This window comes from Culex quinquefasciatus, chromosome 2 (genome assembly GCF_015732765.1).
Source record: "Culex quinquefasciatus strain JHB chromosome 2, VPISU_Cqui_1.0_pri_paternal, whole genome shotgun sequence".
Taxonomy (NCBI): Eukaryota; Metazoa; Arthropoda; class Insecta; order Diptera; family Culicidae; genus Culex; species Culex quinquefasciatus.
This window is the reverse complement of record NC_051862.1, coordinates 125,376,800-125,520,978: the sequence shown is the minus strand read 5'-3', so window position 1 is coordinate 125,520,978 and position 144,179 is coordinate 125,376,800. Positions and strand designations below refer to the sequence as shown.

At 38.0% G+C, this 144,179-nt stretch overlaps 2 protein-coding genes across 2 annotated transcripts; both read left to right on the top strand.

Annotated features, from left to right (window-relative positions):
- The first annotated feature begins 27,787 nt into the window (after positions 1-27,787).
- LOC119766307 (probable serine/threonine-protein kinase PLK) lies at positions 27,788-49,717 on the top strand. The gene is made up of 3 exons (XM_038250773.1): positions 27,788-27,899; positions 48,978-49,636; positions 49,694-49,717. Exons 2-3 carry the CDS (start codon positions 49,382-49,384, stop codon positions 49,715-49,717), a joined length of 279 nt encoding a protein of 92 aa, XP_038106701.1. The 5' UTR covers positions 27,788-27,899; positions 48,978-49,381.
- A 4,932-nt stretch (positions 49,718-54,649) lies between these two features.
- LOC6051283 (myosin-G heavy chain) lies at positions 54,650-140,893 on the top strand. The gene is given in 12 exon segments (XM_038254346.1): positions 54,650-55,353; positions 55,465-55,772; positions 115,530-115,867; positions 116,113-116,296; positions 124,773-125,332; positions 134,211-134,382; positions 134,449-134,621; positions 134,687-135,049; positions 135,286-135,521; positions 135,590-135,753; positions 139,003-140,402; positions 140,466-140,893. Coding segments are annotated over 12 exon segments (4,869 nt in total). The 5' UTR covers positions 54,650-54,694; the 3' UTR covers positions 140,778-140,893.
- Positions 140,894-144,179: the final 3,286 nt, after the last annotated feature.

The following is a 144,179-nucleotide window of genomic DNA, read 5'->3' as shown; positions in this document are numbered from 1 at the left end:
GATTTAAAAAATATGTTTGAAGAAATAGCATTATTTTTACCCTCTAATACCCAACTCTGCCTCTAGACGGGCTTCGATTTAAAAATTTGTCAAAAATCCATTTTCAACCAATTTTTGATCTTTAAAAAGCATTGGAATGAAGAACTCTGAAGATTTTAGAAAAAAATCAATTTGGGTTGTGAGTAATTCATCAAAATTTCCTATATTTTAAATAAAAATAAGTAAACTGCAATTTTTGTAGTGTCCCAGTCTATGCCTCTACGCATTTGCTTACAATTTAAATGATAATGGTATCATTCTACACCAGAAAATGTGAAAAACGAATAAAAAAATTGAAAAAATTACTGTTAAAACATGAAAAAAATGAAAGGAAAGAGGAAATGATAGGAGGTGGTAGAATAGGACAAATACTAGCAAAAACAAACATACACGAAACAAGATAAATGTAAACTAAAATACTAAAAATGAAATATGAAAAACATAAAACAAGAGAACAAAAATTGCTCAAAATGACCCGGGAAAAATAAAAAAAAAATGGGGCTGGTGAGACTAGTTTCAAACCTGGCGACTAAGTCAAACAACTTTACAGGAGGAATGGTTTTAAAAAAGGTGTAAGGCTGGTACAAATATTATTTAAAGTTTTTGTCTCCCCCTTCAAAATTGGACCGAAAAAGCACTCCTCTGTGTTTAGAATCTTTTTAGCATGTTTGGGTTGATGTTTTTTTTCGCTAACATTTTTGTTTTCGTCAAATGTTACATTTTTTGAAAACTAATGATTGCCAAACAACTGAACTAGTGAAAAATCCCTTTTAAAACACTTTTTTCATGCAAATATTGAAACTATGGCTATATATATTTTTTATGCTTAAAATTATGATACACATTCTAAAATAATAAATATAAACATGTTTAGCTCGAATATAATGTATGTTTAAATTTGAATTAATTGTTCGTATTTAAAATTAAATATTTCCTTTCATATTTGGCCACTTTAGAAAGGTTGTAGTATTTTTTCGTAGACGATGTATTTTCCATAAAAATTGATAAATTTATTCTTCAATTTACCGATTATTACTACGTTTTCAATTAGATTCCGCGTAAAAATTATAAATAAATTGTTGAAAAACCGTCAAATTCAAATTGAGATATCAAAAAATAAATTTTAAGTTATCACCAAAAAAATGCTTTTTTGGACGATTTTTGCAAAAATGGCGTATATCCCGAGTAGATTAAGAGTTACAAATTTGGCGCCTTCGACAAACTTTCATGAAATTTTCTCCTCTACAACTTTGCCGAAAACACCAAAGCCCTACAACGTCATCCAATAAAGTTAGTTTTTGGTTGACACCCTGGAAGAAGAAGAAAGATAGCCCTTATCAAGTACAACTACTCTTCCGAAGACACCATTTGGCTAGGACGTCAAATAAAGGAGTCATCAATTTATTCCACTTAATTATGCCATTCCGAACACTGTGCAATGCCATGATTGCCAAAAATTGCCGTGAGATTTCTTATGCTTTTAGGAGATTTAATGTTAATAAACTCCAAAATGAAAAAAAAATCTACTGATAGGAGATTTCCTTGCTCCAGAAAATTAGGGAACAAAAAAATGAACATTTTATAGTCTCTCTTTGAGTTTTTTTTTCTCTTTGAGAGCGGGGAAAGATTTGCTTTTGTCATAAAACTTTACCAAGGGGACTAATATTTGGGATTTAGTTTCAGTACACCAACCGAAACATGCCCCATTTTGTTACATCCTAGTTGACATAGAAGTATATGAAATTGCACAAAAGACTCGAAAAGGAAATTGATTTTTATTAATGAAGAAAAATTCTCGTGTTAGTTTTCAATAGGTCTTAAGCGCCATTTGTAGATAAAGCCCTTTTTCGACTAATTCTCGTTTAATTTATGTATAATTGATTTCAAAAATGCTATAAATTGTACATATCTACGTTTTTTTGGATGATCTTTACTGAAAAACAATGAAAATTCGCTTTGTTTTAGAAAAAAAAATATTTTGTATCTAAAACATACTTGAACTCAAAAATAAAAGGTTTGGCTTACAAAAAAAAATCATTTCAAGAACTTTTGCAAAGTTTTTTGTCATATTGGTCATGTGTAACATAACACCTTTACACCTTTGAAACTTGTTGTGAATTCGTAGTTCAGCCCAGACTTGATAATCCGAAGGTTCATATTTGGATTTTTGGATAGCTGATTGTCTTTTTGTCTTTTAATTTTCATCACTGCCATTTTGGCTGCCATCTTGGATTTAAAAATTCTTATTCCCTTTAAAGTTGTTTATTGGTTATACTTGAGCTTGGCAAACGAAAATTAGACAAAAGTTTTTTTTTTGTGTGGTTTGAGTATCTGGAGATTTAATTATCCAGTGAATGTTTTCGCAGGCCTTCGGATATTCGAATCTGGACTGTTTATGAAAATATAATTTATTAATTTGCAATCTTCTACATCCCTGAAAACAATTTTGAAAAAAAAGAACATAAGCTGGAAGCAGTCTGAAATTTATGTGATAGATTAACACACATTGTTTTTATGAAATTTTAAATTGTGATCCAACTAAATGCCTTCTCCATTCCTGATCGACATTCCATAGAGTCATGTGGGAAAATGTTTTCGTACCCTCCAGCAAATCGCGAAATCTTCTACATGAGTGTTGAACTTATTTTTCCTACAAGCCATCGTTGTTCTGCTGCTGCAGCACTACAGCAAACCTCCGTGGAAAGCCTGCGAGGGTGAAAATAATGATATTATTGAGATGCGATCTGATGGGGAGAGGAGTCTGTGTGTCTTATGTTGTGAGCTGATTTTTTTCTTTATTCTCCTCGCAAGACGCCAAGGCTTTCCTTCCCCTGGTTCGTCACGGTTTTTCGTGGCCGACGAGGTTTTCCTGAACGCAAGAACAATCGACGATCGAATTGGCCTGATGGGATATTAACAATAGCCGCCGGATATTCGTGAGATCTGGTCGCCCGGAGTCGGTTCCGTTCCGGCCGGTCTGTACGAGCGCGAAATTGGCCTCCTCCACCCATGGACGGGGTTTTTTTTGCTTCGATAAGATTGATGGATTTAATGGTCGGGACCTTACGAAGAATGGTTTCTGGCTAAAGATAAGCTTCCCCTTCGTCCGAACTCCTCGTTGCACAACCACGATATGTTGTTCATCCGCGATAGCCAGTTTTCATGATGTTGTGCGAAATTGCAGGTTGTAAGATTGGCATGTACTATAAAGCATCTGTCTGGGAGCGTAAACAACAATTTCATATGTCAAAAGAAAAGATGTTGTTTAGGTTGGTTGCGAACATGAACATGATGTTGTCGTGATCTGAACAAGGCAGATAATGCGCCGTTGTAAACTTTCCCAGCGGAACATGTAAACAATTACTCAATCATATTCGATAGGTTATGTGATATGAGGTATGAACAGAAACTCATCTTGTTTTGGGAAGATGTTGGACATACCAAACCATATCAAAATATTGTAAGATCCTACAAAGAATATCATAGACCAGTACTTCAAATAATGTAGCCTATGAAGCGTCTACAGATTGTTCTTGATCTCTGTACTCAACATTCAACCGTAACGCAACGCTTCCAGCAACGGATGCTTGCAGAAGGAAAAACTGGATCCCCAACTATATAGTACGGCTGCTATGCAACGCAGTGAAAAGGCCTTTTGATAAAGGTAATCGTTTAATGATGCGCGGCGAGAATACTTAAAATTGTTTCGATAGTAATAAAATGTTTTTGATCCCGAGGTCCGTGGGTTCGTTGGGGGTGAACCTTAACGTAATGTCTGCAAACATGCTGACCAGACGGACGGCGGAGAACGGAACGCATTAAGTGGATGATATGCTTATGCTTATTACCTTTTGTGTACAGATTCTTCGGGAAATTGTTCGAAGCTAGAAATATTGCGCAACATTGTTCGACGGTTGAATAACTTTTGATAATAGGACCTACTTTGTGCGGTAGTTTAGAGGCAATTTAAGCTAGAAGAAATTGCTTCATACTGCTATTGTACGATTTCTGGTTGGTTTTTGCACAATTCTTTTAATTCCTTGTGCATTGAGATCCAAAGGGTCAACCCATTCGAACTAAAGCGCCACAATGCACATCTTTGATCATAATAAGCAACTCAAACAAACTAATACCCTTCTAAGCCGCATCTAAAAGCCGGTATTAGACGTCGAAACCCCAAAACATGCCCTATCATCCGGCGAAAGCATTTCTAGTTAAGGGCCTGCTCCATTAAGCAGATAATTACAGCCAGTCTGAGCGATGACCATACTCACTAGAACCGAAATGACCCGTAGCAACCGCCAAAAACATCTTTCTCCTCTTCCCTCAAAGTCAAAGTTGCTTCAAAAAGGCAGCAACAATAAAACACTCGCCGGAAGCTATTAACGCCATCGAACGAAATTGATTTTGTGTTTTCTTCTGCTGACTAGTCCAGACCAAGCTCGTGATTTCAAATCTCGGTTCAACCCCAGCTATTTCGAGAGCATTTTTCGGGGCATCTTCTACGGATTACGCCGTCGGCACAGATGCCCTCATGAAATCGAAATCGATGAAGAGCTTACCGGATTCGTTACGGATGTTCCGGCGGTTTTGGTAAACAGAAAACACAAAACAAAAAGCCGCTCGCGCTACCGTGGAGCTGAGCTGGGAGTTTGTTTTTGTGTGTGTGTGTGTGTGCGTGGGGTTAAGGTAGCGATCATCGAACCATCCCCCACCACACCGGTTAAGGCGTGCCTAGGCAAGCGAACGGGGAGATCGAGGAGGTCGAGGTCATTCATATTCAGATCTTTGGATACTGGGATATTGGGATTGAAGATGTGGCCAAAATTTGGTGTGCAAGATCAATGGACAATTTTTTATTTCCACATGGAAATTTATTTGGAAATTCTAAACAACTGATTGTCTCTTTAGTGTTTCAGGCAGTTGAATGTTGCGATTGAAAACATGTAAATAACAATTTTTACAGTCTTGAATATTGTAATGATTCGAACATCATGATTCTTACTAAGATCAAATTGGTCGAACTTTGAGTTTTTATTAGCCATTTTTTTCGTAACGTGCCAACAAAATAGGCATATTTTAAAAACACTCCTATCCCATTAAATGGCTTGCAAGTTAGGTCTAAATTTTTGGCAATTGGGGTATGAAAACGCTCTCTAATCATAGAGTTAAGTCTTCATCATCCATTGTTTTTTTTTCGTCAATGCTTAATTATTTTGGAAACTAATGATTGCAAAACAACTGGTTAGGTGTATAATGCATTTCTAAACACTTTTTTTTTTTTATTTAAATGTTGATTCCAATTTTATATTTTGTTAATGTTAATTCCAATTTTATATTTTTTATTCTTCGGATTCAAAAAGTATATAAATGTCACTTAAGTTGTCATAACTTGAGACAGGGTTGCTAGATCTTCAAACTTTTAGACTCATTGGATAGGTTTTCGATTAGGGCGAATTGGGACTACAGCCTGAATAGGGACAATAGTTTTTAAAGCACTTTAGAAATTTGGAAACCGATGAACTATTTTTGTTGTTTTGAGTCTGTTCTATCCGAAACTAATCAAAAATATCCAAATATTCTGCAGTAACAAGGCTAAAACAGCTGTCCCAATTCGCCCCATGTGTCCCGTTTCGCCCCAGATGACGGTACCTAGAAGTGCTTAGTGGTCTAGATCGCACCTTGCAAATAGTAAGGAGCAACTTTTGGCTTAGTTGAAAAAATAGCTTGATTCACGATTCGGGTATTTAATAAAATCTAACTTTCCAGGATATATTTGGGAAATTTTTCTCTCCTAGAAAGTTGTTGGTCATGCCAATCCAAGAAACTTTGTCAATAGCATCGGAGCAAACCCTCAAAAGTCAGTTTTTAACGTAGCAATTAAGGTTTAAGTTTTAAAGCAAAGTACTTTTAGAGCTTTAAATTTTGGACTAAGGGTTTTATCTGAATCTGCCCTCAGATTTGAGTTGGATTCGTCTTTCGATTACCTTACCAACTACTATTCGGATGACGGATCCGGACATTGTTCCCATACATATTATTCCGGCTTGGGATTAACTGTCTGTAAAAAGTTTTTTCACAGTCTACCATTATATTTTGACGATAGATTTTATATTTGAAATAAACATTAAAAATGTTTTTGCAACGGCCCTCTTAGAAAAGTAAAATCGTTTTTGAATTGTTGCTTTTGGTAGACAAGAAAGGTCGCGAATAGGGATCCTGAAAGAGATATTTCGATACACTCATTCAAAATTAGACCATTTGATTTGTTTTGAGCCAACCAATAGTCATCCGGGATCCTTATTTAGGGTTAATTCGAATCGATCGAGATGCCACTATCTCAACTAATCAGGTAAAATTTACACTTTCCCAACCAATCAGAGATCAGGATTTTTACGACCTAGATGTCTCTGCCATCGGGGCACTCAATTTTGACAAGTACTTCGAGGCACTCATCAACTGTTGACATATCTATTTCACCAAAAATCATGATTTTTTGAGTTCCAAATCCCACTTTTCATACGAATTTTTCAGTTCAACCCATATAACCATTTTTATGGTTGTAGTACCTGAAGTACAAAAAATCGAATGAAAAGTGGGATTTGGAACTCATAAAATCATGATTTTTGGTAAGGGTGCAGGATCCCTAGTCACGAATTAGTGATTGAATGAGTGAGCGAGTGAGTGAGTCAGTATGAAGGGGAATTATTTTTTGTGTCTAAGTGAGTGAATGAGTGAGCGAGTCAGTGTCAGTGAAAAAATCGTAAAAAATGTTAAGATTTTTGCGTTTTGAAGAAAGGAAATGTTTTGTTATGAACGAGAGAGTGAGTAAACGATTGAGTGAGTTACGAATTAGGTTTTACGTCGACTCGTTTTGAAGGTTAGGAAAGAGTGATTTTGTTCAGGGAAAATGTAAACAGTGCACAAGAGCCGTCAAATCGCGCATTTGACAACCAGCAAACCTGTTCGCGCGGTTCAATCGCTCTAACCGCAAACCTCATGCGCGTGGAGAAGCAAAAAAAAACAGTCTAGCGTGATTAAATTGAACTTGAAGGCACTTGATCGGCTTCGGCGTTGTTGGTTGACCAGCAGCAGCAGCTGAGTTCAGATCGATTCGGTCAGGTTGAATGAACGCCAGCAACGCCGAACGGAATGAACCGATTATTTACCTTGCCCGTCTGGACGCTGCCGCGCGGACTTTGTGTGAAATTTGAGCTCGATTCGCAATGTTTCAGCTAGATCAGCAGCTCATCACGAAGCACGAAGCTTTACGGTAGCCACGCAGTTCAGCTTAATCAGTGACGTTGAACAAGTTTTCCTTTTCATTTGCCATGGCCACGGAGCGGTAGACGGAATCCGGTCCGGTGACTAATCACACCTGCCAAGGTAATGGACGAATCGTGGAATCGAAGTCGCGCCGCGAAGAGGAGTTCCAGTGGGACAGCGGCGTTGGTGACACGAAATGGGCCCTGCTGATCTGTGGTGTGATGGCATGTTGCAATGCTGGCGACAGTTGTCGATGACAACTACGACGACGTGCTGATAATCGAAAGTGCAAAGCAAAACGTTTTCGTTTGAAGGAAATCGTGGGGACTTGTGGATATCTCGTGGACAACGGCGGATGGATGTTTCCGGTGGACAATTAGTTAGTTGTTGGATGGCTGCAAGCTAAAACTACTGTGCGTGGATCATTGTGAAATAGCTAGAAAGCATTTTTGTCAGCATGACATGTATTAGTTGAATTGTTTGAAAAAATGTAAAAAAAAATTTAAAAAAATACAAAAACAAAGAAAACAATTTGTTTACATAGTTGATGGGCAAAAAAATAAATACTAGTAATAGAAAAGTTTCTACGAGTAAAAGGTAATTTTCTACCGACACTTTTAATTTGAACAATGAACAGCTCGGTAAAAACTGATTTTAACTGTGCATTCTCGATAAAAATGTCGAGTTTAAGCTAATTTCGCTAGAAAACTGTTAAAGAAGTTCAATCGAGTTGTTCTAACTACCTTTTTATGAAATATATTGTAAATGTTTGTCTTAAAAGACAACAGTTAATTTTTTATGTTGGTTTTAATTTTTATCTGCACTTAAGGTTCTACAAGTTACCGTGATGAAAGCCCATTCTTCAACTCCTTCTAAAGCAGCACCCTTACTGTATTGTCTCTGCACAACGACCATTACTGCAGATCAAACTTAATCGCTCCACTTTTATCTCCAACTCCACATATGAACTGTCTACCTGACTGGCAGTCTGAACTTGCAACCATGTCTCCATAAATGTCCACACGACGATAAATGAAAATCCTTTCCGTCCGCGCTCGCGTTGATCGTTATTACCTGGTCAATCCAATTAAGCCTTATAGATAAGCTGTCTCTGCGCAAAAAGGAAAGGGTTTCGATTTCACACCTTGACCGGTTCTTGGCCAGTGACGGGCGTGACAATTGATGTTATAATATTGCTCGCTCGTCGTGGTCATTTGAAACGCGAGGTCGTTATTTCGTCGGGGGTCTCAACAGATCACCAACTGAGACCCAAGAATCCAAGTGTTGTTGATCGCGAAACTGCGCAGTTGATCCATTCGAAATGGGGGGAGATTGAATTATGGATCAAACTCCACGGTTTACAACTCCATGACGAGGAGTTGAAATCGGCAGGCGAGCAAGACAAGGGCTACTAAATGTCAATCATGTCACTGTTCCGTTGGTCGTGCGTGTGCAGTGGCGGCCTTGTTAGCAATCAGTCTGGCCAGTCAGAGTCAGTCAGACGGCCTGAATGCAATCTTGAAGTGTACGCACATTGTATAAATTGAGAGGGAAGCCTGACCGGCTAGCCGACAAGTCCTGCAGTAGAAACCCTAGCATTGTACTGGGGTATTTGTGAACTTTGTAGAATGCACAGGCTTGTAGTTATGAGGATGTTTATCTCCCAAACTAAATTACTAAACTCTTTAGAATTTTTTTTTGCAAAAATACTGGGAAACTTTTTCTTTTTTGCGGTATTTGCGAAAATATTTGGTAATTTTCTCGTGTTGTTTTGCTTGGTTTGATTAAAATGAATAGAAAAATAATAATTTTATATTGCTATTTGAACTTCCTTTGAAAATATTATTATTAGGGTATCGCTAGAAATTTCTCAGTGTGATTTCTATGTCAAGAACTTAACAGTAAGGTGGTGTTATAATTTAAATTTAATTTCTTACACATTATTATTGATTTAATTTGCATTACTATTTGGCATGAAAACTTCCAAAGAACATCTAAACAATTGATTTATTTTTTTTTGTATGAACAAATTTTCTGAACATCTTTAAAAATCTCAAAACTATTTTTCAAAGACTACATGCTTGCCTAAGACCACGGGATCAAAATCATAAAATACCAGCCTGCAGCAATCGAAAAACTCGAAGGAAAGACTAAAAATTCACTTTCTGGCATCCGCGCGCTCGCGCACACACTCTGGAGACTTCAACGCACGGCTACCACCGTTCAACGGAAGCGACGAACCCTCCTTTTACGGAGCGATTTTATATTTTAACAATTCAGCAGATAAAGGGTAATGAAAAACTGACCGGTTTCCCCAGCACCACCGACTGAACCTTCCGTCCGGGAGGCCGTAACTAAATGTGTCATAATGTAAACACTTGTAAAAGTAAAATGCACCATAACAGTTATAACTGGACGTGGATTGCACGCAAGGTTGGTCGTTTTTTTTGCGCTCGATTCTTCGCCAGTTGTTTGAAGCTTTAATGGCTGACAAGCGTTTTTTGGCTGCAAGTTTTGGCAAAAGAGCAGCGTAATTTTGACTGGCGGAAATTACGGCTTCACACCGTTTGAGTTCACGCTCAAATTGAATTATTTTTGATACACTTTAATACGGACGCAGCTTTTGAAAGGGTCAAACGTTTGGCGCGTCCCATTACCAAAATCCGACAAAATAATAAATTAACACAATAAATCATCCTTTTTGGCCCCAAAGTACCCTGCACTCAGAATAGCGCATCACACGAGAACGCGGCGGTGGCGCTCCAGGTGTAAGATCGCGTCCATTTTACGACCGACATCTACATTTTTAATGACGGGCTTTGCACTAATTATTTCACTTTGACCGGCGGCACGGCCGTAAAAAGTGCCTCCCAAAAGGGGCAGGAAATGAATTGGTGCGCCGATGCTTACGCATTCAATGTGTTAATTTTTATCGAAACTGATAGGTTCTTTCCGGCCTCCGGATTGAGAGTCTTTCACGCCACCCCTCTAAATTAAGACATTTTTCGGTTATTGGTCTCTCGATCTGGCGCGGAAGCTCACCAGCTGTGCTGGGATCGGTCGAGAACGGCTGTTGATGTGCTTTTTTGGACAGAAAACTCCAATTTAAGGGCCCCATTAATGACCGGAACAGAGAAAACATTCAATTAAACCAACGCGTGTTAAAGATCTATAACGAAGTGCTATCGGTAAGAGAGATGTTTTCATTAGTTATGCAAATATTTAAAAAAAACATCTTTGGAAAAATGATAAACTTTGCTACAAAAAATAGTATTGTCGCAAATTTTGATTTAATTCAAATCAAAAATCAAATGATTCGCACTACAGCATTGCCTTGGCGGTCTCGATTGCGAGATTCCTACTCGAAACTAGGTGTCCATTTCATTATACGGTCAAAAAATATAAACATAATCTAGTGGGCCTTGTTCAATATTCAATGAAGAGTGAAGACAAATTCCTAGGATCAAATCTCAACCACCAAACCATGCTATTTTTTCCAATCCTTTACAATCCAAACATGGAAAAAATTTTCATATAAATTTAAATTTTCTCAGCTAATATGAAAGATTATTTTTTGTAATATTATGGATCTTTCAATTTGGTTTGTTTTAGTATATTTTTCGAATCTTTGAAAAATAAAGGCCAACTAAATTTTTAATATGATTTATGATCGCTATTTTTTTGTATGATTATAACTACTGTTTAGTAAAGAAATTTTACTGAATTTAAACACCGCAAGATGTGTTATAATGCTCTGAGTGGTTTCAAAACCAATTGAAAATATAAATATTTGTTTTACTTTTTTTCCCTAAAGCAACCTTATGTTAATAAAAAAATACTGTGATAATCATAGATTTTTCAACACCGGCTGACCAGCACATAGGACACATATGCAATAATAGGCAGAATAGGTGATTAAAACAAAAAACACCCAAATTGTAAGTTTGACTATACAGCTCTGGTTCTTTTAAGTTGGAATGACCTTTCAAATCGTTTTTAAAATCGGATAAATACTGTCGTTCCCACGGTTTACGCTCATTACATTTTTTGCCTGTTATGGACAACCTTTTCTTATATAGTATATTCCGATTGTGGATCCGGGTTCACTATAGGAAAACTCTTATTTTTATAGAAAATTAACCAATATTTGAAGTGGTTAAAAACGAAGAAGAAATAGCCGACAAGACAAGGATGACAGGATCGAGCCTGCGCGTCCTCTGGTGAAAAAATTTGTGAAAATATTTAAAGAAAATTTATTGAAATCACTGCCTTTTTCGTACCTCGGCACTGTTCGAGATTGAGGGGGTTCTCAAAAAAAAAAAAAAAAAAAAAACTAAATTTCAAGCCCAATTTTTGAAAAAATAAGGCAAAAAGTATCACAAAAAGCTTTTAACAACATTACAGTTATGCCTAAGGCTACCAACTGTACGGATTTTTTCCTTACCATACGGATTTTCGACCCTTATCGCGGATTTTTAACAGGCCGGAATTTTTGTAGGGAATTTTTCGCATACTACGGATTTGTACGGAATTTTAACAACTTTTTAAACATTGGATTGCTTTTTTTTTATTTGGTCAAAACTTTTGTTAACTAGACATTTTTATTTGTATTTTATTCAAACTCAGTTTGATTTGAAAAGGGAGAGTTTTCCAGGTTTTCCTCAATTTAAACTTGATTATCAATAAGTCTAGAGTTTTTTTTAAAGGTCCTATAAACTATTGTCTTTCATATGTTGATAAAACCTTTTAAAAAATCTCCAAAGGCCATCAAAAACTTGTGAAAACCTTTGAACATTTGAATTATCAAATCTAGATTTTTTTTTAAAGTCTTATAAACTTTTGTGTTTAACATGTTATAGGACCTTTTCAATATTTTTGGATATATGTTCGTTAAAACACTTAGAACGATATTATTCGTTAAAGCAAACTTGACATTTCGTAAACTTTTAAACTTTTAACAAAAAAAAAAGAACATAATGTGTTGATTCAAACCACGGTTTATTGTATGAATACTTTTAAACGTGCAAGTTATAAGCACTCTGATAGCATTTTGTGAAATTTGTTAGCTGTAAAAACGACACAGTTTTAAATTTTTAATTCTCAAATTTAATTTAATTTAATTTATATAAATAATTCCTTGACAGTTTTGTTATACACTGCTGTCATATCGGCATAGTGTACGGATTTTTGCTCAGCAAGAGTTGATAGCCTTAGTTATGCCACTGTCACAAAGGCGTCATCCATAAAGTACGTCACGCTCTAGGGGGGGAGGGGGGGTTGTCGCAAGTGTGACAAAGTATGACAAGGGGGAGAGGGGGGGTACGTGAGACTGTGACGTCACGCTAGACTATTTATTTAATATTGATTTTTGTTCTTAAATATAGCTTTAAAAATTTAATGTTTGATAACTTTTACTCATAAATCAAACACGATTCAAGGCTTTAAGAAACAGAGTTTTTGATAATAGATTTGATATGCTTCAAAAAACTGTGATGGTGATTTTTATCACTACAATATTGAACAAAATTTTAAAAATCCAAACGCAACCTGTAAAAATTAAAAACATTCTCGAATGAATTCCGAATTTCAAAATCATCCTTTTTATAAATCATGCCACACAGTAAAAAAATGTGTAAATTTCGAAGCGGTGATTTCTGAAGGTTGAATTTTACAGATTTATTGATGTAAATTTACCTCAATTTAGACTCAAAAAGTGTTAATACACCAGAACAGTGGTAAAATTACTCATTTTCAGAGGTAAAATTACACATTTTTTCTGACATAAAAGATGTACCTCTTCCCAGATGTAATATTACCATGATTTTTTTACTGTGTAAAATTGTACAAAAAACAAGATAGTGCGGAGGGAGGGGGGGGTCCGACAAAACGTGACGTACTTTCTGAAGGGGGGTCAGAGCCAGCGTGACAAAGTGTGACATAGGGGGGAGGGGGGGTTAATTTTGGCCGATTTGAGCGTGACATACTTTATGGATGACGCCAAATTTGCAAAATATAAATGAATACATGAAAAGTATTTGTTCCCTAAGTTACGTCTTTTTCCGATCTATGGTCCCAAAATGCAAAATATGTAAAAAACTTTAAAATGCTATAAGGGTCATTTTGCGCCAATTGACACAACACTCGAAATCGTGTTTTTCTGATCAAACTCAAATTCGGTGGAGCTATTGATACTATCAAAACATGTAAGAATCCCGATTATGAACCAAATTGGACCACTTCTTATTTTTTGGGCAACTCCCTAAAGTTTTGCGATTTTTGTATTTTTTTTTCAAAAAACCTCTGTTTTCAAATGGGCATAACACAAATGATAGAGCAAAACTTGACATTGTATAGTATAATGTATACTCATCATTGAAAAAATATGCAATTAAATTGAATAAAACAAGCACTTATTGTAAGTTTGAGGTTAACTATTGCTCAAAAACACAAATTTCTATATTTTTTTAGGTTAAATTAATAGGGATCTACTTTTGGAAAAAAATTGATTTTCGTTGTCTTATATTGCACCTTTAAGTTTTGCTCGATATTGAGCAGTTCCTGTTTTTTTTTTACATTTACATTACTTTGACTTACTGAAGTGAAATAATCAATCAAAAATTGATCGGATAGTTAATGCAATCATAAATCCTGTTTGTTTTGAAAATGGTAGTGGCCATGGTTGATTTCAGATGTCGAACTTAAAACACATATTTTGACTAAAAAGACAAATAAATGTCAGTTAACATTGTTTTGAATGATGTTGAACATGCCAAATAAGAGATTTGTAAACAAATACCCGCTTAAAATTGTGATTTTATTGAATTTTTCATCAAAAAACCTTCAGAGGCTCCACTTTAGGAAAGGGTTCCACTAAAGAATAAAATACCCTACTGCATGTTTCGACTTTTCATTGGAATTGATAATTGAAATCAACTGTACAAGTTCATGCGATCATTAATTTGCGCAAATCATGTGTGAATTGACCTCTTTAAAGCGCTTCTTCGACTTGGTTCTCCGATACTCCCGGAAAAGCCATCTCTCTAACTTTGGCACGATCGCCAGACCGACGCATGCAGAAGAAGAAGTTGCTGCTAAATAATATTCATTACGCGACGGTCATTATCGCACATCGTCCCCGCAGACTCCTCTGATTGGGCTCAACTCCCGGCCCATAACGGCACGCACCTTCGCTTAGCACTACTGCGAAGCCGGTTAGAGTACGCACCGCAAGTCTGCGTGATCATGGGTGCGCGCCCATGATCGAGCTTTGAACGCCGGCCGGCCGGCAGACAGTCCACAAAGGGGGAAAAGAGGTGGGAAATGCCGAAGAAATTTATCTTCTCGTGCGATGGTTACCTTCTATGGCTGGGGAGATTTTTTTTTGCTGATAGAAAAGAAAAAAAAATAGAGTTATAGATAACACCAGCTCGGGGAATCTGTGCCAAGAATGAATGGTGCTCCAATCAAGGCAGCTCAAATTAATAAAAATCTAATTAGATAACGAGTTCCATTGATTATCGTGCACGTACGACCCTGCCCAATCCAGCTGTAAAGCTTGTTTGTTTACATCGCGGAGTGCTGGTCAGCGGTTGATAATAATTTATGGCCTCGAATGTGGGTAACAAGACCACTGGGGATTAGTTCGAAGTTCTGTATGGTAGTAGCAGTTGTTGTACACAGAGAGAGAGAGAGAGAGAGAGAGAGAGAGAGAGAGAGAGAGAGAGAGAGAGAGAGAAAGAGAGCGCGCGCGTTATGTTGCGTGATAAATGACCATGCCGGAATCGATGCCGGAGGTACACACGCCAGGGAAACCGGTTGAAGGTGTGGTCCCGGCATTTGTTGGTGGGAATCCGCCTTTGAGGAATGTGTTTTAAATGCGGCCGGGACAAATGGAACCGCTACCACCGGTGACATCTGCGGCTGGCTGGAGCATAAACAGCAGGATGGACTCCCAGTGCGTTGAAAAAGTGAGGCAGTAAAAGTAATTAGTTATCGATATTAGCTGCCTACAAATATATCAATTAGAACTTGAAAAATGGGTCCCACAGGGAGCGGTTGGAACTGGATAACACGTAATTGCTCATAGAACAATTTTGCTCTGGTTGTTTGCTTGATAAATTTTAGTTACAACATTCAAATGCTTATGATCTGTAATTTTAGTTTCAAAACGTCTATGGATTTAATTCACCAATATTTTTTTTTGTAAACGTAACAAATAAATTTAAAATATCATCCGATTTGTAGTATTTCACTAATTAAAAACTTTAGAGGCTGTTTCTTCAAAATGCTGAAATTCCAGCATAAGGTGCTCAAGGAAAATGCATGCTGTGTTCGAAATATTTGCATCCGATTTTTTTTTTAAATAATTTCAGTAAATTTTGAATGAAAATTTTACAAGAAATGTATATACAGCAACTCCATTTTAAAAGAGTCTAAACCGAAAAACAGTTCACCGATCGGGCTCAATTTTTTTCTGGAGCTCCATAGCAGAAATAATTAGACTCGTATTTTTTTGTTTGGCCATTCGGATGACATACATCGTGCTAAGATGGTCCCAAAAACGGAAATTTTCGTCAATTTTCGCAAAACCCACATTAAAGAAAATCATAACTCCGTGAAATTTCAACCGATTTTAACTGTCTTGGACGCAAATGAAAGGTGATTAGTTTGCCTTTGAGATCCGAAAAAACCCAGCCAAACATTTGAAAAAGTCTTTTAAAAATCAAAAAGTCTTATGATAACTTAAAATGGCGTTTTGACCGTGTTCGGACCAAAGAGCCTATGTCTGAACATATTTTTATCGGATTCGGAAAATTTTACATAACATATAAAAAAATTGAGATGTCGACCCGTACGTTCCAAGATATAATTCATTGAAAATAAAAACTTTGTGTTTCAACGCGCCACGCGCGAAAACTGGAAAATGTCGAAAACGAGAAAAGTCAACTTGTTGCTATAAAACTGTGATAACTTTAAAATTTGAGCGATGACCTATTGTGATTGGGTACCAAAAGTTGCATCTTTCAATCAACAATAAGCCACACTTTCCGTACTGAGAATTTTTGTACCGTCCTGGGACAGAATGTTTTGCTTGGGGAATTTGAAAATTTCAAATTTCAGACTAGGGACTCGTAATCGGGCTGTAGTGGACGAAATTGGATGCTTTAAATTGCAAGAGGTGGGTTTTTTTGTCCTCTATCTGACCACCACAAAATTTCCCTCCGAGGGGTTAAACCGGTTCCGGGACAATCCGGATTGTTTAACGGTATTGTTCCGAAACAGTATTTTTGGTCGAAAAATGTCAATAAAAAAGATGAAAACAATGTATATTTCGAACAAATATTGTTAAAACTTGTTAAATAGAGACTCTTACAACATAAAATAGCAATTTTATATAAATAGTTGTTTATAAACCAATATTTTGATAAGTTTTACATAAAAAAAACTAAATTTAATCCAATTTTTAATATAAACTAACTTAACAAAGTTATCAGAAGTTCAAAGTTGTCACAAACTGGCTAGAGGTACTAGCATTTGACACAGAAACAACATTTCATAAATGAATTCACTTAAATCGATCAGATTTTGTACTTTTATTAGGGGTACGGACAATTATTTGACCTCTTTTTTTGACTTTTTTCAGTAAACTATTTTTGTATTTTTTAAGAAAAAGTTTTTTGCAAATCCAATGACAGTGTCTTAAAGAGGACATTCTGCCGCTTCGATTGATGTACAAAACATGGCAATTTAGTCGAATTTTATGTACTTTTATATCACAAACATTTTCCGTACGGGGGGGTACGGACAAATATTTGACTCACTGTAAGACAGAGTCACTACTGCCATTTGATTTTTGGTTCCACTTTGTGGTACATCGCACGCCTGCTACCAGCAAACCTTATTGAGCCAAAAAATAAAATGACATTTCTTCGGACTGCTCGCTCTGTGTGTGATTGCATCAGAGCACCACTAATTTTTTTTCCATTTTTGAATTGAAATATATCGTAGATGAGGCAACTTTTGAACCTGGTCAACCTGCACTGCTTTATGTAGAATGTTATCAGTCTATTGGCGAAATTTAGATTTATCTAGCTTATTTTTTATGGCTTCTTAAATATACAAGCCATAATGCTAACAGTTGAAAGAATCCAATAAAATTATGTTGATGTTTTGAAAGCGGATCATCTTTACACTAAGAATAAAATTAGTGGTTTGCAAACATTTATTGGTTTTTGCAAATGTAAACTTAATAAACAAAACTACAAATTTCAAGCCTGATTTTCGAAATTGAGACAAAAGGTATCACAAATAAATCATTAAACTTATGCTACTATCACAAATTTGCTAAAATAAATAAATTTATGAAAGTTTTTTTTCCCTAAGCTTTTACGTTTTGTAAATCTGTGAACCCAAAATTCAACATTTGTTAATAAGATTTAACAGTCTTTGTTATCTTTCAAAATTTTTAAAAAAATATGTTTTCAATGGAAAATTAAGATTACTGTTTTTGTTGTTCACCGACAAGTATTAAATTTCAATTCTACCTATTTAATACTTTGAAACATCGTTTTCATGAAAAACACAAGGAATTGAAACTGTTTTCTTAAAAATATTTCTTTGACAGTTAATGCAACAAGTTGCAAAAGATGATTTGTTAAGCGCGAGTCGTACATTTATCAAACGAGGTTCAACGAGTTGGATAAATACGAAGAGTGCTGAAAAATCAAGTTTTGCAACGAGTTCCATACAACATTTTTTGCAATTCCGAAAAGCACCCATTGAGTGAAATTTTAAGTAAAATTTTCATGTATTTTGTCAATAAATCGTTTAAATCAAAAAAAAAAATGTTGAAAAGTGTTACTTTTCGAAACAAGTGCTGAAAAGTTCAACTTTTCAGCACCCATTTCCCCTTTTATTTTGAAAAGTGTTGCTATTCGATTCTGTTATTTTTGGTACAGAAAAGTAGGCTATTTCGTCGTTCAAGAATGACAGGAAAAGTAAGTAGTTTCACGACGGAATTGCAAAAATGTAAATTTCAGCACCCATTTAATGCTGAATTCATCCCTTGTATCGGCAAGTATTAAATTTCAATTCTATCATTTTTAGTAGAGATTTCGTCAATTTCGTCGTTAGAGAATACTAAAAAAAAAAGATTCAATATTTAGAAACTGTGCATAAAGTTGGACAATTTATTTGGTAATAAAGTTAATGAACAAACTTGCTTATAACATCAAAATTCAAGAGATTATTTAACAATGATAAACTTAACCAAACTTTCGGGTAAAAAAACCGCATCCCTTGTTAAAACTAGGTTAGAAAAATCTAAAAACAAATAAAAAGTTACTTTATTTCAGCAATTAGCTTGCCAATTACTCAACTTCAAAAGTAGGTTAAGGTTAAATTCTCGCCGAGATCATCACTATTTGCCATCTCCCCAACTGAAATAGAGTCATGACTCTAACCCTTAATTATCCGGCTATTGCAGACCTTGCACTCACCCAGAACACCGCCCCTTTCTCCGCGATGAAGATGATGTACCAATGCCGCGCGGCCGCGGGCCAAACCAATCCACAATAAATGACGAGCTAATGCGTTCTGAAAGTAGTATTACAGCGCGATGACCAACGCACACGTGGGCACAATAATGGCGGAGCTTTCTGTGGCGCAAAAACCAACAGTAACTGTAAATAATTAGAGAACCTGCAATTTACACGGTCAACCGAAGAAAGCCTTCACTGAAGAAGCTCACAAATAGCATTACTTCTGCTGGAATGGATCAGACGTTCAATCGTCTGTGCTTGAGTTATTGAGGTTAGAATTACCGAACCATAAAATCTTGAACAGTTCGATCTTGCTTAGAATGCTTGCCGGTTGGTCACCCTAGTCTGAGATAAACCTTTAACGCGAATTATCTCGCTTAGCCGTCGCAAGCTGACCATGTCCAATCTCGAACGCACACTTCGATGGGTTAAGTCATTATAATGGTCACACCGAGAAGGGAGTCTTTACGACCTCGGAGTGGGGGACGCTTTTCCCGCCCACCTAACACACCTTCCGCGGCGTTGAAAATTGATGACGGCGAAGAAATGCTTGATTACATAGTACCACGTGCGCGCGTTTGAGCTATCTGTGTTGACGCAGGTGAGCGGCGGAAGATCTGCAATGTCGCTTGATTGTTTGCGCGGTCTTTAGCGAATAATGAGCAATTAAGCGTGAAAGAATGTCTAAGATTTGGTCGCATTGCGAGTTGCGGAAGAGGGACTCAATAAAATCCATCAAACATATTGATTTGTAGAAATTAGGTTCTTCCAGTTTGAAGCCAGTGTTTAATCCTCAATGGACACCGCCAACAAATGGTCGTTTCAATTAAGAGGCAGTATTTGTAGATTCTGCTCGGTTTGTTCTAGAGGTCGTATCGAGGTGCTCCGATTTGGATGAAACTTTCAGCGTTTGTTTGTCTATGCATGAGATGAACTCATGTCAAATATGAGCCCTCTACGACAAAGGGAAGTGGGGTAAAACGGGCATTGAAGTTTGAGGTCCAAAACACATGAAAAATCTTAAAATTGATCGCATTTTCGTAAAACTTCATCAATTCCATTTCTCTTAGATGCATTCGAATGGTCTTTCGAAGCCCTTCAAAATGTGCTATAGACATCCAGGATTGGTTTAACTTTTTCTCATAGCTTTTGCAAATTACTGTTAAAAATGGATTTTTTTAAAACCTTAATAACTTTTGGCAACAGCCTCCAACACCCATACTCCCATAGGTCAAAAGTTAGGGAATTTCATGGACTATAAGCCTACGGTATTAACTTTTTGGCCAATCGCAGTTTTTCTCATAGTTCTACGATTTTTCTAGAACAAGCATTTTACGACGTTAGTTTTTGCCCTGTAGCCCAAGAAGACTGCACTTTTTGGTCTCAATTTTGTCATATTCGGAATCCTCGGTCAATTTCACGTAAGTTAGAAGTATTGGAGTTGTAATTTTGATTTAAAAAATAATTAAATAAAACATTTTTGAAAAAAGAAATAGATATTATTTACCCTATGATCAATACGTCAAATGATGTATCAAGTAGGCGAAAACTGGTTTTACCCCTAATCCGACAACATTCTAAATAATATTTTAATTAATTCTAAATGGCATTTTTTCCAATCAAATTCAAATTTCCAACAACTCAATCTAATGTAAAATTTTCTGAGGATTCCGAATATGAAAAAAATGAGACCAAAAAGTGCCGTCTTCTTGGCCTACAGGGCAAAAACTAACGTCGTAAAATGTTTGTTCTAGAAAAATCGTAAAACTATGAGAAAACTGCGATTGGCCAAAAGTTAATACCGTAGGCTTATAGTCCATGAAATTCCTAACTTTGACCTATGGGAGTATGGGTGTTGGAGGCTGTTGCCAAAAGTTATTAAGGTTTTAAAAAATCAATTTTTAACAGTAATTTGCAAAACTATGAGAAAAGTCAAACGAATCCTGGATGTCTATAGCACATTTTGAAGGGCTTCAAAAGACCTTTCGAATGCATCGAAGAGAGTTGGAATTGATGAAGTTTTACGGAAATGCGAGCAATTTTAAGATTTTTCATGTGTTTTGGACCTCAAACTTCAATACCCGTTTTACCCCACTTCCCTTTGTCGTAGAGGGCTCATATTTGGCATGAGTTCATCTCATGTATGGACAAACAAACCCTGAAAGTTTCATCCAAATCGGAGCACCTCGATACGACCTGTTTCACATCGGTGAAAAACTCGCTCTTAATCATGCTTATCATTATCCCCAATTTGGATGCGATAAAACCCAACAATCCAACAGTTTCACTCCATGTTCGCGGAGACAAATTTCGGTCGACTTTCTCCGCGGTTCTCTGATCCCCCCAAAACACACTGTTGAAGTCTTCATATTGAATCGCCATAACTTAGCATCTATGGCCGGAACGACCATCCCAGCAGAGAGCATTCAAACTGTGCCGGCGTACGCTAATCGGCGATAAATTATCACCAGAATTGAAATTTCATGGAAATCAAACGATAATTGTGATATTCTTGGACGAGTTCTACCGCCTCAGGTGGTAAGCCCTCTGCCTAACTCATCTCCTTGGGGTATCTCCTGAGCTGGAGTGCTCCTGGGGAGTGTGATTGACTCACGGGAGGTTGTTATAGAACATGTTTTTTTTACCGCAGTTGTTGGCATCGTCAAAATGTTTTGTAAGATTGTCGTTTTAGTGATTACTACGAAGATTAAGGTGGATCCATAGAAATCATGGATATCGTGTTTGAATATAGATGAAATTTGATGATTATAGACAATACGAGAAAAGAAATATTTCAATAGTTTATAGAATACAGACGGAACAACTGTGCGTTAATGAACATGACAATTAGTCGGTAGCAATACACTTGTTGTCCTTTTGGCACAGATTGATATCTTAATGGGAATTCTCCGCCTCAATGACCTACATCACATTTTTATCAACAAAATTTTTAAATTCTTTATTACCACACGACTGACTCGACTGTTAAAAAGGTTATCATTTCCGGATAGACTTCAGCCGGTGGCTTCTCAACATACGAAGCAAATCACCCCGCAGAGGGTCGACCTTATCGAGCAAAATACATTAATTTATCTGCCGTCCTCTCTGGCTGGGACTCCCTCGTATTTTTGCAAAAATGTATGAATTAAGTGTGGAGTTCCTTTCAGCGTCTTTCTGAAAGCTTCCTCAGGGTGTCCGCAACCGCCGGTCGGAGCTGCTGGTGCAAAAAAGATAAATTTCAGCGATAATTAATACTTTGTGTAAGAACGGGGCCTTAAAGATGTTGTCTCATTTCAAGCCCCCGCTGCGTTTCACAACAACCAGCCGTGATTTGCCTGCAAACGACATCAGACTGGCACTTTTAAGTAGGATTTGTAGACATTGGCCGGTAATTGTTTTAATCCAACTAAACTGCAACTCGACGGCTAAAACAATCAAGCAGATAGTCTGAATTTATCGCCAGCCACTCAACTTGGGTGGTCTATCGATATTGGTTTTTAACTCCGCGTTGTGGAGTGGACGACCGTGGGCCGATTGGTGGTCATCGGCACTTTGGTGTGTGTGGCCTCCTCGTCTCCGGTCCAGGGTTCGAGTCCGAGTTTGTGCAGTGAAAATTATGAAAAATAAAACTTTTAATTTGCCATAAAAACCAGTGGGGAGTAATAAAGTGTCGATACTAAAATGGGTATTTAATTTCCATGCTGGGATTTTGGTCGCCTCTTGGTTGCCCACGGTCTCTGGACATCGGACTGGCGGGGATTGCCACAAAAGTTCACCTGTTTGTGAGGATAGACAGTTCCATTTGGATCTTTGGTGACCCTTTCAGATTGTGGTTTGCTGCTGATGCTGCTTCGTTGGGCTTTTATGGGAAAACTGGAATCCTAGATATATCGTTGGGGTTATCGGTCTGATTATGTTTCCTTGACTTTGTATTATCTTCCATTTAGATTAAAAAAATCTTGACCTCACAACTTTTTTAAAATTTTCAATAAAACTTTTTTTATGCATTACATGTTTAAGCTCAATTTTTGCTTAGGATCTTTGTAAATTGATATATAATTTTGTCGTAAGTATTTTTTTCTCAGCTTGATCAGGATAAAAAAAACTATCTCAATTTAGTCAGTCAATGTTGTTGTTTATTTTATTAACGTGACTTTAACCTAAGTCAGTCAATGTGATAGGCCACATTTTTATACCTAAAAAACTTATGAATATTTTTAATATACCGATAATTCTTTCACAATTTCATTATTATTCAATATCTAAATGTTGAGAAAAAATATTTCAAATAGTAGTATTTACTATTTAAAGTTCGTGAAAAATAAAATACTATGTATTGTCTAAACCATTTTATTTAATGGTACTAAAATGATGGTCACTATCAACTCTGGAGCAACATTTGAAATGTGTTGCATAATCATTTTGACAGAGGTTATTCTTGTGCTCTTTCCTGATCATATCCATAAAGATTCATCAAAATCGTTAAAAAAATAATTGCTGTATCTCAAGGGCTCTGCAAGGGCTGCAAGGGCTGAAGTTCATTGAATTTCTTTTAAAATTACATGCCTCAAGATTTTTTACAGTTGAGTAACAATAGTGTGAGAGCTTTCAAATCCATTTTAGGTTTTTATTTTTTTTTTGTTTAAATTTAATTACATAAAATACTTTTAACTTCAAATATCGAATTCATCACATTTGAGAACATATATGGAGAGGTGAAATGTTTTTCTCAGGGTACCAATAGATCGACAAGATCCTGCAAAAAACAGGTTGGAATCGCCTTGATATACTTTTTTGTGAAACTGTTGTTTATAATAACTATTGGGCAATTCTCTACCAACTCACACGAAATCGGGAAAAGTTGCCCCGACCCCTCTTCGATTTGCCCGAAACTTTGTCTTAAGGGGTAACTTTTATCCCTAATCATGAATCCGAGGTCTGTTTTTTGATATCTCGTGACGGAGGGGCGATACGACCCCTTTCATTTTTGAACATGCGAAAAAAAAAAAAACGGTGATGAGATAAAAATTTGGTGTCAGAGAGACATTTATGTAAAATTAGACGCCCAATTTAATAGCGTACTCAGCATTACGAAAAAACGTATTTTTCATCGAAAAAAACACAAGTTTTCAAAACTCCCTCCCCTCCCTGCCACTTTCCGTTACTCGACTGTAAATTTTTTTGGAAGTGTCATTTTATGGGAAATTTAATGTACCTTTCGAATCAACATTGACCTAGAAGGGTCATTTTTTTTTAGAACAAAAATTTTCATTTTAAAATTTCGTGTTTTTTTATTTTTGCAGGGTTATTTTTTAGAGTGTAAGAGTGTCTAGAGTCTATTGCTAATACTATTTGCTGAGATTCCTATCTAGATTTCGCTAGGATTCCTATTTTGATGAACCCAGATTTGACAGCCTGATTGGAACCCTAAGAGCAACAATTCGCCTATTCATATAAGCTCTGTACATTACATGCATCCCAATGCAAATTTTCATATTCCTAAATAGAAATCTTCATTTTGAATAAAAAAATATCTTATCGCGAAATCGCATGCAAAAGCCTGCACATTACTATTGTGTGAAAAGTCACTTAATATTACATACAATATGTACACAAAAAGATATTTCCGAATGTTACATCATTTATGATGTAACACTTTTGCACGTCATTAAACATTTAAATTTAAATGCAATTTGATGTAAATTTCCAACAAATTATACGTAAAAACATGATTTTACGTGTGATTCAACCGTTTACGTCGAATCTCACGTTTACATTAACTGAGTTTACATGTAATTCATTTTTTCCGTGTCGAGTAAATTCACATATTTTTTTTCTGTGTATACAGCTTAATTTCTACACACATAAAAGATAAATGCCCATTTGAACATGACATTTCTGTGAAGCAGGTTTCCCTTGCTGATGTGCTACATATGTCTGAATGTAAAATTACATACTCTCCTTCTCTCTCTGATCGGCTCAGTCTCCGAACGGCTCAGGCAGGTCGAACGTCACCGATCACTTTGAACTGAAAACATTTTTTCTCTGATGCGCTGCGTTATACTCATTGATTTGAGTTGCCTAAAATCAATGTTATTAATTAAATTGTGCATTTATTTTGATTTTATAACATTATAGACACCATTAGAGCGTCCAATTTCCCGGGGTTACAAAATTCCCGGGAAACGGGAAATTTTCAACAAATTTCCCGGGAAATCCCGGGAATTCCCGGGAAATTTTAAATTTACCGAAAATTGTTCTGATCCTGGTTTTGATTAATATTTTGCAACAAAATTGTTTAGAAAAGCAACTATAATGTTCAAAATAAGTGTTAGGTTCAATTAATGCCTTGGCTGCTTGTAAAAAAACATATAACTTCAAGAAAATATGAAAAAAATTCTTTAAGCTGTCTTTCAATTCGTTCAAAATATCAAAAAATAATTATTACTATTTTGTTTTGATAAGGATTAGCTAGGTATTATTTTTTTAATCACAGTGTTTGGAAAGTGAGTAAAATGAATCCATGCTTTAAAACGATAAAATTGCTTTTGAATACGTCTCTGTGACCAGTTTGAGAGAATATGATAAAGAATAATATTGATAATTTAGTTGAAATGAAAAAAAAATCATGCAGCAAATGTGTTTTTCATGGCAAATCATTGAAATGGAAAAAAAAATAGAAAATATGTTTTTCATGACAAATATTTTATCCAGAACAAATCTTACTGGTTTGAGCTCATGAATAAATAGATAAGCATAAACCCACCTAAAAAATGTGCTATTCACTTGAAATACCATTTTTATGTAATCACAACTCAAAGTTTTCAAATGTTTGGAGCGAGTATTCGATATACATTTGCATTTTATGGGCACTTTTATGTATTACGATGTAGTTTTTTTAATGATTGTTTAATGATTCGGCCTAATAAATGACCTAGGTTTTAAGAATTTTCATATCAAAAAAGTAGTTTAGTAGTTTCATATTTAAACCTCTTACGTCCTTGGTAGCTTTAGTGCTCTATAAATTTTCAACTTTTAACTGTAATTTCTCGAACACTTTTAAGAAAATTAACATTTAATGATACCCATTCAATTTTCTATCAATTTGGTCGTGGTAAACATAACGTAAAAAACAACTCAATTTTGATCTTTGCAGGAAGAAGTACCTCATTTTCAAATAATATAACAACAATTTTTGTTTAAAAGCATACCAAATTATAATAGTTTATTTTCATTCCATAATATCGTAATTTTCGTTTTCCAACAAATAAACAAGGTCTATTCCCAGTTGTGAATGCTTCAGAAATTAATACCATTTGAAATAAATCTTGACATGGAATTTTCAGACGAACTGATAAGTTCAATAATAGCAGTAAATTGAATTTAATGAAAAAAAATTGAGTTCTTTCATAGTTCTTTCATTATTTTGTTGTAAGTTTAAACAAATGTACCAAAAAATTGAGAAAATGTATACTTCCCCTTAAATTTCGGGAATTCCCGGGAAATTTAGAAATTTCCCGGGAAACGGGAATTATTTATTTTCGGGAAATCCCGGGAATTCCCGGGAAATTTTTTCCCGGGACGGGAAATTGGACGCTCTAGACACCATTCAAAGAAACTTCCACCAAGAAAAAATCAAATTGATGGCAAACTGACGGCCGCGCTGGCATTTTGTGAGAATGGCTCTTCGCTGAGCATGGTAGTGTGTGAGTGTCGTCGAGCGACGGAGTAGGCCAAAATTTTCACGATGTATTTGTTTGCTGAGTGAACATTTCGGGCCACTCGCTGGCCTATCATCATTCGCTCATGAATGCTAGTGGGTTAGAATAGGCGACGAATGGATAGGCGATGAGTGAGTGGTTTCAGTTCATTGAACCGATAATCAGGACCAAGGATCACTTCGAGCGAATAACGATTGCCTGAAGAAAGGCCCTCTGAGTATGCTTTGCTCGTTTCTTTCCCGACTGGCACTTGATCGCTGGCTGTGGCATAGATGAATAAAAATTTGAATGATTGGGTTTAGTCGTCAACTTGCTGCGATCTGACTATAATTTTCCCCAAAACACCAGCAGTCATGGGTTGTTACAATCATCGTCTGCACTCTTGACGAATGACAGCTAGTCGTGGCAATTTAAGAATAAAGATTATTCTCAGCAGTCTTATTCGTGAGGTGTAACAGGCAGCGATTAATCGCCAAATTAATCATAGTCGTCTGATTTTCAACACTGATCAGGACCCTTGGTTACATAAAATAATGTAAAATTTGTTGTAAATCCATGTCTTTTACAACTTGTTTGTTGTGTAGTTTTCGGCTGTATATTCAATGATCTGTTGATAAATGATTTTTGAAAACTTTTTCGAGTTTAACTTTTATATTTTTCAAAAATATAATTTAAAAATCATAACCCCACAAAATATGCTTTTTCCATATTTTTCTGATATTTATATTTTTACATGTAATTTATGTATGCGACGCTGCCAAAATTCGAAAGGCCTCCACAAGTTTTTATCCAATAAATTATATTGAAAACTCATTCTCAGGTTTTGGGAAGAATTAAATGCTTAATAAAACATTTTAAATGATTAATTGAAACTATCAATTTGTTGAAACCTGTCAACCATAAAAATTCTATCAGAATAAATATTGTCAACAATATGCGTTAACTTTGCACAAATTTCATGATTTTAGAGTTATAAGATTATTGAATATTGAGTTTTTCAATCATTTGTATTGATACACCATAAATTTAAAAACTATTTAAAAAATATCTTAAAAGGCATATTTAAAATGCTTCTCGGTACCAATTTTCTGATAACAGCAGAAATATTATTCCACTCTATTTGCATATTCCCATCAACCTCAGTTAATGCTCCCGCCAACACAGGTGAATTAATTCTCCATTTTTCCCACCGTCTTTCACGCAGATATCCCGCGCGCGCGCTCACAGCCGCGACATCAAATCAACACCAGCAGATACATCAAACGCGGAGGAAGCGCAGGTAGGCGTCCGTCCAGCATCACCGATTCCATCTCTCCGGTGCCCACCCAAACAGGTAGGAATCCTTAGAAGCCGCCTTTGCATCATCTCATCGCGACCATCAGGCGAAATAAAAGCTAGCGATTTACAATTCATTAATGGCGTCATTAGGCGCATCGTAAAACGGTAAGCTGCGTGATTTCAGCGTTGATTTACGACCCTTTTCTGGCTGGCAGCAGTGGCGGCTTGGTGGGATTTTATTACAGTTTGTTTCACGGTTGGGATACGGCAAAGGCACGAGATTTGAGCTGGATGAAATTTCAACGTATCAAAATGTTTTTCGAAAAATGTTGATCATTAAAAACCAATAACAATCTGAATGAAGATCGAATAGGAGGCAATCACCAAATGAAGACTCTTCTGGGTAAAGATTTTATTTGGAATTGACTATGACTGAAGTAAGCTTAAATAGTTTAAAATAACACTTGACACCAATTGTCACTTTGCTCGTTGATTGTGCCAAGACTCTCCCAGGGCCAATCAATTGTCTAATGAAGAAATTACGAGTCGTGTAACCTTCAGACCTTGTGGAGCCCACAAGAAGTTCAAGTTATAGCTCTGCGACACAATTAAAACCGATTGGCCAGCTGTTGCAGAACTACTCCACGACCGTAACATCCAACTGCAGCGTTGTATTCCGCCGACCGGAATGTCAATACTCCCGCCCCCTCTCGGTGCAATCGATGGCAACAAAAACTCAACTCAACTGCACTGCACTAAATCCCGAACTCGAAACATGGAAATCGTGACGGCGAAATTGCTCCTCCGCGGAGTTTGTTACAATTATTCAAACAAGTTGGGGCGAGGGCTTCCTTCTGGAGGAACTTTGGAACACGTGGAGAATCGGAAGGAATTTAAATTGGTTCAGTGTTGGGATGTTAACCGTGGGGTGTCACCTTAAGGTTGAGATGGTTGTTGTATCTCGAGTTGACCGGATTTGAACTTGGCATGACTTCTAGACTTCAAATCGTAGACTAGAAAGAGTACAATTAGATTGGTTAAGAGTTTGGAGATTTGTTTAGTCCTAACAGGAGGCGATTTCAAAACAACTCATACAACACACTCTTCATAGCCATGAATTAGTTCACCTTGTAAACAAAAAAAAAACAGGTAGCAATTTATCCGTCATTTGTAAACATGGCACATTGCAAGTAAAACATGCCGCCCAGGCGTTGCTGGTCACTGAAGTCATTACTACTGTCCGCGTGGCTTCTATACCGTGCGTAGAATCGTCACAGGTATCAAGATCTCGGCACCGCTCCGAGAGATCGTATCCTTTTGCTTTGAAACATCTCATACGTGTCTTCCGAAAACATGTTTTACTATTTGTAGCAATGCCTGGAAGCTGTGTTGTGCTCCAAGTCGTTCATAAAACTTGCTGTAGACTCGCCGGGGAAGAAAGTTCCATCACGTACCGCCGTATCTTCGTGCGAGAGTGATGATGAATCTCTTCAACGCGCTCGAAGACCATGAAAACCGAGAGGAGATGTGGTTCTTACCTTATTGCAGTGCGTGTGCATAAATTTCACGATCTGACAGGCGCGATAAGCGGGAACAAGTATTGCGTTATCAAAAATGGTAAATTTAATATTGCACCGACATTGAACACACACACTGACTGTGCAGTCGGAACTGCGACCGCGAGGTTCGTCGACAATCGCTGTCTTATCGAAGAGAACAAGTACCAGGTTGGCCACTTTTACTTTATCCTTTGCCGATGAAAGAGAAAACAAGGTCGTTGAGATATGCTGCTTGCAACGAGATTTTCAAACTTTTCAGTAACTTCTGTTACTAACAGAAGTACTTCAAAGGCGGCCTTTCTTAGTACATGCCAGCATCTTGTGGCATTCCATCAATCACAAACCATGTCAGCTAATTAATTTCCCTATCGATACATATCGCTACTTTGTCTAGTTTGATCTGCAACTGCAAGTTAGTCACGATTTCTGTATCCCGCAGACTTCATATAGATCCCCCACCATTTCATGAGTAATATGTCCATTGCGTATTAAGGCAGACTGATTCGCCGAAGCATGCAAAGTGCATGCCGCCTTCTTTTTCTCTCCCCCTCGCAAGTTTCAAGATGAAGGCAGAGAGAGGGTGAAATTTCTTACGCAGCATGAGAGCGCGTGTAGTTATGCTTGTTGGATCTACCTCCTACCTATTATTGCGCGAGGCTTGAAGTTACCGCCCCCTTGCGGTTTGTGGCGTTTTGCGCGGCTTACTGGATCAGATGGTGGTAACCCTCGTCTGCAGTACCTTATGAACTTCTACAGTATGTCTCGATACTTAAAATCTGATTTATATATTCATCACGGTTGTTATCGATAACATTATCGAGGCTCGATAACGATAACAATAGTTCTATCGTTATCGTCGGGACGATAACGATAATCGATAACTCTGGAGTTTTTTTTTTGGAAAGGTCCAATAAACAAAATTTCCAGTTTTTGCTTTTTGGGTGTTTTTGAAACCGCCTGGAGTCAGGGGTATTAAAAAAAACCCAAAAAGCTAAAACTGGAAATTTGGTTTATTGGACCTTTAAAAAAAAAACGTTACTTAATCCACCTTTAGGTGGTTGGTGCCTTCCTCACATTCATAAACTTGATACATTCAGTCAAAATAGCAACATTTCCCCTTAACATGTTTAACAAATCAACTTTATTACTCATTTCTTTTGATAGGGTTCGCAGACCATCAATATTTCTGGCTCATCAGCATGATCTGATAAAAAAACCTATCCAACGATAGTTCGCATGGAAGAGGCCTCCAATAAGTGTATAAATAACACTTAAGTGCTAATAACTTTTGATAGGGTTGTCAGATCCTCGGCGTTTTAGGCTCATTTGAATGGTCTTTCGATTATCTCACTAACGACAGGTCGCATGATGGACCCGGACATCATTTTTATTGAAATATCTGAGAGCATCCAAAAAGTGTATAAATAACACTTAAGTGCTATTAACTTTTGATAGGGTTGTCAGATCTTCAATGACCTTTCTGAAAATGTATAACATGATAGGGTTTCTTGCAAAAAACACCCTTTTTACAATCTTCCGGACATACGCCTAAATCGTTTTTTTAGCATAACTTTTGAAGTACTGAACTAAACTTGCTGATTTTAAATAGAAGATGGATCGAATGAGACTAATACGGTCAAAATCCGTTCATCGAGTCCGGAGATAATCGAGTGACATTTTTTTTTGTCCACCCACCTACACACATCCACACAGACATTTGCTCAGAACATGATTCTGAGTCGATATGTATACGTGAAGGTGGGTCTACGAGGTCAAATTAATAAGTTCATTTTTCGAGTGATTTTATAGCCATTCCTCAGTAAGGTGAGGAAGGCAAAAACTCCAGAACTCATTTTTGAAATCTTTCTAAATCGAGTTATTCAACCATATCATGTTAAATTTTCCATGCTTTACTAAGAATATATTTTATAAAAATGTAGTATGTTTCAAAGTAAAATATGTACTCAAAATTGTTCACAAAATACCGCATTTTTCGAAAGTACTCAAATAATCATAATTTGCAATATGGGTATCAAACGAAACGAAATTTTGCATGCGTTTTCACTTTATTACAGATTTTTGCTAAATATAATAAAAATCACAAAATACCGTATTTTCAAACGAAGCTAAATTTTGTTTGATTTTTCACTTTATTAGAGTTTTTTTTGTAAAATACTAAAATTTTCACAAAATACCACATTTTGTCGAAAATACTATTTTTTTTAAACTTCCAATATGGTTTTTAAACGACTCAAAATTTTGTTCGATATTAAGCATACACAATTTGAATGTTTATATGGAGCTTGCAAAATTTTGCTTCGTTTGGTACCCATTTGGCTTATTTTGAAAATTTGAGTTTTGTCGAAAAAATAGGGTATTTTGTGAAATTTTTAATATTTTCAAAAAAAAAACTCTAATAAATTTAAAAAGCATATGAAATTTCGCTTCGTTTGATATCCATATTGCAAGTTTGGGAAATGTGAGTATTTTCATAAAAATACGGTATTTTGTGAAAATTTAAGTATTTAAAAAAAATCTCTAATTTGTGAAAAAGCATACAATATTTCGCTTCGTTTAATACCCATACTGCTTACTTGAAAAAATAGAGTATTTTCAAAAAAATACGCTATTTTGTGAAAATTTTAGAATTAAGCATACGCATACGAAATTTCAATTCGTTTGATACTAATATTGCAAAATAAGAAAATTTTAGTACTTTCGAAAAAATACGGCATTTTGTGAAAATTTCAGTATTTTACAAAATTACTTTATTAAAGTGAAAAAACAAACAAAATTTCGCTTCGTTTGTTACCCATATTGCAAATTATGAAAATTTTAGTATTTTCCAAAAATTCCGTATTTTGTGAACAATTTTGTGAACATGTTTTTACTTTGAAACTTACAACATTTTCAGAAAATGTATACTTAATGAAAGCATTGAAAATTTATCATGATATGGCTGAATTAATCGATTTAAGAAAGATTTTAAAAATTAGTTATCTCTCAATGAGTCTCCACATTTGAATGCAAAAAGTGTTCTAAAATGCAGTAGTTCGGTTGTTTTGCAATCATTAGTTTTCAAAAAATTAAGATATGACGAAAACAAAAATGTTTGAGAAAAAAAAACTTTTTGCGATACTTAACATCGAAAATTTTCAAAATTCAAAAGATTTTTAAACCAACCTATCATGATTAAAATTGGTTCTAAACGCAGGGGAATGATTTTTAAACTGATTTCAATCGATAGCACTTATATTTCCATTGAAATTTTGAAGTTTTGAAGATAACATATTTTTTTAATTCCGGCTGATTTTTCGGACGAACTTTGAAAGGGGAGGAATGACAAAAACCTTAAGTTAAATTTGTACCAGCCTAATTTACATCCCTATATGTAAAAAAACATTTTCAAACAATACTTATAAACTACTTATCGGAAATTGAAAAAAATCACCAGTAAACAAAATTGTTCAGTTAATGCTAAGATAACTGAGTGACAATCATTTTGCAATCCCCAAATCAGGCCCCTCTTAGGCCTTTGAGGGTTAGCTACATGGAGGAACATTACCGATGCGCGTATAATACATGGCCTGCACCGGCAAACTTGCAAAGAATTGGTGGTGGGAAATGCCTGCAGCAACATCGTAGCTGTTGTACAATCTTGTCGTTATTTGGTTGTACAAATTTTAAATTAGAGCATATTTGATTTAAAAAACTCAAACTATTCGCTCTACAGCATTGCCCGAGATTCCTACTCGAAACTAGGTGTTCGAAGGCTTGATTGTTGAGGCAATTGCAAACCTCTTTTTACACCTTAGCTTCCATCCACCCCGGGGTTCGAACTGACGACCTTTGGATTGTTAGTCCAACTGCCTACCAGCGACTCCACCGAGGCAGGACCCAGGGAGACGACTCCTACACCTGGACTGAGCTAACGACCTAACCTTTTTAGGTTAGTCCGGGGCCAACATTTACTTCCCGTCCGACGGAAGGCGTGATCAGACAAATCTCGACTCGAAAAATGCCACCGGGACCGTCTGGGATCGAACCCAGGCCGACTGGGTGAGAGGCAATCACGCTTACCCCTACACCACGGTCCCGCTTCCCGCTTGATTTAAAATTTGTTCATTTTAAGTTCCAAGGAGTAATTTTTTATCAGTTTTTTTTTATCCATACGTAAGTTTGTTAAAATTTTCGGTAATATATATAAAATTACAAGCTTTTCCCGGCAAACTTCGTTCTGCTCTTTTTGGTTTTCTGACGTTTCTAGCTTGTTTGCTTATTCAGCCTCCTGTGATCATAATTTGATTTTACGCAGCTTTTCCCATACAATCTGCAGATTTTCCGGAATCGGTTCCAGAGTGGCCAAAGTTGACACTTTTTGGCGTAGAACCTTCCTTGGACTTTTACGAACACAACGCAACAAAAAGCACCTCGATACGACGCTCCGTATTGAACTGATTCGCGTTCGAACAAAACCGTCGAAATTTTTTATATAATTATATATAGATAAGAAAAGATTAATCTTGGGTAAAGATACAAAACTTGACAATGACTATTAAAAAGAAAGCATTGAAAAAATAAAAATAGTGGAAAATTTTCAATTTACTGCAAAATTCTGCAAATTTGACCACAGAGCATTACGGCGATTTCATACGCAATCATTCCAAGGGGAGGGTGGCAACGATGCATCGTGCTGATGCAATTATTTTATTGGATTTTCACTCTTTCCAAAAGGCCACGCGATGCGGCAGACGGTGGGAAGATGTCGAAAGAAAAAGTGTTGCATGTTGTACGATGCTGATAATGTGAAATTTTCGATGTTTTCGTCTTGGTGCAGCATGGGGTGCTGTGTTCTAAATTGTAGCAATCAACATATTTTTAATTAACATTCCAAGTTTAACTGTAGTCTTTGACTCGTTAAATTGAAATAAAAATATTTGTTTTATAAAATTTAACAACTTGGCATTTCACACTTACCGATGCAATCAGTCTTGAGCAAGACTCCCAAGTCGTTGCTCTCAACTTAATTAAGGCATACACCATATTTTTGGTGTCAACTAACCGTTCGTCGACGATGATGCAACGACAAAGCCAAAACTTAACACCACCATCACATGTTGCGGTTATTCATCATCAAGCTTATGAGAAGTCACCAACCTTCTCTCTCCGGTGCCGGAGAGTCCACGACGATATCTTCCTGAACATCACCTCACTCTGACGCTGCGGAACTTTCTGCTGCCCATATTCAACAGCATCTCAGCTGTGGTGGAAGGTGGAAAGTTGATTGCGCAGAATATGATTAAAATGCGCTCAGTTCCAGATAAAAACAGCTCCATCAGCGATCACGTCTTGGATGTCAGAGAACATGGAACTTGGCAGCCACATTCCAGCAATTGGTATCGGGAAAGATCTTCCCCGAACAGCACTCTTCATATTTTATTCAAAAATGGCACTGCCGTTTTCCCAGAACGAAAAAAAAAAACAACCTGTTAATTGCACTTCGAAAAAAAGGTTCACACTTTGGCTCTGCGAACGTATGTTTGTTTTCAACAATAAAAATTATAACATCTGAAACTAAACCCTGCCCTCAGGAAAAAAAGACAGGTCCCACGATCCTGCGTGAGTCTATTAACACCATGTAGCATCAACACAGCCCGAGGAGAACTGCCCATGGGGGAGCACACATCCGTTACAGCTTTTTAATGGTCATAAAAGCCCAATCGAAACCCATTCGAACCCACTGGCTGGCCTGCGGCTCACCACGCGAAAGAAAGAGCAAGAGGAAAATATTTATTCAATTAATTATTCATATCTGTCCAAATTTACATAATTTACAGCGATTAAATCGTTATCATTTCGGCATGATACTTCCATCAAAGCAACATCGAAGAAGAGGACCGAAAAAAGGACAGTTGGGCTTCGTGAAGTGTGGAAGTTTTTAAATATTTTAAATTCAACCGTTATAATCTAAGCGTCACTGTTTAGGCTTCATCCATAAAGTACGTCACGCTAAAATCAGCCAAAATTTACGCCCCCTTGCCCCCTTTGTCACGCTTTTCCTATACTTATAACATGCAATGTCACACTTGCTCAGACCCCCCCTCCCCCCCTAGAGCGTGACATACTTTATGGATGACGCCTTATGGTGATCGCGTCTTTCGTCGGCACAAGTTTAGGAGTTAAGCTGTTGTGTTTTTATTTTTGATGATAAAGATCGAAGAAAACTACAAAGTATCGTATTAATGAGTGTCTCTTTTGAAGCGAGTTTTCCGCAAGAAATTTATTTTATTTTATTTTTGTTAGATGAACAATTGAAAGCATTGTTAAAATTTGTAATTTGTAAATTGATCGAAAAACACAGCTTTGATCACAAAATGCACTTATGGCCTGTTTTAATTTAATCCTAGAAATAGAATATCGTTAAAAATGACATAATTTTTGTTTGAAAAGTTTATTTTGTATTGACAAAAATATTATGAATTCCAGACTCGATTATCCGAAGCCTCGATTATCCGATGTTTCAATTATCCGAAGTTCGATTTTCCGAAGGTTTGTATGGGACTTCGGATAATCGAATCACGAATAATTTTTTTTCTCGTATTTTTTTTTAATTTTCTTACTTTTAACATTAAACTTGAGTTCTGTGACCCCATTTTAGTCAAATTTGAATGGTTTTCAATATTTCATTACCGCCATTTTGGCTGCCATCTTGGATTTAAATATTACTTTAGAGTCGTTGCAATTTTTTTTAACTATTTGTTTTCAAAAAAACTGCTTATTTTTGAAATGATATCAAGTTCAGATTATTATTATTATTTTTCTATATCCAATTTGCTATCATATGGTTTTTTTTTTAAATCCATCTTATTTCTAAAGAACTGCTCACGTTCAAAAGAATGCAAAAAACTTACAGAAATGAATGAATATTTAAACAATCCAAAATCAATATTTGAAAGAGTTAAAAACTCACGAACGCACTTTTTTAACCAATGATTTATTCTTCACAATTCGTTCCCTGTATTTTTTTCCATTCGGTAAAACGACCTTCGACAAAACGTCCCATTTGGACCCTTTATCATTGTAAATTGTGCAAATTGCACCAGCGTTGTACATAAGGGTAATTAGCCCTATTTTTGTTATAATAAAAATCCCCGATGTTTTTTTCCATTTTTTTATTTTTTTTTAAAGTTAGTTCCCTGTTGGCTTGACAAAGTGAAACTAAAAATTTGTCGATGTCAGTCTTTTCTTCGTAAATAATATAACTGGTCTTTTATGTAAAAAAAACCAAAGCAAACTATTTCTCATATAACCGTTTAAATAACAGATCACAAGATGAGGGTAAATCTACGACGATTAATTCGAAATCGGAAAAAGTTGCCTCGTTCCCTCTTCGATTTCCGTAAAACGGACGACAACTGCGCCCTCCATAGGAAAAAAACTGAAACAGTTGTTTCAATTCAATTCAATTGGTGTTTATTAGAATTTAGCAGTTCTGCTCCAGGATGTTACATTTGCAATTCAGAGATTTGGAGAACCTTTCAACTGAGATCAATTCATAAGCCTTTACAGGGAGGGTACATGTTTCTATGTTTAGATGTTGCTAGCTGCGTGCTCTTTTAGGGAAAATAAATTTTGAGAAAAACCCTAGATCTATGTTTGGCTTAAGACTAATATCACAGTTGTTGACGGAGGAGTGCTTCGATGAGCGGATTCGTTGACATCCCACAGGAAGTCCTGAAGGTTCTCATTGCCTTTTCGATGCTTGCGTCGATGGTGTCGACGCCGGCCAGCTCGTGTAGATCGTCGGTCGGGTACCACGGGTCCAGGTTGTGCACCATTTTGAGCAGCTTATTCTGCTTCACCTGGAGTCGCTTACGGTGCGATTTGGCGCAGTTGCCCCAGACCGCAGCAGCGTAGGTCAGCATTGGACGGATGATGCACTTGGCCACGAGCGACTTGTTCTTGATGCTCAGCTTCGACCGCCGATTCAGCAGGGAGTAGAGCGCCTTGGTGGAACGATCCACCTTCTCGATGATGTTGTTCACGTGCTTGTCGTACTTCAGCTTCTTGTCGTGCACCACACCCAGGTACCTGACCTCGTCGTCCCACGTCGCAGGCTGGCCGTTGACGCTGATCGATCTGCGGGGAAGGTGCCGAGCAGCACGCCTCCTGGTGAAGAAGATGGACTGGGTTTTCCCAGCGTTCAGCTTGATGCGCCACTTCCGCTGAAACTCCTCGAGGTTGTTCTGTGCCGCTTGTAGGTGGGTGACGACGATCTTCGGGTCCTTGTCCGATGCCAAGTATGCAGTGTCATCCGCAAAGAATGCGTACGACACTCCATCGATCATCGGCACGTCGGAGGTGAGGATGTTGTAGAGAGTCGGGCTCAGCACTGATCCTTGGGGCACGCCGAAGGGGATGTTGTGGACGGAGGAACGCTCGCCATTCACCGTCACCGAAACAGTTGTTTTTTTCCATACATTTTGACGATTTTTCCCATACAAATTTCAACAACTTAGAGGGAGGGGTTCCCGTGGTCAGAATGAGCTCAAATTTGGAATTCAGCCTAGTGATGGGTCAATCTTTGATTTCAGGGGGTAGCCCCGAAAAGACCCGAATTTGGACCACCCTAATGAGCATACAGATATAGATTACATGGGCATACAGCCTTATTACGTTGCTCATAACTGAAAATAGATTTTTTTTTTAATTTTATTTTAATTTTTTATCGGTTTTTGAAAATTTTGACAGTCTTTTTAAATGATTTTTGTATTTTTTTTAAAGAGACATACCATCCTGCATTTTTCGTGAGTCTTTTTGTAACATCTTAGGCTATTCCCTCAAAAAATCGTGACATCACCTTAAAATATAACTTTTAAACTAAATAATTGATTAATCTCAGAGAAGTGGCGTGTATTTTTTTAACTGTATTATTTTTCAGAAAGCCCGTCAAATTTTCTACAAGTTTGTCTTTGACTACTTTTTGATACGATGCAATGGTTTTGAGATACAGTGGACTCTCTGGCTGTCGATTTTCTCGATATCAATATTACTCCAGCTGTCAATAAAATTTTCAGTCCTTTCAAGAAGATTGCTTTGATTTTCCGTTCTATAATTTGATAACTCCCTATCTCGACGGTCCCTTCAATATTGACAACGAAAGAGTCCACTGTACAATAAGTTTTAAATTATAAAATGCAAAAATATTGAAATAACTTACGTCCTTCTCAAATTTCATTTTCGAGTACAATTTGCTACATATACACAAAAATGGCTTATATAGGCCTAGGATCTACAAAGTTTCATTGAAATCGGAGAGGGTCGGGTACAAAAGTACCAGAAAAAATATCATGATTTGAGCTTGAATTGCTCCTTAGTACAGTTGGTTTGCAATCATTAGTTTTCAAAAATAAATGTTTTGACGAAAAAATATTTCTCTGCGAAAAAAATTGCGGTGTTATAGTTACAGAAAGTTTACTAAAATTGAGAATATTCTTAAACAAACTTAAACATCTTAAAAATGAATATACAGAGATTCCACGTCAAACAGAAAGTCTCCAAAGAAAAAGTGCTCCGCTTTGGCTCAAATTTTGTATAGGAGTTCCTTGGCCAAATTAATAAGACCCGTATTTTTTCGTTGATTTTCGCAAAATTTATATTTTTCAAAAAATTATATCTCCGGAACTGCTGAACCAAATAAAAATATTTCGTCCCAAAAAAAGGCTGAATAATTGAAAAGGTCATATGAAAATTTCATTTGCTGATTTATAGGTCTCGGGATAAAAGAGCTCATATCTGAAAATATTTTTCCCTGATTCTTTGTGATATTTTACATAACATGTCCAAACATTGCGTTTTCGGGGCGATTTTAAATTAGGGGCAACACAGGCAACCAAAGATATTTTAATAAATCTGAAATTAAATCTGATGACAGTTGAGCATAATAATAGCTTAACAAGCAATTTCTATGAAGAGTAACATAAAAATGTAAGTTGGAATTTTTTTGGTTTGTTAAGTGTTCTATACCAGTCAAAGCTTAAATTTTCCTTCAATGATTTAATATTTTTAAATGAGTGATTTCCATGCAAATTCCTTTGAATTTCTGAACAAACCATAAAACATAAAATATGATCACTTAAAATGCCTCCTCTAACAATAATTTAATTCAATTGAAGTTCCAAACTCGAAAGAACCGTGCCGTCTCACCAGATACAATCTACCTTCCCCGTTTGCCAACCAAGCCCAAACAAAATAGAATCATCACATTTGTAGTCATTCGCTTCGCATAAACACTCAGGCTACAGCCACTGGACTCTAGTCTGTAGTGGGACTCCTCCGAAAGGGCAGTACAAGCCCCATTTCGTATGTATTTATTCGCGTTTGTCGTCCGCCCCCCCTTTTCTTAGTTGGGTAACTCGAGATGTTCTAGGCTCCCACACCGCACCATCGGAACTGGCTGTCTTCAATTAGTTCACGTTGAAAGGTACATGGCAGGGCCGGATTATCTGCACCGCACCGCGTACTTCCAATCTACCAAATTCTCAACGCCAGAAGAGAGGCGGCTACGTTGGCATAGATCATCAGCTACTTTACGAGCTGCGCGCGGCGGAACTTCTTGTGGCTGTATAGAACTCACTAGGTGAGAGAGCGATTCGGAAAAAATGATTTAACATATTTATAAACTGCAGCTTAAGGGCCGCAAAGACACCCTTAGAAGAACCTCTCTTTTGTTTTGCGCTGTGAATTAATCACGGTTCCGAGCGGAGTGCGCGGATCGTGAAATGTGAAACCTGTTGGTTTTGCGGGAATCCTGAGAAGCGTGGTAATGAAGATGGCTCTATTTTCCAATTAGTTGTTGAGGTTTACTTAGGGTTACTCTTGCGCTTTTAAAATCTTACGCTGAAACGATGTGATCCTTTTTCAGGGGAAAATTTTGCATTATTATTATGCAGTATAGAATTTCCGTTTGATTTGGTTTGGCTTTGAAATATTTTGAAAAAAATTGAACTATTTTTATTGAATTGACAAGCTAACTCTACAACATATCCCAACAACAAAATATTTTCATGGCGCATTCCAGGTGAATGCAAAACCAAACAAACCTCAGCGTGTAACTCGATAGAGTTGTAACCGTCTTCGTCGTCGATCCCTCCTAGCCCTGCTCGGTAGACCAGAAACTGGACCGGCGCTGACAGCAGCCTGAACAAACATAGCCCGCAACGATTCCCCCGGTACTTACGGCGGCCCATTGTACAACCCAGAACCCATTGACTGTCACTTTGAATAAGTGTGGAATAACACACGGCACTTCTTGGCACTCGTCAGAGACGATTGACGACAAGATTGAAGTCCTCCCGATCTGCCGACCAGATCCGAGAGTGAAGTGAAGCACTTTGAAGCACATAAATACTACTAGAGGAGTTAGACAAGAACTTGGAGAAGGCTTCAACGCTACTCCAGTTTGAAGAGCCCATTGTGTGGTGGTGCCGGGAAACCTTTCGGAAGCCGGCGTTGACGCGAGCAAGTGGGTTTGATTGAAAAATTACATTCTTAGAGTTATTTCTTGGGAGGAAGACTCCGCTGAATTGTGGGAACGACGATCGGACGGTAATTTGAGTTCAATTTACCCCACTCGATCGTTGACAGCTGACTTGGACTTGGGTGAGGAGTGACTTTGCACGTCTTACTTAACGGGATTGATTGAGTCGTCTTCAAGCGGGCGACAAAACTAAAATCCAAGATCTCAATATTGAACACAAATTGGATCCTCCAGTTTCACCCCAGGGAGCCCATGCTAACGATGAAAAATGACAGCATTAATTTGGTTCAGAAGAACCCTATTCCAGCGTTCTAATCCTGACCAACGACCGTGACTTCCCAGTAACGACCTTTCTCACCATAACACCGGGTCTCATGCAAAACCGCTGCTGGAGATCAACCCTCTTAAATTAAATTATAATATTGTCCATATTAATATTATTTATTTTCCTATTTGGGCACGAAGCGGCGGCGCGCCAGGCATAATTAATTGCGGTCATTCTCCGGCCGTCGGGACTTAAGTCGGCTCTAAACTTCGTGTTTTCCTCCCGAGCTAATGATCCTCGAAGGAAGTAGCTCGAGCAAAGCTACTGGCGCGCCGTTTCTGGAAACTGTGGTGCAAATTTATGGATTGTTATGGAAGGAAATTTGTACCCCCTCCCTTTCTGGGGCTTTGGGAAGGAATAGAATCGTCTCTTTTTTTCCTGTAAGAAATGGCACAGTATAATGGGCGAAAATAAGTGTTAATTGGGGGATTATTGGGCTATGGAGTAATAATTCATAGGATGCCCCGCTATGAAAGTGGAGTTTGGCAGGATTATTCAAACGGAAGAATCATGTCGGGACCGTTTGATGGCTATCTTATCGTTCCAAAAGATTCATATTTTCTTGAAAGTCTGGGATAATGATGACGGAATAAGATGTGGTTTTCCAAAAGAACCGTTTTTAATGCTTTTCAAATATAATTATGTTTAGGGATCGAATGTTTTTACAGCTTCGGGTTTTTACACTGATTTTTAATTTTAACGCTTTGTTTTTATTGCAGGGTTTCAAATTCATTTCGGTTCATTATTTAATTATTTTTCCAAGTTTTTTCAACTTTTTCCATTTGTTAACTTTACTATATATGTTTGATTTTTGTTTTTGACACATTTTGTTGTTTTGTTTGATTCTTTCGTCTAACAACTTTTTCAGTTTTTTCATCCTGTTTTTGTCTTAACTATATTTTTAACACCTTTTATTTTAGTTTAAATTTTAAGATCAGCTTTTTTGGTTATTATTATTCTACTAGTTTTTCCAGTGATTATTTTTTTTTTGAAAGTTTGTTTAGTTCATAAGTCGTTAAAATTTAGTTTTAAGCTTGATTAAATTAAATTTTGTTAAATTTAGTTTTAATTAAACTTAATAAAATTTAGTTTTAATTAAACTTAATAAAATTTAGTTCTAAGCTATAATTTATCTTATAAATTTTAATGTTTTGCCTTCCTCACTGAAGTAAGGCTATAATCTTGCTCTTAAAAATAAACTTTTTATTAATAGGTCGTAGACCCACCTTCATGTATACATATCGATTCAGAATGGAAAACTGAACAAATGTATGTGTAGGTGTGTTTGTATGTAACCAAATTGTCACTCAGTTTTCTCAACACTGGCTGAACCGATAATGTTCAAACCGGTCTCATTTGACTTAGTATAGGGTCCCATACATCGCTTTTGAATTGTTTGAAGTTTCGATAAGTAGTTCAAAATGTGTTTTTGCAATTCCGTCGTGAAACTACTTACTTTTCCTGTCATTCTTGAACGACGAAATAGCCTACTTTTCTGTACCAAAAATAACAGAATCGAATAGCAACACTTTTCAAAATAAATGCTGAAAAGTTCTACTTTTCAGTACTGAAATGGGTGCTGAAAAGTTGAACTTTTCAGCACTTGTTTCGAAAAGTAACACTTTTCAACATTTTTTTGATTTAAACGATTTATTGACAAAATACATGAAAATTTGACTTAAAATTTCACTCAATGGGTGTTTTTCGAAATTGCAAAAAATGTTGTATGGAACTCGTTGCAAAACTTGATTTTTCCAGCACTCTTCGTATTTATCCAACTCGGTGAACCTCGTTGGATAAATGTACGACTCGTGCTGAAAAAATCCTCTTTTTGCAACTTGTTGCATAAACTACTATTTCACATACATTCGGATCTCACTTTAATGCAAGTAAACTATGTTGGATCCATCATCCGACCCACCGTTGGTTAGGTAATCGAAAGACCTCTCCAACGAGTCCAAAACATTGAAGATCTGGTAACCCTGTCTCGAGTTTGACCTCTTAAGTGATATTTGTGTACTTTTTATTGCGGAACTTAAGAAACTAAAGGAAATTTGTGTCCAATCCCATCAAATCACCAATTATTGGTAAAGAGTGAGAAAGGCACTAATCACATAGGTGGATTAGGTTAGTCACTTGGTCTGTACTTTTTCGACTTTCGATTCCTTCTTTAATGGTTTTGGGTTTTCACCTTATTTTAATTCGCAGTTTTATTTTCTTTTTTAAATCCGTAACACATACCTTTAAATATTTCTGTATTTTTTTTGAAACGCAGCCTTATAAAATTTGAATACTAAATCTGTTGGTCTGCAAATATTTGTCGTAATTTTGAATCAAACTTTAATAAACAGAGAATGTCTTGAAAAAAAAATAGTTTGCCCAGGGGTCAACATCGTTGGCCTTATTTTTAACCAATTTATTTTACGTATGAAAAAAATGCAAGTGAGATAGGTGATTGTAGAATATCATCAATCTGAAAAAAAAATTAGGCAGTATAAATGTAAATAAAATTCAAAAAATAAAAGGAACAAAAAATAAAACACAAGAGAAGAGATTTTTCGTAAAACAGAGGTTACTGAAAATGACCTCTTGAACATTGGAAAATATGAAATAATCAAAAAAATATGCTAGAGGGTTAAACATGACCACAGAAGTCTTGCAATCAATAAATCTAAGCTGTTTTATCTGTTTTGTTGGTTTTATTAAAGAGCAATAAGGCCGATGCAAATATTTAAAAAAGTTTTTGTCCCTCGGCCCTGGCCGAGGTCAAGGGGGGGGGGGGGGGCAAAAACATAAAAAATATAAAAATTTAAATAACAAGCCATAGTCTTCACATATAAATGAAAAAAGTGTTTTAAAATGCATTTTACACTGGTTCAGTTGTTTTGCAATCATTAGTTTTCAAAAAATCTAAGATCTGACAAAAACAAAAATTTTATCGAAAAAAAAGATTTTGCATCCAAAATTTTCAAAAAATCTTAAGATTTTTTAATAAACCCAAACATGCTAAAAATGATTTTAAACGCAGGAGAATGTATTTTAATTTGATTTCAGCTGGTTGCACTTGAATTTTCATTGAAATTTTGAAGTTTATTGTAAAAATATTTTTTTGCCCCCTGATTTTTCGGGCCAATTTTGAAGGGGGGGTGGGGGGTGACAAAAACTTTTTTAAATATTTGTACCAGCCTAATAGTCGCACTTTTCAAAACAAAAAAAAACCCTGAAAAATGTGTTAAGATTTTTTAGTTGTTTACCCCTCTATTTTCATTGCAATCTTGCTGTTACCTGATTTCAAAGTTGGCTTTTTAGAGAGGATACGGTAACATGTATTTATAAACATATTTGAAATGGCCTTATGCTTGAAAAACCTATAGCTAAAATATTTTTTCTCATGTCATTCTTCTCCAGAGCTGTGAAGTTTGGTAACAATTTCAACGACTCTGACTTTGACTATATCTTTCAAAAAGAGTTGACTTCTTAGCATGGTGCTCACAACGATTTATTGCTCTAACAAACAGAAACATGAGCGGGGGTTCTCCACGTTTCTTTCTCTCCTGTAAATTCAGAAATGTATTATTTTTTTTAACATTTATGCTCAATCTCAATCCACTTCAACGAATCATCTTTGCGGTAAACTTTACACAGTTGGCCTGACCGTTTAGAAAAGAAGGATGTTGGAAGTAATCGCCCCGACATTCTTTACACAGTAAAAAATTTCTGTGTAAAATCGCATGCAAAAGCATGCACATCACCTTTGTGAGCAAAAGCATGTAATATTGTATGAGAAAACGTGTACACAAAAAGCATGTACAAAAGAAAAATAAATAAATTTTGCACACCCCAAAAATAACATCAACCTGGTGAGAGTTATATCCAGATTGCCAAGTCAGCGCCCCAACCATCTCGGCTATCTCGCAGCTGTGAATTTTACTGGATCAACACCGATGTAGCTGTACGTTCCCCGTACATCGTATACAGTTAATTCAGTATACGACGTACGGGAAACCTACTGGTACATCGGCGTTGAACACAACATTTACAAGACGGCAAGATAGCCGAGACGGTTGGGGCGCGGACTTTATAATCTGGATATGACTCTCACCAGATTGATGTTATTTTTGGGGTGTGCAAAATTTTTTTATTTTTCTTTTGTACATGAGCAATTCTCGCTGAAACCGTCCCACTAGATGCACATGTTCTCAAATCGTTACGGCAATGTTCTCATTCGATTCGGCGCACCAAAAAACCATATAAACAACCTTCGAACTAATGAGAATGTCAGCCGTTAGCCAACTGTAAATAAAAACTTGTTTTGAACAATGGATTTTTTCGAAAAAATGCCCTTATTTGAAGAAATGATATCTCCCAAAATAAATTACCAAACATCAAAAACTTATATATCGTTGGAAAGGTAATCGCGAGGGCTTTCTATCGCACTTTAATAAACATTTTAAAAATCATGTTTTCAAGGGTAATTTTCAAGGTTTTTGGGAAACTTATTCTTAATTTTGAATTTTGACCGTGTTCGCAACCACTTATCATTACGCAGCCATTTTCATTCGAAAGATTGGACGATTTTGCATAAAATCAGCTTGAGAAAAGTAGTGTAATGAAATAGTTTTCGTATCGTAATTAGCGGATGAAAGAAATTGGTCAAATTTTAGTTGAAAATAACCAAAGCTCAGACTTCAGAAATAAGCCTTATTTACAGGCAAAACAAAGCAGGATTGTATTTTAGCCGAATGTACAGTTATCTGAGGCAAATCTGGACATATAGGATGAATAGGGACAGCTATTTCAACTTTGCTTTCACTCATCAGATCATATTTTTAATTTGTTTATGTAAAAACAAACATAAACAAACAAGTTTCTAAATTTTAAGCTTTTTAGTACTCTGAAAACTCATGTCCTTACTTAGACTGTAATCTTGATTCGCCACATTTCACTGAAGTAATATTTTATGTACAGAATTGGTTTTGGTAAGGTCTGCTTTATTCGAATAACCTCAATCGTGCACAAAAATGTGCAAATTTGAAATCATTTTTTTTTTTTGATCAAGTTAAAATTTGGTGGGGCTGTTGATACCTTCAAAACAAGCAAATACTCGATTTTCGTCCAAATCGTATTTATGTTGAGCAAATGAATTTTTTTTACTTGGTTTTCATATTGAGAGCAATTAAAATTATAGTTCAATGAATCCCAAAATATTTTTTTACGAAGAATAGAGAAGAGCGGTGCAAAGGTAAGCACCTAGTGACAATCATTCTGTCACCGATGACCATAGACTATTTTTGATTCTTTGTATGTACCAAATGGTACCCCTATCACTTGCCTTCAAAACGTAGTACTAGGATGTACCTCAAATCGCTTTTATGTCGAGAATCAGGCAATTACCCTAAAAAATTAAGTGAATTTCCACTTTTTTTGTTTTTAAAGTTAATTTTTCATCCAGTTTTCAATTGGGGGTAGTTTTTTACCCCAAAATAAAGATAAATTTATCGTAAATTGACTTGTGTCAAATAAAATCGCGTAGTCCGATTTGGACGAAAATCGAGTATTTGCTATTAGCCTATTACTGCCCATAATTGAAAATTCGGCTATTATGCCAAATCAAGTATTCCGAGAAAAACGCGTTTTAGTGTTTGTCACCAAATCTTCTTCAAGGCAATTTCCCATAAGAGTGGCATATTAGCCGTTTGGTTTTTCGCATCGGCAGCCAAATCTAAACACTATTTAAGTGAAATTCAAGTTGCAGAAGATGCGTTGGAACATCCTCTACCACCTGGTGCTAATATCTCGTTTTTGCCAAAAGTGGATATTAGCCGTTTTTTCAATGGTGGGCAGATTAGCCCCACCAAATTTTAACTTGATCAAAAAAAAAAAATGATTTCAAATTTGCACATTTTTGTGCTCGATTGAGGTTATTCGAATAAAGCAGACCTTACCAAAACAAATTCTGTACATAAAATATTACTTCAGTGAAATGTGGCGAATCAAGATCACAGTCTAAGTAAGGACATTAGTTTTCAGATTACTAAAAAGCTTAAAATTTAGAAACTTGTTTGTTTATGTTTGTTTTTACATAAACAAATTAAAAATATGATCTGATGAGTGAAAGCAAAGTTGAAATAGCTGTCCCTATTCATCCTATATGTCCAGATTTGCCTCAGATAACTGTACATTCGGCTAAAATACAATCCTGCTTTGTTTTGCTTGTAAATAAGGCTTATTTCTGAAGTCTGAGATTTGGTTATTTTCAACTAAAATTTGACCAATTTCTTTCATCCGCTAATTACGATACGAAAACTATTTCATTACACTACTTTTCTCAAGCTGATTTTATGCAAAATCGTCCAATCTTTCGAATGAAAATGGTTCCGTAACGATAAGTGGTTGCGAACACGGTCAAAATTCAAAATTAAGAGTAAGTTTCCCAAAAACCTTGAAAATTACCCTTGAAAACATGATTTTTAAAATGTTTATTAAAGTGCGATAGAAAGCCCTCGCGATTACCTTTCCAACGATATATAAGTTTTTGATGTTTGGTAATTTATTTTGGGAGATATCATTTCTTCAAATAAGGGCATTTTTTCGAAAAAATCCATTGTTCAAAACAAGTTTTTATTTACAGTTGGCTAACGGCTGACATTCTCATTGGTTCGAAGGTTGTTTATATGGTTTTTTGGTGCGCCGAATCGAATGAGAACATTGCCGTAACGATTTGAGAACATGTGCATCTAGTGGGACGGTTTCAGCGAGAATTGCTCACATGCTTTTTGTGTATACGTTTTCTCATACAACATTACATGCTTTTGCTCACAAAGGTGATGTGCATGCTTTTGCATGCGATTTTACCATCGGATTTTTTGCTGTGTAGAGTGCTTCCGAAAAGATGACTGCACAGCAAAAAATCCGATGGTAAAATCGCATGCCAAAGCATGCACATCACCTTCGTCAAAATAAACACTTAATATTACACACTGCATGTACAATTTTTGCACACACAAAAAAAAGTTGCAATCGACGGGATTCAAACCCAGCACCAACAGTTAGGACTGGCGCCTTAGCCCACTCGGCCATCAGACCGATGAAGAGCTGAAAGGATAAACGCATATATGAGCTTGACATTTCGGTCAAGTAGGTTTCCCATACTGATGGGCTACATGTTTCAGGGTGTAAAATCACATAAAATTGCATAAAATAATGCAATATTTATTTTACACCCAGGCCTTTTACACGCAACTGGATTACTACTTTTTTAGCTGTGTGCGCTTGGGTTAGATTAGATTAGAAAATACTTGACTTCAGTTTTGATGACTCAAACTCTTGCAGAAACTTCTATACTTAGTTATCATAAATAATCCAAATAATAACTTCAGCTTCTCAGAATTTGTTAATTCCCATTCTGGTTTCTGTATATCAAATGACTACATTGACAGAGAAATTTTAACGCTCTGTTGTTCTTATAGTATCAAACTGTTATTATTATTTATTTATTTGTACACGACATATAAATAATCAGAGAAAAACTAATATTATCATTGTAAAAGTATCTCATGACCGAGTTCACATTCTGTGTTGATCATGAAAACGAATTTTTGCCCTTTATTTTGCCCTAAATGCTCCAATTTATCATCGTTTCGCACTTATCACACCAAATCCACCACATCCGTGCTAAAGTAATTTTTCTTTTCTCCACCTTCATTGCAGAAATTGTGGCCCAACTTTGTCACTTTGCGCGCGCTCGTTCACATCAAAACCTGTCCTCGGTCCTCACAACTGCTGTAACGACGACAATAACAGGCTTACAACCACAATAACCACCGTGAAAACGACGACGACTTCCCCAGGCAGAACCTGAACAAAACTGAGCGAAATTAAAATTGTTAAACCGGGATACCAAAGAAGTTTCGAAGAAGTTGTGGAGACTCGACAAATCGAGCGAATAAAAACAAAAGGCCAGCGCGCGCGAATTCCAAACGACATTTTCCCTCGAAAATTGAATAAATACAAGGCACCGCATGACCCCCTCCATCGCCACCACCGGTCAAGTCCCCGGATCGGAAGAGAACCAGTTCCGCGTTGGGCCGTCGATGCGAAGCTGACATGGTGACATGTTGCTGCCAGACCAAACGTACGAGCAGGCCAACAGCAACCAACAACAACAACAACAGCAACAGCAACAACTCCAGCAGCAGAAACATCATCAGGACTACTTACGACGATCATATGATGAATTCAACCGAATCATCGATCTGAAAGAAATCGATGTCAAGCGGTTGCAGCGCAACATTTTCGACAGCGGCGTCGTGGCCGAGGGCGAGGACGGACGGGAGGTTCGCCCGGAGGACGGACGGATCCCACAGCAGGTGAGTGCGGTTCTCTGGGGTGTTGTTTATCGAAATTATTTTATATTTTGAGACTAGAAAGTAATCGTTCAAACCAACTAGGCTATGGGCAGCGAATTACCGGGTAAGTTAAAGCTGCCAAGAATAAATAAATAATTTCCTAGAGCTTGTTCTTTTCGTGTAAAATAACAGGCAATAGTTTAACATACCCTTAGGTTAGTTTGCATCTTGATAGAGCGTGACAATGCTCCTTTTGGTCCTTTTCGGCCACAATATTTAAAAAAAAATCTAAAAATCCCTTTTTTTTACACACTCTTGGTGTCAAACGGAAGCTAAGCAATTTTTATTTCTAATCAAATCAAATCTAACATTGTTACACTCTAAAATAACCCTGCAAAGTGACAAAAAATCACAAAATTTTAAAATATTTTTTTTTGTTCTAAATGAAAAAAGAGCATTCTGTGTCACTGCAGATTCTAAAAGAACATTAAATTTTACAGTCAGGTAACGAAAAATGGCAGAATTTTCAATATTATTTTTGTATTTTGTTTATGGGTAATTCTCTACCAACTCACACGAAATCGGGAAAAGTTGCCCCGACCCCTCTTCGATTTGCGTGAAACTTTGTCCTAAGGGGTAACTTTTGTCCCTGATCACGAATCCGAGGTCCGTTTTTTGAAATCTCGTGACGGAGGGGCGGTACGACCTCTTCCATTTTTGAACATGCGAAAAAAGAGGTGTTTTTCAATAATTTGCAGCCTGAAACGGTGATGAGATAGAAATTTGGTGTCAAAGGGACTTTTATGGAAAATTAGACGCCCGATTTGATGACGTACTAAGAATTCCGAAAAAACGTATTTTTCATCGAAAAAAACACTAAAAAAGTTTTAAAAATTCTCCCATTTTCCGTTACTCGACTGTAAAATTTTTTGGAACATGTCATTTTATGGGAAATTTAATGTACTTTTCGAATCTACATTGACCCAGAAGGGTCATTTTTCATTTAGAACAAAATTTTTCATTTTAAAATTTCGTGTTTTTTCTAACTTTGCAGGGTTATTTTTTAGAGTGTAACAATGTTCTACAAAGTTGTAGAGCAGACAATTACAAAAATTTTAATATATAGACATAAGGGGTTTGCTTATAAACATCACGAGTTATTGCGATTTTACGAAAAAAAGTTTTGAAAAAGTTACTTTTTGCGTTTCTCTTTGTTTCGTCGTCCGTGTCTGTCGCGGGTGACCATGAACGGCCATGATCGATGACGACCAACTTTTTCAAAACTTTTTTTCGTGAAATCGCGATAACTCGTGATGTTTATAAGCAAACCCCTTATGTCTTTATATCAAAATTTTTGTAATTATCTGCTCTACAACTTTGTAGAACATTGTTACACTCTAAAAAATAACCGTGCAAAGTTAGAAAAAACACGAAATTTTAAAATGAAAAATTTTGTTCTAAATGAAAAAATGACCCTTCTGGGTCAATGTAGATTCGAAAAGTACATTAAATTTCCCATAAAATGACATGTTCCAAAATTTTTTACAGTCAAGTAACGGAAAATGGGAGAATTTTTAAAACTTTTTAGTGTTTTTTCGATGAAAATACGTTTTTCGGAATTCTGAGTACGCCATCAAATCGGGCGTCTAATTTTACATAAAAGTCCCTTTGACACCAAATTTCTATCTCATCACCGTTTCAGGCTGCAAATTATTGAAAAACACCTCTTTTTTCGCATGCTCAAAAATTGAAGGGGTCGTACCGCCCCTCCGTCACGAGATATCAAAAAACGGACCTCGGATTCGTGATCAGGGACAAAAGTTACCCCTTAGGACAAAGTTTCACGCAAATCGAAGACGGGTCGGGGCAACTGCTGTGTGAGTTGGCGGAGAATTACCCTTATGAAAAATACGACTTTTCGAAATTCTGAGTACGTCATCAAATTGGGCGTCATATCAGGCTGAAAATTATAGAAAAAGCACGAAAAAGCACGAGTGTTTAAAACTGGCTCCGACGTCACGAGATATCGAAAAATGAAGCTTGGATTCGTGATCAGGGACAAAAGTTACTCTTAGGACAAAATTTCACGCAAATCAAATGGGGGACGGAGCAACTGCTGTGTGAATTGGCGGAGAATAATCCCTTTTCAATAAAAAAATAATTCCTGGATTTTAAAATTTTTAAATTATTTTTAGTGAAAAGATTAGAAAATTTCACAAAAGTTCCATTTTTTAACACTGATAATCGGACCGTCAGTGATCGTCAGTTGAAAATTACAGGCTAATTAGGTTACACTTAGAAAAACTCATTTTCATCAATTTGAATTGTTTGCGAAGATGTATTCTAGAAATTAATTTACCTATTTTCAAAGACTCAGAAAGAAAATTGTATGAAATTTTCTCAGCTTTTCAAAAAATCTCTTTTTTAGGGGTGCTTTTCTTTCAAAAACTATTTTTTAAATGCAATAAAACGGAAAGTATATATAACTTAAAAATGGTACATTTTATCAAAAAAACAAAAGTCTTAATCATAATCTACAACTTTGTCGAAGACACCAAATCGATCAGAAAATCCCTTCTCAAGATACAGAATTTCATACATTTTCATACCAATCTTGTATGCAATTTTGCATCATTAGTTTTCCATAAATGGAAAAAAACCAAGATGCAAATTTTTTTCTCTTTGAAAAATATATTTGCGAAATCGTAGAGAACCACTCAAAATGAATCAGTTCACCAAAAGTTTCAACAAATTCATCAAATGGCTCATAAATTTGATTTACCAGCAATTCCATTTGAAAAGAGCCTAAACCGAAAAAAAAGTTCTCCGATCGGGCTCAAAATTTTTCTGGGGGTTCCTTGGCCAAAATAATTAGACCCGTATTTTTTTGTTTGGCCATTAGGGTGACCTACATCGTGGTTCGTGGTACACCTACATGGTTCGAAAATGGCAATTTTCGTCATTTTTCGCAAAAACCACTATTTTCGAAAAATCATATCTCCGCGCCATTTCATCCGATTTTAGCTGTCTTAGACGCAAAAGAAAGGTGATGAGTTTGGCTATTTGAGAAAAATAGTAAGAAGTTCCAAAAACCTAGCTTAACTATTGAAAAAGTCGTATGAAAACTTAAAATGGCGTTTTGACCGTGTCTGGACCAAAGAGCCTATGTCTGAAAATATTTTTATCGGATTCCTCGGAAAATTTCACGTGACATGTTAAAAAATTGGCGATGTCGAACCGTACGTTTCCAAGATATGATTTTTTGAAAATAAAAACTGAGTTTTTCAACGCGCCACGCGCAAAAACAGGAAAATGACGAAATCGGCAAAAAATCAACTTTTTTCACTAAAACTGTGATAACTTAAAAAAATCAGCGATGACCTATACATGTCTGGGTATCAAAATTTTCGTTATTGAAAGACGCAACTTTTGGTACCCAGACATGTATAGGTCATCGCTGAAATTTTTAAGTTATCGCAGTTTTAGTGAAAAAAGTTGTTTTTTACCAATTTCGTCTTTTTCCTGTTTTTGCGCGTGGCGCGTTGAAAAACTCAGTTTTTATTTTCAAAAAATCATATCTTGGAAACGTACGGTTCAACATCGCCAAATTTTTGATATGTGATGTGAAATTTTCCGAGGAATCTGATAAAAATATTTTCAGACATAGGCTCTTTGGTCCAGACACGGTCAAAACGCCATTTTAAGTTTTCATACGACTTTTTCAATAGTTAAGCTAGATTTTTGGAACTTCTTACTATTTTTCTCAAATAGCCAAACTCATCACCTTTCTTTTGCGTCTAAGACAGCTAAAATCGGATGAAATGGCGCGGAGATATGATTTTTCGAAAAGTGATTTTGCGAAAAATGACGAAAATTGCCATTTTTCGAACCACCCTAGCAAGATGTAGGTCACCCTAATGGCCAAACAAAAAAATACGGGTCTAATTATTTTGGCCGAGGAACCCCCAGAAAAATTTTGAGCCCGATTGGAGAACTTTTTTTTCGGTTTAGGCTCTTTTCAAATGGAATTGCTGTTACTTGATTAAGGTTGTAATCTATATATATAAAAAATTTCGACGGTTTTGTTCGAACGCGAATCAATTCAACACGGAACATCGGATCAAGGTGCTCTTTATTGCGTTGGGTTCGTATAAGTCCAAGGAAGGTTCTTACGCCAAAAAGTTACAACTTTGACCACTCTGAAACCGATTCCGGAAAATCTGTGGATTGTATGGGAAAAGTTAAGTAAACTCAAACTTAGATCACAGGAGGCTGAATTAGCAAACAAGCAAGAAACGTCAGGAAACCAAACAAGGGCAGGACGAAGTTTGCCGGGAAGCGCTTGTTATAATATAAAATCATAAAAAAAATGTTTAAAAATGTCTTGTTGTAAAGAAATTTTGAAAAAATGCCGCAAAAATGTCAAAATTGTATTAAGTAATTTTCAAACATTTTGGAAATTCATAAGAAAATATATCAATAATTTGAAAAATAATGCTTGAAATTTTTCATTTTCAATGGAAAAATTTGTTTTGAAATGTCATTTTAAGCTAAATTATCGACCTTGTCAAAATTTTCGCATTTTCTAAAGAAATCATGTCAATTATTGAAATTACATTGAAATACCAAAATTTACACACAAAGATTTTTTTACCGAATTCGGTAGTTGAAAAATCGGTAAAGTTTAGATCGGTAATCCATCTGTCAAAATGAACAAAATTTTACCGAATTTCTGTTGTACGATGAACAATAACGAGCTTCATTACCGAATTTCGGTAAATTTTTACCGAATTCAATAATTTTCAGATTACCGAACTGTTCAGCAGTTGAAAATTCGGTAAACTCGACCGAATTTGGTAAAAAATTCTATGCGTGTAGTATCCCGTATTTTTAATGATTTTTTGTAATTCCTTGGGGGTACATCAATAATAAAGAAAATCAACTTTGAAATTTTTCATCTCCATTTTCATTAGTATTGCAAGGACATTTTGATTAAAAATTAATGACCTTGTCAAATATTCCATTTTCCAGAGAACTGCTCCAGTGGACGACGACTTTGTGGTGCTGACGAATAATGAGATGAAATTTTGTCAGGCCAGCCGTGGAAGTGGTGGTGGCAGCAGTGGCGTGCCAGACACGGCCAGCGGTGGAGGTGGCAGTGGCCAGCGGAGTCCCCGGGGTGGTGGCGGTTCCGGGACCAAAGAGGACACGGACAGTGCCATTTGGAGCAGCGCGAGGGAACAATGCCCGAAGCTGGGGAACAATGGTGGAACCCCAAATGATTCGCGAACGCCCACCCGAAGTAGCAGCAGCCGGAGTCCCGAGGAGGGTTGGAAGGGACGGCCACGGCCGTCTACGGCTGCGTCCTGGAATCAACGACGAAAGGCCCATCAACAGGGCCGGGGACGACGACGAAGACCTGCCAGCAGCTGCAGCAGTGACTACAGCAGTGATGGTGATCTCCAGACGGACCTCGGCAGTGGGAGCAGCCTGGAGGAAGAGGACGATGATGGGGTGCAGTTTGAGGAACCAAACGATTACGACAAGACGTCGGACTTTTTCAACAACATTCCGGAGTTTCACGGGGAATCGCTGGGGCCGTTTAGTTTGCAGAGCCAAAAGCAGAACGAACTGACGAACATCCGCACCAACATCGACATCCTGCGGGCGTGCGAGCTGTTTCTGATGCGGAACCGCATCCGGCCGGACTTTTTCTGCAAGTACAAAAAGGTCGTCAAGTGAGTTTCAATTTTATGGCTTAAATAACTTATTATTTATTTTGCCCAATATTTTCCCACTCATTTAATTAATCGCCTGCTCGTCCACATTCCACTTGCCCTTTTTTCCAGTGCCTCCGTTTCGGCCCCACCCTCTTTTCCACTGTCTGGCTCCGTGAGGACACCCGTGGACAGCAAACCCAAAAGTGTGTCCCCGTCGACGTTACGACGACCCCCGCCACCTGCAGAACGTCGACTGAGTCAGCATCAACCGCCACCACAACAACAACCACCTCCCCCAGGGGTCCGTCAGACTTCACCTCCACCACCACCACCCCCTGCGGCAGCGCCCTCCACCAAGGATGGTCCGCCGGTGCCCATCTACAGCGTCCCGAATCGGGCCGGCAAAAGGAGACGATTTATTGCCACCGTCAATACCGGTAAGTAGCACCCTGAAAAGTGTATTAATGGTCAGATTGATTCAAGTGATTACGTTAAGTGACGTGAAGACTTTTTCAGTCCCCCTTTTTCACCTTGGGAAGCCCCAACTTACGCACAAATCAGATTAAATTATGGTGAGCTTAAAATTCATGAGATTGGCAGTCTGACCTGGATTTTCTGCTGAAACTTTTGGGCAATTAAAATGAAAAATAACAAATTGAAAATATCAGAACAAAAGAATGTTAAGTATAACTTATGAAAGTATATTCAAAGTTCCTCAAATTCTCTCGAAATTGGCTAAAATTCCTACACATTCCATCAAACTAAGCAGGTAGGTATAAATTCCATAAATTTCGACGTATTCTGCCTCCTCCCAAAACGCCATCGTGCTCGAAAAATATGTATAATTCACTTTCATATTTTTCTTCTCCCGAAACAGATTCATAAATTTTAATCGTGCTCGCGCACCACAACATACTTATGTTAATCAAAATTGAATTAAAATGATAACATCACTCGTTGCTGATTCTTCTCCTCTCTCTCTTGGGTTATGCAATGCTGCACTTCATCTCTTCTGCCCTCCTCTTCGGCTTTGGTTCTTGTAAATTTGCGCTGGAAAGAAAGTTAGCGTGCTGTTCTTTGCTTATTTTCTCACTGTGAAAGATCGTGTTTTGGGAAATTTAACACGAACTTTAATTAGGAGACATTGGAAAGTAAAAGATAAAAGCATTCTCAAAAATTGATTTCATAGCTTTGTAAGTGTGAAAAACCAAAAAAAATTAAAGCACTTTCTTGAATTTTGGTGATTGGAAATTAACAAAATCCCAGGAAATGGAAAGATTTTTTTTCCAAGACGAGAAAGTATTACATATTTTCTAGAATTTTAACATCTAAAAATATGTCTGATTTCCATCTTACTATCTCCTTTGCCCAAACCACAAACACAGCCAAAACCGTATAAAGAACAACAAAAAAACTGTTAATACCCTCCACTCATTCTGGAATCATAACCATAATTTTTGGCGTGATGCCAGCTTAAGCCGGTTATGACCCCCGAGGGGCTTGCCTAATTCCTCACCTCACCAAGCTTCTGCGTGACCCGCAGTTGCGCGGGCCAGCATAATTTGTTAATTTGCTTTCAACAAAAAGTAGCAAATCATCAGCGTTTAGAAATATAAATATGAAATATGATTTGTAAGGAATCTCGGCTCGCTGCTTCTTGCTGGTTGAAGAAGAAAAAGTAGGTTTTTTTTGGGAGTCGTGGTTAAGCCGGAGGATTTGGGAGTCAATGGAGATGGAGTTATGTCAGAATAAGTGTGGTGGAGCTTCTTGTGATGATGACCGTCTTCGTTTGGAAGGAATTTTGATGAAAGTTCAAGCAGCAATTCCGAGGCACAATTGTCTGACTCCAATTAAGTTTCGTTACTAGCGGGTCAGAGTTTTTTTTCTGAACAAGAGTCAACTTGAAGCTGTCGGAAGAAAGTTATTGCCTCACACCGACTCAAAATTGATATAATCACCCGATAATTACGCCTTGAAGCCGCCTTGCGGAAATTTCTCCACTGCAGGTGTGAGAATAGCCCAGAATCAATGAGTCCAGATCGCATGTTCTGCCAGATCACCAGCATCTTAAGTGTCGCCCCGCTCGAGCAAGATCGCAGATAAGGTGGCTACCTGTACGACGCCAGGACCACCACCACGTGAGTCACGCCCTAAGGTGTTGAAAATATGTCTTTATTAGCCCGCTCACCCCACATCTTGTTCCTTTTGAAAGCATCGTGATCGTGTTGCCGTTTTGTTGGATGACGACGACGATAATGGATTGTTTGACGAGCGATGGTCACACGTCAATTATCTCCCGGCAAGATAATTTATGCCTGTCCGATGGTGTTGTTGCTGGTGTTGTTGTTTCCAGATCTCCATCAGGATTCACACGCGTCATGCCATTATCACGAACCCTCGGGGTGGGAACCTCGTCAAAGAGGTGCACTGGACAGATCTGGACAGAAGGCGTTTATGATGAAATCGTAAAATTTGACAGCGCAGATTTATTGGGGCTTGATTGATAAAAACCACCTCGATGTGAACGATTGGTAGATTTGTGATGGAAGGAGTTCTGAGCCATTTAAAGATTGAGCATTGAATTATTGATATTACCAGTTTGATTTTTTTATGTACGTATTTTTTTGTTCATACAATAAATCGTTAGTAAATATTGTAAAATTTTGATTATTCAATCAAACTTAATTATTTAACTCAGTAAAATACCAATGCAATTTTTTTTACGTCTATTTCTATTGAAATGTTGATGCTTGCTGAAAAAGAGTTTTTGCCCCCTGATTCGAAGTCCGGAATAATCATTTGTTTTGTTATCAGTTCAATAATAATTTAGTCTATTTCTTTCAATGTTTCATAAAAAGTAGTTCAAACTTGCTGAGAAACAATCGAGGATACAAACAAAATTTCGACGTTGGGGGTAAATTTAATAAATGAGTGATGAATCTAAATTATTTCATATATTTTTTAATAACCTATCATCCTGAGGACTTCTAGTTCCTTATTTCACTAAAAAGCTTCTTAAGTATAGATACAGAACGATTTTTTAATGTAAAATCAAATTTGCAATCGAAAGGTTTTTTTACAGAAGTTTTGATAAATCATATATTTTTCAGAGCACCTATTTTTTCTTAACATTCCAACGCCCAAGGCACCAAAAAAGTTGGAACAGTAACTTCAACTCGCTGGTTCTCGGGCAGTCTTTCCAGTGATTTGTTAGGATGTCTAGATGATTCTAGAACTTTCAAAATCAAATTATTCGCATTACAGCATTGCCTAGGCGTTCTCGATTGCGAGATTCCTACTCGAAACTAGGTGCCCGAAGTTGATTGTTGAGGCAATTTCAAACCTCTTTTTACACCTAAGCTTCCATCCACCCCGGGATTCGAAATGACTACCAGCGACTCCACCGGGACAGGACTCAGGAAGACGACTCCTACACCTGGACTGAGCTAACGACCTAACCTTTTTTAGGTTAGTCCGGGGCCAACATTTACTTCCCTTCTGACGGAAGGCGTGATCAGACAAATCTCGTCTCGAAAAATGCCACCGGGACCGTCTGGGATCGAACCCAGGCCGACTGGGTGAGAGGCAATCACGCTTACCCCTACACCACGGTCCCGGCTAATTTTTCAGAACTTAATTTGATCAAATCTGTAATTTTTGCGATCAAAAAATCGCCTAAAATTCCCCGGATGCAGTCGTTTTAAAAAAGGTGGAAGATATTTTCGGTCGCAGAAATTACAGATTTTTTCAATGCTTTGTTAATGCTTTTGAATTAAATCTACTTTATGCAATTCCGTTTTGAAAATATATAGGGGAAATATACCCATTTTAATCACTCTAAGCCGTTCGACCAATTCTCATCACTTTTGCCATTTTCCGCTATTAAATCAACTTTTTCATATGCATCAACAATGGAGAGTTGCTTGCTCACTTTTATTTGAGCTATTTATTATTTTGGAACAGTAAAAAACACTTTATGAAAGCTGTAATTCATGATCAAAGTGCTGATAGGCCGATAATAGAAATAGGCTGAGAAAGGGTATAGTTCCCCTACTTCTCCTGACATACGTTAGAGTCGAAACCAAAAATAACAGTGCTAAAATGTTCAAAACAACACTTACGTAAGTGCCAAAATGTTCATCTTTTCAACACTTGTTTCGAAAAGTAAAACTTTTGGATCTGTGTTGGTTTTTAAGTTGACCAAACTCATGAACGTCAATCTGAAGCGGGGAAACTGAAAAATTCTATTAAAAAGTTATTTTCGAAATCGCAAAACATGTTGCAAAACTTGATTATCTCAGCACTCATCATTTTTATTCAACACAGCCTATTTGGATGAATGTAGGATAAAAATGCAATTTGCCACTTGACGAACAAAACTTCGTGGTATTGCATTGTATTACGTTTATTTATATTTTTTAATCATTCGCGGAACACATTGGAAATAAACTTAGAATTTGTTTGCAAATGCATATTTTCATGAATTTTTAGATATTTTGTAAATTTAGTGTAGTAGCATATCTGCAATCATTCCCCTCCCATTAACATTTTACTTACACAAGATCGTCTGTAATTACTTTTAGCTTTATGAAAACTGTAATTACAAAATCCGACTCGATCCTAACCTTAAAAAAATATAATTATAAGAAAAAATATCTGCAATCACTTTGTGACAGTTTTTTCACATTTTTTCATGAATATGGCAGATAACTAAAACCTCTTAGCTGAACATTTCAAAAATAACAAGAATACAGTTTTCGGTCGTGATGCCGGGTTTCAAACGACTTTTTTGCAATTCCGTCGTGAAACTACTAATTTTTGCAGTCATTCTCTAACGACGAAACAGCCTACTTTTCTCTGACAAATGCTGAAAAGATCTAATTTTCAGCACTGAAATGGATGCTGGAAAGTTGAACTTTTCAGCACTTATTTTGAAAAGTTGAACTTTTCAGCTCTTGTTTTGAAAAGTAATACTTTTACAACATTGTTTTGATTCAAACATTTGACTTATAATTTCAATCAAAGAGCGTTTATCGGAATTGCAAAAAATGTTGTATTGAACTCGTTACAAACCATGTTTTTTTCAGCACTCGTCGTATTTATCCAACTCGGGAACCTTGTTGGATAAATGGAATGCTGAAAAAACCGTCCTTTTGCACCTTGTTGCACAAACTACTATTTCAAACTAGTTGTCACTTACTAGCATTTTATTAAAAAAAAAACTAAGGAACCAGCATGCAATAAAACATTCAAAATATATTTAAAAGATTTCATTGAAATATCAAGTAAGACAATTAAGTTAAGTAATATTGTTACACAATTTTTTTGAACACCTTCCACAATTTTACTTTTTACTGTAATATTCGATTTGTTTGTTTTCATAGATTTCCTAAACCGTTCATTAAGTATAAATCATTAAATTGAGATTTGATAAAACGTTTAAATTTCGCGGAGTCACGCCATTTCTTGATACTGTTTGATGGAAACTCCTATATGTATGCATTACGTTAGAAAGAACTAGCGTTGTGAAAATCATGTTCATTGAAATATTTTACCGTCCATTTCAAAAAACCACGAGCTTTCGAGCAAACCTATCACTGAAGCTTTTAAGAAAGCTTGAATGAACGAAACATATCACGCATACAAGTTGAGCTTTTCGTATGTGTGCAACACAAGCTTTCTTAGCTTAAGTAACATAGATTTTTGAAGCTTTAATGTTGCAGCCTGGACGGATTGTAGTGGTAAATCATTCTATGTATTATCTTGAACATCAAAATGATTGAAGAATTGTTTTGGCATTTCTATGTAGTAGGGGAAATTCTCGTATGTTTGGCAGGTTAAGCACTCGCTCCTAACTCCATCCAATTTGCTGATTTTCACTTTTTAAACAACTAATTTTGCAAAACTTTTGATAGAAACTTGCTTGCTCACTTCTTATTGAGCTATTTATCACTCGAATTCAGTTGAAAACGCTTTTAATTAGCTTTAATTGAATGTCAAATTAACATTAGAGGCAGGCTGGAATTAGATGCTGTTCCCCTAGGTTAATCACCTGATCCTAGCCTGGCGAAATATTTCTTGTGATCGGATTTCTAATGCATATTATTTCTCAGACGTATTAAATTGAAAGTGTTTCACAAAATATGTATCTTGATATAATTATTTGTGCTTTTGAAATGGTCATTAGATAAATTAAAACAATTTTATTATTTTTTTTGGCAAGAAAAGGAAATTTTTCATTTTTGTGGAAAATAAGGTTCGTCGCTTAAATTATCCAAGTCCTTTTGCATTATTTGCAGTTCTTCTCACCCTTTTGTACATATTATTTGTTATCACCATCATTGTGCAACATTGTAACGAGTTTTTGTTCGAAACCCTCAATTCAGAATGACTCAGCCATTTGCATAAAATTTGGTGCATGGGCTGCAACTGCAGACTGCTGCCCAAGGTTCGTTACTCCTGCCACCATTCAAGGCTCCAGTACGGGAGAGCTTTTAGGAGCGAAAGCTCCTCCACACATTTGGCAGTGTGTGCGTGGCAGTGCCATCACAAGATCAGGTTTACGGTAGAGCCACGAATGTTGGTCAACGTCTCTCACCACGTTCCACCGTTCATCCTGGAACGGCTCCATTCACGACCTCGTCGCTTCTGTGCTATCTTGTGACAAACGCCATTTTGGTCGAAAATGAGTTAATGATGGCGTTTCATTAAACTTTACAAACGCTACAAGATGCCATCACCCGATTTTTTAAATTCGTTTCCGTTTCCGGGATATCGTAGGGCACACTTGTGACATAGACCAATTTCTCAACAAATTTTCTGTGCTATCTTGTGACACGTGCAGGGGCAAAAGCAAGCTATAAAACTGTATGGTACCAACAGATGTCACTACACATTTATGTCTAATTTTATAACACCACGTATCACAAGATAGCACAAAATTTTTGAATTGAAAGTGTACTACGTGGCACAAGTGTGTTCCTATGAATTAATTAAAGGGCTCGTTGAATGTTGACGGCGATTTGTATTGCAAACTTTGCACCAAATTCTCCACCCTTGCAAATAATATCTGCACACCAAATATTTGCACACTTGAATTCCTCCCCCTTCTCCTCCCCGCTCGCCTATAGTGGTGCGTGTCTCGACTGAGCTTTGATTCTTTCGGACACTTTAGAACAGTTTCAAACAGGGGAGTGTGTCTTAGATAGTTTTTTTCTGCTGTAGTTTGAGGTGTGCACTTTTGTATAGAGCTTTCCACAAGTTGCACGATTGTCTAAAAATCGCTGCAATCTGCAATATGGTCGTTGTCACAAGTGTGCCACCAATATTTTGATGGAGATTTGTATGGCGGTTGTCACAAGTGTGCCACCAATATAACATGCATTACACCGTAACATTCGTTACACCGTAACATTGTTATACCGCATCATTCGTTACACCGCATCATTCGTTACACCGTAACATTCGTTACACCGTAGTATGGTCACACCCTAACATTGTTACACCGCAATATTCGTTACACCGTAATATGATAACACCGTAACATTATTACACCGCAACAATCGTTACACTGTAACATTCGTTATACCGTAGTAAGATTACACCGTAACCTTGTCACACCGTTACTTTCGTTACACCGTAACATTGTTACACCGTAATATGATTACACCGTAACATTGTTACACCGCAACATTCGTTACGGTGTAACATTCGTTACACCGTAGTATGATTACACCGTAAAATGGTTACACCACAACATTCATTACACCGTTACTTTCGTTACACCGTAACATTGTTACACCGTAATATGATTACACCGTAACATTGTTACACCACATTCGTTACGGTGTAACATTCATTACACCGCATTATGATTCCACCGTAAAATGGTTACACCACAACATTCATTACACCGTTACTTTCGTTACACCGTAACATTGTTACACCGTAACATTGTTACACCGTTATATGATTACACCGTAACATTGTTACACCGCAACATTCGTTACGGTGTAACATTCGTTACTTCGTAGTATGATTACACCGTAAAATGGTTACACCACAACATTCATTACACCGTTACATTGTTACACCGTTACATTGTTACACCGTAACATTGTTACACCGTAGCATTGTTACACCGTAACCTTGTTACACCGCAACATTCGTTACACCGTAACATTTCTTCACACAGTAGTTTGGTTACACCGTAACATTGTTACACCGTACATTGTTACTCTGCAACATTCGTTACACCGTAACATTCGTTACACTGTAACATTCGTTACACTGTAACATTCGTTACACCGTAACATTAGTTACACCGTAGTATGATTACACCGTAAAATGGTTACACCACAACATTCACTACACCGTTACTTTTGTTACACCGTAAAATTGTTACACCGTAATATGATTACACCGTAACATTGTTACACCGCAACATTCGTTACACCGTAATATTTCTTCACACCGTAGTTTGGTTTCACCGTAACATTGTTACACCGTACTTTGTTACTCCGCAACATTCGTTACACCGTAACATTCGTTTCACCGTAACATTCGTTACACCTTAGTTTGCCATCAAAATATTGGTGGCACACTTGTGACAACAGCCATACAAATCACTATCAAAATATTGGTGGCACACTTGTGACAACCGCCATACAAATCACCATCGAATTATTGGTGGCACACTTGTGACAACGACCATACAAATTACTATCAAAATATTGGTGGCACACTTGTGACAACTGCCATACAAATCACCATCGAATTATTGGTGGCACACTTGTGACAACGACCATACAAATTACTATCAAAATATTGGTGGCACACTTGTGACAACTGCCATACAAATCACCATCGAATTATTGGTGGCACACTTGTGACAACGACCATACAAAACGCCATCCAAATATTGGTGGCACACTTGTGACAACCGCCATACAAATCACCATCCAAATATTGGTGGCACACTTGTGACAACCGCCATACAAATCACCATCGAATTATTGGTGGCACACTTGTGACAACGACCATACAAAACGCCATCCAAATATTGGTGGCACACTTGTGACAACCGCCATACAAATCACCATCCAAATATTGGTGGCACACTTGTGACAACCGCCATACAAATCACCATCGAATTATTGGTGGCACACTTGTGACAACGACCATACAAAACGCCATCCAAATATTGGTGGCACACTTGTGACAACAGCCATACAAATCACTATCAAAATATTGGTGGCACACTTGTGACAACCGCCATACAAATCACCATCGAATTATTGGTGGCACACTTGTGACAACGACCATACAAATTACTATCAAAATATTGGTGGCACACTTGTGACAACTGCCATACAAATCACCATCGAATTATTGGTGGCACACTTGTGACAACGACCATACAAAACGCCATCCAAATATTGGTGGCACACTTGTGACAACCGCCATACAAATCACCATCCAAATATTGGTGGCACACTTGTGACAACCGCCATACAAATCACCATCGAATTATTGGTGGCACACTTGTGACAACGACCATACAAAACGCCATCCAAATATTGGTGGCACACTTGTGACAACCGCCATACAAATCACTATCAAAATATTGGTGGCACACTTGTGACAACAACCATACAAATCGCCATCAACATTCAACGAGCTTTTCAATTAATTCGTAGAAACACACTTGTGACACGTAGTACATTTTCAATTCGAAAATTTTGTGCTATCTTGTTACACGTTGATCTGCCATAAATCATAAAAGGTTTGTGTCTAGAATGAAATAATTTTCCATCCGGGGTTATTGTCTTTGCTTTTCGGATATGCGGGTAAACCTTTGATTATCAGGGGTTTTCTCGATTTTTCCAACTTTCTTTTGATTGTATTTGTTGAAAGCGTGTTGAATGTTTTGATTTTTTGTATTTTCCAATAATTTTTGTATGAATACTCGACCAGGATTAAAATGACTTTTAGTGCCATTTTACCAGCAGTCACGAAAATAGCCGGAAAATCCAAGAAAATCGGGAAAATTTTAACTTTTTATTCCAAAAAATAAAAAAAATTAAATAGTTTCTTAAGAATGACAACATTGGATTTTAAAATAATATTATTTAAGTTCATAAAAACATCAAATTGATGCTAACTTAGTTTGTATGGGAATTCTGGGCACACTTGTGACACGTAGTACATTTTTTACTTTCAGGGCACACTTGTGACACGTGCTTTCCTGATTTTTGTATACTTTCTGTACTATATCTTTTAGTAGGTGTTACTAAATGAGTTCATACTTGGAGCGTTTGTTGAGTGATAGTGTACGAAACGATCGCTTCATCCAGAATGATTCTATCAGTAACTGATGTGAAGATAATCAACTTCAAACTTTAAAAATCGATTTACTCGAAAAGTACTAAATGGCGTTTGTCACAAGATGAAGATGAAGATTGCCCTCAAAAAACGTTACATTATTCAAAACCATTAAGTCGTGACCGAAAAACCCTTGCCAAAATCAGTCGGTGCCCACAAAACAAAAAAAACTATAGCAGGTCTGAATTGCTCCCTTGAGGCTAGGACCAGGTTGTTATTGTTTTTTTTTTCTCTTAAGGTTCACCAGTTCTTTTAAGGTGGTTACGCAAACGCCATCGTCGGTCCGAAGCTCTGCATAGACGGAGTTCCCGAAGAACGGGAGAGCAAACCGCGAGGTCTCTCATCTCAAGTGGTTTCGTGTGGTGTGATGAAGGTGTGTTTGTGGCATGCTGTGGCCGTTTGAGGGCTCTTTAGAAGGCACCGACTTTTGCGTCAGCAAGAGTGGAGCGGAGAGCAACTCCAGAGGTCCGTGCACGAAAGTGGCTCTGACGTGACTCTGCAAGGCTGGAACAAGTGACTTGTGGAAGAGAGAGATGTGATTGAGGAGTGAGAAGCATGAATAAATTTAAGCTTTTGGGTTACTGATCTTAAATTATGAAATGGATCAGTATTAAAACTAGCAGAATAAATTTATTGATCTATGGAAAAATGCGATCCTGCTGTGCAATTGTTATATCAATCAACTCAAAAAAAAAATTATTACATTATGAGTGAATTTTCTGATCAATTTGGTGTCTTCGGCAAAGTTGTAGGTATTGTTGAGGACTATTGAGAAAAAAAATGGAAAAAATATGATTAAAAAATCAGCAATTTTTTTTCCTTGTATCTATTTTTTCTCAATAGTCCTCAATCAAATCAAATTATTCGCTGTACAGCATTGCCTTGGCGTTCTCGATTGCGAGATTCCTACTCGAAACTAGGTGTTCGAAGGCTTGATTGTTGAGGCAATTGCAAACCTCTTTTTACACCTTAGCTTCCATCCACCCCGGGATTCGAACTGACGACCTTTGGGTTGTTAGTCCAACTGCCTACCAGCGACTCCACCGAGGCAGGACCCAGGGAGACGACTCCTGCACCTGGACTGAGCTAACGACCTAACCTTTTTTAGGTTAGTCCGGGACCAACATTTACTTCCCTTCCGACGGAAGGCGTGATCAGGCAAATCTCGTCTTGAAAAATGCCACCGGGACCGTCTGGGATAGTCCTCAACAATACCTAAAATTTTGCCGAAGACACCAAATTGATCAGAAAATTCACTCAAAAGTTACAGCTGTTTGAATATTTACATACCATTTTTGTATGGACAGCAGCCAAAATTGTATGGAGACTTGCATGGGTGAACCAATGACGCAAAATAGCTTATTTGGTTATAGGGAAGGCCCCCACAAAGTTTGAGCCAAATCAAAAAATACAAATAAAATCCATTTCCGGTTTTGGTAGAGAATTGCTCACATATAAAAATAATATTTTTTGTAAGTTTTAACTGATTTTTGCATATCTATCTACAGTTGACACTCTCGCTGTCGATCTTCTCGATATCAATATTGCTCCAGCTGTCAATAAATTTTTCAGTCCCTTCAAGAACATTGCTTTGATTTTTCGTTCTATAATTTGATAACTCCCTCTCTCGACGGTCCCTTCAATATCGACAACGAGAGAGTCCACTGTATATATAATTTTGAAAAATACAGGCATAACGTATTTTTTCACAATTGGCAGCGTTGGCTTATAATAAATTACACTTTTAGATTTCACCGCGTCAACCATGTTAGAAACACAATTGAACCATGAATTTTATCAACATATTTCGATGATTGTTCATTGTATCTTGTTCTGAAGTGTTTCTGTATCTCACACTTTACAAATTTATATTATTTTGTTGAATTTAAATCATTTCGAAAAAACAAACTAAAAGATTTGGAATGAAGATGTGTATGAAACAATTGCGATAGATGGAAAGCTAGTTGAATCTTTGGGCACTTCGCAATGTTGCTAGCTAGCTTTCAGACCATCCCGGATCGTTTCCTGCAAGCTCCAGAAAGGAGAGATAAAACGAAATCATTGCGCCAGCTAGAAAAATAAAAATCTTCGAAAAAAATCAGCATAAGAGGTTAATGCGAAATTGAATGAATGAATTTTATGTCAACCAAAGAGCACGCAACAAGATCAGTGCCATTGCATGCTCTTAAGTATCAATCCTTGGCCTGCAACTATACAGCAGTTCCATATGAAAGTTAAAGAAAAAAAATAAAAGTGCTTCGATTTGGCTCAAAATTTTTCTGGGGGTTCCTTGGCCAAAATAATTAGACCCGTATTTTTTTGTTTGGCCATTAGGGTGGCCTACGTCGTGTTAGGGTGGTCCGAAAAATGGCCATTTTCGTCGATTTTCACAAAACCCACTTTTTTCAAAAAATCATAACTTCGCTCCATTCCAACCGATTTTAGCTGTCTAGGGCGCAAATGAAAGATGATAAGTTGGACTTTCAAGAAAAAATAATGTGGAGTTTCAAAAACCTAGCCTAACATTTGAAAAAGTCTAATGAAAACATCAAATGCCGTTTTGACGGTGTCTGGACCAAAGAGCCTACATCTGAAAATATTTTTAGCGGATTCCTCGGAAAATTTTACATAACATATCAAAAATTGGGCGAGGTTCATTAACAGGATTCAGAGATATGATTTTTTGAAAATAAAATCTGGGTTTTTCGACGCGCCGCGCGCGAAAACGGGAGATTGGCGAAATCGGCAAAAAATCAACTTTTTTAACTAAAACTGCGATAACTCTCAAATTTCAGCGATGACCTATAGATGTTAGGGTACCAAAAGTTGCGTATTTCAATTACAAAAATTTTGGTACCCTAACATCTATAGGTCATCGCTGAAATTTTAGAGTTATCGCAGTTTTAGTTAAAAAAGTTGATTTTTTGCCGTTTTCGTCAATTTCTCGTTTTCGCGCGCGGCGCGTCGAAAAACCCGGATTTTATTTTCAAAAAATCATATCTCTGAATCCTGTTAATGAACCTCGCCCAATTTTTGATATGTTATGTAAAATTTTCCGAGGAATCCGCTAAAAATATTTTCAGATATAGGCTCTTTGGTCCAGACACCGTCAAAATGGCATTTGATGTTTTCATAAGACTTTTTCAAATGTTAGGCTAGATTTTTGAAACTCCACATTATTTTTTCTTGAAAGTTAAACTTATCATCTTTCATTTGCGCCCTAGACAGCTGAAATCGGTTGAAATGGAGCGAAGTTTTGATTTTTTGAAAAAAGTGGTTTTTGTGAAAATCGACGAAAATGGCCATTTTTCGGACCACCCTAACACGGCGTAGGCCACCCTAATGGCCAAACAAAAAAATACGGGTCTAATTATTTTGGCCAAGGAACCCCCAGAAAAATTTTGAGCCAAATCGAAGCACTTTTATTTTTTTTCTTTAACTTTCATATGGAACTGCTGTATAATTAAGAAAATGTTGATAAATAGCATTATTTTAATCTTCTCAAAGTGTCATGATTTTCTCAATGAACATGATTTTGAATCGTAAACGGAATGCATTTTCGGATTCTTCGGACAATCTTCTACTAGGATAAGGTAAAATATGTTTGTAAAAAATAAATATTATTAAATATTATTTGTTTTTGAAACATAATTAAAAAAATCTCCTAATGTAAAAGCATTTTCAGTAGAACAATAAATAATAACGGGTTGTCTTTTATGTTCTAATGCTTGAACAATTAGGTTGTAAGAATACGCAAATTTTAACTAGGACAGATACCTGCTTAAGATGCGTGAGTTTCCAATCAATATAATTAAAACTCGTTTTCAAATTCAAATCCATTGTTTTATCATACTAATTAAATTTCTGAAATAAATATTTTCCAAATTATAATCGTGGATAGGCCCTTTGATTTATCAAAACGAGTTTTTGTAAGTATGCGTGTTGCCACCGCACGCCGCAATTCGAGTTGTCAAAATTTCAACCAATCACAGTGTGAGTCCTAAATAGGTTCAGCGATGTCTCCAAAATACATTCAATAAGTCCATAAAGCATCAAAAAATGTTTTACTTGAAATGCTTATTACAATGAAATGGTTAAATTATTTTCAATTTTCAATAGCATATTTTGTTAAGCATAAATTAAGGCACAAAACAATCCTGAAACGAGCCAAATTTGTTAGACAGTTCCTGAGAACAATGCGAAATATGTTGATGCTTTGCATAGTAGGTCCAAAATAGGGCCACTGAATTATGAAAATCTGACTACCCAATCTGATGGTATGAATAATGATTCAAATTGATAGAACACTGAGAGGTCCGGTCTTATGTGTCAATTTTGGATAGCATTACCCTTTTAATTTGAGGAAGGCATCAACCACCTAAGTGTGGATTAAGTTACGTTTTGCCTTCCTCACCTCAATGAGGAAAGGCTATAAAAATACTCGAAAAATGAACTTCTTTATTCGACCTCGTAGACCCACCTTCACGTATACCTATCGACTCAGAATCAAATTCTGAACAAAAGTCTGTGCGTGTGTATGTTTGTAAGTCCGTGCACCGAAAAATATGCACACGATTATCTCCGGACTGGCTGTACCGATTTGGACCATTTTGGTCTCATTCGATCCGTCTTAGGGTCCCACAAGACCCTAGAACATATTATGAAGTTTAGAAAAGTACTTCAAAAGTTATGCTAAAAAAACGATTTTAGCTAAACTTTGGAAGATTGTAAAAAGGGTGATTTTTTTTCAAAATTGTCTGCGCTACAACTTTGTAGAACATTTTTATGCTCTTAAAAATAACCCTGCAAGGTTAGAAAAAAAACACGAAATATTAAAATGAAAAATTGTGTTCTTAATGAAAAAATACCCTTCTGGGTCAATGTAGATTCGAAAAGTACATTAAATTTTCCTTAAAATGACTTTTTTTGTGTTTTTTTTTCGATGAAAATACGTTTTTCTCGATTAAAATACGTTTTTTTCGCGGACGTCCAATTTTACACAAAAGTCCCTTTGACACAAAATTTCTATCTCATTACCATTTAAGGCTGCAAATTATTGAAAAACACCTCTTTTTTCGCATGTTCAAAAATAAAAGGGGTCGTACCACCCCTCCGTCACGAGATATCAAAAAACGGAGCTCGGATTCGTGATCAGGGACAAAAGTAACCCTTTAGGACAAAGTTTCACACAAATCGAAGAGGAGTCGGGCAACTTTTCCAGATTTCGTGTGAGTTGGTAAAGAATTACACAAGTTTTCTTTTGCCCCCTGATTTTTCGGATTAATTTTGAAGGGGGTTGGCATAAACTTCAAACAATATTTGCAACGGCCTTAAGTAAAAAAAAAACTATGAAAAAGCTACAAGGAAGGCTATGGATCATGTGATTTCGATTTGACAGATCTACATGGCACTACTACTCTTTTTAAATTTGCGACTTTTCCATTAGCTAAGAGATAATGCATTAAAGACATATTTAAAAACAAATTTGACATTATTTTATAATAATATGTTACTTATTTTCAATTTTAATCTTCTACTGATAAGTGACTTCACTCCATCCAAAACCACACGAACCTTCCATTCCCTTGCTCGCGCGCGCAAGGGTTTCCTTCGCGCAAGAGCCATATTTTTCCCTTTATTTTTTTCCCTTCATTTGCTTCCACGATCTCAACCAACCTCCTCACGATCACGTTCTCTTCAGAGCTTTTACCTGTTTCGCTCCCGCAAAGCTCCTTCTTGTTTTATGTATTAGTGTTTGTGCAACTTGATCTTGCTCTCTCCTGGATGGTGGCGCTCCGCTCTCTCACGATCATCAGGACTGCCAGGTTCCTCGCCACCAACGGCGCTTTCTTGGCTTCAGTTTTGAGAAAGTTTTCGTCCGATCCGGAGGTGACTCCACGTCGCGCGGTCACCGAAGCTTTTTTATTGTTGTTGCAGGATTTGTGAATGAAAAGCTCTTTGGTTCGTTGTTTTCGAGTGTTTTTGTCTATGTGTTAATTGGTTGATTTCGGGAAATTGGTGGAATTAGCTTGGAATTGTTTTGTGATTGTGAGAGATTGGAGGTGTGTTTGGACCTCGAGCAGGTCAGAAGAATGGCCAGGCGATGTCGGGTGTTGATCGGTTGAGCGAGATTGGATTAACTCGATCCGCGAGCTCGAACTCACTGGTTTGTGGGAGATAGGTCCAATAGGGAACAACAACACCTCAGCACAACACAGGAAGAAAAAACAGCAGGATCCCTCGTGAAGAGCGCTCTGAAACAAGAAGAAAGAAGGGAAGAAGCCACTATAAATCATAGGCGGCAGAAAGAAATGAAAATAAATTAGGAATTGTGAGGTGAATCTCGCGCAAGGGAAGAACAACAACAACAGTGAAGGAGAGGGAAGAAAAAGGGAAAGAAGCTTCAAGCAGGCTGGCTAACAAAACAAGGCAGATACAGGTACAACCGTCCAAGCAGCCAGCAAAGAGAAGTGAAGAGTTAGAGCGAAAACCGTCAAGGAGAGGAGAAGGAAGAAGCGAAAAAAAGTCGTGACGACGAAGAAAACAAAACAAAATCTGAGAATACCTCGGCGTCAAAGTGAGAGAGAGAGAGAGCGTGAGCCAAGAAGGTGTGGAAGTGGAATGAATTCACATACTTTAAGGCAGAGCCCGAAAGCCACGGAGGAGCAGAATCGACTAACCGATAATTACAAGCAGTGTAAAGTGTCTGCGAGATAAAGAGAAGAAGAGAAGAGAATAAAAAACAGCGCACTTCAAAACAAAACAAAATAAGAAAAAGAGGCGATTAAAAAGTTGATTAAAATTTATACTCTCCTCGGCGCGCTCTTTTTTGCCCGCTGAACACACTCTGTTTAATTGGTCGTCACTTGTGTGTGTGTGGCGCGTTTCGCTAAATTTGCGCGTAGCCTCCTCCGCACGGGCGTCGCTCTCCAAATATTCGTTCTCGGTTCGAATCCCGCCGTCGTCGCACATGCTCATAAATTAGAACGCGCCCGCAAACATGGCCACCCTGGGCCTCTCGAAGGTGTTCATCCTGGACAAGTACTTTACCGAGCTGCAAAAGTTTTGGGAAACCGAGAAGAAGTTGCAAGGTGAGTACGTGCGCGCAACAAAACGGGTATTCCCGAAGGGAGTTGGTCGGGGGGATTCAAAACAGTCGGTGGCGGGCCACACCTGGACCGGACCGGCTTCGTCGAGAAGACAAAACTCGAATTATGGTACAGAACCGTTATGATACACAAGTGGTTATTGCTGTTGTTGTGTGTACCAACCTTAAAACTCTCCACTCGAGCGAGCGACTGATGAGAGTGAGGAGTTGGTTTTTCGAACTTGATGACCACGCATAACTTGATTCCGGGACCGGGATTGCGGGCCGGCGCGTTTGGTGGGCCGTCGTCCCGCGTAGACTAAACAATCAATTTGAGATGTTTATGGTTGCGCGAAGCGATGCGGAGAAAGCATCGGAGTTAGAGGGAAACCATAGCTGGAATGTAAATAAACGAGATATCGGATATCGGAGAAGTTAGCGTTGGAAATACTGGACGGATCAGCAGTTTGCATTTATTTGATAATCATTTGGTGGCTCAATGTTGATTACTAACTGCCGAGGAGTTTAAAATAAAACATATTTAATCTATATGAAACAAAACGATAACATAAAACTAACTTAATCCACCTATGTGGTTGATGCCTTCCTCATTTTTAATATAAGTGGTTTGCTAGCTATTTTTTTTAGATCCAGAAAAATAAATACAGTAGTTGTTCGGTAAATGGGCTGAGAACGTAGCCCAGTCACCGAATGTTGCTCGTTAACGAGGGGACCACCGATGCATAATATTTTCCAGATGAAATATAAAAATAAAAGTTACTCAAATTTATTTACAATGCTTACTTTTAATATTTCTTTAATTGTAACTTGAAATTAAACAAAAGTTTGAAACAAGTTTTTTTATTTATTGAATATGATTTTTGCATCCATTAACCCCTCGGTCATTTTGGTTTGTTTTGGTTTTTTGACGTTTGTCTGCTTTTTAACTGGGCTACCGCCCAATAATCGAGCCCCAGTTAAAAAGCAGCCCAGTTAAACAACGCCCAGTTACCGAACAACTACTGTACACTAGGGTGCCCAGAATATGGGACTTTTTCTCAAAATCTTGCTCCACAAGCTGAATATTGTTCCTTGTGCTATTTGGGTCTCGTGGCGCAGGGGTAGCGGCTTCGGCTGCCGATCCCGATGATGCTATGAGACGCGGGTTCGATTCCCGCCTTATCCACTGAGCTTCTATCGGATGGTGAAGTAAAATGTCGGTCCCGGTTTCTCCTGTCTCGTCAGAGGCGCTGGAGCAGAAATCCCACGTTAGAGGAAGGCCATGCCCCGGGGGGCGTAGTGCCAATAGTTTCGTTTTTCGGACCAAATTTGAGCAAAATCGGTCAACATTTACCCATTGATACTCGAAGGTGAAGTTTGTATGGGAAAAATCGAAAAAATGTATGGAAAACCCAATTTTCTTACAGTTTGGTCTGCACGGTGCGCTACTTCCATCCAAATATTCCTAAACGTGAGATTCTTATTGAAAATTTAATGCTTTACAACTTTGTAGAACACACCAAAGCTGTAAAACTCGATCCTGAAAAGTTATTAGCGATTTAAAAAAGTCATTTTTGTATGAAAAACATTTTTTTCACCAACTTTAGGCTCGGGTATCAATGGGTTAATCTCAACCAATTTCGCTCAAAATTTGCACAGATGCTTAAAATAACCCAAAAAACCAATTTTTGCTTGTGGAGCAGGGGGTCATTTTTTCTGGGCACCCTACTGTACACAAATATAACTTAAGTGGTCATTACTTGAAATCTTCAATGTTGTGGACTCATTGAAACGGTCTTTCAATTACCTAACCAGCGATTGGTTGGATGATGGATCCGGACATCGTTTACATACATTTAAATGAGATCCGGATATATGTGAAAACACATTTTTATACATAACTTTTGAACTAGTTATCGAAACTTCAAACAATTCAATAGCGATTTATGGGTTTTGGGATTCATGGATGAGCTTGATTTTGCAAATGAGGAACTTTGACATCCATATTTCCTTGTCAAAAATTATTCAGAAATAATCCCGTAATTTGCCTTACACACTAAAAAAATATGAATTTTACATCCAACGTAAACACAAATCTCACTTAAGTTTATAAACTGTAATTGACTTTTTAATGTAAAAATGTGTCTGATTTGACGTAATGCTACATATGACACGAATTTTATTGAAAATGTGATATTACATCATTGGTCCAACACTCCAGTCTTAATTTTACGTCTTTTTGGATGCACATAGCTGGAGCGTCATTTAAGATGTAATTTTGCGTGACATAAGCTATAATTTTTGTTGTCAAGGCTGGCCTCGTTTGACAAGGTCGGCCATGTTTGTAAACATAAGCAAACGGAGATCGTGAGACTCGGAACCTTTTCGGAGCGTTCTGAGACAGATTTTTGGTCGGAAAAGGCAGGGGGGCTGTTTGAAGTCGTTTACTAAGGTCAGTATACTGGGTGTTATTAGTTTCTAATGAAATCTACAGTAATCAATTCTATTTTTGCTACAGATTCCCCGAAATCGTCCGCAGCAGTTGCTTCTTCCGGAGATCGCATCGCAACGGCAGCGGAAAAAATCGGCAATCAGCGTCAGCACCATGGAAAAGGCCGTTTCTAGCCGTACAAATGGCAGGATTGTGAAAGTTCTGGAAGAAGTTTTAAAACCGTGCTGGGGGAAGTGACCGAAGTTAAAAAGGTGATCATCAGAACCGGCTAGCCGCTGCTGTAGGATTTGTAGGGAAAATCAGTGAAATGTAGAAATTGTGAAGATAAAAATATTTATATTTGTGCAAAGTGTCGGAAAATGTAGTGTTTGTTGAAAATCTATGCAGTTTTTGTGAAATTAGACGAATAAAAAAAATTCTTTCTCTTGCGCCTGTCGTTTTTTTGCACACCCCAATAAGAATGAACTATGTCCAATAAGAATAATTTCCAACAGAAAAGCGATTCATGTAATTTTACACGACCATAGCGGCTGACAAATTGGGTCGTGTAATTTTCAAAACAGATGTAATGTTGCGTCTTGTTTAACGCTCCAGATATGTGCATCAAATAAACATAAAATTACACGATTTTTTCGAAGTGTGTATTCCGGGTTTCACCGCAGAACCCGAAATAAGTTGCTCCTATGATTTCGGGAATTTCTTAGGGTAAATGCCTCTATTATTGACTTTACAAAAAGCAACATTATCTAGAGATCTGTCCGCATCTTTTGCTGTTTAGATATCGAAAATCTGTCCAAAGGGAGCCGAGATATAGCTGTTCAAAGTTGGAGTTCCACCTTTTCCTCGAGCATGGGAGCATTTCAACGGAAACCCAATTCTATCCACCCAGAGGCCTCCATAACATTGTTATATCCATTTTTAACTGTTTATTTGGCAATTCTATGGTAAAATATTACCGTTCAGTTAAATTAAAATCCTGAAAAATTAGGTTAAATACCATTTTAAATTCAAATGCAAATAACCAACTTCTGTTAAGTTCAATCAAGCTCATATTTGAAATTTGGGCTCAGTATGCCCACTGGAACAAGCCCCTGAATGCCCGCCAAAAAGTCACTTTTGTTACATCCTGTGTTACTGTTCAGTCTGTAGACCTAATTCACCCCCATTGATGGTACAGCCAAATTTCAAACGTTTTTCAACGAATTCTTTGCATGATAAGTTGTTATTAACTCAACTACGAAAGGTGTACAATTTGTTCCGAAGTTCCGTAGACATCATGTCATCGCTACTTTTTGAATTCACCTGCCTCTTCCTGCCCGAATTCCTTGGGTGAGCTTGAATAACAAATTTCGCTTCCCCAGCGAAGAGTCCAAGCCATCAATTGTGCATTCCAGAAACAATACCCCTAATGAATCGTTTCGTCCGGCGAGCATGTGCCCGCGGTCGTCAAACACAACATGCGGCTGCTCCAGCCCTGGAAGCGCATATGATTACGGCATGATTATACAGGACCAGGGTGTGTGCGTGGCCGGCCATTTCAATTCGTGCCGGAGTTGTTTTTTTTTCTTGCGCGCAAAATTGTCCACACCGCAAAAGAACAGCAAATTTGCTCGCAAAAGAAAGGCACACACACACACTTTATATCGCCCAATAAAAACCACCTCCCAAACCAGCCCCTCCTCGACAACCCCCACGTTCGAAACGAGCTCCAGCCTGACAGTGACTTGGACGGCTTTCGGTAATGGCGAGGCGACGAACCCCTCGTTGACTGACCATAGCGTGTGTGAGCCGCGTGCGCGCGCGCAGGAAAAAAAACGGCCATTTGATTGACGGAGAGCCTTTCGAATTCGCCAGGCCACAGGCCGACGCGTTTTGGTCCTCGCAGAGTCTGAGGCCAAAAGAGTTAGAAGAAGTGAGTGGTGTACCGTAAGATGGGGTAACGTTGATGAACACATTCTTAAGAATAGCTTGAACTTCAACAAGCTTGAAGCCTAAAAAATGTGAAACTTAACAAGAAATTGTTTAGAATTCCGTAATTAACAGAAGTTACGGAAATTGCTTTCCGCATAATTGATCGACGTCACCAACATCGTCAGCACAGCCGGCAACAGTAACCCAAACTGCGAACAAAGCTAAACTTCGTTTACCTCGCCGCGATTGAAGCAAGTAGCTCGATTAATGCTTTGCAAGCAAAACCTCAGTACCTCGTGTGTGAGGCTCTGGGGGACTTTTCGATCACAATAAAATCAGAACGTTTTGGACAGTCAAACTGAACACTTTGGAGTAATTAATTTAGAGAAAATCCCCTGGCATAATGGGACCTTTATAACTGGCGCAGTCGAGTCTTCGCCGGAAGGTGGCTGTGCCCAGTGATTGAAGTGGTCGTTCGCGAAAATCTCGGTAGTGAGACCAAAAGTGCAAGTTAATGCGAAAAACACGGCAGTTGTTCATTCAGCAGAAATTCGTCACCAACGGCTCTGGAGATCAGGAGTGAAGCAGCCAAGGAAATTACCTGGTGAAGCAGCCACCGACCGAAGAAGATGAACCAACGTTATCCGCTGGATACTTCGGCAAGAGGCGTGATACCATCGTGTGCACATCGCGAAAAACTCAGGACCGAGTTCATGAGCGCAGCACGACATGGATTTCAACACCTTCGACGAGGGAGACAAAGGAACAGCGTTACCAGGATTTTCAACAAGCAACAAAATTTAAAGTGAAAAAAATCTAAATTCAAAATTCAAAAATATTTTTCCAAATTTGATAAGTTAAGTGAGTGTGTGTGTGAGTAAAAACAAAATCAGCAATTCGGAAATCATTTAAATAATTCAGCATGATCAGATTAACTAATTTGACAAAAGAAAAAAACACGATTCAAAATTTATTTTTTTAGAAGGTATGTGAGTGATAAAAAACAAAGAAAACCAACCATTTCAAAATTATGCAGCATAAAAAATTCAGTTAATCGAGTGTGTTTGAAATTGTTGTGAGGAAACATTACAATGAAATAATAGTTTGTTTGTAATAGCTAATTACAAATCTCAATTTGTAATTCAGAGTTACATAGGTGTAATAAATGAAGTTGTAATTAAGCATTACGTAATCTTTGATTACAAATATTTGTAACACTTAATTACAAAACAGCAACAACTATAATGTTTCAAACATCACCAAAGAAGCTTGAGATATTTCAAACTCGCTGAGTGACCTGTTTGGTAGTTCTTTCCGATGGAAAATTTATGTGCAGTCGATACGGATCGGGACGATCCTTTCTTGGTGAGGGAGCAGTTACGGAAATTGCTTTCCGCATAATTGATCGACGTCACCAACATCGTCAGCACAGCCGGCAACAGTAACCCAAACTGCGAACAAAGCTAAACTTCGTTTACCTCGCCGCGATTGAAGCAAGTAGCTCGATTAATGCTTTGCAAGCAAAACCTCAGTACCTCGTGTGTGAGGCTCTGGGGGACTTTTCGATCACAATAAAATCAGAACGTTTTGGACAGTCAAACTGAACACTTTGGAGTAATTAATTTAGAGAAAATCCCCTGGCATAATGGGACCTTTATAACTCAGAACAATATGTTTTTCTTTGTAATTGATAACAGTATTGATCCTTGCACTGTAACTTGGATCTGGCCCGCACTTTTCTCTCGCACTTTTGACAACAAAATTTCCAAAAACTAGGCAACCAGCAGTTGTTTATTTACACTTCCAGTCGCAGTTTCCACCAAACTGAACCTTCGCACTTTAAAATTGCGATTGACAGGTGAGCAATATCGGCTCGCTTTGATCATTTTTTGAGAAAATTAAAATTTCCCAAGCTAGTTTGACAAGTCGCAATAGTGCGATCGATAGCAATAATTTAGTGCGAAGTCCAAGTTAGTGAGAATTGCGCAATATTTTCGCCTACTTTGAATCTTGACTTGTTTTATGTGATTTTGCCATTGTTTTAAAAACGTTTTTTTTTCAGGGATCAAGTATGGCTGTGTTTTCAACTAACCTTTCCTAAATATTTAGCGAAAACGTTTGCAGTAATTTTTCAAATGTCTCAGGCTATGTCTCTACGCATTTTTTTACAATTCATATGATAATTATATCATTTTGCAGCAAATGGGAAAAACAAAAAAACATGAAAAGTAAACTGCGCATAATTGAAAATTCGGCTATTATGCCAAATCAAGTATTCCGAGAAAAACGCGTTTTAGTGTTTGTCACCAAATCTCCGTCAAGGCAATTTCCCATAAGAGTGGCATATTAGCCGTTTGGTTTTTCGCATCGGCAGCCAAATCTAAACACTATTTTATTGAAATTCAAGTTTCAGAAGATGCGTTAAAACATCCTCTACCACCTGGTGCGAATAACTCGTTTTTGGAAAAAAATGGATATTAGCCATTTTTTCAATGAAAACTTTTAAAAATATTTGTACCAGCCTTATGGCAGGGGTGACCAAAGTACGACCCGCAGGCCAAATGTGGCCCGCGATTTGATTTTTTGTGGCCTGCGGACCAATTTTGAATGATCATGTAAAATGATAAATAAAAAAAAAATGATTTTATAATTGATAAAATAAAGGTTTAGTGAACATTTTGAGTTTTAGTTAATATGAAACCAATGATTTATCAAAACTTTGATGCTGAATATACGAAACAGATATTTTGTTGAAAATTCCAATTTATTGAAACAATTTCACACATGGTTGAAAACAGAAAATTTCTTCAAAAACATCATAAAACATTTTTGGAAATGAGTTCAAATATTAAAAAACTAATACAGTTTAACGATTTTTATACACCCAGAACTGGGCATCGGCATACGAGAGGATAAAGAGCACGATTCGGTAGTAAAATGGTACTGTGTGCGGACGGAGAGGATAAATCCCGAAATTGCCGTGAGTACTTTACTCATGGGTTAATTTTCCAAAAAAGTTCATCCATTAAAAAAAGTACCGGTACCGAGATTCGAACCCAAGACCTTCGGCTTATTGAACCGTGTCTTTGCCGTATAGGCCACCATGGTTCGGTGACTAAGTGGCGGTCATTTGTCCATATAAGCCACTCAATAGGATGAACTCGTCAATGAACGAATGAACACGCGAGAGGTCTTTGCTCACGCAAAATAGTACTTTCTTCACGTTTCTTTTCGGGAGGACTTTCCCCTCGTTCTTTAACTTTGGGTGTAGGCTTGACTTCAAACTTTTTTTTTGCACTTTTTAACCGTAAACCTCGGGATTCGTACTCATGACATTTAAGTTACGCTTGAGTTCGTAACATCTGATTCAGGCTGACCAAAATTTATCGAAATATTATTGTATTTGAAGGAATAATTATTGAAAAATATTATAATTTTAATAGCAATTCATCCAAAAATAAAATTCCTCAACTTTTTCCAAGTATGAATCACCCCCTTTAAAACATTTTTACAGATAAAAAAAATATGTGAAAATACAAGTGCCCCTTTAATTTAATTTGTTCAATAACTTATGTCTTCAGTCACAAAAGTATCAATCATTCATCAACCTAAATTTGACCGTGGAATATTTTTTACACTTATTTTTATTATTGTAGGTATAACCTGATCTGTTGGTTGAGGAATAAAAATTGCAATACTTATACTTGTTAATGTTTTTTTATTTATTTAAAAACAAATTAATCAATTGAATAAAACTGTTCGAAAAGTTTAATTTTTGGTTCTCTTATATTTAAATGACGAAAATGTCAAAAAAAAAATACCTACCTATTTTAATAAAAAAACTAAATTGATAAATGAATTTTATAATTTTAAAGTCTGAAACAACGATTTTTATTCTTTCAAACACACATTTTTTTTACATTTGGCCCGCAAGCTTTTGTGAGCTTTAAATTTGGCCCGCCATTCAAAAACATTGAGCGCACCTTTCTTATGGTAACAATAGTGAATATACATGGGAGAAATATCCCCTCAATATTTTGCAGCGCAGATCTCACCCAAATTCGTCCAAGTGTGAGATCATCTATTTTCGTTTTTTCTGTATCCAAGAACTTTTTTTTTTAAACATATTTCCAATAGTAGAATCAGTAAAATGGGTGATATAAAATTTTTCTGCTTCACTTCAATTTTCAGCAAAATGTAAAAGAAAGCTTTTAGCAAAGCTCAATTTCAAGCAGTTTTTATATCACTTTTTGTTGTAATAATTTCAACAAAATTGTAAAACATTTTGTTCATTGATGATTCAAGCTATTTTCACAGTTACAATCGATCGTGATGATCAATTTTCTTCGAAAATAATCAACGGCTTCACCTTGAACACTGTACTTCAAAATTTCAAAAAAAAAATGAGAACTGAGTTTGCCAAGCACGTTTGTTATTTATTTTAAAACTGCAACAAAAATACATTCCAGAATCGATTATACGGACCCTCGATTATCTGAAATTTCGAGTATCCGAATGTTTGTATGTACTTTGAATAATTGAATAATGATGATTTTTTTGTATTTGATTAATTTCACACTCTTAACATTGTATGTTTGATTTCTGCGACCCCATTTAAGTCAAATTTGTATGGTTGATTTTCTATTAAATTACAAAAAGCATTTTCTCAATATTTCAACATTGCCATTTTGGCCACCATCCTGGATTAAAAAAATCTTAATCACTTTAAAGTAGTTTAATTAAGCTCAATACTAAGCATAATACAACGATTTTTTTTGCTTTGATCATCCGAAGTGAAATTTTTGCAAGGCCTTCGGATAATCAAGTCTGGACTATGATTTCGTGTTGACTTTTTAATAGGGCTAATCCGTAAATGTAAACAAGCAGCCTATCCCATTCTTACTCAACGTGAACTGTCACTAGAGCAAGTGGGATAGACTGTTTGTTTACATCTGCAGATTCACCCTATTGAATAGTTAATACGGATTTTAAAAAATAACTTTAAAACGTTTAATTTTACTACTTAAGAGCAGTTCTCTAGGATTTCGGTCATTCGATTTTTTTTGTATTTTTTAATCCGACTGAAATTTTTTTGGTGGCTTCGGTATGCCCAAAGAAGCCATTTTGCATCATTAGTTTGTCCATATAATTTTCCATACAAATTTGGCAGCTGTCCATACAAAAATGATATGTGAAAGTTCATAAATCTGTATCTTTTGAAGGAATTTTTTGATCGATTTGGTGTCTTCGGCAAAGTTGTAGGTATGGATACGGACTACACTGGAAAAAAATGATACACGGTAAAAAAAATTTGGTGATTTTTTTATTTAACTTTTTATCACTAAAACTTGATTTGCAAAAAAACAATATTTTTAATTTTTTTTATTTTTTGATATGTTTTAGAGGACATAAAATGCCAACTTTTCAGAAATTATCAGGTTGTGCAAAAAATCTTTGAGCGAGTTATGAATTTTTTAATCAATACTGATTTTTTCAAAAAATCGAAATATTGGTCGCAAAAATTTTTCAACTTCATTTTTCGATGTAAAATCAAATTTGCAATCGAAAAGTACTTTAGTAAAATTTTGATAAAGTGCACCGTTTTCAAGTTAAATCCATTTTTAGGTGACTTTTTTGAAAATAGTCGCAGTTTTTCATTTTTTAAAATTAGTGCACATGTTTGCACACTTTTGGAAAAAATATTTTTGAAAAGCTGAGAAAATTCTCTATATTTTGCTTCTTCGGACTTTGTTGATACGATCTTTAGTTGCTGAGATATTGCAATGCAAAGGTTTAAAAACAGGAAAATTGATGTTTTCTAAGTCTCACCCAAACAACCCACCATTTTCTAATGTCGATATCTCAGCAACTAATGGTCCGATTTTCAATGTTAATATATGAAACATTTGTGAAATTTTCGGATCTTTTCGAAAACAATATTTTCAAAATTTTCAAATCAAGACTAACATTTTAAAAGGGCGTAATATTGAATGCTTGGCCCTTTTGATTAAAAAAATCATAACTCGCTCAAAGATTTTTTGCACAACCTGAAAATTTCTGAAAAGTTGGCATTTTATGTCCTCTAAAACATATCAAAAAATAAAAAAAATTAAAAATAGTGTTTTTTTGCAAATCAAGTTTTAGTGATAAAAAGTTAAATAAAAAAATCACCAAATTTTTTTTACCGTGTATCATTTTTTTCCAGTGTAGTCCGTATCCATACCTACAACTTTGCCGAAGACACCAAATCGATCAAAAAAATCCTTCAAAAGATACAGATTTATGAACTTTCACATATCATTTTTGTATGGATAGCTGCCAAATTTGTATGGAAAATTATATGGACAAATTAATGATGCAAAATGGCTTCTTTGGGCATACCGAAGGCACCAAAAAAGTTTCAGTCGGATTAAAAAATACAAAAATTAAAATTAAAGAAAAAAGACCGATTTCGTAGAGAATTGCTCTTAAACAAAAATTTCTGGCGTTAAATAGCTACACCCAAAACTGGCAGCGCTAGTCTGAGAGAATGATGGTCTCGAGTCGAGAGAACAGTGGTACCATTCACGGACGCAGAGAACACAGCTCGAGATGGGCGATAGAACTATTCTCTCGAGGTTCATTTGCAAAAAAAGTTCATCCGTCAAACAAAAAACCAAAAGTGTCGACAACGGGAACCGAACCAGAGACCTTTGACAAACCAATGCAATGACTAAGCTGCCTCGGCCACCACAGCTTGGTGACCAAGGAGAAGTCAGAAGTCGATGTATGACACTTGTTGGAGATATATTGATTCAACTAACGAATGAACTCATTTGTTATGATGGTGTGAGTTGGTACCATTATTCTATCGATTTTGGCACTGAGCCCTCAATAAATTTTGAGAGAACGATTATCTCGACTCTGAATTTTGGGTGTAAAAAGTTAAAAAAAAACTTCGGTTCGAATCGGTGTACGCCTAATGTTTTTGTGGTGAAATGCAAAAATTAAATTGCAAATAGACTAATTGCAAATTTGGTCTTCTCACATACATTTGCAAAAGTTTCTTACATATTTGTCAGAGGATTTGACCGCTCTCGTTTGGGTGCAGTCAATGGAACTAGTTTCGATTCAAGATTTTAAAATATCCTAAACAAATAATCAAATTTCAAAACTTTTTTAAGTACATGTTTAGCTAAACATTTTTACGTAAATCATACAAGTCAAATATTATTTGATAGCGCCTGTTAATGCCACTTCGTTCTACAGTACAGAGTTGTGCGCACTTCTGGTCTGCCGTCGACGTCGTTACCATTAACTGCTGCTGCCTTATTGCTGAATGTCCTAGCTGGCAGCTGCTGGCCGCTACCCCCGAAAAGGTCTTTCGGGCATAATTGCGCTGGCACAAGGTACGAAAATGTCTACCTCAAACCCCAAAGGCCCTGAGGTCTCTCTTTCGCTGTCTCTCTATGAGTAATGATATAAATAGGATAATTTTATTTGAAAATTAATGGCGTGTATCATTAAGGCGGACAATTTTCGGGGTCTCACCACCACAAGAGCCACAACAACAACAACAACAAAAATGCTGTGAGCCCACAGAGAAATGGACCGCGATACCATCTTCTCGAAAATATGCTGCTTGTGGGCTGCTGTGTGCGTGTGTAAGTTTGGTGCTCACCACTGAACTTGGGATCTCAAGCGAGCAGCAGGTTGTTTTTGGAAAATGGTGCCTTTGTTTGGTCAACTAATTTAAGCCAATTTTGTTGTTTTCGGTTTTTATTTCTCACTTGCTCGTGTCTGCGTCTTGCAGACGCTCTAGTTGGAATTTTTCTCGAGAGGTGTTTTGGTGTAGAACATTGCCCAATTAAAAGTGGGTTTAATGAGCTGGCTAGGGGAAGGGAACGAGCTTGGAGTGATTTTCGTAAATGGATTTGACATTTAAAGTCTGCGATGATGAGCGCGAGTGTCGTAAATGTCCCTTTATAGAATTTTAGCAATTTTCTGAAACACTACACTGAATGGCCCTGAGGACATTAACTGGATTTAATTAATTCTATGTTTTATAATGTTGTGCTTGCCTAGTTTATAACTTAAACATTATGTGTTGAAGAAAACTTGAACGATCAAATTTCATTCATATACCTCGTCCTATATTTATCTCAACATGGTATCCATCTGAGAACACCAGTCTATTCACCGACTCAGCTGCTACCACATCGAATCGTCCCCATTTCGAGCATTCCTGTTTCAAAACGCCCCATTTCTGTTCTCGTGACCCTCAACAGCACAATTCACAAACAACAGTCCCCCCAACCAGGACCGACTACTGCAGCTAACGTTGAGCCACATCACAAGAGCACACGAAGCCAATAATAAGAACTCCGCCAAATGCCAACTCTGCGGTCGTCCCCGATGTCCCTCCAACTCCACAACTCTTGGTCGCAACTTCATCGCAACCAACCAACTCAGAGCGGAAAGGGTAATAATGGAAAATCGTGACAGACAATTTTATTTTATGCGGCGGTGAAAGACTCCAACTCCAGCATCGCCAGCGCGCGCAGATCTTCCACCAGTTCTGCCCCAACACGAAGCATGTAAATGGCACAGCTCGGCGAACGATTGCGGCGTTAGATGAATTATTTGGCGCAAAAGCTCGAGCGCGCAGAGTTGCTGCAGAAATGAGCCTCCGGGGCTCTGCCCGGTTCGGAGAGCCCTTTTGTTGTTCGGTGCTGGTGAGGGTTGTGGATTGAGGGAAACGAGGGGGGAACCGGGAGGAGTTGGGATACCTTAACGGAGTGTTTATTGAAGAGTGAAATGCCTAACTCCAACTTGAGCGGAGCAGGCAGAGTTCCAGTTTAATGGGTTTCAAGCGGGGAAATGGTGAATACGATAGAGAGAATTTTCTGGAAATTAAAGGTTGTATGGATGAGGCGACAGGTTGCTCATAATCATTTTTTTTTTTATTTTAAATAAAATGAAATAATATATAAATTTTGGGGAATTTAAATAAACAGAGTTTTTATTTAAATATATCTATTTTTATCTAAAATTAGACGACATCTAAAGACAGTATTCCCAAATTTTCAGATGGCTTTTAAAATTTCATCTTTTAATATGAAATAATGCCATCATTTTCATCAAAACTGACATTAGGCCCCAAAAATTGCAAAAATATGGTTGAAAAGATCTATTAATTGTCATTTACCTAAATATTATTTCCCCGAACAATCAATTTTCTTGAAAGACCACATTCTCAAATGGTTACTTGCTCTAAAACAAGGACTCAGACTCCGACTCCGTCTTTTGAAGATTTAGAGACTTCAACTGCTTTCCCGTAATTCAAAAAGAACTGACTTCACCGATCCAAACAAAACTTCGACTCTGACTTCAGCATTTACGTTTTTGAAAAATCAAACCGAATCAAAAAACCTTCTATCGGTTAAAAATCGGTTGGAGTTTCCTGAACATTTTTTCAAAACCTTGCATGATGAATCGAAGAAGAACTTGATCGCCAGGATCGTTAAGAGTTCTTAAATATAAGAATTTTCTATAATTATTTTGAACTCTGCAACTATTTTTTCAAGTCTGAATGCAAAAACTACCTAATCAAGCAGAATTCTTGTCAACTGTTTTAGAATAAGTTTGTGGGAGAGAGTGTTCAAATTTATCAATTCAAAAAAAGTCACTACACGGAGAAAAAAGAGTTCCCAAATTCGTGAACAAGCGTTCATGACAATGGAAACCTCGAACAAATTGTTCAAATCCTATGGTACGATTTTGAAAAACGTACCATGAAATTTTAACACTTTGTTCGTGGTTCCCATTTTCATGAACGCTTGTTCACGATTTTGGGAACTCTTTTTTTTCGTGTAGGTTGTGATAATAATTCTTTCTTGCCAACAAAAGCTATACTTTGATCATTCAAACAGTAATCAAAGATGAATATATTGAAGCAAAGTTTACTAAAATTGTGACGTGTTTATCGCAAAAATTTGCCTTCTATACTATTTATCATTATTATGTGGTGTTTGTTGTGAGTGTCAAAAAAGTGGTTTTAAATATAAAATAAAAATAAAAATCTTCGTAAAACCAAAACAAAACTGATAGAGACTTACTTTTTTTTCCTCGCAACGCCCACCCTTTCAAAATTTATCCAATAAGGATTTTAAAGTCGTTTTCATTGAATCAACATGTACAATTAATGGTAAATTGTTTGGAATGCGTTGTTCAACAATTATTTTTACATTTTTGTTAAAATGGGGAACACTGAAGCATTTTTTCAAAAGTTGGATTTGGTGCCATGGATCGGAAGTATGCGTAACACACATTATTTTTTTAATATATTGCTCACTTTTGACTGTAGCATAACTGTAACATAGTTTAAAAAACTTTGCGATACTTTTTGTATCGATACAAAATTTTAAATGTGTACCCGTCAGGACCTTGACTTATGTTAAGGGACAAAAAATTTAATACAATTTGCTAAGTTAAAAAAACTCATGCATTGAAATTTTTTTTATCTGTTGAATGTTTTGACTGGTATAAAAAAAGTAACAAAACTAACTTAAAAATATTTTGTTTCCAATTTTTGGAATCAAAAACAAAAAAAAAACATTGTTGCAATGTCAATTGCAAGGTACAAATTTAAGAGGCAGTATTTGTAGATTCTGCTCGGTTTGTTCTAGAGGTCGTATCGAGGTGCTCCGATTTGGATGAAACTTTCAGGGTTTGTTTGTCAATAGATGAGATGAACTCATGCCAAATATGAGCCCTCTACGACAAAGGGAAGTGGGGTAAAACGGGCATTGAAGTTTGAGGTCCAAAAAACATGAAAAATCTTAAAATTGCTCGCATTTCCGTAAAACTTCATCAATTCCAACTCTCTTAAATGCATTCGAATGGTCTTTTGAAGCCCTTCTAAATGTGCTATAGACATCCAGGATTGGTTTGACTTTTTCTCATAGCTTTTGCCAATTACTGTTAAAAATTGATTTTTTTTTAACCTTAATAACTTTTTGCAACAGCCTCCAACACCCATACTCCCATAGGTCAAAAGTTAGGGAATTTCATGGACTATAAGCCTACGGTATTAACTTTTTGGCCAATCGCAGTTTTTCTCATAGTTTTACGATTTTTCTATAACAAGCATTTTACAACGTTAGTTTTTTGCCCTGTAGGCTTCCATAGCGGCACTTTTTAGTCTCAATTTTGACATATTCGGAATCCTCAGAAAATTTTACATTAGATTGAGGTGTTGGAATTTTGAATTTGATTGAAAAAAATGCCATTTAGAATTAATTAAAATATTATTTAGCATTTTGTCGAATTAGGGGTAAAACAGGTATTCGCCTACTTGATACAGCATTTGACGTATTGAACACAGGGTATGAAAAATCTAACTTTTTTCATAAATGTTTTATTTAATTATTTTCTTAATCAAATTCATAACTCCAACATCTTTATCTAATGTAAAATTTTCTGAGGATTCCGAATATGTCAAAATTGAGACCAAAAAGTGCCGCTATGGAAGCCTACAGGGCAAAAAACTAACGTTGTAAAATGCTTGTTATAGAAAAATCGTAAAACTATGAGAAAAACTGCGATTGGCCAAAAAGTTAAAACCGTAGGCTTATAGTCCATGAAATTCCCTAACTTTTGACCTATGGGAGTATGGGTGTTGGAGGCTGTTGCAAAAAGTTATTAAGGTTTTAAAAAAATCAATTTTTAACAGTAATTTGCAAAAGCTATGAGAAAAAGTCAAACCAATCCTGGATGTCTATAGCACATTTTGAAGGGCTTCAAAAGTCCATTCGAATGCATTTAAGAGATTTAGAATTGATGAAGTTTTACGGAAATGCGAGCAATTTTAAGATTTTTTATGTTTTTTGGACCTCAAACTTCAATGCCCGTTTTACCCCACTTCCCTTTGTCGTAAAGGGCTCATATTTGACATGAGTTCATCTCATGTATAGACAAACAAACCCTGAAAGTTTCATCCAAATCGGAGCACCTCGGTACGACCTGTTTCACATCGGTGAAAAACTCGCTCTTAAAACAAATTTAAAATTTGATATCAGACAAAACATAAGTATTATTTATTTCATAACAAATGTTTGTTTATTTCGTAAAAAAAAAGAAAATGAATAGATTTTTCAAAACTGTCATTATTCAATATTGAAATTTAGATAAAAACTAACTTAATCCACCTATGTGGTTGGTGCCTTCCTCACTTTTTACCAACATTTGGTGATGATGGGTTTGGACACAAATTCTATCTATTTCTCAATAAAAAAAATTACACAAATGTCACTTAAGCGGTCAAAACTTGAAACTGAGCGTTGCCAGATCTTCAATGTTTTGGACTCATTGGAAAGGTCTTTCGATTACCTAAACAACGATGGGTCGGATGATGGAGCCGGACATAGTTAACATACATTTAAGTGAGATCCGGCTTCAAAAATGTACATAAATATCACTTAAGTGGTCATATCTCGAGAAAGGGTTGCCAGATCTTCAATGTTTTAGACTCATTGGAAAGGTCTTTCGATTACCTAACCAACGATGGGTCGGATGATGGATCCGGACATAGTTTACATACATTTAAGTGAGATCCGGCTTCAAAAAAGATCATACTAATCGCTTAAGTGGTCATAACTTGAGACAGGGTTGCCAGATCTCCAATGTTTTGCACTCATTTGAAAGGTCTTTTGATAACCTCACCAACGATGGGTCGGATAATGGATCCGGACATAGTTAACATACATTTAAGTGAGATCCGGCTTCAAAAATGTACATAAATATCACTTAAGTGGTCATATCTCGAGACAGGGTTGCCAGATCTTCAATTCGTTGGACTCATTGGAAAGTTCTTTCGATTACCTAACCAACGATGGGTTGGGTGTTGAATCCGGACATAGTTTTCATATAGATAAGTGAGATCCGGCATCAAAATTCCAGCACCCGATTCGCAACTCTGACACTTTTTTATACGTAACTTTTGAACTACTTATCGGATCTTCAAACAATTCAATAGTGCAGTATGGGGCACCAAAACAAATCGAATGCAACTTGTTTGACTCAAATCGGATCAGCCAGTGCCGAGAAAACTTGGCAAGAATTTTGAGTACCAAGGGGAATACGCACACACATACACACACACACACACAGACATTTGTTCAGTTTTCGATTCTGAGTCGATAGGTATACATGAATATAGGTCTTTGACCTGTTTTTCAAAAGTTCATTTTTAGAGCAGGATTATAGCCTTACCTCAGTGAGGAAGGCAAAACGGAACAGAAAATATTTTAATCTGTTGCCATATTCCGTCTTAATAAATAACGTTTTTTACCTGGAATTATGCTATGATTAAGATGATTCAATGAAGAGTTGAACTAGCCGCCGGCTGAATAACTCTATAAAAAAACAACAAAAAAGGTTTATTTTAATTTTAAAAATACTTATCTGATTGCGAAAATCTCGAGAGTTTTGATTTCTATATTTTTGAATCGACTTATTGAACAATTACAAGCAAAACAAAATCAGAGAAATATTTATCTAAAAAAAGAAAAATAAAAGTCAAAGTAGTTATGTCACAGACATAACCGGAATGGCGTAGACTACGTAAAGTTTAGATGTGGGGGTGAGAATCAAATCGGGTAGCAACATGTTTAACTTTCGACACTTTCGAAAAAATGAAATTCTTAGAAATTTTCAATAGGATTAAAAAGATTAATAAATTTTTAGCATTTCTTGGCATGAATCAATACATAATTATTGATTTTGAAGGAAAACGAGAGCAAAAGATGATAAAACCCATATTTGCCCCGCGGTGGGCTTGTTTCAGTGGCAAATTTGCTACCCTAGCGGTGGCGATGACGGAGTTTTTTCAAGGTGGCAAATTTGATCTCGGTATTCTTAAGCCGGATGCAAAATTTGATTTGCACTCCAGCGTTGCTGATGCCCTGAGGGCACAAGCACTAACAATTGGGAATTGATTGCGTTTATTGGATGATTTTTTGCAAGAATGCTAAGAGCAGAATGGAGGGAGGGCAGAGGGGTTGGGGGCGAGAGCAGCCTCAGAAAGCTGTGCATTCCGTCGCCCCCGAAGACCAAAATTTGTTCCTGAAATTTAAATTCAAATTAGCTCGCTTCCTCGTCCCGGGTGGAACGAGGGCAACTCTTTCAACACTTTAGAATTGGATGAGACGTAAATCTTTCAGAAGCGCTCGCCGCGAATGCGACGAGCTAGTTGGATGTCCTGATTGTTTCACAACCAAGGCTTGACCCACGAGAGGCTTTTCGGTGGAAGGCAGCAGGCGCGCGCCTCATCTTGTTGATGCCTCGTCCCGGGTGAGACGAGGGATGGGGATTGAAGCACCTCCGAACCACAGCAACCACGAAAGATCCAAACGGTCCGGCCATCGAGAGGCAACTGGCTGAAGGTGACGACGAGAAGGCGATGCGCACTTCTTTTCCAGTTCTGGTCCCTCTCTCCTGCTGCTGCTGCTCTGGGCTGAGCTTTCCTACTGCTGCTGCTGCTGCTGCCGGTCCGACGTCTGAGACGTGAATGATAGAATGGGCTGAGCGCGCGTTCTTATAAATGATTTCGGCCCGCTACTTCCCCTCCTTTTTCGCGACCGACACTCGGTCGCGTTGCTCGGATGATTTTCCCCTCAAAATAGGTACTTGACATTCCCGTCCGTGAGTGGGAAGCGCTCATTTTGCTTGCAAAATCTCTGCATTTTGAAAACATTTTAAAACATTCAATTGTTTCAATAGTTAAACTGTTTTGCCAACAATGAAAGTTTTATAGCAAATTGCTGAATAATTTTCGAATCGAATGGACCATAAATCGTGTCGATTCGATTAGAGGGAAGGAAGATATAAGCGTTTGACGGATGACGCAGTTATCCAGGGCCTTCGGCCCGGGTTTTTTGGAATGGCACCCCAGTACCTTCGACAAAGACGTAGTCTACGTCAAAAAGAACAACACGGTGCAACCTGAACTCAATTGAATGTTACGAAAATATAACATAAGTTGTTAAAATACAACTTAAAAGGCATGTCTGCAAACTATGTTTGATCTATTTTCTATTTTCAAGCAAAATCATAAAAAAATGATAATAAAAACCTATGAAACGAATAAACTTTTGTACTTTTACAAAGACCCATCTCAAGTAAGTTTTATCGTTTCGTCTTAGTTTCGTAAACTGAAATCAGCAAACTAAACTTAATTCCAGTTCCCTAATGCTGAAAACACTTTTATGTTCAGTTCCATTAGCAATCTCTTGCCAATGCCTGAGCAAAACAAAACGGGTCTCCCTCCTTTTGAACCCTTTCAACTGAAACCTTTGCCAGCATCGTCAAGCCCAACCTCCTGGAACACCTGGAGAGACAGAGAGACCAAAAGGAAGCTGGATATAAACAGCCAATAAAACAATTTTCATTGCGCTAGGTAATTGCGCGCTAGCTTAGCGCTCCGGGCCAAAAGCAAAGAATGGAAAGTATTATGAGTAATGGCGGAGACCCGTACAGAGGTCATAACCATTCAGAGGAGGGCAGAAGACTTGGGTATGGAAATTTGAAACCCCTTCAAAACCCATTTCACCTAAACAACTCACCACACCAACTATAAGAAGGAAGAAAAGAATTCCAAAAACGGCGACGTCCAAGACGAGAAAAACATCGCCGGGTTCGTCGTCCGCTCGCCACACAACACGCGTTCAAGTCTTTTCCCCGTGTGGTTTGCCCCCGATGAATTCTGGTGCCTCCGCGGGCCAAACCAAACACGAACGTTTTCGTTTCGAGGAATCTCGGCGCGGAAGGTCTCCTCGCAAACGAGGTGGAGATCGTTCGCGTGTGCATTCAAAGAGACTTGGTGTGCGCAGAAGAGGAACCCGAAACATTGCGGGAAGTGGCCTGCCAGTAACACTAAAAAACGAACGAACGATCGCTGGCACGATGGAAAATGAGCATACAAAAACATTAAAAATAACAAAATCCAGTTTTGCAGGGCGGGCCTGGGTCGGTCGGGGCCGCTTGGCAGAACCAGCAGAGCAGTGCAAGGGTAAACAACATCGACGATCGTCTAAAGTGCAGTCGACTGCGGTGCCGGTGTGCATGGAGTCTCTGGTTTGTGGAATGGTGCATAAAATAGAATTGGATTTTGTTTTAAAGGTTTTTTTTACTGGTTGGGCGAGCTGCGGCTAACGCTACTGAACTAGATTCGCGAATTGGATGCATAAATATTATGAGCGTGGTATTAAAAGAGGCATGTTGAGTGGAGGCATGCGATGTTGAACTCCGGGCGAGAAGCGATGGCCAGGGTTAGTTGGTAGTCGATGGTCAACGGGTTTCGATAATGCAAAAGAATTGAGTTAATTTAAAAATAAAAATCTAGTTCAAAGCTGGACATTTTCAGTAATATACTTTGAGGGTAAATTACAAAAAAAAACACATCTTCACTGAGGAATACTATGCATTTTTGGAAATAATTTATTAAAGTATTTTCCGAGCAGGGATTTTAAATTGTCTCCAAACTGATGCCATCATAAGCATAAAATTGCTTTGAAATCTTGGGGAAATCTAGGCATTTGGCGTTTAAATTACAAGCCAAGGTTTCAACATAATGAAATGAAAAAAAAATGTTTCAAAATTAAATTTAATACCAGTCCAGTTAATTGCAATCATTTCAAAATATCTGACTATTGACGAAACATTTTTGAATGAGCTTAAACATGCCAAATATGATAATCAACGCAAGGATTAGCATTTCAATTTTTATCCAATTGATTTAACTTCTATTTCCAAACCCATTTTGAAGTTTTTTGAAAAAAATTACTCCTCCCTGATTTTTCGGGCTGAGTTTATACTTTCATGAATATTTGCAACGACCTTACTACAAAAATAGATCAAAACATTACAAATATTTCAAATCTCCCGTACAAAAATCCTCTATTGGGCCGTCTTTCATGACCAAAAATAACAGAAGTGAAATAGTAGTTTATGCAACAAGTTGCAAAAAGAGGATTTTTTCAGCACGAGTTTTGCAACGAGTTCCAAACAACATTTTTTGCAATTTCGAAAAACACCCATTGAGTGAAATGTTAAGTAAAATTTTCATGTATTTTGTCAATAAATCGTTTAAATCAAAAAAATGTTGAAAAGTGTTACTTTTCGAAACAAGTGCTGAAAAGTTCAACTTTTCAGCACCCATTTCAGTGCTGAAAAGTAGAACTTTTCAGCATTTATTTTGAAAAGTGTTGCTTTTCGATTCTGTTATTTTTGGTACAGAAAAGTAGGCTATTTCGTCGTTCAAGAATGACAGGAAAAGTAAGTAGTTTCACGACGGAATTGCAAAAAGTATTTTTCAGCACTATACTGAAGTATTCAGCAAGTAATACTTTTCGATACTGTTTTGGAAATCGAAAAACAAAAGTTTCACTGAATAAAAAATCCAATTGGGATATTTACTCGTTGCAAAACTTATTTTTTTCAGCTCTCGTCTAATCATCTAATTATGTGAACTTGATGGATAAATGTACGACTCGTACTGAGCAAATCTACTTTTTGCAATTTGATGCATTAACTAACTTTTATGAATTGTTTTAATTTTAGTTCTGATTTTTATGTACTTTTAGGAGATATAACCATCCCGCATTTTCGGTGAATATGTTTTAACCATTCAACGGCTTCAATATACAGCAATATCGAAATTACGAAATACAACAATATTTAAATAACTAACACCCTTCTCAAATGTTATTCTCTATTGCAAATGGTGTTCATGAAACCAAAATGGCTTATCTAAGTCTAAGATTAGGGGCCATCCATAAATCACGTGGACACTTTGGGAGGGGGGGGGGGTCAGATTAAAAAAAAATGGTCCACGTGGTTTATTGATGGTCCCTCATTCATATCCGGGAAGGTCAATTTAAAGCGTCTGAAAATTTCTGTAAGAAAAACGATATTATTTTTGGTTTTTGGATTTCAATCAAAGTAGGCTAATTTTGGGGTCAAAATATAGTCCTGGAGAAATTTTCGGCGAAGTAAGTGCAGATTTTACGATTTTCGGTATGTCTTTCGAATTTAGTTTAGCAGCAAGAAATGGCGGTGATTTTAAAACTTTTTTTTTAATGAAAAATACGTTTTCCGTAATTTTGAGTACGCCATCGAATCGGACGTCCAATTTCACACAAATTTCTCTACGACACCATATTTCTATCTCCCCACGGTTTCAACCTACAAATGACTACAAAACGTGTCTTAGTAAAAATCCAGAAAAATCAAAGGGCCCAACGTCATGAGATATAAAAGAATGACTCCGGATTCGTAATCAGGGACCGAAATCACCCCTTTAAGCAAAGTTTCAAAGAAATCTAAGAGGGTTGGCGGAGAATAACCCATTTCTTTTTCCTTTTTGAAACTTTACCACAGTCTGTAAAAAAAAAAACGAAGTTGACTTTATAGCTATCGGCCACCATTGCTAGTACCAACCACTAGTGTCTTCCTTTTTATCTACAAGGACTTCACCGCCCTGGGCTCCTAAGTGTATGAAAGTATGGCACGGAGCGAAGGCGCCGTATACCCATATTTACACAAAGAATTTTAGAGCGTCCGCCGCGGGATTCGAACCACAGTCTGTAAGGGTGTCATATTAACTGTTTAAAATAAGTAAAACAGCTGCAATTTAAAGACCACGAGGTTTCAGGACGATAATACTTTTTCTAGAACAAAGCTTTAAGGTGAAACGGGAAGTCAGCGCCATCTTGACAAAACGACCCAAGCTTTTGGTAGCACCTTTGAAGAAAAAGGCCGTTACTAAGTTCTGACTGTTGCAGACGAAAAAAAAGATAGCATGCAATCTGTCGAGTTCAGAAATTGATTTTAGATGGTAAGAAGATGTTCAAGAACTGGCATCTCGTTTCACCTTAAGTATCCATCCAATTAAATGTAAAGCAAAAAACACAAAAATCATCTTAACTCACCGAATGTTGGTGTTCATCCGATGTCATCATGGAACTATCAGCTCTCTTTCAATTTCTCTCTTAAATTTTCTTCAAATTTCTTGGCTTATCAAGAAGGCATCGAGTGGATTGAGTGAAATTAATAATACTCATCAGAGGAGGCAAGAGTTGAAGAAATCGGAAAGACATGGAAATGTTTACAACAGCCAAATCGTAAAGAAGAAAGAGAGATACGCAACGTTGCTGGTTGGCTGGGGCCATATCTCTACGCAATAAATACCCATCAGTCAGAGCCACAAAAGGGTAGCCCCACTGTCAACGCTTTTGAGGGTGGGGTGGTAGCATTGACTTTAGTTAAAATGTTTAATTAGGCTAATTGGTATTATTTTTTGTTAAAATTTCAAAATCGAATAAGTTAAATAAAATACAAATTAAAGAACTCACAACCACCCTAATGGAGACAAGCCTTCCTCTCGTTCATGTCATCGTGGTCGTGGAAGCCAAAAGCCACGGGCACACATTCCTAAGGTATTATCATCGGGGTAGATGACGATGGCAGTCGCACGAAACATAAAATTAAAATATGATTTTTCTCCGAGCCGCTGCTCGAAGACGAAAGTAGAAAAGGCTGTCGTCGCTGTGGACGGGGCCGGGGCCAATCGAGGACGCACAGCTTTTATTTACAATCAATCAAACACGGAATTATTTATCGCCCGCGAGCCACCACGTTGGGAAGTACAAGCGCGGACAGGTACTCGCTGCTGGTGCCCTCAAATGGTGCTGAAAAGGAAGAAGGGTTTCTGGGGAACAATTGAATGATGTCATTTAGTTGGAAGGATGTTTTCAGGATTTTACTGTTACAATGTTATGATGTTGAGAGTCTCCAAGACTTTGAATCACATTATATGGATTTTTTGACCTGATTTATAAAATTGGTTGATTATTTCAAATCCAGGATTTAACTTTGAAACAGTCGCATAAAATTGATCAAAATAAATAATTCGTAGAGAATATCTTTCTTTTGGCATTTTTGTTTTCTGATTCGTAGTCATGGTTCCTCCTCAATAATTTCAAGTTAATCTTGAAGAAGATTGATCCACAAGTTGTGAAGAAATTTACTTTTATATTTATTTCAAGAGTAAAATAAACGGTCTTATAGTTATTAAAAAAAATTCTCTTTTATTTCTTTACAGGTAAGATACTCAACCACAACAGCATAGGTCGTAAGTAAAGAATTCTAAATAGGGCCTTATCATACAATGTTAATGAAATTTTAATTTTCTAAATTCAAAATTTCATGCATCAAGCTTTAACCAAACGGTCATTGAACTCATTTCTCTCCAGTTTTTAATAGACTCTAAATATTTCACCAGTTCGAAAATCGGAATTCGCACCGGCGTGCAAAATTCATAATAGCCCATTTGATAAATTGATAAATTTATGCAAATGAGAGCATTAATATGCAGTCGAGTTGAGCGGTGTTGGTGGTGGCAAGTTAATTTCGATAGTCGCAGACTGATAAGCGCGCGACTCGTTTGCGGACTTTTTGCGAGAAAGAAATGTCTGGCGATTGGCGATATTTTTTTTTGTTCAGTGGAGTTTGAAGACCTTTATTTGTTTGGGAAATTAAATTGGACAGCCTTCAAAGGTCACGCAGTCTGGGCAGTTTCCCCCTCAAGTTTGACTTTCTTCTTGGCAAGAATTGATGCCAGGCCGGTCCAACTTTCTCAGCCCTGTACTGCCCAGCGGGGTCACTCGTTGGGGAGTCCAGCGAGTTATTTGGGGAGGTTGTTATCCGTTGGGTTTCGGACAACAGGTTTTGTTTTTTTTTTCGAAAATTGACCACTCCTAGGTGCGGAGAAAGACTCTCCTGAAACAGGTTGAAGAAATGTGCGTTAACGCACTACGGCGGCTTGATGAGGGCCCCCAAATCTGTCCGACCAGATCTTCACGGCGGGGGGACCCACGGAGCCACCATTAAATTATTAAGGTCTACCTCTGCGTGAGGCAACAACTACGGACGGATTGAGCGGTTTTAACGATCGGTTTTGTGGAACCGGTTGACCGTTACATCGGATTTTGTTTGTTTTTCGGGCTTTGGAAGAAATGAGTGTATCAAGTCCTGACCGATCGATGATACGCGCGAGCAGGTTAAGGTCCTTCAGCACGCGAGAGTGGCTCGTGCTGAGCGATTCGATCAGCGATTGGTGGTCTTAAGGGCCCACTAAAAGCGTTTATGTGCTACCATTTGGAAAGGGTCGATGGACTTGGCGATAAGCTGCGAGCATTAGGCTAATAAATTGATCAAGGTAGTTCAGAACTATGACTCAAACAGTTATATTTAATCCTAAAATACAATACTCAGGGTGGTCCAAAATCGTAAGATCGACTTAAAGCAATCATTTCCTGCCCAAATTGCTCAAGGACCCCAAATTTGCCGGCCGACATTCACCATTTACCCAGAATTTACGCCTTGAGCACGACTTCAATTTTGTCTCAATTAGTGTCCGAGCGAACTGCCGAAATTTCCGCCAGTAAAATCGCACAGCCCCAATTGACCCCGATTTGGCCGGGTAAATTATGACCGCAAAACGTTGCCGAAAACAATAAATCAGGCAATTAAAATTTAATTTTCCTCATTTATTCTGCATCGGAACCCCGAGAGTGGGTTCTAACCGGGCTGCGGGTCAAACAGGGGGGGAACCTTTAAAGTAAAATTAAGTTAAGCTCGCCAACCACATATTTTGGGCAATTTTCGGTAAAATTTATTTTTATTGTCACTCTCTTTCTCTCGCAACGTACACAAGTCTACGCTGCGTGGACGGCAGAATGGAAGTGAACCAGGCCGCCAAGTTGTGATTTTGTTCGTCGGTTCCGAAGAAGCCGCGATTTTTTAGAGAAGGTATTGGAAATGTCGTAGAGCTTGTTTTAAAAACATACCTTAAATAAAGTTCCTCCAAATTTCACGTGAGTGTTAGATGATATGCTCACCTTTTTTCCTCAGTAGTTTCTTTCTGAAGGAATGTGAGTCGAAGAGACAGGTTTCAATGCCACAACACGAAGAAATGAAAAACAAAGCTATTTTCCCTCCACTTGACAGCCAATTTATATACGAGCGAGCGTCGTTGTTTGGCTGCCGAGGTGAAGAAGTTCAACGTGTCAGGGGTTCTGCAGCAGTTCATCCGACCCTGAAAAAATGAATAAATTCTTCTTAGGTGACGTTTTCTAAGGGGACAGTATTGTCAGAAAGTAAACTCTCTACTGCACAATTGCACAATGCACGATTTTTCTATCGTTTCAGGAGATCGTTTGAGCCACTTTTATTCTACAAATCAACTTTACTTCTCTTGTTTTATGTTTTTCTTCACTTAGGTCTTTGCAAATATTTTTCAATGTTTGTGTCGTCATTCTCCCTTCAAAATTGAAAAATCAGGGGCAAAAACAATATTTTTTTCAAAAATGTTTAGAATTTCAATGGAATTTGAAGTATAATCAACTGAAAACAATCTGAAATGCATTTTGCTGAATTGAAATACATATTTAGCATGTTTGGGTTCGTTTATTTGTTTTTATGTCAATGAACAGCATAGTAGAACCTTTTTTCGCATGCATATACAGCAGTTTCCCACGAAAACAGCATGGAAAAAACAAAAGTGCTCGGATCGGACTCAAAATTAAAATTCTGGGGGTTCCCAAACCGAAATAATTAGACCAGTATTTTTTTGTTTGGCCATTAGGGTGACCTACGCCGTGCTTGGGTGGTCCAAAAAATTGTAATTTTCGTCAATTTTCACAAAAAACCACTTTTTCTAAAAATCATAACTCTCCGCCATTCCATCCGATTTTAGCTGTCTTATACGCAAATGAAATCCAGCCTAACATATGAAAAGGTCGTATGAAACATTAAAATGCCGTTTTGACGTGTGTTGACCAAAAAGCCGCTGTCTGAAAATATTTTTATCGGATTCCTCGAACAATTTTACATAACATAATAAAAAATGGGTGGAGTTCATTAACAGGATTCTGAGATATGATGTGTTGAAAAAAAAATCCGTGTTTTTTCGACGTGCCGCGCGCAAAAATGCGATCGTTCAATTCGTGCATTTTTATTCTTTGTATTTTTTTATTTGGCTCAATCTGTTTTGGGTATTTCATAATGACCAAAGAAGCCATATTCCATTTTATTTAGTGAAATTTTGTGATATTCTCAAAAAAAAAACTTTCAAATTTTAGAATCAAGACTAACATTTCAAAACGGTCAAACTTTCAATATATCGCCCTTTTGAAATGTTAGAGTTGATACCAAAATTTAAAAAAAATCATGAGAATCAGTAATTTTACAAGTGATTCATTTTTTAACATTATAACTTGGTAGAAAATACTAGAAAATAAAAGGCTGTTTGGATGGAACTAAAACAAACTAAAATTTTCTTGTTTTTTTGAGGTCTTATTTTTAATGTCTCTTAGGCAATTTAATTGAAACTTTTATCAACTTTTTGAAAATAATATTTTTAGGAATGGACAATCTTGGACACACCCAAAGTTTAAGACTGTGCGGATAGTCCTCCCGAAAAGGAACGTGAGGACAGTACTATTTTACGAGAGTAAAGACCTCTCGCACTACAGCAACAACAAATCGTGTTCATTCGTTCATTAAAATAGTTCATCCCATTGAGTGGCTTATATGAACAAATGACCGCCACTCAATCACCGAACCGTGGTGGCCGATACGGCAAAGGCACAGTTCAATATGCCGAAGGTCTTGGGTTCGAGTCTCGGTACAGGCACTTTTTTTATGAAAGATGAACTTTTGATGAACCCCTAAAGTGTCTACGTGATTTATGGATGGTCCCTTTTCCAAGAAATAAAAAAACATAACTCGGCACCAAATTTTTGTCAATACTTTCAATGGCTGAAAAGTTACTGTTTTTTGTCCTCTAAACATACAAAAAAAAAACCATAGATAAAAAAATATGGACGGTACCAAATGTTTTCTGAATTGTTTTGATTTGATTTGATTTGATGTGATATCCAACAGGGCCACAAGGATGACCTATGTAGCGGTTGCCTAGAATTACAGTGGCTCAGACTTAAAGGGAGCATTTTCAAATTACTGCCGTATGAAGGGCCAAAAGGGGGTGGTTGGACGCGAACGAGCAAAATCACTCACGGTGTCCTCAGGGGAAGAGAATCTCCTTCCGACAGTAGCCTCCAATAACTCCGAAAAAAGTCTGACAAAGCTGAAAAACAGGGCTCGCACCCTGTTGGGGGCCTAAAAGGGCGCGGCAGACAGCTGGAGACTGACAGAGGTCAATAGATGTAGTAATCAGACAATCCTTTAGAATTGTATAATTCATAAACTATTTCCCCCTTGTGGCGTAGTTCTGGTCTTCCACTATCTACATCCAGTCCCCGCCATTACAGCATACCGTCCACTGCCCTGATGCTCCCTCCCAATCCCCGGCTTTGATTCTAACTACTGATTAAAAGGAAAATCATAGTTGAGAAAAGGTCAATGCGGATGGAGAGCAAATCGAGCTCAGTATCCCCTCACAAAGACTGGTAGAAAGTGTGAAAAAAGCAATAAAAAATATATAGAAAGTCAAGTAGAAAATTGAAAAGATAGTGTGTCAATGCGGATGGATCGATGATCCCCTCACAAGGACATAAAAAGTGAGATGGTGGCAGGTAGGAAGAGCAAAAGAAGAATAGAAAATCAGGAATAATAAATAGTTAATGCAGATGGAGAGCAAATCGGACTCTCCCCTTAGAAAGACATCAATTAAGATATTTATTTAAAATGGACTGATCTCACCAAATTCCTCGATGAAAGCTTGCGTTTCTTCTAGAACCGATTCCAATTCCTCTTGACCCGAAATCATTTTGATCTGCGCAGCAAAAGTGCATCCTCAGCTAGATCCTTGATTTGTTACAGGGCTGCCACGCTCAGGAAACACCACTGGCCACTTCCTCCGCAATCGAACGAAGCTTCCGTTAAAAATCCCAGCGCGCTCTTGCACACTTGCAACCAGGAACTATCTCCAGGATCGAAAAATAAAAGCTTGAGACAAATTTCCATCTCAAATGCTGGTCCATCCATTGGGATTCGTCACTCGGAACCTCAGTCTTCTTGTGGTATCTTCATTGAAACGTTCTCCGAAAATGACGTAAAATTTCACTCTCAACACAACCATTTCTACACGATTTTAAATTAAACGTCCAGGTTCTTTTAGAAACAGATCCAATTCAGGAACATCACCGAACATTTTATAAAACTTATTTTAAAGTAACGAAATTCGTAGCAAAATATGACGGAGCAAAGTTTTTTCGCGACCGCACTCACCGATTACTACGATTGTATCCAAATGTTTTCTGAATTGTCCTTATCAATTCCTACATCTTTGTCGAAGACACCAAACCGATCATAAAATTGCTTTAAAGATACAGATTTTCGAATATTTATGTAAAATTTGTGTATGGACAGCTATCAAAATTGTATGGACCCTTTTATGGGTGAACCAGTGACACAAAATGGCTTCTTTAATCCTAGGAATAGTAATGGCCACCAAAAAGTTTGAGCCAATTCAAAAAAATATGAAAAAATATGAAAAATATGAATAAAATCCGGTTTTGGTGAGAATTGCAAAAAACATACCACTTGCCTATTCAATTTTTTTATTAGTTTAAAAAAATGATTTTTTTGTGAATTAACAGATATACCAGATTACGTAAATTCCTAAAATCGGAATATTTCTAAACTTTATTGCCGGGATATTCCTTTAAGAAATCAAAATAAAATGAAATGGTATTAATAATTTTGATGTTGTCACTTCAGAGTAATTTATATATATTTTTTGGTTGGATGATATAACCCGTTAACTTAGTGAAAGGAACTTTATCATCCTGGACATCTGGAAACACTGACACTAATATATTTTTTCATAAAAAAAATGTGGGATAGTGAACAACCTACAAGCCTAGAGTTTGACTGATCCAAGCTGCATGATAAATTTTGAAATGAAAATATAACCAACTACCAACGAGAACCCCTGCCACCACTGGAAGTGGCAGCCAGCGCTCGGAAGATCCGTACATGCCCCAGCCAGGTATACGGAATTGAAGAACGGATGCTGTAGCCACTTCAGCGTTTGCTTCTGCACCACCGTGGCTCGAGAGAATGCACCGCGCTATGAAGGTTACGCCATCACACGCCGTGTCTCGAGGGACTGATGCAGCCCGAGAAAAACATGTAATCATCATAAAAACAACACACTACGCTACGACGAAGACTCGACGACGACGACGTCCTGAATGGAGCGGAGACCCCGAAATACGTTGAAAAACCAGTCCCAACCCTCTAGAGGTCGCTGCTGCAGGTTTCGACGGGGCTGATGGAATGATGATGTGTCTGGTTTCGTTGGCGCGGGACCTTTCGAGCATGATGATGAAAAATGAGGGAAGAATTCCGGCAGAAGAAAGCCGACTCCCAGCTTTTGGGCCGTCCCGAAATCAAGTTCAAGGCAACACAATGAGGCTAGTTTTGGGTGGAACAAGTGCATCCGCAAGAAATTTTTTTGCGCGACGTCCACGTCTTCAGCTCAAGTGTTTTTGAAAAAAGCGCTCGTTGAACCGTTGAGAAGTTCTTCACCAGACGCGACGCAACCCCCGGCCTGTCGGCACTACTGGAAGTGACCTAGAAAGCGCTGACCACGGCGTAGTAAATTTCCATTCCAACTGTGCGAGCGTTGCTAATACTAGCAATTTGCCTGCTGGACAACCTCCAACCGCAGATATCCGAGCCGTCAGCAAAACTTGATAGCCGCTGAGTGGGGTCAGAATTGTACGCCAGCAACCGTGCGCGGTTGGCCCAAATACACAAAGCGACTTCTACGAGACCCACGAAAATAGAAATCCCCGTTACAAAGTGGTGGAACTCCACACCCTGCCCGACTGCTGTCGGTGTGTCGAAGATCTACAAAAAGCGAAATCTCCAGAGCATCCAATTTTTCATGGTAGTTTCTAATCTCTTTGTGGGGAGGTGGGGCCATAGCTGAGGAGGAAGGTGACTTGGACAAACATATGTTTCAACGCATGGTGTGACGGCGCGTTTTGAGCAGAGATGTTGATCGATCGATCAGGGATTCGATGGGTTCAGCGATTGGATGGAAAGTTTGGGGAGAATCGAAGGCAGTGGGAGGGGTTGAATTTATTTGAATGTATTTCTTAGACATTGAGAAAGTTCTTCTTCAACTCATTTTTTTCTAAATGAAAACCTAAAAACTTAAAAGTTAGTTTGTTGAAGATTTTTTTTTGTTGATTTAAAAAAAATCTGCCTCAACTTTCAGCCATATATTTATGTAAATTACGAGCCACTAAAGTCCGCTCTTTTTTAACCGCTCAGCCCGACAGCCTCAGCGGGAGGCGTGTAGAGATTTACAGCAGCCCCCAAAAAGTATTGTAATGCCAGAGCCAAGCCATCGGCACCAGCTTGAACGTCCTCCTCAACATAATCACAGCTTTCGGCCCCGGACGACTCGATTTCCCGTCACTCTCTCGAGACCCCTTCAAAACCGTCAAACCTGCAGTTATTGCAGCAGCAACTGTTGGACACAGGGTGTGCAAACAAGTATTTATTAAAATATCGTTAAAACAATTGAATTAATTAAATTTACATGTTTTTTCTGGATCTGCTAATGATACGGTTGCTCGGTTGTCTCCGGGTTCGGTCCGGTCGGCGTTCACCTGTTTCACTGCTGGGAGGTTGTTCTCGACAGCGCAAGAAGTAGCACTGTAATTGTAGGTTTTCACGTGACGAAGTCTGAAGTTTTCTGGAAAGGAGAAGGTTTTAAAAACAGAGAGAGCGCGATGAGAGATGTCAAGTCCCAAGTCACAATAATACGGTGTGCGCAGTTGTGAAAGAACTAATAACTGGTTGGGAGGTTCAAGCGATAAGAAAGGTCTGCTTTTGCATGTTTTTGATGAAAACAGAACCTCAAACTGAACAACACCAATGTCAACGGATCTCGCGGTACCATGATTAGCGCAGCATTAGTTGGCAGGCAAATGTGGCAAGTCATGGCGATCTTCGGCCCGCTAAGCCGAGCGGACACAAATGGGAAAGCGAAGAAAGTTCAATTAGGCTCGGCGGCGGTGGCCTTATACGAGTTGATAGCAGTCGATGGGGAAGAGGTCCGACCACATACCGCTATCTCTGTTTGACTAAGCTCGTTGGCGGCTAAGGCTTAGCTCAGATGAGCAGCAGCAGCTGGTTTGAGGGGTTGGATAGTTGGAGGGAGAGAAGGTTAGGTGCAGGGATAAGTGTGCCAACCGGAAGGGGAAATTTGACCCCTGCTGATGTTGACGATAGGATCTTCAATCGTTTGGAAGGTTTTCAGTTTCCAAGAAGGTGCGTAGCATTTATTTGCTTGATTGGTTAGGGATGAGAGAATTAATCAATTACTTCGTAGAGGTTGAGGCGGTCGATCATTAGAAGAACCTTTTAGAAGGTTCTTGCTGATTATAACCGCAAGCTTACGTGAAAAACTGACTCTTACTTGTTACGGTGGTAATTTTTGTGGATGTATCAGGATAACCCAACACCATACTCACTGAAGCTTAGCGGGTATGATATAGGGCAAAGAACCTTCGACCGCTCGCTTGTTACGAAGGTAGACCTGTAGATCTTAACTCCAGTGAGCCTTTGAATGAACCAGGACGTCACAATACAATTGCAAAGTAGTCTACCATACTCACTGTAGCTTAGGAGGTATGATCCGGGGTCAGGAACCACCAACCTCTTGCTTGTGATGGCGGTTGACTTGCATATCTTAACTCCACAGAGTCCTTGGATGACCCAGGACATCCCAACATAATTGCAGTGTATTCTTTCATACTCACTGAAGCTTAGCGGTTATGATCCAGGGTCAGGAACGACCGGCCTCCTGCTTATTAAGGCTGTAGACTTGCAGATCTTAACTTCAGGAAGACCTTGTATGACCCAGGATGTCTAAACACATTGAAAAAGTATTCTGTCATACTCACATAAGTTTTGCGGGTTTGATCCAGGATCAAGAATCACCGACCTCTTGCTTGTTATGGCGGTAGACTCGCAGATCTTAACTCCACAGAGTCCTTGGATCACTCAAGACGTCCCAACACATTGGACAGGTATTCTGTCATACTTACATAAGCTTTGCGGGTTTGATTCAGGGTCAAAATCCATTTTCCTTTTGCATGTTACGGCGGTAGACTCGCAGATCTTAACTCCAGGGAGTCCTTGGATGAACCCAGACGTCCCAGCACATTAGCAAAGTACCCTACCAAACTCACTGAATCTTTGCGGGTATGATCCAGGGTCAAGAATCGCCGACCTCTTGCATGTTACGGCGGTAGACTCGCAGATCTCAACTCTATGGAGCCTTTGGAAGACCCAGGATGTCACAATACAATTGCAAAGTAGTCTACCCTACTCACTGTAGCTTAGCGGGTATGATCCAGGGTCAAGAACCACCAACCTCTTGCTTGTGATGGCGGTTGACTTGCATATCTTAACTCCACAGAGTCCTTGGATGACCCAGGACATCCCAACATAATTGCAGTGTATTCTTTCATACTCACTGAAGCTTAGCGGTTATGATCCAGGGTCAGGAACGACCGGCCTCCTGCTTATTAAGGCTGTAGACTTGCAGATCTTAACTTCAGGAAGTCCTTGTATGACCCAGGATGTCTAAACACATTGAAAAAGTATTCTGTCATACTCACATAAGTTTTGCGGGTTTGATCCAGGATCAAGAATCACCGACCTCTTGCTGGTTATGGCGGTAGAATCGCAGATCTTAACTCCAGGGAGACCTTAAATGACCCTAGACATCCCAACACATCAGCAAAGTAGCCTACCATACTCACTGAAAATTTGCGGGTATGATCCGGGGTCAGGAACCACCGACCTCTTGCTTGTTACGGCGGTAGACTTAAAGATCTTAACTCTATGTGGTCCTTAGATGACCCAGAACATGACCCCAGACATCCCAGCACATTAGCAAAGTGGCCTAACGTGCTCACTAAAGCTTTGCGGGTTTGATGCATGGCCCTAAAATGCGTACAATGAAACAGCGTCCAAAAACCGATTCCCCAAATCAACCACCATTTCCCAAAGCGATCAACGGTATCGACCTTTGCTCGAAATTCGACACCTTTCGAGAGATACCTGCGCGTCAAGCTGCGTATCAGCTAGAAATAAAGACCTCCCCCCGACCAGTGCGAAAAGAAATTCGAACACACACACAAAACCCCAAAACCTGATCGGGGCCCCGTCAACGCGGTCCTCTGGAATTTTGATGAGACCCGGGTGTGGGACAGACTATAAACGAGCGGCTAGAGTTAATTGGGATGAAATGGTCCACTTGTAGACCCGCCCTAGCCGGGCTTGTATTCGACTTCTTCAAGCTCCAATTATTCGCATTTTGGGATCCCTCCCTCTTCATCTGATTGATTTCGCTGTACCGCCTGGGCCAACTTTCACCCCGATCTGTTGCGTAGGACACGGGGAGGTAGTTTGACGTATAGAAAAGTGGTTCAAATGTTGGACCCGCGGGTCTCTATATCATTAATCTTGCCAGAAGTGGCAGCCTCAATCGTGGTTGGCACTTGATTGAAGGATCTGCTCCCCAGAATCGATCGCGGTGCAGATTACTACCGGTTGAGCGGACTCGAGCATAGCTCGGAGATTCTTGCATGGGGTCCGAACGCACGAAACAGCTCGGCAAACCGAACCTGCTTATCGTGGATCTTGGCCTGCGCAAGAAGATCGCATAGCGATGCACGTTGAAGTTCGCGCCGCGGAGATCGGGCAAGATGATCAGTGCATTCCGATGGAACGTCAACGCACAAGATGACCAATCGCCGTTGACAGCGTCCGACCCAGCACCAGGTGATAGCCAAGTATGTGCGGAGTTGTTAATAGGAATTTGCAGCGTGCGCGCGATCGCGATGGACTTCAACCAAGCGTGAGAGAATTCAATCTGATCGTCGGGATATCGCGGAGCTTCTTCGTACACGCTCCAAATTGCTGCGCGCAATTACCGCGTCTTTTGAAGATCTTCCCCCAAATGTGCGTCACTAACGCTCAAAAGGTTCGACCTTTTGGTCTTCAAACGGTTCAACGCGCACGCACGCTGAACCTCGGTAATCGCGCATCTTTCCGCTGTACCGTCCTCCGGGGTCATAAAGCGAGAGAAATTTACCACTTCTTGCCCTCGCCTCCCCCTCCCCCACAGCCTGAGCGCAAGTGAATCTATAAACACAAATCATGTACCACACGGTACGGCTCGGTCCAAAACAAACCGTAAGAGGTCTTCGTGACGAGGGTCGATACCGTCGGTCGTACGATGGCCATTACCGCACCTCATTTCCATTCGATGCGCTATCGAACGCAAGCGTCTTCCTTCTTGTTGGGTTGTGAAGTTACGGGAAAGGTGGCTCCTCGCCATCTCGGCATCTCTGGCGAAGCTGCGCGACGGTCATGGACCAACGCAGAAGGTTCTTGGCTCTCGAGGGGTGGTGGTCTTGAAGATTATCTGGGGAGAGTGGTGAGTTCAGGGTAGTGCGTTCTCTCAGGGTTCATGAACTTACTGTTTTGAAATTCGTAAAAAGGGAAAAGGTAAAAGTTCTCTAAGAACTTGAAGAAGTATAAGTAAAAGATACAAGTTATACTTTACCATAATTTCGCTGCCGGCCAGCGGTTATTCGATTGAAAGAACACAAACAAACACAACACATTAGTCCTCTAATGGCCAATTTAAACTATACCCTCGGGAAACAACCTTAGCGTGAGAATCACACCAGCAATTCTTAACCATTCGCCAAAATGTGACCCACTACCGGTTACCCACGGGCCCAACCCAAATCCCTCGTAGACCACAATGACAACACTTGTCACAACCCGCCGTTCAAAAACCTTGCGCAAGCCCTCGGGGGCTCCCACCGTAGATCCAGCACCAAACCTTCGCCTGACTTGACCTGACCTGTTACTGCGCAGAAGGATTTGAGCCCCGAGGCATCAACTTGTGTCTCTGACGGCGGCGGCCAGTTTTGACATGTGAAACAAGCTTTCCAATTCGTAATTTATGCCACCGTTTTTTCCCGGACCGCCCGGACCAGGTGAGGCCCATTTGGTGGAGGTCCCTCTCTCTACGACCCGACCCGGACTTGGCGCGGCTTTTGTTGAGCTTTCTTCGACTAATTCGGATTTGTTGTGGCCCCCCTTCGGGAACAATGGAATTAGCGCGGGTTGGTTCGGCGGGGCGAAGTTCGTAACGGCTTCGTCTTCGACGACTGTGGTCTGAGTTTGGGTCTTTGTTGCTCTGCCTCCCCCCTTGAGGGGCTATTAATAATGCTCTAAAGCTTGTAATAATTATATGGGGCGCTTTGCAGCACTAAGAGGGGAGGTGAAGAAATTGGCGATTGTTTTTGGAAGATTTTCTTGTTGTTTCTTTCTTTCGAATCTCGAAAAGAATTCTGATTTGCCCCCGGCGGCGAAGAACCAAAGCTTGCGTGCCCCGGCCAAGTGCTTATTTTCGGGCCTCCCATTCATTCATTCCCAGTTATGCTGCATTATGTTCGGTGTAATTTAAGCCACACGAGAGCAGATCAGCGGCGGCGACGACGATGAGGATAATTGCCCCGTTCTTTCATTATCCTCGATTAAATGTCTCATTTTGGCGTGTGTGTGGATAATGGGGCAAAGGGCTCATCCGGTTTAGAGAAGTTGACGAGGAGTTATGCTGCTTCTTGGCAATGAACTCGGTAATGTGATATTAATTGTCCTTTGATGTCAAGATTATAAATGCAAAGTTTTGGAGACAAATCAAATGATTACATACGTTTAACAATTACAACATAAATGTATGTATGTATGTATGTATGATCCCCATACCCGCAGGCAACTTGGTCCTGGAACACATGTGAGCGCTAGGTGAACAATTCGATCATCTTTTACTACGTAATCTGTACACCCACGTGCATAAGTTTTTTTGCACGAATTTTAGTGCTACAAATACCGGCGCATAGAACAAAATGGTTTCCCTCTTCCCTCCCCAAGCGCCGGAAATCTGTAGCGGGTGTAGGGACACTTCGCATAGACGCCCTTGCTCCCATCACGTCACTGAGGGTATGGAGCGACGAGAAATTAATAAGCATGCCCCCCTAGTCGAACCTTCATTAGAGAAGCAGGCAATCCACAACTCACAGCGAACGACCAAGGGAACACCCTACCGCGTATATAGTAAATTGGCGTGGTTAGTCTTAAATGGAATGTATGAATGTTAGAATGAGTGACAGTGTATTTTGATATAAGAAAAGGAGCGATCTCACCAAATCGGGAATCTTCAACTCCGGCATCATCGGTCTTGAAATGTCATTTGAATCTTCTTGGAATTCTGTCCTTTATTTGCTGAACTGCCGGCAACCAAATTGGTACGGAACCAAAACAGCAAACAACTTCCTGGATTCCGGTGAAATCTTGAGGGACAAGTCAGGTGTTGGTGAAAGCTACCCATCCTGGCCTGGCTGATAATCTTGAACATCAGGACTTGAACCACACGACGTTTTAACCGATGGTAACTTAGTGGTGTGCACCAGCTGCTGCTTAACCGCCGATATTGTCCGCAATCGCCATCTCCTGGGCGTCACGAGGTTTTTCCACTGCTATCGCTATCACTGGCCACCAACAGATTTACCGGCTGAATATCCTTATTTTATTTAACTTTGTATTTTTTAATCAAATTTTTTAGGATTGAAAAATGACATCTTGAAAAAATTACGTCCAGTCTCGCGCACGGATTGCTTCGATAAAAAAAAAAAATCACGTTTAACAATTACAACATAAATACACGCGCAAAACATTTTTCCCAGGTTTTCCTTGTCTATAGAGGAGAAAATCGTGACGTCAGAAATGAACTCAAATCACTCAAAGTCTTTAACATTTTGGCCTAGTTTGACAGCTACATTGTTCCCAGTTTTTCTGTGGGAGAGAAAAGGAGGCGAATACTTTATGAAAATCATACCTGTCAAAATTCCTAGCCTCAAAATTTTGTCGCGAGTTGCTTTTCTCCTCTATACAGCAATTCCATTTCAAAAGAGAACCAACAAACCATTCATCCACGTTCATGACCCCCAGGTCTTTTGTGGTCTCTTTTGCAAGTTTCTGCTCGCACCTACACAGAAAAAAAAATAGTATTCCAGCTGCGTTTAAAGGGCCTGAGTGTAAAATAAATGTTGCATTATTCTATGAAATTCTATGTAATATTACACCTTCGAATATGTAGTTTATCAGTACGGAAAACCTACTTGATCGAAATGCGTTTATCCTTTAAATTCTTCATTGGTCTGATAGCCGAGCCGGCTAAGGCGCCAGTCCTTACTATTGGTGCTGGGTTTGGATTCCGTCGGTTGCAAGTTTTTTTTTGTGTTTACAAAAATTGTACATGCAACGTGTAATATTAAGTGTCTTTTTTGACGAAAGTGATGTGCATGGTTTTGCATGTGATTTTACCATCGGATTTTTTACTATAGTCCGAAGACTTGAATGGGGCGGGCACCCAAACCTCTTTCTACTCCAAGGAACCTTCCACCCCAGGGTTCGAACTGACGACCTTTGGATTGCGAGTCCAACCACCGCCAGCGATGCCACCACAGCAGGTTTGGTAACTAAGGCCGGGAACGACTTTATACTTCCCCATCCGATGGAAGGTGTGAAAAGAGCATAAACCGAAAAAAAATCTTCCATCGGGCTCAACATTTTTTTTTTGGCCAAAATAATTAAACCCGTATTTTATTTTTTTTGTTGATTGGCCATCAGGGTGACCTACTACTTGCTAGGGTGGTCCCAAAAATGCCTTTTTTGTAAATTTTTTGCAAGACCCATTTTTTTTCGGCGTAAAAAAAATGTTTTTTTATTACTTGGATATTTTAAAAACTTATGATTGCAAAACAACTGGGCAGGTGTAAAATGCACTTTTTAAACTTTTTGTTCATTCAAATGTTAATAATATTTTTTTTTGTTTTTTCAATTCAAGGGAAGCACAGTTAAAATATTGTTCATTCTACACGACATTTCTATGTAGGAAAATCAATTATCTTTCCATATATGTAAAAACATTGGCGTGTTTCTTCTTTTATTGATTCACTACAGCCAAAACGCTGAAAAAACGTGGGATTGTTTTTTAAGTGAGCCGAAGAATCGGGTTTTTTTTATATTTCTCAAGGTCCCAAATTCAAACGCCCGACATTATTTCCGAAATTCAAATATAGACTATTTCATACTCTAAGGATGATCTTCTTTTCTTTATGTTTACCTTATCCTAGTTATGATTTTTCGATGCTTCCCGAGCTACGACGCTATGGAGAGGACTTTAATAATATAGACCCGTCGCCGAGCACTCCGAGTTACGACCTCTAAAACTTTACCCTGAATTGCTACGTTCGAATTACTGATTGTTGAAAGTTTGCTCATATGCTTTCTCTAAATTTGGTTTAGAAGACCAAAAAATCCCAAAATTCCATTCTGAAATGTTAGATTTTGAGATCATCCCAATCATGAACCACCCTAATTTTCAACCAAATCATAAGTTGTCCCTTCGCATTTGCAACAACTTTTATAAAAACACCAAAGCTCCAAAATTTCACAATTTTTCGGGAAAACCATTTTCGACCTAATTTTGCGATCTGGACAACTGTGCATTGATGCCACTGTGCTCTCTTATGCTTAGTAGATAGAAATCCCAGCAAGCTAAGAACAAGAGAGCACAGAGGCAACAAATTAAAAATAATGAAAATAATAACATTTTTTCAGATGTTAAAATCATCATCTCTTTTGTCACTACTGAGAACTGAAGTTAAACATTTTCGAACTTCTTAATTGAAGTCACGGATTATTTCAGTGTCAATCCACAACTACCCTTTATCTCACATTCGTTTTCTCTTTTCCCAAACTTGTCATAAAGAATTATCTGCTCCCATTACCCCTCATGCAAAAAAAACCCAACTAAGGAAGAAGGGATTTAAAAAATTAACCCCCCATTTCACGTGCCCCTCGCATAAATTCGTTCCAATTCGCCTGGCTTCGTTCGCCGCTTGACGTCCAGAACTCAGCCTCCTCCAGTGTGGCGAACTCAGGCCACTTTGCAAGGCCCAGTAAATAAAACATACACACGCAGATAATTACCAGGTGCCGCGACATCCCAGGCCCCGGCAATTACGCCGATGTTCGCGACGTTGACGTTGATCTTAATCTTATTATATCATTAAAATTCTCAAATAACACCATCGGCGATGACGGCGGGACGGGCCGGAATGTTACGTTCCGTTTTCGGGTTCGGGCTGTCCTCGGGAGCTTTCCCGCGCAAATTGGAAAGGATTTCATCTCCGTCAAACTGTCTCATCTGCCCGTAAGAGCAAAAAAAAAACACACCACGTCAACAGGTTGGGACAGGTTTCCCGATCGTCGTGAGTGACACATTTTCGACGCCGCGGTGAAAACAAAAACAAAATAATAAACAACCCAAAGCTGGGAGGCAGCGGTCCCTTTTCGGTTTCGGTTTCGGGTCTCCCCCCTCCCGGAGGCCAAAAACCAAGCCACTTTCCCGTTATAATAATCACATCGTTTGGTCCGGGAGGTGCCCTCGGGGAGGACCTCAAAATCCTCTCTCGCGCTCTCAAGTGGACCAGTCATAGGTGGGATTGGCAAAAATTACGAAATAATTGTTGAGGGGCCGCCGCCAAAGTCGGTGTTTTGGTTTTTGGGATTCCTTTTTTGGGGTGGCCCAGCAAGCGACGAACCTGTCCCACGGTGATATCATATGATTGTGAGGCAGCCCTAAAATGCTAGCTTTGTGCGCTGGCTGGTTGGCTTTTCGAGGTCAAACAAAATTGATGCTTTGAGGGATTCCTTGGGCGAAGGAACAGGGACGGAGAGTACAGGTTCTTTTGTGAAAGTGGCACTTTTCCTGGCTGGCTGGCGGGGAATGCTCATTGAAGGGTGCAGTATTGATCGAGGGGTTGAGAAAATTATAGTTATTAGGTGAATGTTTTATTAATTTATAAAAAGTAAAATATGCTTCGCACATGATAATCGTGGACAGGGACTGTAATTTGATTAAATAGCATTGCGTTTTTGTATATTTAATAAGTTATTGAACAATAATGCATAATTTTACGATATAATAGCATTTACTGGAGGTGGGTCAACAAACAAATTAACATTCTGTAGAGCAATACATCCTAGTCGTATTGTTATTTTAAACCAAAATTGACCGATCAAAGTTTTGATCAATTAATCTGAGCTATCAATCTTATCCAAGTCTAAGGTTGTTAAATATATTATTATCTTGAAATTAAATTAAATATATTATTTTATTGACTTGATGAAAAGTACACACTACAAGTTATCGTATCCAATAAAGCAACAAATTACAAATAACGTCGTCGTCATTTTTGTTGTCAGTTCGACGATAATGGGTGATAAAACATTGCAAAATCCAGTATGATTTGACAACCATGCCTCAAAAACAACGTTTTAAGTAGAAAACATTGACCTTAATAAAATTAAATATTTTGCAAAAAAAGAAATCAGCAATTTATTATTTAGCTGTAATATTACTCCAATATTTTACAGCTATTATTTTTTTTATTTCAATCCTCTAACCTTCTAGGCTTCTAGACAGGCTTCGACCTAAAATATCGTCGAAAATCAATTTTCAAACCAACTTTTGGACTTCAAAAAGCAATGTAAAGTAGAACATATAATTTTATTGGAAAATTATGTGTTGGTAATTTGATTTAATTTATGTAACTTTGCCAATGTAGGTTTTGCCATAATTTTTATTCTGTTCCAGACCAACTGAAATAAAAAGTTTTATTCCAAAATCCTCAAATCACTGTAAAAAAGGTTAATTTATTATATAAATTCGAATTTGACCATTATTTGCTGAGATACGCATATAAACGAAAACATAAAGTAAAAATGCGGTGTTGAGAAAAAATATAGTCAAATTGTTGATTCAAATACTGATATCTCAGAAACTAATGGTCCATAACATTACAAAAATAATAATATACATTTCAAAGGTCCTAAAACACTTAATTTTGACCTTTTCAAAAGTTCTAGTCAAATAGTAACAATCCTACAATTTCTCAACAAGTCGAATTATTTAAGTAATAAAAAAAACAGTTAGGTCCATTTGTCAAAAGGTAAAAACAAGAATGTATTTGAATATAAAAAGATTTTATTCAACACTGAATATAAGCTTGCATATTTCCTTATTTGATTTTACTATTTCTACAATATCATAAGTTTTAAAGTAATTTTGTCACTTTTTTAACCAAATTCATGTTTTTTTCCATTTCATCCCATTTCCAGATGCATCCTCCTCGAACGAAGCCGTCCACCTGCAGCAGCGACTGAAGAGCCTCAGCTCGGAACTGGTAACGCTGCGGAATCGACTTCACACGGGTGCTGGCCAGACGGCACCAGCGGCCACGGCGGCCGGTGGCCCAACCGTGGCCACAGCAGTCAACAACGCGGTCAACAACGCAGTCAACAACTCAAACAACAGTACAGCAACGCCAAATCCAAACCCACAAACGCTCGGTGGCCACGGAACGACCGGACTGGTGGCCGCGGCCGTCGGCGGAGGTGCGAACAACATTCTGTCACACCTGAACGGTACCAACGGCAACAGCTGCACTAATGGCAAGGTACGGAAAAAGTTTCAGAATCAATCACTCTCCCGGTGTGGTGTTCAACGGGGCCAAATGACTGTTATTAGGGGGAGGTTCGAGCTGTGTTTGATTTATTTGAAAATTGCTCGACTTTGAATTGCCGTCCCATTTCTGCGTTGAGTTGGTCGCAATCGATTGCGCTAACGAATTGCGGGAAATCTTACTACTTACCATGGAGTCACTCTTAATTTTTCCCCTCTCTCACTGTCTTTCCCTTCCAGAGTCACATGATAGTGGCGTCGGCGCAGTGCATACCGGCGACGGGCAATGGCGCCGCGACGCTTGGCAACCATCAGGCGAGCCAACAGCACTCCAATAATGTGATGCCGTTGGTTTCGCCACGAAACACCTCCATCCCGTACCCGCTGCCCCACCACAACAGCACCGGAACGATACTGCTCGGAGGTAAGTCTGGCGCTTAACTTCATGCAATCTTCCATTGGAAGCCCAAACATTATGAGCATAAATTTTCCCTCGTGAAAAGCGACACCGCCCTAGTAGATGATCGGCGGGTAGATCTTGGCGGGTTTCGGTGCGTGCACGATCAAAGATCACCTGGGTTTTCAACCCCTTGCAATAAAAGGGATGAGTGATAACTTTGCTATTGAGGGCCATGTTGAGAGGTTTTCATAATTAATTGCTCAACTTTTGATAAATTTAGTGATTTTTTGAACATTAACAATATTTCAACGAAATTAAATGAAACAAATTTAAATTTGAATTGTATATAAGGACTTGACAATTGAAAAATTGTTGATCTTTGAAAATTATTTGTATGGACCTAAACATAATTTTCAAAGATAAAACAAATAAGTATTTTAACGATTTTTTCTCTAGACAGAAATGTGTGGTTTTCACAAATGCATATTACCAGAGTGATTTTTTTAAAAGGTTATATAAACATAGGAACCTCATAGCTTGTACTGCCCCTGTTCGCATAAATGTCCCATATGCATTTTCATCAATGTTGAGTTCTCGGGTTAGTATTCAAAAGATCCTAAACGCCATTTGTAAACTAAGCAGCATTCCGATAGATTTTCGTTCAGTTTACGAATATAATACTTCAAAAATGCTTAAAATTGATCATGTGCACGTCCGTTAAATGATCATTACATTAATCATTATCATTAAAATTCGCTTTGGTAAAAAAAATGTTGGAGGTCGTAATGGCTGTTACAACGCATTGCAGACGAATCAGAGTGATTGAAAGTTTTCTTTTTGAGTGCTATTTTTTATCCATAAGCTTTTAAAATAATTTTAAGAGGGGAGCAATTCGCTACAAAATCGGTCATTTTTTAGAATGTTATTTTTTGTATTTTTTAATCTGGCTGAAACTTTTGTGGTTCTTTCAGAATGGCCAAAGAAGCCATTTTGCATTATTAGTTTGTCCATATAATTTTCCATACAAATTTGGCAGCTGTCCATACAAAAATTATGTATGAAAATTCAAAAATCTGTATCTTTTGAAGGAATTTTTTGATCGATTTGGTGTCTTCGGCAAAGTTGTAGGTATGGATAAGGACTACACTGAAAAAATGATACACGGGAAAAAATAATTGGTGATTTTTTATTTAACTTTTTGTCACTAAAACTTGATGGTATTCTTAAAAATTTAAAGTAAGACTTCAGATAAAAAATCACTTTAAAAGTTATGCCTTCCATTCTTTTGATTATGGCGATATTGTGCAATTTTGACCTATTTCATAAACTTATTTACATGTCGTCCTGTGCTGTTTTGTTGATGGTCTTCGAATCCGAATCCGGATATTCGAAAGTAGCGACTCCACCGACTTCGACCCTGCAACCCTGATATTTAGTAGATTTGTCCAATCGCCGTTTGTAACAACAAGACAAACTAGTTCACTCGGTTCACAGTTTCACCTCAAAAACCAATCCAAAACCCCCTTTTCTCTTTGCGTAATCCAGTGCCGCTCCGATAACCTGCGCCCGAAATCATTAATCATGCTCCAATGGGTTTTCGTTCAATTTCACGCATAGTTAGAGACTGAAGACCCTCGAACCCTTCTTTCTTTGAGGGCAAAACCCCCTGAAAGCTCCCGTTTCGTCGGCAGCAAGCAATTTGCACCCGTTTGCTGAAGTGGTGAGCCAAGAAATTATAAAAATTGCTCCCGCGTTCATTGAGAAAAACAACTTCTGGCAGCAGTAGTCTAATCAATGAAGATATACCTTTTTGCAGCGGGACTGGTTTGTAATAGTCCAACATTTCAACTACGGCGTTTATGGTTACCCCCCGCTTCCCCTTTCACATTACACCCTAACCTTAGCCGCGGCTTAAGTAGATTTTGTAGATGTGCGTTTGTTAAAGTGATGAAGAAGGAACTCCACGAAGCTCGTTTCACCGCCGCGGTCTCGGGAACTCTGCGCGAGCAGAAGAGGAACGTGTCGGGCGTTATTTCCGAAGAAGGAAATCTAAAAGTAACTGTTGTTGTTGGGTTGCTCAAGTTGGAGCCCATTGGCGAAAGCCAACTCTCCTCAACTTAAGTGATCCAACGATGATGCTGTGAAACAAATTGGTGGCTGATGATGCTTTTACCACATCACCCAACCCGGGCGTGTGTTGTTTTTTTTTGTTGCCTTTCTTTCTCGCGACTTAGCCTAATCTCCTAGGAGACGGCATCTTTCCACTTTTTTAGTGTCCCCCGCGCACCAGGCTCCGGAGATCTCTTAATAGTAGAGTCGACTTGACCGACCAAACAGAAAGTCGTTGGCGCGCGGTGAAATGGTTTCACCCAAAAAAGGAGTCCCCCCCTCTTTCGAGATTAGCATATTTCCAGATGGATGTGGCCTATCGCGATAACGGACGAATTGATCGCCGTGGTCTTCATCTGCGCCGCAGAGTCATTAGACATTCCAAGAAGCTACAAACTTAATTACTGAGGCTGCATCACATCACACCAGCTCTGGCACCTGTCCTCTGTGATGGCAGACTTTATGGGGGCTTCTTTTTGTGACAACCCCGGGTTAGCATCAGTTGATTGGGCCACAAAACCTAATCATTACAACGCAACAGCGATGGTGGTGACGACTTATGGCTTGGAAATGCGTCTCCAGCCTCTTTTCAGTGATCCTATAAAAAGTTTACGATTGCTCTGTAGGCACACGATGATGACTCGACAGGTTGGAGGATGGAGCTGCTTGCGTCGTCTGACTTGGCCTGGAATCTTTGATGAATCTGAAGTTGGACCTTAAAGTGTAGGTTTTTACATCCTACATCAACGAGAGTAAAAAGAGGCTTGATATCTATTACTGATTGTATTTCTTTAGGTCATTTAACTTCCTGGGTTCGTACAGATCACAAAAACGATTTGAAGTTCGTACACCGCGGTCTGGTACGCTGGTTGATAACAGTTAGGCCATTGCATTTTCTTTTTTAAATTTTAGTTCCACCCTTCAAAATCTCTCCAAAAAATCAGGCCGCAAAAAAAAATACTAAAATTCTAATTAAAAAAAAATTGTAAAATTAATTGCTAACTATTCAAAATACTATGTACTCTTATTAAGCTTATGTATGCAATTTGAAACAAAATACAACTTTTTAATCTTTTATCTGGGTCATTCTCCATCAACTCACACAGCCGTTGAACCGACCCCTCTTCGATTTGCATGAAACTTTGTCCTAAAGGATAACTTTTGTCACGAATCCGAGGTCCGTTTTGTGATATCTCGTGACGGAGGGGCGGTACGATCCCTTCCATTTTTGAACATGCGAAAAAAGACATGTTTTTCAATAATTTGCAACCTAAAATAGTGATAAGATGGAAATTTGGTGTCAAAGGAACTCTTATGTAAAATTGGAAGCCCGATTTGATGCAAATCTACTTATTAGATACAAAGCTGTAAAAAACAGTTTTAAAGATTTTTTTATTCTTGAATGTTATACCAGGTCTTCTAATCTTTAAAAGATACAAAACTGTTTTTTTGTATGGGTAATTCTCTACCAACTCACACGAAATCGGAAAAAGTTGCCCCGAACCCTCTTCGATTTGCGTGAAACTTTGTCCTCAGAGATAACTTTTGTCGTGACGGAGGGGCGGTACGACCCCTTCCATTTTTGAACATGCGAAAAAAGACGTGTTTTTCAATCATTTGCAGCCTCTTATCACCTTGATAAGATAGAAATTTGGTGTCAAAGAGACTTTCACGTAAAATTAAACGCCCGATTTGATGGCGTACTCAGAATTCCGAAAAAAAAAACGTATTTTTCATCGAAAAAAACACTAAAAAAGTTTTAAAAACTCTGCCATTTTCCGTTACTTAACTGTAAAAAAAATTGGAACATGCCATTTTATGGGAAATTTAATATGCTTTTCGAATCTACATTGCACAGTGGTCCAGATCGCAAAATTAAGTGGAAAATGGATTTTCCGAAAAATGGTTCAGTTTTGGAGCTTTGGTGTCTTCAGAAGAGTTGTTGCATATGGAAAGGGGCAACTTTTGGTTTGGTTGAAAATTAGGTGGTTCACGATTAGGGTGATTTGGAAATCTAACTTTACAGGAATATTTTTGGGAATTTTTCGTCTTCTAGAAAGTTGACGGGCTTGCCAATCCAAGCAACTTTGTCGAAGACACTAAAATTTTATCTCGTAATCTACGCCTTCTACGACCAAATTTATAAAAAGCATCTGAGCAAACCTTCAAAAATCAGTTTTTTTAACGTAGCAATTCAGGGTTAAGTTTTAGAGAAAATTGGTATTCGGGGCACTTTTAGAACTCTAAAAAACAAACATTTTTATTATCTGACAAGTCAATTTGGACTTAAGGGTCAAAAGTTACAGCGCTTTTAAGGTAAAGATGCAAATTTAAAACTTAAATATCTTAAAAGGTTGCATTTGAAAGAGGAGATCCAGCACTACAAACGCTGAAAAAATCTCAGAGGTGTTTTTCTTTAAACTCGAGATATCTTCATTTGAAAAAGTCTAATTTTCAAGGGAAAACCTTATGGGACACCACCCTAACGAGTTTCGAAAATTGTCCAAATATATGTTTTTCCATGTAATTTTGCCCGCTGAATCTAAATCTGTCCTCAGAATTGACCCAAAGTGTCGAAAAATCGATTTTTGGTCATATTTTGGGTTTAAATGATAATTTTACATGGAAATCCAAAATATGACCAAAAATCGATTTTTCGACACTTTGGGTCAATTCTGAGGGCAGATTCAGATTCAGCGGCCAAAATTACATGGAAAAACATATATTTGGACAATTTTCGAAATTCGTTAGGGTGGTCCCATAAGGTTTTCCCTTGAAAATTAGACTTTTTCAAATGAAGATATCTCGAGTTTAAAGAAAAACACCTCTGAGATTTTTTCAGCGTTTGTAGTGCTGGATCTCCTCTTTCAAATGCAACCTAGTGCTTAAAATTTGGCTTGCGCCTTTTCGAGATATTTAAGTTTTAAATTTGCATCTTTTTTATCTTAAAAGCGCTGTAACTTTTGACCCTTAAGTCCAAATTGACTTGTCAGATAATAAAAATGTTTGTTTTTTAGAGCTCTAAAAGTGCCCCAAATACCACTTTTCTCTAAAACTTAACCCTGAATTGCCACGTTAAAAAAACTGATTTTTGAAGGTTTGCTCAGATGCTTTTTATAAATTTGGTCGTAGAAGGCGTAGATTACGAGATAAAATGTTGGTGTCTTCGACAAAGTTGCTTGGATTGGCAAGCCTGTCAACTTTCTAGAATACAAAAAAATTCCCAAAAATATTCCTGTAAAGTTAGATTTCCAAAATCACCCTAATCGTGAACCACCCTAATTTTCAACCAAACCAAAAGTTGCCCCTTTCCATATGCAACAACTCTTCTGAAGACACCAAAGCTCCAAAACTTAACCATTTTTCAGAAAATCCATTTTCCACTTAATTTTGCGATCTGGACCACTGTGCAGATCGCAAAAATTACCCAGAAGGGTAATTTTTCATTTCGAACACTATTTTTCATTTTAAAATTTCGTGTTTTTTCTAACTTTGCGGGGTTATTTTTTAGAGTGTAATAATGTCCTAAAAAGTTGTAGAGCAGACAATTACAAAAATTTTGATTTATAAACATAAGGGGTTTGCTTATAAATATCACGAGTTATCGCGATTCTACGGAAAAAAAGGGGGTTCGGGGCAACTGCTGTGTGAGTTGGCGGAGAATTACCCATATCGCAATGTTTATTCTAATAAAATACACAGCTAAAAAAGTAGTAATCCAGCTGCGTGTAAAAGGCCTGGGTGTAAAATAAATGTTGCATTATTTTATGAAATTCTGTGTAATATTACACCCTGAAATATGCAGCCCATCAGTATGGGAAACCTACTTGACCGAAATGTCAAGCTCATATATACGTTTATCCTATCCATATTACATCGGTCTAATGGCCGAGCGGGCTAAGGCGCCAGTCCTCACTGATGGTGCTGGGTTTGAATCCCGTCGGTTGCAACTTTTTTTTGTGTTAGCAAAAATTGTACATGCAGTGTGTAATATTAAGTGTTTATTTTGACGAAGGTGATGTGCATGCTTTTGCATGCGATTTTACCATCGGATTTTTTGCTGTGCAATAACTAGACAATTTTGGTCGATTTTTGCGTGACATACTTTGTGGATGACGCCATGCAAATCGAAATGAGGTTTGGGTATAGTTTTACGATTTCGTGTGAGTTGGCAGAGAATTACACTTCAGAATTAAAACATTCACGATTTTCAAAAAATCAAATCTATTTGAAAAAATGTTGTCCTTTTTTAAGGTCTTAGAAGGTGTCTTTCACTCTTGGGGTAATGACTGTCAATGATGGTTCTGAATTTAGGGTCCAGAAATATTAAATTGAAATGAAAAAATAATCACGATAAGTAAAATGCTTCTACAAACAACACAAAGAAAACCATTTTTTGATTGACGCATTCTGAATCAAGATTTGAATGTTTTTCTAAAACAAACATGGCCGCCAAATGGCCGATCTGGAATGATGCCTTCCTGAACAGCTTCCAAAATTCTGTAGAGACTTGAATGGAAGAACCAATGCAGCAAAATGGCTGTTTTGATCGTCAAATCGTCGCTTGTGTGCTATCTTGTGATACGTCTGCTGTAAAAAGATAGGACGTGTCACAAGATAGCACACAAGCGACGAAATAACAAAAATATAAAAAAAATGTTTGGGAATCGATTGATGTTGTGGATTTTGTTGCATCTTTAAAATCTAGCAATATCGTTTACATTGTTTTGCTTAAAAACAAACTTTTCTAGATCACCCATTGAACAAGAGTAACCCTCATTTGCCATTCATATAGTGCTGCGATGGTAAATGGTTGTTTTCCTACCAGACAGAGCTGCTAATGAACGAAACAACAAAACCGCGATCATCGGTTGTTGAAGAACCAGCGAACACTGGACTCCTGCCAAGTGCGCGCAATCCATCATATTCGCCGTCGGAGACCCACCACGTGCAAGCCTCAAAGGTGGCTACTCCTGGCATGTAGTCACGTCGCAACATGTGCACGGAATGCTAATTTTATGCTCGCGAATCTGCCGATATTTTGTTCGCTTAAACGTTAAGGGGTGAGGTTCAAATTGATGTACACATTTCAGACAAGATATGAGGTTGGAAGTTTACCCTTATTGTGCTATTTTGTTTCAAACTGTTTCTTTTTTAGGTAGTTGTTCCAAATCGACCTCACGTCTCTATTATTGACCCATTGCGTAATATGTTTTTTTTCTTTTTGCTTTGCCTTTTAAAGCAGAGATTTTTACTTTCATTCGGATTCACAACTGCAAAAACGATCAAATTTGTGTTTGCTTCATTTCAAGCAGTACAAATCTGAACTTCACATGTACCACAATGGCAAGTCAACCAAACTTCCCACACACTTCAAACCTGGGGAGTTTTGTAGGTGTCAACGGTTCTTTTATAACTTTACACACATGTATTTTTTTAGTGCCAAAGCTTTGACCTGGCCCGCTACCGAGTTGACTTTCCAGACCGAAGTCGTTCTGAAATTACCATAATCAAAATCATGGGAACTCCACAGTCGAGCCGCTTTTCACGCGTGTGATGGTGTGAGCTTTTTGATTTTATTATGTTGGGATAATAAAATGCTTGTGATTCGCATTTTGATGACACGCCTCGTTTCCGGTGGCGGCGTTTTTGCTAATCATAAAGCGAAGAAAAGTTTTGCGGTGAATTGGAAAGAGAGGTTTTGTATTAAGACTGGCAAATCAATGCGTTAGGGTTCGTTTATTCAAGATGTATAACATAATGTTTTATATGGGTAAACATTTATTTTGAAACAAAACAACTTTTTTCCCTCGTCTAACGGTGCACGCAAATGCAAATTTTTGTTCTATAATTAATATTTAATTTGTTTAAAGTATATGATTTTGCTCCTCTCAATTCCATCAGGTTTTAAAAACTATTTTATTTCGAAATTCTTTTGTTACAAACATTATTCCACCCTGACCCAAAATCGCAAAAGTACATATGTTTTCCCTTTACACAAACAACTGCAACATGAAACCGCCGTACGCCGAACCCACCGAATCGTGCCTGATAAATGCCCACTTGTTAAGATTACAAATGGAAGAACATTAATTTGCACCGTTATAATCCGCATCGGCTCCATCTCTTTGCGCAAGACGACAAGACCTCCTGCAGTTCGAGTTGATCCAACTCCGTGGGCTCGCCATCATCAACGACCCACAACCGTTTCGTTTGGCGCGCGAATTTCCCCCCCAACGTCACGTAACGTGACTAGTGACTGTAATCGGCGCTGACAGAACTCTACTTTGTAACGCTCTAACTCAACGGGTTTCTTTCAACTCTCCGTTTAATTGGCTTTCCCAACTCGCTTCTAACAGCTTAATTTGTTTTTCTTTCTCGTTTTGCACAGACACTGCCCTGAGTGGAGGTGGTGGCCAGGCGGGCCTAACCGGTGGCGGAACCCTTCCCCGGCGGACATCCGTGGGATTCGGCGGCAAGACACACCAACAGCACGGTGGCGTCCAGGGGTTGTCCTCGTCGGGTCTGCTCCACCCGGTGCTGCAGTCCGGAACGCTTCACAGTAATGGCGGCCTCAGCAGTGGTGGCGGAACCGGTGCTACCATCGTTGGGTGTACCTTGGCACACGGGGCCGGCGGTGGAGGAGGGGTAGGGGGGACAGGAACGGGGGGTTCCGGACCACTTGGTGGCCGTGGTGGAACGGGATTCAACGGAACGGGTCACGGGCATGGTATCGGGAATGGGTTCAACGGTGTTGGAGGAACCAACGGCAATGGTAATGGGAACAGCAACAGTGGTGGTGGAATCGGTAGCAACAGTGACGGAGGAGTGACCGGTGGCCAGCGAAAAACCGCGTCCAACATGGAGGACCTGATACACCTGCCCGGACCGCTAACCGAGGACGCCGTAATGCGGACACTCCAAACCAGATTCAACGAGGAGAAATTCTTTGTAAGTACGCGGGAAGGCGCGGTCAGCTTTTTTTTATGGGTTTAGTTTTATTTCCGAGTGCAATGCAATAGAGACCTCAGTTCGGACTATGAGCAGACCATAAAAATACAACTCTATTTGAACAGAGTTGTGGGGTGTGGTTATTTTACTATCTTCCAGTATGTGGGGTAATTCCGAGCTTTGATAAGACGTACGTACTTGCTTTTAATGGAGCTAGGAGGTCGTTGAATTCCATTGCTCTACAGATAGATGTTGCACTTTTCTAGAGGGGATTTCCGGAGTTCACTTTATGGATCTTAAATTTAATTTTAGAAGATTATTTGTTTACATTCTTTTTTTTATTTTGATGAAAGTTTGTGTGTATTTTTGTATGAACAAAGTTTAAATTGTGTTTAAATTTACAATATGAAGGCTATGTGGTTTATGCACCAGCCATATGGTACAAGTTGGTTAAAAATCATTTGGCAGTGTTAATTTTTTTTAATCTAGATTTTTGAAAATCTTTGAAATAAATAAGAAAAAAAAATCGACAAAACAATAAAGTATTGTCAAACTTTCTGATCTTTCGCTTTTTTCTGGAATTTTCGAATCAACCTTAATAATTGATATGATCATAAATATGTGTTTTGGGTATTTGAGTTGAGGTTGTTCATGATACTATAATTTTTGACCTTGAAAATCAGACGCATATTTCGATGCCACTGAGCTCTTATGTGGTGAAATTGATTTGCTGAGTAATTGCCCCTTAAAAAAATAACAATACTTTGGTGAGAAAACAAGTTTCGACTACTTGAAGTTTGATTATCGGTAGGTTTGTAAAAAACATATATTCTATACTCTTACTTTTAACATCAAATTCGAGTTCTATGACACTATTTTAGATTGCCCATTAAATTACCGAATACATTTCCTCAATATTGAATCAACGCCATTTTAGCCGCCATCTTGGATCTAAGAATTCAAAATCAGTTAACGGTACACATCCTTGCTTTTGCATCCAGATTTTTGTTACAGGCATTTTAGTATCTTCGAAACTCCCGTAGTTCGATATAGTTTTTTATTCATCGCCTAAATTACTGTCTTAAAATTTATTTACAACAAAGTTTGACTATTTGTAAAATCCGATTCTTGCAGGATTGGGTCCGTAAGTTTGACAAATTTGGAATAAGAAGACAACAAATTCCTTAGGCTGAATATTCAAATCAGAATGCATAAAAATCACAATCATTGATGTCATAACATTTCAAAATATCTAAAAATATTAACAAAATTTTATTAAGCAGGTATTTTGTCTGTTTTCAATTTGTCTCAATTTGTTAACACTTGGATAACTTCCACCATTTTGCAAGACTTTTTTTATTTTTGGAATAATTAAATTTTAACAGTGATTCAATTATAAAACTAGAAAAAAAACATGTTAAACTCGTTTCCAAATGATTTTCAAATAATGATACTCCAGGCAAAGATTACATTCATGCCTATCTTGATTACTACATCTACCTTTTCAATGACCCAACTAATATTCAAGCTATTGCTTAACCATTTCAAATGATCCAATGATCGCTCAAATCAAGAGACATTATAGCTACAAAATGTTACATCCACAATTTAATTCGCAAAACCACGAACAAACCAATAAGCTTAATTATCCCAAAACGCGCGTGTGAATTTCGGAATCATCCACAATCATCGCGAAGCTTACGCGCGGAAATTTCTTCTGCAACCACCTTCACCTTTCCACGGAAACATCCAATCCTTCCTTTCCGAAATTCATCTTCTGTAATGAATTGCAAGAGGCTTGGCTAATTCCCAGCACCATCATCGCATCGGCAGCCTCTTTAATCGCACCCAAAATCTTTCCAACATCATCCTCCAACATCTGGTGGCGATTATTTGTTGTTTGTTTGCTGCTCCTCCACTCGAAGTTTTCCCCCCGAAAATTTTGCCGAAAACCCGATGACAACCAACAACTTCCGAGAAAGAAAAAAAACCCAAAAATGACGACGGCGAGAAAATTGGCCATGTTTTCACTATTGTTTCAAAATTGCCTCCCCGTGGAGTCTGTTGCAAAATTAATGCAATTAATAAAAAGCAAAAGTTTGTGCGGCGGCGTGGCGAAACGGGTGATTGCAGTGTTAAAAAAAGTGAAATATGATAGTTTTTGGCGGGAGCAAACTTGATGAAGTTGAAGAGGCGAAACCGTTTCAGTTAGGATGTTGAATTATTCAACTACTTAGAAGCGAAACTAAACTGTTTATGGGTCGAAAGCTCAATAAAAAAGCAAAACTGGACAGCACTTTCAGTGGTAATTGCATTTTAATCGCTTGAAAAAGTGCGCACTCCTTGGAAAACTATTCCAAGCATCAGGCCAATGTGACTCAGTCCATTAAATTGCCATAAAGTTTACGCGCATGCCGCAAACATTCCAGCCGCTTCCGGTGGCCCCAAAGAGACCCCTCTTATAATCGATGACCAAGATGGCGGAAATGCCTCGCGCGGTGGGATCCGAACCAGGGATGTTCAAATCGGCAATTATCTGATGCAACCAACTAATATTTAGCTAATGTTTTAAGCTGCAATAACTGCAATTTGTTGTGTGCAATTTCATAAGCCCACTTTAGCTCGAGATTCCCTACAATTTAAAATTGATCACAAAAAAATAATAAATGCTTAGCATATCTGCATAAAGCTAACCATCTCTGTTTACAAAGCGCGCACAATATTTACCTCGCTCAATGCATTTCTTCTTCACCGGCGTAAAAAAAAACTAAAAACCGGTTTCGAGCCACCTCGTACTCATACTATACTTTTTTATGCTTCTTAGCAGATCGTACTAAAGTGATGGGGCAAAAAAGAGCTAGCCACAAGAAGTAGAAGTAATGCGTATAAACGGACCGAACCGACAAACGCAGCGCGGTTGGGGCTTAAGAAAGCTTAAACCCTTAATGTTATAAATGGCCGTGCATTAGTGGAAGTACAACCGGTCAGTCAGTCAGTCAGTGCAGTGTAAATATATGCAATTCAGATTGCAGTTCCGATGGGTTGAGTTTAGCAATGGGAGCGTGCAACTCGATCCTGCACACAGCTGGGTTGATCGTGAATGAACTGTTAGGATGGATGATCTGATTAGAGATTCCAAAGTTTTGAGCATGTTGATCGCTCATCTTACTGTAAGCAATTACACATTCTGTAATAAGTTTCTACTTCTGCTTAAAATTACATCAATAAAGTTTAAAATATCAACATTTCATTTTTCAAATATTCTTTCAAAATCTGAGTGATGCCTTGATCTTAAAATCAATTGCAAAAATTTCAAATCTGTTTGTAATGGAAAAATGAAAATGTAAAAAAAACTGTTGTGGTTATTTAAAATCAACGCTTTTTTACATCCACCAAAATTATTTGTTTGCATATCAAATGAACAACTTCATTTAACTTTACAGTTTTCAATACCAAGGCATAGGACACAAAACTGGACCGATTCGGTCAGTCAAACCGAAAAAATCAAGTGCATTTTTTGATCCATTTGTTTACGACATCTCCGCACATGTACAAACTCTAGAACAGAATATGATTCAATTTGTAATTTTATTAGAATTTAGCAGTTCTGTTCCAGGATGTTACATTTGCAATTCAGAGATTTGGAGAACCTTTCAACTGAGATCTATTCATAAGCCTTTGCAGGGAGGGTACATATTTCTACGTTTAGATTTTGCTAGCTTAGTGCTCTTTTAGGGAAAATAAAATTTTGAAAAAAAACCTACATCTATGATTGGTATTAGGATGTAACAATATTGACTTTTTGGTGAACATTCAAAGGTTTTCTTCGATGAGCGTACTGAGCCAAAATCCCAAATATGAGCTTGATTCGACGTAACAGGAATTTGAATTTAAAATGGGATTTAACCGTAAAAAGATTTTTTTTAGCGACCATTCGAGTTTGCCAGAGTAATTGAGACACATTATTAAGTATGTTTTCATGTATGGAAACAAGTTAAAATTTAAATCCATTGTTATGACGAAGAGCCTCTACACAAATATGCTTCGTTCATTGGCTTCATTGGCAATGAAGCAGTTGAACAGAGAGAAATCCCTCAAGAAGCCATTGATCTGTCCCTTTCACTAAGTAGTACCTTTTTCGTTGTGCAAAAGTTGAATCCCTTTAAACCTAAGCAATTTCTGCCCGAGTGGAACCAAAAGAAGCAAAAACAAAACCTCCTCAGCAAAATACATTCCAAGAAGTTGGCTCGCTGCTCGTGACATGCCACCTTAACCGCTGCCACCACTTTAAGAGTTTGCAGATTTAGTTCGAAGTTTTTTTTCCCTCCACAGACTGAGGTTAAGCCATTAGTGGTACTCTACACCCTCAGGTAGACTATACGCGACACCAGAATTGCATAACTTTGCTCGAGTGTATCTCGTATGTCCCACAACTCCCTTCGGACGAAGACTGTTAGATCTTGCCCTGCTGCAGTGTTACAACTAAAGCGCCTGCACGGAGTACCCAACATAAATCCGCGTAATCTATCTCTGTCGTCGAAGGTATTATTTTCCGCGCACGTGCAGCTTTTTCCCAGGGTCTCTCAACGCGGCGCGGCACTCAACAAAAAAACAATATCTCGAATAAATAAATAATTTATCCGACTCCGACTCGGGGTTGTTTCTTGCACCATAGAGAGCCCAACTCCGCACAGGACTACCGGACACACACACTAATGACCATCGAGTCGACTCTTTTCGAGACCGCCACTTGAAAACCAAAGTCTGCGGCGTGACTCATGGAGCCCGGAATTGGCAAGGTTCTACTGACCAGACCTTCAAACTGCATCAACGCTGCGTTCGGCTCAAGTGACCACGTTGAGGTTAGGTCACGCTACCATGACCACCGATGTCAAGGATTCCAAGAAGTGACTCCTTCACTTTGCCACTTTGGAAGAACCTTCACGGAGATCTTCACGTTGGTATAATTAGCTTTCAGGCTTTCGCTGAAATTATACCGATGGCTCATGGTCAACACCAGCGAGCTGGCGAGGTGGGCTTCTGGGTGAAATTTTACACCAAGGTGCTGAAAGTTGAATCGCCATGCGATGGGAATTGATGTACGGCGTTCGATTTGAAAACGGACAAGAATGGTGGTTGAGGTCAGGCCGTTGTATGGATTCGGTTGGAACTTCTGGAGTGGAGTCGAGGTACTAAATATGAATAATGCTGTAGGAATGCTAGGGAAAGAGTAAAATTGAAAAAGGTGTGCAATATGGAGCAATTCTCACCCAGTTGTTAATTTTCACAGAAAACGAAGCTTGATTCCAAAAACTATGTTAAAACTCTTTTTTAAAATAAAGTAAGCGAAGTCATAGATTTATTTTAAACCTAAACCCAACTCATTGAAATCGACATATAAAATCGAAAAGCACTTCAACAACAGTCCCCTTTGTGTTGTGTGTCATAGTTCAACTAACCCGCTCAGGTCAACCCCACGTGCCTTTTAGTACCCAAGGTGGGAAGAGCCCAATTTAGTATATGCTCAAAAATCGAACAACTTGGCACTGGTGTCGGCACCCCGGGCGATTGCTCCACTTGTTTCAATTAGTGCCGCGCCACCACCTGGGCGACTCTCGACGAGCTTAATCAGATCGATTGTTTGGTCGCAGTTTCAAAGCTTAAACCGCCCCTTTTGATTTTTCGGACGATTGACGACGGGTGGAGGCTCCTTTTGCGATTGATTCGCTCCGACGGATAAACGTGCGGTAATTGGCGAAAATTTATAATTAACGAAAATTGCAGCGCGTGAAGCACATATGTGCGTTGGAGAGGTGGGAAAAGTAATGAATCGAAAGAAAAACAATAAAATCGCCCACAGACAGTGAACAAATTGGTGTGGAGTGAGAGGAAGAGAAAAAAAGTGCAGAAGACATGGTCAACGAAGAGGGAAAGTGAAGATGAAAAGTGAAATGAACAAAGCGGGTCAAATGAAAGTGATTGGTTTTCGCCTAGCCACCGTGATTGCCATCGCATCATCGCGCACCCGGCTAATCAACATCCGCTGCTCGGTTGATCGAATGCGTTCGCCAAGCAAGTTGAGCCACACCGGATGGTGAGGGATTTAAATGCAATTTTCCTGTAATCCATGCGCTTCAGCGTAGTTGGTTTCACTTTTATGAGGTTTCTTTACACGATATGGTGTAATGATGACCTGAACATTAAAAGCTTATGAAAATTTATATCTAAGCCAATTTCTTACCAACAGTTTATCACGCTCAGCTCACTCTAGTGTAAGCGGGATGAGCTGCTTGTTCAAATTCAGGGTTATATTGAAGTGTGATGCAATTTTATTTTTATTTTCAAATTGTGATGAAAAACAAAAGTATCAGAAAAAATAATAAGATACAGTTGAGATACAGTCGAGACTCGATTATCCGAATATATTACTTGTATGGGACTTCGAATAATCGTATCACGAAAAAAAATTTACTTTAAACATCAAATTTGAGTTCTGCGAGCCTATTTGAGTATTATAAAAAGTTAATAGCACATTAAATGACAAAATGCATTTTTTCATTACAGTCTAGACTCGATTATCCGAAGTTCGATTATCCGAAGGTTTGTATGGGATTTCGGATAATCGAATCAAGATCAAAAAAATGTTTTTTTTGTATTTTTTGTTATTTTTTTACTTTAAACATGAAATTTGAGTTCTGCGACCCCATTATTTGTTGATTGTCAATAAAATCTAAAAAAGCATTTTTTCAACATTTCATCACCGCCATTTTGGCCGCCTAAATTACTTTTTTTTAGAGTAGTTCAGGGGTCATAATAAAACTCAACAATTAAAAAAAAGACAACGAAAAAAAATGTTTTTCGTGATTCGGTTATCCGAAATGAAATTTTGCCAAAGCCTTCGGATAATGGAGTCAGGACTGTACATAACAATGGATCAATAATTTTAAAAATCCAACAGTTTGATCAAAAATGTTGTGCATAACGAAATATTTTTATATTTTTTTATCGCAAGAACTTTCAAACATTTTGGTTATTTGCTTTGCTTTTGCCTGGTCTCTGTTAAATTTTACATTAATTCAAATGTTTAACCAAATTTGTAAGCCGTCAGCCAATGTTTACTGATTTTATTTAGCATTTAAAAATATGTAATATTTAATTGGAACCAGGCAATAAAATTATAATTTTATAATCAGCTAATAATGAGAAATTTTTTACCAACCAATACCAAATTTAGTTATTGGACACTTTTTTTTCTCTGTTATCGAATTTTCTTGTAATATTTTTTGATAACAGAGTATGTTATTTTTCGAACAAATCTCTGTTACAGTGGACTCTCTGGCTGTCGATCTTCTCGATATCAATATTGCTCCAGCTGTTAATGATTTTTTCAGTCCCTTCTAATAGATACTTTAGATTTTTCGTTCTATAATTTGATAACTCCCGCTCTCGACGGTCCCTTCAATATCGACAACGAGAGAGTCCACTGTATTATTTTATGTTAACAGCTAATCTGAGGGGTTTTAATAAAAAGTTCTGACCTCCTGACAATAACAGAATTTGAACTTTTCAGTTATTCCAGTCATTTATTCTGACGATATGCCGTAGTCTCACAAAAAGTGAGCATCTTCAAATGTGCAAATTTAAAAAAAAACGAAATTGCATGCAAAGTAATTGGATAGGCTGAACTATAGTAAACAGATTTAAAAGATTTCATGAACCTGATTTTTTGAATACCCTATTTTGTAAACTTCATTTATTACCCAACTTGCAATAACCTCAAAAAAGTGCATAATTTTTCTTATAAATTCAAAAATAATCGGTAGTTGGGAGACCAAAACTAGAATGAAATTTTTATTGGTCCAATTCATAAAATAATGCATCTTCAAAACTTTGCAAAATGTTCTGAAAAAATAAATTATTTGTTTTTTTATGTTTACATTACACACTTTTTCCATGTTTTAAATAGTTGGCCAAGACAAACTCTTTTTTCAAAAAATGAGAAATTCTAGCTTCATTTTTGACATTGAGAAGTCCAAATTTGAAAATACCGTCACCAGGGGTGACATTGGGAATGAGGGGTGAGATTGGGTCATACAAATTTAAACATTTTTGTATGACCCAATCTCACCCCCAGACCCAATGTCATCCCTGTTGACGGTAACTTGCTGTTTTTTTTTGGCGCAAAAAAACCTTGATTTTACTATCCTGTGTTTTGCTCTATCTTAGAAACGAGAAGACAAACTTGATTAAATAGACTTTTACTAAGATATTGGCTTACCTTGAGAAAATACTAGATTTTAAATATTATTTAATTTATTGGTTAATGAATATTGCAAATTTCCAAATTTATTTAACTTATTGGTAGTGAGCTTTTTCTTTTTGTTGCTCATTGAAAATATATTTTTTTTTAAATAAATTTAATTTGAATTGCAACATTCTTTTATAGCAAAATTTGTTCAACTAATTTCTTTTAATTCCTGTTTCCTTTTTTATACAGTTTTTAACTCAGAAACTAATTTTAGCTTACAATGACAGTCCGCAATTCCTCAGCTTTATCCTTGAGAATATTTAAAGAGGAAAGAGCTTGTAGGTGTTTTAGATTGACTATACCTTTTAAAAATATTTACAACTTAAATTCTAGATTAAATTAAATTTTTCAACAATCCTGTCTGCATAGAAATACCAAAACACATATGTTGTTTTGAAAATTTACTCGAGAATTCATCAATCAATCTTAAAAGAAGCAAGCAAACTTCTTTTAAAAAAACGCAATATAATTTGTTCAATCAGCACCTGCCAGAATGCAAGATTTTCTCCTTCAAATTGTGGTTACTGGAATGTCTATCGCTAATATAATTTGTAATATTTTTCATTCCAGACCAATGTCGGCCCGATCCTGCTCTCGGCGAACCCATACCACGATGTGGGCAACCCCCTCACCCTTTCCTCAACCCGCTCCGTCCCACTAGCACCTCAACTCCGCAAAATAGTACAAGAAGCCGTGCGGCAACAGGCCGAAACGGGCTACCCCCAGGCCATCATCCTATCAGGTTGGTTTTGTTTTTGTTGGTCTTAATTTTACTTTGAAATTAATAATATGTTTCGGAAATTTTCAGGAACTTCCGGTTCCGGCAAAACGCACTGCTCGATGCTGCTCCTTCGGCAACTGTTTGCCGTGGCCGGCGGTGGTCCCGAAACGGACGCCTTCAAGCATCTGGCCGCGTCCTTTACCGTACTCCGGTCGCTCGGATCGGCCAAAACGTCCACCAACTCCGAGTCGAGTCGAATTGTAATGACTTTGGGTTCTTTTCTTCAAGAATTTAAGACTTAACTTATTTGGGTCTCTTCTAACAGGGCCAGTTCATCGAGGTGCAGGTGACGGACGGTGCGCTGTACCGGACGAAGATCCACTGTTACTTCCTGGACCAAACCCGGGTCATCCGGCCGTTACCGAACGAGAAAAATTACCACATCTTTTACCAGATGCTCGCCGGGTTGAACGCTGAAGAGTGCGCCCGACTTAACTTGGAAGGATACTCCCCGGCGAATCTGAGGTACCTGCAGAACGGGGACATCCGGCAGGACGAGCACGAGGACGCGGCCCGGTTTCAGGCGTGGAAGGCATGTCTCGGAATTCTGGGCATTCCGTTTTTGGACGTAGTCCGAGTTCTGGCAGCGGTTTTGTTGCTAGGCAACGTGCAGTTCGTTGATGGACAGGTTCGTTTGACTTCTTTACTGTACACGTGGCTTAGTGTGTTAGTCGAGAACCTACCGATCTGGAGGTTCTGGGTTCGAATCTTGCTATGATGACTACTTTATATGGGTAATTTACGTCTGATTATAATGATAGTTAAACTTATAAATGTCTGAGCAAAATTAAAACTTTTTAACAATAGGCCATTATGCCTTATTTGTCAATAGTTAACCTTAATCGCAAACTTCTTCTTCATCAGGGCCTCGAAGTCGAAGTGACGGACGACACCGAACTGAACGCCGTTGCGAACCTTCTCGGAGTGCCACCTGCGCAGCTGTTCCGTGGCCTGACCATCCGGACGCACAACGCCCGCGGCCAGCTCATCAAGTCCAAGTGCGATGCCAACATGTCCAACATGACGCGCGATTCGCTGGCGAAGGCGCTTTACTGCCGAACTGTCGCGACCATCGTGCGGCGAGCAAACAGTCTCAAAAGGTGCGCGCGCATGACTTGCTCAAAGTTGTAAAATCACTATAACTTATTGTACTATTCAAACATTCCAGGTTGGGTTCGACGCTCGGGACGCTTAGCTCCGATAGTAACGAATCGGTGCACAACCAAGCGGAGGTGGCCAGCCAGCACGCGTCCACAATCGGGGGGAATGCCGGATCGAAGTCGATGGCCGCACTCAACAATGCGGTGCGGCACGCTACGGATGGATTCATTGGTAAGTAAAACCAACAATACTCGCCGTGCGCATGCGTGAAGAAGCAAGAGTGGAGAAAGGAAAGCTAAAAATAAATGCACGGAGCTTCGTTATCGATGTAACGCGTTGGCATAGTCAGTTTCAGGCGTTACGGTTAGCGGAGACATGCACCGTAGGGTAGGCGAACCAATTATTGATTGATGAAGATTTTTTCTGATGCATTATTTATTTTATTTTTCTATATTTCAAAAATGGTTTTTTCTTTTATTCAAAAAATAAAACAATCTTTTGAACTTTAGATGCTATTCCACTAAGCGCTGGTAGGTGGCAAAAATCCATAAAGCAACGTTTTTGGAGTTTTTGAAAAGGTTCAACAAATCATTTTTTGTTTTGTTTGCCTTTCGAATACCCCTAAATAAGATTTTTAAAACACACAAAATGCGAAAAGTAATAATTCGGTTCATTGGACCATTTGAATAAAACTTTACCTGAAAATATTGTTTGAATAGCGGCAAACTTCAGAAGTGAGAAGTTTAGGTCAAACATATTTATTGGACGAAATGGGTTTATTTCCCCTACCTAAATTAAGAAACATTCAATATTATACGAGTTGATCGAGGTAACAGTCGCTAAATTATACAAAACAAGCCTTACCCGAGAAACTTCGTTCTGCCTTTTTTTCCGTTTGTTGACGTTTTTTGCTTATCAGCCTCCTGTGATCAAACTTTGATTTTACGCAACTTTCCCCATACAATCTTCAGATGCTCCGGAATCGGTCCCAGAGTGGCCAAAGTGTCAATTAGTTAGCGTAAGAACCTTTCTTGAGCTTATACGAACCCAACGCAACAAAAAGCACCTCGATCCGACGCTCCGTATTGAACTGATTCGCGTTCGAACAAAACCGTCGAAATTTTTTATATATATACATAGTATTTTATTGCTATAATTAGCATTGAATATATATTAAAATGGTATACCATTTGAAAAGTAGAATTAGTCATTATCAAAATCTGATGAAAGATAAATTGAATGTCAACATAAAGCGCCAAGTTTATTTTTCAATTATGAGCAATACTCTACGAAATCGGCCGATTTCGACCATTTTTATTGTTTGTTATTTCTGATTTGGCTCAAACTTTGTGGGGGCCTTCCCTATGACCAAAGAAGCCATTTTGTGTCATTGGTTCACCCATACAAGTCTCCATACAATTTTGGCAGCTGTCCATACAAAAATGGTACGTAAACATTCGAAAATCTGTTCCTTTGAAGGCATTTCTGATTAATTGGGGTCTTCGGCAAAGTTGTACACTGAAAAAATCTGCCAATTTTTTAATTAAGTTTTTTATAACAAAAACAATTTTTTTTTGATTTTCGAGTTTTTTTTAATATGTTTCAGGGGACCCGCAACTTTAGAGCATACCGTAATCTGGGGTGAATCGGGACTACAGTCTGAATAGGGACAACAGTTTTTAGAGCACTTAAAGCATTTAAATGTGGAAACGGATGTACACATTTTGTTGGCCTGAGTCTGTTCTAACCGAAACCAACCAGAAAAATCAAAATATTGTTCTCCAACATGGTTAAAACTGCTGTCCCAATTCGCCCCATGTGTCCCGATTGACCCCAGTTTACGGTAAGTGAAGAAATAGTGATTTTTGAAAAAAATCGAAATTTCATACAGACAATTTTTGACCTCATTTTATAAAGTAAATTTTAATTTGCAATCGAATGATAAAGTGTCTGTTTTCAAAATATAGTCACCGAAAGTTTGATTTCAGTGAAATATTTGCAGTTTTTTTATTTTTAAAAATAATCACCATTATTTGCGATTTCTGAAAACATTTTTTTTTTTTGGTTCCGAAAAATTGCTATTAAATTGTCTAATAGACACTGAAGATTGGACCTCTGATTGTGGAGATACAGCGGCTTAAAGAAAAAGAAATATGAAAATTTAAGTTTTCTAAGTCTAACCCAAACAACCCTCTATTTTCTAATGCCAATGCACAGTGAGATAAAATCGGGAAAAAGACGATTACGTCCAAAACTCGGAATGCGTCTGGTTCACCAAGTCCCGCTATGAGTTTTCTTATGTAAAAATAGCCCTGGGAATCAATTTGAGGGGGTTTCCTCCTGGGTGGACCACGAGGAAGCGAGATATGGTAGAATTTTAACCGGAACTTGTATTCCGACGATTTTTAAAAATTCCCCTGTTTTCAAATATCAACGATAAATTTTGCTCTCGACAAGATACGATCTAAGATAAGATAGTACAAAATTGGCCACTGGAACCATGTTGCGGGACCCCGGTGGAGATTGACCAGGAAGGCCTACTAATATTGCGCAATTAGTAAAACAATCAATTCTAACCTACTGTGACCGATTCCAGGTGCCCAGGGGAAGAACTGGCCAATTTGGTCTCATAAAAAGTGCGAAATAAATGGTAAACTTCATGATTTTTCAAAGCCAATGCATAAGAAGCGTAATATACACACGATATGTTCCAAGCGTTTAAGCCTGAATTGCACGAAATATGCCCTTCTGTGGAAAGGTGTCACCATAAAGTATGTCACACTCTAGAGAGAGGGGGGGAGGATCTAAGCAAGCGTGACATTTCATGTTATAAGCATAAAAGAGCGTAATAAAGATGGGAGGGGGTAAATGTTGGCTGATTATAGCGTGACGTACTTTATGGATGAAGCCGAAGAGCAATGCAATGGAAGAACGGCAGTACACGGAAAAAATCAATTCTCAAAACCGTGAATTCAGTTCACGATTGTGAGAACCGCGAAGGAATATATTCACGTTTATAGTGCAAATGCACCATACTGATGAATAAATTCCTTCGTGGATCTCACATTCGTGAACTTAACTCACGATTACGGGAATTGATTTTTTTCTGTGTAATATCAATGAATAGCTTAATTCAACGGTCAGTAGTTGATTGTAAATGTGTAGCAGACATAAATTTTTAAATTATTTAAAAATTCCAATTGGTTTTGAACATTTTTTTTCTCAAGCTCACAAAAAACAAAAAATAACATGTGTCAGTTATTTGAATAAGTGAACTCGAATCAGTTTCATTCGAATTGGAGAATTCACTTTGCAATAAATATGTTGCAAAATTTGAATGCCAAAAAATGTACCTCTACCTTAGCCAGGACACCAACATTACCGACTACATTACCGACACCGTAACGCCTCCTACTGGTGCTGCCACCTTTCCCTCACACCATCAACCATCCCTCACATGTTTCTCCCGTTCCCCAACAGGAATCCTGGACATGTTCGGCTTCGAGGAACCTCGTCCCGCCCAGCTCGAACACCTGTGCATAAATCTGTGTGCCGAAACGATGCAACACTTTTACAACACGCACATCTTCAAGAGTTCCGTCGAGTCATGCCGCGAGGAGGGTATCATCTGCGATACCGAGGTCGATTACGTGGACAACGTGCCTTGTATTGATCTGATATCTTCGCTGCGGACGGGACTGTTGAGCATGTTGGACGCTGAATGTTCCGTGCGTGGAACGGCCGAGACATATGTGTCGAAGATAAAGGTTCAACACAGGAATTCCGCTCGGTTGGAGCAGCGCACGCTTGAACCGTACGATCCGAGGATCTTTGCGATTAGGCACTTTGCTGGCAGGGTTGAGTACGACACGACTGACTTTTTGGACACGAATCGGGATGTGGTTCCGGATGATTTGGTGTCGGTGTTTTACAAGCACACGTGTAATTTTGGATTTGCGACGCACCTGTTTGGGACTGAGTTGAAGGCGTTGTACGCCCAGGAGAATGTTCCACGCGGGTTGAGCTTTAGAATCGCGCCGACGTCGCACACAGATCTACTGAATGGAGATGAACCAGTTTCAACGCTTACTCAAGACTTCCATACGCGACTAGACAATCTACTGCGGACGCTGGTGCACGCGCGGCCACACTTTGTCCGGTGCATCCGGAGTAACACCGCTGAAAAGGCGGGCGTGTTTGACCGTGGAACGGTCGTTCGACAAATCCGTGCCCTTCAGGTGCTGGAAACCGTGAATTTAATGGCCAGTGGATTCCCACATCGTTTGCGGTTTAAGCAGTTTACCGCCCGCTACCGGATGTTGGCTCCGTTCCGACTGCTGCGGCGCTGCGAGGAGAAAGCCCTTGAGGACTGCAAGCTCATTCTGGACTTTGCGCTGGAGAACCCACCAGAGTTGGATGGGTCGGTGACGCTGTCGTGGGCACCGGGCAAGAGGCACATCTTTTTGAGTGAGGGCATTCGGCAGCATTTGGAGAACCTGAGGACGGAGGTGCGCATGAAGAGCGCAACGCTGATTCAGGCCACGTGGCGTGGGTGGAATCTGCGCAAGCGGTTGGGAACGATCAGGAGGTCGCACGATATCAAGATGGTTGGCGGAGGAATGCTGACGCTGAACAAGAGTTCGGGTGAGTTTATACCGACTATGTTAGACTAAAAAATCCCTAATACCTTCTCTTTTTCGATAGCCACTCGACCGAACGCAAACAACCCCACCTCAAATTCAAACGCAAACGCCACAAACACCGGAACGGCCACCCGGCCACGACCCCAGCCAATCGCCGGAACGCCACCGCCCGATCCAAATGAAAAGTGCGACTCGAAGATAATCGCCCAAACGTGTACCCTGTTCGGGCTGGACCTGGTAAGTTCAAAGGCGCGCTCAACCGGAATCGTCGCGGGTTGTTCATTCATACTCTTTCCCCAGGAACGCCCCCCACCTGTCCCCCCCTCCCGGTCGTACACCGTCACGGGCAACTCCAAGCTCGGCTACCCCCAGACACGCCTCATGAAGATGAATTTCCCCGAGGACTCGGCGGCCGCCACCGTCGGGGAGCAGCTGCGCAAGGGCGAAGCGGTCACGGTTACCGGTGCGTCCCACCGGCGCGGCCACCTGATCGTCGAGCACAACGGGATCAGTTTGCACGTGCCGTTCCAGTACATGGAGCTGGTCAAGAACAGTACCTCCGGATCGCCGTCGCCACCGGCTTCCACCAACGCGGGAGCGGTGAACATCTGAGGCGGAAAAGGGGTATTGTTGTTGCGGTGACGATATGGTTAGGTTTAAGTGAACTATTTTCAACCGTGTATTGATTGATTGCGATTATTATTTGGGTTGGTTAAAGTATGTTTCATTTTTTTTTCCTGGCATGAAGATATAAGATTTTTGGGAGGCATTTGGGAGGCCTCTACGCAGGCCCGTAGCCAGGGGGGGGGCTTCCGGGCTGCAGCCCCCCCCGAAATTTTTTCCAATTTTTTTAAAATTGAACTACCTTAAAAAAATCTTAAATCAATGATTGTGTGTTCTCTTCCCAGAAATAATTTGTAAGATAGAGAATCAAGAATTGATTGATCAAACTAAGTAATTTGCCTGTCCATTGCCGGGCTCAGTTTTTGTAGATTATGGATCCAAAATTTGGATATTTAAAAATTGAGCTGCAGATTTGAACATTGTTCCATTCAGTAACATCTCATTTATCTTGTAGTTTTAGCATTACATTGGTTAGGATGGTCCAAATCTGGGCTTACTTGGGGCTATCCCCTGAAATCAAAGATTTACGCATCACTAGCCTAAGTTCCAAAATTTGAGCTTTTTCTGACCACTGACCACCAAGTTTGGGCAAAATCGTCAAATTGTATGGAGAAAAGCAACTGTTTCAGTTTTTGACGAATGGAACGCGCAATAACTATCCAGTTCTTATCAATTTTCAGAACTAATATCTTCTTTAAATTTGGAAAAACTTTCCCGAAGACACCTTATTTTTTTGGGTTTTTTGCTAGAAAGTTATTAACCTTCGAAAATAGCAATTTCCGAGCGGACTGCTCTAAGGGGCTACATAGAAATAATTACCGTCATCTGGGGCGAATCGGGACTACAGTCTGAATAGGGACAGCAAAAATCCTTAGATCTTGTTGTCTTATTTTTGATTGTAGAACTTAGGTATGACCCCTGAAGAACCATAAAATAATTTAGAATTTTTGGATTCAATGTGGCGGTCAAAATGGAGGTCAAGAAATATTTCTGGTGTTTTTTTAAAGGTCTAATAAACCAAATTTCCAGTTTTTGCTTTTTGGGTGCTTTTGAAACCGTCAGGGGTATTAAAAAACACCCAAAAAGCAAAAACTTGGTGTATTGGACCATTAAAAAAACAGATGCCGAATTTGATGTTAAAAACAAGCAAATAAAACATGCCGATTTCATTTGTTCCTGATTCGGTTATCCGAAGTCCTTCGAACTTCGGATAATCGAAACTTTGGATAATCGAGGCTTTGGCTAGTCGAATTTGGATTGTAAAATTAATAGCCCTCCTTTATTTGCATTAAAACCTTTAAACTGTTATTACATGTTTTTTCTCTACATTTTTCAAAATTTATCATAATTTCTCAAAATATTTAGATTTTGTTTTCAAAAACGAAAGCATTTAATATGAAAAACATTTGAGTGAATTTTGACTATTATCAGAAATACAATTCTAATTTTATCGTTTTGGTTTTAAGAATATGGTTAGTTACATATCTTAGACCTTAGAGAAAATGCTTAAGAAATATCTGTGTGTATTTTTTATTACTTTTTCGTAAACCTTTTTCCGAAACCACTCGTCCAAAATGCTTTCTTTTGGTCACATTTTTAGTTTCCACCGTGGCCAATCTCCAATTTTTATTTAATATATCAAAATCGGAAGATCAACTAAGTGAATACTTATTATCAACTAATTTTCACTTTGTGCATGAGCTTGCGATTTTTAAAGGAAGAAATAAAATGATAAAAATATTCAAAACGTTAAAAAATTTAAGCTTGGATTCAAAAACTCTGAAATTAAATTAATTAAACATCACTTTCAAATTATATAATTTCTGATCAATAATTCATTTTTCAACTATTTAATTTCTATTTTTGGATTTTACAGATTAGAATTTGCATTTTGAAAATTTTAAAATTTCTTTATTATTTTTTTATAATTTCTTATTTCTGAATATCAATTGTAAATATTTTCCAAAGTTTATGTTGCCACCTTTTCAAAATGGACCAAAAAACAGAGAGCAAATACAATATTAAAAAAAAAAAAAGTTTCACAATTTTAATGGAAATAACTTATTTCGATTAAGTCTTTTTAGGACCAGCGACCAGGTCGGTCCGGAAAACAAATTTGAAATGTTTTTCCTGCTTTGATAATCATATACGACATGTTTGGGCTCGTTTAAAAATATTTAGAATTTTTGTAACATGTCGCGGAACCGCGAAAAGTTTTTTCTCACGAAAAAAGGATTTCGCCATCAGCTAGATATTTTAAAACTAATGATGCAAAACAACTGTACTGATTTAAAGTGTGTTTTGAACACTTTTAAAATAATAAAACCATAGCTTGTAGTTTTGATTTGTAACCCTCTCAACTTTGGTCAGAGTTTAGTGACATAAACTTCAGAATAATATTCGCAACGGCTAATTGAAGATTTAAAAATTTTACACTTTCAAATTTCTAAATTTTCATAATTTTTGATTTAATTTTTTTGGTATTAGACAAAGAAATGCCAGAAATCAAAAATAAAAATAATAAAAACATAAAAAATTTAAGATAACAATTCAACAGAATAATATCAAAAATCTGAAATTCCAAAATTAAAAATCTAAAACTGAAAATTAATAAAATAATTGATACTTAAGAAATCCTAAACTAAAAAAAATATCATTTTAAAATTAAGTTATTCAAAATCCAATAAATTATGTTATTTCAATCTTAATTTTTGGATGCTTTAAATATTTTTATGTTTGATTTCTAGTATGCCTAAATTAATTTATATTTACCAGAAAATTAAGTGATTTTTGTAATGGCTTTTCCCTTATTTCAGCATTTTAAGATTCAGCGTTTTGATAGTCAGCTTCATGAGGCAATTCTTCAATATTATTTAAGCGAATACATTATTTTCAAACGTTATTTTCAGTCGCATCCAAATAAACAAATCAAAATCTCATCAACACATATTGCTCCCGAAGAAATATCAAACGACGCTTTTGTTTCTGTTCCTTTTCAGCTGCGTACCGCTTAAGAGAAGTCTTTTCGCAAACCTTTTCTTGACCGTTCCTTGAGATTTTTTGTATGGAGTTTTAAGAGTCTCCGTACTACAGGACATTTTTTAAAATTTTCTTTTGAAAGTAGAATATAGTTCTTGTAGCAAAATTCAGACTAAGATTTGATTTACAGGAAAAATGTAATTGATTTAAGAATTCTTACATAAAGTGTTCTTTACTTTTAAAACAAAAATTTAAGATAATAATTACACATGATAATTTAAAAAAAATCAGAAATTCCAAAAATGAAAAAATCAAATACATAAAAATATAAAATAATTGCAACTAAAAATCCTTGAATTATATAAAAAAACATTTTTATCATTTTTAAATAAAGATATTCAAAAATAATTT

Excerpts from the sequence above, each read along its gene's own strand:
- LOC119766307 (XM_038250773.1), top strand. The coding sequence starts at position 49,382 with ATGTTGCTGCCAGACCAAACGTACGAGCAGGCCAACAGCAACCAACAA. Across the intron at positions 49,637-49,693 it reads ACGGACGGATCCCACAGCAG|AAAGTAATCGTTCAAACCAA; the intron begins GTGAGTGCGGTT and ends TTTTGAGACTAG.